General features: G+C 41.5%; 1 pseudogene; it reads right to left on the bottom strand.

Moving 5' to 3' along the window:
• Positions 1 to 56394: 56394 nt before the first annotated feature.
• LOC145398885 (5S ribosomal RNA) lies at positions 56395 to 56513 on the bottom strand (annotated as a pseudogene).
• Between the last annotated feature and the right edge of the window lie 87666 nt (positions 56514 to 144179).

Raw genomic sequence — 144179 nt, 5'->3', positions numbered from 1 at the left:
GCCTATTGCCGCTCCTCCCTCCGGCAGAAGGAGACGGCCAATGCCGCTTCCGCCTTCGCTAGACAGCCGATTGCCGCTCCGAAGGTGTTGCCTCAGAGGCAGCCATCAGGGAGGGGCTGCAATGCTTCTCCAGGACCAGGTGTATGGAGCGGAGGCCAGGGGAAACCGTCAGGCCTCGCTGGGTTTCTCTGGTACTGGGGGTCCGGGCATCTGCCTCACACAGGGGCGATGACACTAGTAACACCTCTCTTTGGCCATGGGGCCCGGCAATTGGCCGTGGCTGCCCAGGGGTGCAACTATGAGGTGCCAATGCCCGGCAATTGGCCGTAGCCTGAGTGGGGGAGTCAGCGTGCCTCTGGACGCCTTCGGAGAGGCAATCGGCCGTCTGACGAAGGCGGGAGTGGCAGTAGGCCACCTCCTCCAGAAGGAGATGGCCTACTGCCACTCCCGCCTTCATCAGACGGCCGATTGCCTCTCCGAAGGCGTCCAGAGGCACGCTGACTCCCCCACTCAGGCCACGGCTAATTGCCGGGCATTGGCACCTCATAGTTGCACCCCTGGGCAGCCACGGCCAATTGCCGGGCCCCATGGCCAAAGAGAGGTGTTACTAGTGTCATCGCCCCTGCGTGAGGCAGATGCCCGGACCCCCAGTACCGGAGAAACCCAGCGAGGCCTGACGGTTTCCCCTGGCCTCCGCTCCCTACACCTGGCCCTGGAGAAGCATTGCAGCCCCTCCCTGATGGCGCCCCTCGACTCTGGGGACCGCAGTCCTCAGTCACTCCAGGCCCTCCCCAGGACGCCCGGGCGAGAACTCTCCACGCCCACGAGGCGGCTTAAGACCTCCACCTCCGGCCGAGACCTGAGCCAGAGATATCTGGACCTGTTCGGCCCCAGTCCTGAGGGCCACACCCCTGAACCTAGCCCGGAGACTGTGGGCTCCTGCACCACCTGCAGCCCTGGACGCGAGAGGATGCCCCTGCGAGTCGTCCCGTGCCCTCTCGACAAGCCCTTCCCTGGCGGTGCCCCTAACCCGGCAGAGTTGTCGTCGACATCTCCCTGCCACCCCCACGACATGAGTGAATTATGTTAAGTGTGGTGTTGCCCCAGAACTAGTGAATTAACTTATGCTAAGTGTGACGTTGCCCCAGAATCAGCGTTACAGCGATACAGTTACTTAATCTATGTTAAATATTGGGGCGAGTGAAATCACGGGTGGATGAGTAAGGTCGTGCACAGAAATTAAGTTCTAATGAATCGGACACCCTTTTAGATAACCAATGAGACTATTTCCCTGAGTGATCCTCTGTAGTAAAAATACACCCATGTCCTTTGTTATAAGAAAACAGTAAAGAAAGTGTTAATAATATTCTCCCGTTTGTATTACCATAAACACGGTGAATTCCCAGTGCCCTCCACTCCCTCGCATTCTAAAGAATCCCCTCTCAGCAACTAGTGTGAACGTAAACGAGGAATAGAATCAAATGTCAAAACCTCTTTGCTATCAGATGATACTAAGTTTGAATGAATAATACTTACCCTCTCCCAATATTACTATAACTCTGTTCTGACCCCTCACGAGTCCTTTCCCCCTCCCCCCCTGTGTGAGCATCTCTCCCCGCGCTCCCACACGCACCTGTGTTCCCTGTACACCTGTGCACTAGAATTACTGTATTGGCATCAGTATTAGTTAAGCCAGTATCCTGCGAGATACTAATATCCTAGTTAAGGTTTTATTTCTTTGTCATATATTGTGTTGTAATATCTGCTGTTTTTGTCCTGTGTCTGACTGTGGTAATATACGTGTAAAGGTTATTGCCTGAAGTTTTTGTGTCCTGCCTCTCTTCATTGCACTAAGCCCCGGTCTCGAAAGAGGACCCCGCTACACGTTAGGTGCTTTAGGACCGAGGAGTCAGGCCTTTTTCACCATTACACTGGTGGCCAGCGGTGGTTCTTGACCCGGACGTAGAAGAGAGGTAGTGAGGAAATAGCTGGCAACATGGCAACTAAACCACACAAAGAGTTACCCAAGTTTGACCCCGACCAGTATAATATACACACGTATCTGACAATAATTAAACCTTTACTGGATATTGGTTCTGAAAATGACCAGCAGAAAATTGCAGTCACACTCCCACTATTGGGCAAAGCGGCGGTGAACATAGCACCGAAAATCGTCCCGGAGCTCACCTGGCAGAACTTTACAAAGTTTGCTGTTCAAGCCATCACCCCTTCATTAGGGAAAGTGGTGGCTGTATCCCAAATGGATAGTTGTTCATTTGACGGGAATCTAGATGATACCTTAACTCTGGCAAGACGCCGAGTCACCACTGCCTACCCGGAGGCAGATGAAGAAACCTGGGAACAACTCATGTTTCATACACTCCTCAGGATTCTCCCCGGTTTCATTAAAGAACATTTCATTATACATGAACCGACAGGAGACCTGGATAAAGATATCAATTTAATGAGGCGCCTTCTAGCCGTTCATGCCACCCCTCAATGCATCGGCGAAATAAATCAATTCCCAATTGATCTCATCACCGTCAACCCGTGGGAATTGTCTCCGTGCCGCCACGGATGCCTGATCCACGACATCCGTGAGCAGCTACAAGCTGCCCAGCACAGCCAAATGAGACGAGGGCACTTACAAACCTCCCCACCATATGCAAATTCCCCCAAGCCTCAGGTTAAGAAAAATAATACAAAAAAGAAAGCACAAAAAGTGCCCCCCCACTGCCCCCACATTCCACCTTAATGGCGGGGGCCACCTCACATCTCCCTCAGTCTACGACAGGGGGAAACGTCATCTTTCCTTTTCCTCCCCTCTCACTGTCTCTTCTGTTCTACCTTCCCCTATTCCTAACCTTCCCACCCCACACACCACTATACCCCCTCAACACAAAGCCTGCCTCCCCCTTCATAGGCCTCATAGAACCCTTACCCCATCTTCCCCTAACCTACTTCCTAAAACCACCTTCCCCTGTCTACTGCCTTCCACCTACCACCCCGCACCACCGACCACCATCACTTCACCACCACTCGCTTTCCCCGCCCACATGGTCAACTCATTCACCTTCCCTATCACACCCTCATCCTCATCCTCACCCACCTTTTTTTCCTCACTCACCTCCCCTACCACACCTTCAACCTCACTATCCCTATGGACCCCCAGCTCGTCCCCAATAACCTCACCAGATGCCTCACCACACACCACACCCCGCACCCCACCACCCATCACTCTCTCACGAGCTCAGCCCCCTCCTAGCACCTGCACCGCCCCATCCCTGAACATTCAGACAACACCGTGAGGCCGCATCTCCCCACAACCACCGGCTCCTTCTCCCCCCACACCTCACCCCACCTTTCCTCGCCTCCAACGACACAAACCACCTGCCACACCCCACTCCTCAGCCCCTGCTGAGCCACCATGGTTAGAGCACCACACACCATCTACCACCACCCCCACACCCGCACCATCCTTTGGTTTCGCACCCACCGCCCACCCCACACCACTAGCACAGAACCCTGCTACTGCCCAAACCACCCCGCCACCAAACACCGGGACGGCGCCACAAGACCGCACTCTCTCCTCGCCACCTACACTCCAAGCCACCTCACCTGCCACCTCATCACCGCCACTGACCCCCAGTGCCAGATCACCCTCACACCCCCACACACCACGCACCTCAAGCCACACAGCCTCGCCCACGCCCACCACTGGAGCACCAGCCGAAACTACCCAGCCCTGGCGCACCACTTCCACAGCCACGCTACATCACACCTCACCTGACAGCTCACCTGCACAACCAACACCCGACTGCTCCTCCACCTCCCCACCACCCACCACCTCCTCTCCCACACCCTGCGCCACGTGTCCCGCCCATACCCCTGCACCACGGCCACCCACCACACCCTCGCCCCAGCCGTCACCCACCCCTCGCACCCTCCAAAACCGCCAATTGCGTCCTTTCCGCATGCCCACCTCTTCCACCCCGACCACACAACCCCAACCTCCCCCTGCTCCCGCGCCGCCCTCCACTTCCACATATGAGTGCTACATCTCCTCCTTACTCTCTCCCTCCATCCCCCTATCGCCTCAGCCTCCCCAGCTGCCACCACCCCCCGCACCTAACCTGACATCTCCCCCGCCACACCAACCTCCCCTCGCTCTCCCTAATCCCTTCTCTCCGCTGCCCCACGCTCACCGTCCAATCCCACGTGTCACGCCCACGTCGCCACACCCTCACCACCCAATCCCACATGTCCCGCCCATGCTGCCACACCCTCACCACAACTCACTACCACTGCCCTCTGCCCACCGCCCTTGCGTACGCCCACGCTAACCGCCTCACCCCCCAACGCACCCCCAACGCACACAGCAGCCTGAACTACCCAACCCCGCCCACCCCGCACGACCACTCCCCCACCCGCCCCCACCCTCAGAACCACCAACACCCGCTCAGGCTGTCTCTCACGCCCACCCACCCAATACACCCATACTCCTACACCTCCCACCTCTCCACGACTTCACACTGTCATGATACAGCAAGCTCAAATCCCCTCCAGCTACACTCCCCAGAGACTCAACGCCGCATTACCATGGCACAAAACCCAACCCCGACCCTCAGTGTCCAGCATACAGCTCCCTACCACACCAGCAACAACACCAAGCAAGATGAAGGTGAGACGAGCCATTTGGGCGCCTACCCTCGGCAAGAATCGCCGGCTCCGAGGACCACACCACTTCCTTCCCTTCCTCCGCTCCACCCTCACCACCTCCATGCTCTTCCTCACCTGCGACACAGAGCAGGAAGAAAATCCCTATACCACAGCCTGGCAGGCCTTAATACAACAGCTCCAGCCTGTGTACACCACACACGACACTCATGTGTACCACCTCCAGCCACAGGGACGTGATTTTTCGCAGGGGGAGAGTGGTGAAATGCGTGGCATACAGAATGGTGCCCCCCAAAACGAGGTGAGCGAGGAACAGCATAGTGTCCCCGAAAACGAGATGAGTGACGACCAGCATAGTGTCCCTGGAAACGCACCGACACCCCCACCCGGACCCCACGGAGCAGCCGCAGCCGAACTATGGGATGCCGTGCTACAACAGCATAAGGCAGCCTGGGCCGTGCACCCTTATAACACCCAGCCATCGCACCGTCACCCTAGCAGGAGGAGGAGGACACTACCTTCGGGGAGTGGGATTGCCAGATCAGCTAGGGGTGGAGCTGCCAAATCAGCTCCAGACAGCGCCCCTTAGGAGACGGCCTACTGCCGCTCCTGCCTTCGCCAGACAGCCGATTGCCGCTCCCAATGTGTTCTCCCTGAGTCGGCCTATTGCCGCTCTTCCCTCCAGCAGAAGGAGACGGCCTACTGCCACTCCCGCCTTCGTCAGACGACCGATTGCCGCTCCAAAGGTGTTGCTCTTGAGTCGGCCTATTGCAACTCCTCCCTCTGGCAGAAGGAAATGGCCTACTGCCGCTCCCGCCTTCATCAGACGGCCGATTACTGCTCCGAAGGTGTTGCCCCTGAGTCGGCCTATTGCCGCTCCTCTCTCCAGCAGAAGGAGATGGCCTACTGCCACTCCCACCTTCGTCAGACGGCCGATTGCCGCTCCGAAGGTGTTGCCCCTGAGTCAGCCTATTGCTGCTCATCCCTCTGGCAGAAGGAGACGGCCTACTGCCGCTCCCGCCTTCGCCAGACGGCCGATTGCCTCTCCAAAGGTGTTGCCTCAGAGACAGCCTACTGCCGCTCCTCCCTCCATCAGAAGGAGATGGCCTACTGCCGTTCCCGCCTTTGTCCGATGGCCGATTGCCGCTCCAAAGGCGTCCAAAGGCGAGCTGACTCCCCCACTCAGGCCACAGCCAATTGCCGGGCCTTGGCGCTTCATAGTTGTGCCCCTGGGGAGCCACGGCCAATTGCCATACCCCATGGCCAAAGAGAGGTGTTACTAGTGTCATCGCCCCTGCGTGAGGCAGACGCCCAGACCCCAGTACTGGAGAAACCCAGCGAGGCCTGACGGCTTTCCCTGGCCTCCGCTTCCTATGCCTGGCCCTGGAGAAGACCCACCTGACGGACCCTAGTTCAGGTCGGTGCCGCAGCCCCTCCCTGACGTCGCCCCTCGACTCTGAGGACCGCAGTACTCAGTCACTCCAGGCCCTCCCCAGGACACCCAGGAGAACTCTCCACGCCCACGACTCAGCGTATGACCACCTCCGGCCGAGACCTGAGCCACAGATTTCTGGACCTGTTCGGCCCCAGTCCTGAGGGCCACACCCCTGAACCTAGCCTGGAGACTGCGGACTCCTGCGCCACCTGCAGCCCTGATGCGAGAGGATGCCCCTGCGAGTAGTCCCAAGCCCTCTCGGCATGCCCTCCCCTGGCGGTGCCCCTAACCCTGCAGAGTTGTTGCCGGCATCTCCCCGCCGCCCCCACAGCATGAGTGAATTATGTTAAGTGTGGTGTTGCCCCAGAACTAGTGAATTAACTTATGCTAAGTGTGACGTTGCCCCAGAATCAGCGATACAGTGACTTAAGCTATGTTAAATATCTGGGCGAGTGAAATCACAGGTGGATGAGTAAGGATGGGCACAGAAATTAAGTTGTGGTTAATCGGACTCACAAGTGACGCCCTTGTAGAAAACCAGTAAGACTATTTCCCCGAGTGATACTCTGTAGTAAAAATACACCCATGTTCTTTGTGGTAAGAAAACAGTAGAGAAAGTGTTAATAATATTCTCCCGTTTGTATTACCATAAACACAGTGAATTCCCAGTGCCCTCCACTCCCTCGCCTTCTAAAGAATCCCCTCCCAGCAACTAGTGTGAATGTAAACGAGGATTAGAATCAAATATCAAAACCCCTTTTTCTATCAGATGATACTAAGTTTGAATCAATAATACAATCTCCCAATATTAATATAACTCTGTTCTGACCCGTCGCGAGTCCTTTCCCCCTCCCCCCTTGTGTGAGCATCTCTCCCCGCGCTCCCATGCGCACCTGTGTTCCCTGTATACCTGTGCACTAGAATTACTGTATTCCATCAGTATTAGTTAAGCCAGTATCCTGCGAGATAGTTATATCCTAGTTAAGGCTTTATTTCTTTGTCATATATTGTGTTGTAATATCTGCTGTTTTTGTCCTGTGTCAGACTCTGGTAATATAAGTGTAAAGGTTATTGCCTGAAGTTTTTGTGTCCTGCCTCTCTTCATTGCACTAAGCCTCAGTCTCAAAAGAGGATCCCGCTACGCGTTAGGTGCTTAGGACCGAGGAGTCGGGCCTTTTTCACCTAGCATTACAAATATTAACCCGAGACGTCCCGTCGACGTATGGGTACGTTGGAACATTTTGCATTTGCCAGTCTCGATGACGTACTGGTACGTCGTGCAATTCCAAGGTCCCTATTTTGCACAATTTTCAATTTTCGCATGTGAATTTTTGTACATATACACGGGACACCTTCCTGTATTCCTCTACAAGATGCCAAGCAGGGACAATGCCTTACACTGCATAACCTCCCCCCCCCCGCACCCCATTGTCTCGGCAATTCACCTGCTACCAGTGACCTGGCCAATAAAGACATTCAGGGCCAGAGTGATTCCCCCAATCGATGACAATGTGGAGGACAAAGTTTACAAAACATTAGAGGAAGAAATAGTCAGAAATGATGATCAGGTAATGTGGCAAAAGAAGGTCAGGTATGGAGATGAGCTAGTTAGTGAAACAATGCTTATAATGCCTATATTACTGTTTGAAAACCAATATACTCTCGTACTACATATAAATTCGTAACAAATAAATAAATACTGTTTATGAGTGAAATAGTTACCCTCCCATAGAACTCGTTTTCTTTGGTGCCAGCCTGTTAGAAAACCCAGTCAGGTAAGGAAGTACTGCTACCTGGATCGAGTATTATAAACCTCGGGTGAGCGATTTCTCTATGAAATTTCAATGTTTCTCACCAAAAGCGGAGGTTTTAGCCAAAAAAAAAAAAAAAAATCGAAAATACCTCGGGATTGGGGGATGTCGGAGGTGCAAAATAGCTCGGGACATGACGGGTTAAAGACAAGGAATAGACAAGCTGATGAAAATTAGGAAGTAAAACTTTCCACGGTAAAGGACAGGAAGGTTTATGCATTTTGTGGGGAACAACATTCCAGTGCATCTTGTCAACATTATCCTGATTATGCTTCTAAAATAGGAAAGCTTCAGGAATTGGAGTGTTGTGTAATCTGCATGAATTCCGAACACATTTCCGCAGACTGAAAGATTAAATTAAATTTTTTTTCTAAATGTAGAAGGGATCATCATCATAATGCTTTGTGTCCAAGGATGGAAAACGAGATTCCTAAAGCTGCAAGTGTCAATATGACAATTGCTAAGGAGAAATACTCCAATAGTAATGCCAGCTGTAGTTCCAGTAGCAGATGTGAAGGTAATGATTGAAAATAGAAACGGAAGCTCAGAAACCCTTCACTTCTGCAGACATTGTGAAGAAATTAAAGTTATCTATTATTGGCAAATTAAATCTAGCCATTATAGGATTCTTAACTACTAAGGAAACTCAGTCCTTTGATTTAGTTAGATATGTAATACAATTAGGCAGATATAGATGCTGTATAACAGGAGTTGTACTGGATAATATGGAATATATATATATATATATATATATATATATATATATATATATATATATATATAGGAAACCTCTGATCATCTACAAAGCTCAGGGAAAAAATTGGCTAAACAGAATCAGATACTGTGGGTCCCATGAAAAATTATAATTGGTTCTGATTACTGTGGAAGAATCTTACATAGGGCTTTCAAGAAGAAAAAAATACAGTTGTTCATGAGTCCGGGAGGTAACCCTATTATTGGTCAGTTGTCTTTTCCAAAACAAGTTAAAGTAGAGGCCAAACTGGTAGACTCAGTCTTTGTTACCCCCACACAGAATAGGTGCAGAACTAGAACCTACTCAGATAAATGACTTGCTGGATGAAAAAAATTGAACTTGTACACAAATTGTGGGGCTTAGATAGTGTAGGAACACACTCTGAGGAACCAACCCCTGAATATAAAATAACTTTGGATCTGCATAACCATTCTGTGGAATTGAAGGATGATAGTATTGGGTAGTACCATGGAAACTAAGCCATTCAGATGTAGTGCCACAAATTTGATATTCATGTATGTGTTTAGAAGTACTGTAATTTTTAAGTTAGGGTGTAACCTGAATATTAGTCTATAAATTCCTATCCTAAGTAGTAATTCATATGTTAATGATTAATGTAGGGCTAACTTTATTTTTATATGTATGTATCTCTGTATCTATGCATTGGGTAATGTAATTGTGGATGTTGAGCTATGGGAATTCCTCCGTCTGGTCGAGTAATGAATAACAGATGCACGCAGCTTTTCCTTTTCTTTGTGCATCGATTGTGGGGCGCCGAGTTTAAACCTTAAACAGAATAATGATGAATATACAATTCTTTCCGTATCCTAGTTGTGAAATGTTTACTAATGAAGCTGCTAGAACCCAACTATGTAAGATTAACAGCCATTAAAGGCATAAATAATGTCATTTGTGAGGATTTAAAGGTCCCGTTTATCTTAGCCGTCACTAGATGGCATAAGCTGCCCTAAAGTTCAAGGCGGGATAGTGATAAAATCAGTATCTAAATTAAGTAAGGATTAAATCCCAAATTTTCCCCAATTCAATCAGAAGTCCTGGCGTCATGGGTACACTGCTAAATAAATTGTAAAGAGAATTGAAACCCACCATATTTCAAAAACACCACCTCATTTGACTTAGCAGTGGCATCACTAGCGTACCCAGGAAGCTCACTCGAGGCCCAGACGTTGTGTATAATGGACGTTCGTTCAGGTGAGCTGTCCACATTTCTCCTTGCCCCCCCTCTTTTTCTTTGTTTAATCCTTTACTTGGCATGGACTATATGAAGCAATATTGTTGAAAGTTTAACGTAGACTCGAGGCCCAGACATCGTGTATAATGGACATTCGTTCAGTCCCCAGACACCGGCGACGTCAGTGTGAGCATGAGGCCTCCCCGTAGTATTGCCCCAAGACTTGAAAATACACACTTACACTACCCATGAATTACTTTATAAACCAAAAGTAATTGTAATAGTATTATTGATCTATCAAGTGATTTTTTTTTTTGTAAATAATAGAAATTTAAAAGTGATGAAATCTGGTAACGGAGGGGCTAAATTCAAAACCATTAACTGTTTTCTTTCTTAAATTAAGGTTAGGAAATTAGGAGCGTGGAAGGGAACTTGGTGATTGTGAGCAATGACGTAATTTTGAGTTGAACCTCGAGGCTAAACAAGCCCGAGTGATTATGTGTTCTTGGTGATTATACAATTTTTTTTTTAAATTGTACCTCGAGGCTACACAAGCCCAAGTGATTATACATTTTTGGTGATTATGTAGTAATGATGATTATGAACTATAAATAATCCTGAACTGATAGTGGATTCTAGAGAATTACATGATGAGAGTATATTATATGGACGAAAATGAACACGAGTAATAATTCTTAATGGTTCGAGGCTATGCCAACCCGAAAAGATAACCCATGCTCGTAAAAAGGTCACTGTCTTGAGGCTATTGTCGAGCCCAAGAGTAACTGACAAAAGGAAAGTAAGGTACAATGACCTCATAAATCGTTTGTATGTAACAAATTGTTTTCGCCTGGTGACAATGTTGTAGGAATGATCATCCAAACCCTGGTTTTTATGTACAATCTTCTTTCATACTAAAAAGGGTCATGTAATTAAAAATGTTTTGTGGAAACCAGCATAAAGTTATTAAAGTAGAGTAAAGTATGTCATTTTCTTTCTTGGTGTACCTAGACAAGGGAATTAAGTTCTCATGCCTAATTCACTCCCCTTCCAATTGAAGATTCCTTCGCTGAGGGAACGACGACCACCTGTGGTACTGACTAAATCTAGGCTTGGCCAAAAACTACAAACGCTACCAAAAATTTTCTTAAATAATTATCATCTACTATACTAAGTCGAGTACCACCTGTATTATCCATGGGTAAGTTGATCAGTACCAACAACAGGTAAGATTATAAATATCCGTCATTATCCCGGATGAACAATAACGGTGGGGATTGAAAAACCTTACCGTTACACTGGATTGAGGAATACCGGTGGGATAAAAAATTACGGGTATTACACAGAGTCACCAACTAATTACCTTACAGCCAATGCTCAGTTAAATTCTCTTCTAAGAAAGTTGAGAGACAAACCAGAATATCTAACCATACATGATAATATTATAAAAGATCGATTGAAGAATGAATTTATAGAAGAGGTAGAATTCCATGTTAACCACAAAGAAGGACATTATTTACTACATCATGCTGTAAGCAAGGATTCAGTAACTACCCCCATAAGGATACTTCTCAACTGCAGTAGTAAAGCGTCCAAAGGATCAGCTAGCTTGAACGATCGCCCTTACTCTGGACCTACACTGGCAGAAAAGTTAGGAATGTGTTATTAAGATTTAAAGAAAAAACCTTATACTTATACAGCAGACATTAGTAAGGCTTTTCTCAGAATAGGATTGAGAGAGGAGGATAGGAAATTTACAAAATTCCTCTGACATCAAGATCCTCAAAATGAGGATAGTCCATTGAAAACTTACTGTTTCCAATCGGTGCTCTTTGCCTCTTGTACTAGTCCTTTCCTATTTTGCAACACTTTAAAGCATCATTTTGGAAATGCCAAATGCCCACAATTAGGGCAGGCTTTTTACAGGGATAATTTGCAAGGTGTTGCTGATACTGAGGCGAAGCATTGAAGGCTTATGAAGTAGCCAATTCCGAATGTGGGAAGGCAAATTTGCCGTTACAGAGCTAGAATACAAATTCACCGTTTTTGAGGAATAAAATAAAAGACTACTATCCAAATAATGACATTCCCAAAATTCAAAATGTGTTGGGTCTTGACTGGGGTACAAGAGCTGATGAAATAAGTTTGAACCCAATTAAGTTCTCACTCTCACCATAGGTCCTTGTTAAGTCAGGTCTCCATCCTTGTTAAGTCAGGTCTCCATGTTATTTGACCCATTAGGATTAGTCAGTCCTATAGTTATTAGGGGCAAATGTTTAGTGCAAGAGGCTTGGCGAGAAGGGTTAGACTGGGCCACTGAATTAGGTGAGACATAAGTGGAACAATAGGAACAGATTTGAAAGGAGTTTGAAACCACGTCAGGCATATGTACTCCCAGGAAAATAAACAGTAATGAGAAGTCACACTTACATATATTTTGTGATGCTTCTCAAAGGGCATATGGAGCAGTAGCTTACTGTGCATGAGGAAAGGATAGTGAGATTATTACCAAAGCCAGAGTTGCGCCAAATTAATGAAGAACCCTATCTCAAATGGAATTGGCTTCCACAGAAGTAGGAACTAAATTGACCAGGTATTTGACCACTACTCTTGATAATCAGTTTGAGGATATCTATATGTGGACTGACAGTGAGATTTGTCTTTACTGGATAGGGAAGGAAGACAGTAAAATTCCTTTTGCCCGCAATGGAGTGATGATTATTAACCAGCCCCATCCCGACGTTTTCTGGGCAGTGGTACGCCCCAGTCCCGACATTTTTGGACCTTTTTTTTTTTTTGGCTCAAACATCCGCTTTTGGTGAGAAACATCGAAAATTCATAGAGAAATCGCTCACCTGTGGTTTAAAATGCTCGATCTAGGTACGAGTACTTCCTTAGCCGACTGGGTTTTCTAACAGGCTGGCACCAAAGAAAACGAGTTCTATGGGAGGGTAACTATTTTATCCACTCATAAACAGTATTTATTTATTTACTTGGTACGAATTTATATGTAGTACATGAGTATATTGGTTTTCAAACAGAAATATAGGCATTATAAGCATTGTTTCACTCACTAACTCATCACCATTCATGACCTTTTTTTCCCACATTACCTGATCATCATTTCTGACTGTTTCTTCCTCTAATGCTATGTAAACTTTGTCCTCCACATTGTCATCGATTGGGGAATCACTCTGGCCCTGAATGTCTTTATTGGCCAGGTCACTGGTAACAGGTGAATTGCCGAGACAATGGCGTGCAGGGGGGGGAGAGGTTAGGTGGTGTAAGGCATTGTTCCTGCTTGGCATCTTGTAGAGAAATAGAGGAAGGTGTCCCGTGTATATGTGCCAAAAATCACTCGCGAAATCACTCGCAGAAATTGAAAATTGTGCAAATTAGGGACCTTGCAATGTTGCCGCATTAATTCACGTCTCCGGGATATGAGTGCACATCATGTGAGGACGTGAATTCACATCTCCGGGTCGCAGCAGGTTAAAGAGTTGTCTTCCAAATTTAAATTTATGCATGTATCCTCCAAACAAAACCCAGCTGACCTGCTCTCGAGAGGTTCTACTGTAAAGAGACTGATCAAAGATAACTTGTGGTTTCGAGGTCCTAAATGGTTACTCACTTAAGACAGGCCTGAGCAGAAACAGTACAGTATTGCTGAGGTTGGTGCAGTAAACCTGGATCCTGTAGTAACTGAGCCAGAAGTAATTGACATTAGCAGATTCTCATCAGTAAGACAACTTATTAACACTACTAAATTAGTTGTTAAATTTTTGAATATGAAAGTGGGGTTTCAGAAGTTTGATCCCATGGAATATTGGCTGAAAATGACACAAAGGAATTAATACGGAGAGATATATGACCTCTTAGGCCAAGGCACTGGGAACAAGAACAAGCTGATAAGAGATTTAGGCTTGTTCTTAGACAGAAAGGGTTTAATTCGATGCCGAAGCCAAATAATAAAGACTGATTTGCCTTTCCAAACTAGATATCCCATATTATTACTCAAGAGCAATCATTTTGTACAGTTAATTGTGGAGGAAGCCCATGATTAATTTTGACTCTTCACGGAGGTGTGCTGCAGGATTTGGCCCGAATCCGGGAAAGGTATTGGATCCCTAAGGGTAGAGAGGTCATAAAGAAATATCTCTAAGGCTGAATTACATATAGGAGGTATGAACAACGACCATATGGCTATCCAGGAACACCTGCCTTACCAAAGGTTAGGGTAGATGTAAGTGGGTCTTTCAAAGTAACTGGAGTTCATTACACAGGGGCTATAACTGTTATGGGTGAGGGAACTCCTCATAAGGTGTATATATGTTTGCTTACTTGCACCTACACCAGGGGAGTCCATCTAGAAATGGCATAAGATTTAAGTCCAGAGATATTCCTGAATGTATTTAGAAGATTTGCAGCTAGATGGTCTTGTCCTAATAAATTAATAAGTGACAATGGAACCAATTTCGTTGGGGCAACACCTCTACTTTTAAATATAATGAATGACCCAAAGGCCAAGTGATAACTGAAATTGAGGATAGGGTTAATGATAGACCTTTAACCTATCTAGATGACACTAGCATTCTGATTGAGGCACTGACACCAGCTCATATGTTATATGGCAGAAAGCTCCATCCGGTGCCTCCTGGATATCCGTGGATATCCAGGAGGAAACAGATGATCCTAACATAGAAAATAATGAATTAAGACAACATATGCAGGAGGGATATCAACGTCTGAAAAAAGCATTGGACACCTGGAATAGACATTGGAGCAAAGAATATCTTTTGAGCCTAAGAGAAAGTTTTTATGGGGCTCAGGCTACCAGCAACAAGTCTGTTATAAACCTAGGAAATGTTGTCTTAGTAAAAACAGAACATCCAAGATCCCCGTGGCCATTAGCTAAAATTATCTCCACACACCCAGATTCAGAGGGAGTGCTGAGACTTGTAAAAATAAAATGTAAGGGACACAAAAATATAAAAACTATTGATAAACTGGTGTCCCTTGAGTTAAAAGCTACCCTGGAGACAGTGGATAGTGGAAAGCAATTGAGTCAAGTTGCAAAACCCAGAAGGGCTGCAGCACAGGGTTCTTGAGATCTATGGAGAGAACTCCTGACTAAGGGTCACATTATATGATACTGCGTATCATTTTTTGGCCAGCCCCAAAACTGTGGGAAATACTTTCCCCCAAAGTGGTTGTGCTCTTTACTTTTTAAAACAGTTGTCCTTGAATAAAGATGAGGAAAAGACGGAAAGTGTTAACCCGTCACGTCCCGAGCTATTTCGCACCTCCGACACCCCCCAATCCCGAGCTATTTTGGATTTTTTTTTTTTTTTTGGCTAAAACCTCCGCTTTTGGTGAGAAACATCGAAAATTCATGGAGAAATCGCTCACCTGAGGTTTAAAATACTCTATACAAGTAGCAGTACCTCCTTAACTTACTGGGTTTTCTATCAGGCTGGCTCCAAAGAAAACGAGTTCTATGGAAGGGTAACTATTCCACACCACTCATAAACGGTATTTATTTATTTATTTGGTACGAATTTATATGTAGTACGAGAGTATATTGGTTTTCAAACAGTAATATAGGCATTATAAACATTGTTTCACTCAGTAACTCATCAACATACCTGACCTTTTTTAGTGACATTACCTGATCATCATTTCTGTTTCTTCCTCTAATGCTATGTAAACTTTGTCCTCCACATTGTCATCGATTGGGGAATCACTCTGGCCCTGAATGTCTTCATTGGCCAGGTCACTGGTAACAGGTGAATTGCCAAGACAATGGCGTGCAGGGTGGGTGGGGAGGTTATGCGGTGTAAGGCATTGTCCCTACCTGGCATCTTGTAGAGGAATAAAGGAAGGTGTCCCGTGTATACGTACCAAAAATCATAAGCGAAAATTGAAAATTGTGCAAATTATGAACCTTGCAATTGCGCAACGTACCAGTACGTCAATGGAACTAGCTGTGACAAAATGTTGCGACGTACCCATACGTCGACGGGATGCCTCGGGTTAATGACTGATTCAAGCAGTTTTATAACCCAGGGATTACATTCTCTTTAGTAATTCTTATTATTAATAAAGTAAATGCTACTGCATTTAACCCTCGTGGACAACTATATTGTAAATAGATGTAAATACTCAGGAAATTTCCATTGACCTAACTGCACTTGCGTGGTGAATATGAAGTGCCTCACGTGAAAAATGAATGAGGGTTCAATACATATTTACGTAGATAAAGGGAATATTTGGCTTTACTTTAATTAAAACTAACATTAAGTTGGATTCACCTTGTTTATATCATGAAGTACTTTAATTGTATTTAGTCTTGTAACTAATTATTAGTTGGCACCTCTACAATCCTATGAAGGAATAGAGACTCGCCATGTTCATGTACTTTGCTGCTAAAGCCAGTTCAAGTTGCACGCTGCGAAATACGCACCTAAGGAGGCTTTGATGCCCAGGCAACCGACTGAAACATCAGGCTTATCCTCATCTGTTGTCCGACTCTTTCTACCTAAGAAACCTTTATGATTTGGCCAAATCTTAGGGAATTAGCTAGGAGATAGGAGAACAATTACTGGTGAGTTGAAATATCAACTACACCTAAACCTCCTAAGAGACATATATGAATTTACACAAGGTCTTGTTAGACTAACACTCGTCAGAGAAAGGAGTGTATATTTTCTGACAAATGGCTAACACAAGAATTTCCTCTAAATTCATCAGCTGTGCCATAAATCTTGCGACTTTTCGTTGCCCCCACTGTAGTGAGCAACAAACACATATTGTTTTAGGGGAAAATAAGCCATTGAGAAGGGAGTTAGGCCATTTTATCTGTCGGGAATGTAAAAAAGATGAACAAGCCACTGGTGGTGAAAACCAAAAATTGATATTGTAGGCCCACTTCGGTCGTAGTAACACCTAAATGCTACATGTTCACACTCTCCCACTGCAATTTTCCCAATTCAGGTCTGCCAACTGGCTTAAAGGTGGTCATGGTTTTGGGAAGGTCCAAGTGAATCTACTTGCAAGTTTTTTTTTTTTTTTTTTTAAGTTCTTTATTCACCATTCAATAAAAGCCCTAACACTCTGGGGAATATTGTTCCTAAAGGCCAAGCACGGAAGGGTGCATGAGAAGAAAAAAATACACTGATACCTTAGGGCATAGAATGTATAGAAGTAATCATCATTACAAGCATAATAATGACCAAAGATATACAATGACACATATATGGTACAAACTTCTTTCAGTAATTATCATTACAAATTTTGAGAAGAACAAAGTCATACATAGATACGCACGTCTGTACATATGTACAATATCCAGACAGAGGCTGTGGCACACATACATATACAGTATGTATATATCTATGCATATATGTATATAATCAGGCACATGTAACCATAGACATACTGTATTGTTACGTCCCTATCCTACACTGCCACAGACTCCAACAGCAATAGTTAGGTACAGGAAGGACGTTGCCCAGTGATTTGTTCTTCCTAAGGTCAGCCCTCAGGTGTACAGTACACAAGATCAGCTGAGGCATTGGAAATTAACACTGGCATCTTAAGTTCAGTCATTATTTTCTATATAATTACACTGAATGCTTTCCAGCATCACTTTACTATTCTCACAAGCTCTAGAACTAAACAAACTTTACTAATTGCAACTATACTTAATGCTTGACAACAACACTTCACTATTTTCACAAGTACTGATGATATACAAACTTCAATAACACTTCACTGTTTGCCAATAACACTTCATTATTTTCACAAGTACCGATGATATACAGACTTCACTGACACTGCACTACACTCAAACTGATCTGAAAACCGAATGAACTTGCTTTAGTCTCTTCCCCAACCTTATTATAGCCTTACGTTACTCTAGAAACTTCTACATTCTGGGAAAAGCAAGAGTTGCCAACACGGAGATATCCAAAGCATACCATTTTTCTTATATTGCATAACCTCTAAATTATTTAGCATACCGGTACAAACTAAAATTGAATTACATAATTTAACAAGCAATCACATAACTAAAACATTATACAGAAAAAAAAAAAGAGGACAAAAATTAATGCAAAACTTATGACACAACTACACTCACAAGCAGCATGCAAACTGGCAACTCTGAGTCTCGTACCGGAACTAGAGTATGAAAAATGTCGAGAAACTTCTCGACTACCTAACTGGCAAATCTCGCTTCTTAACAATATGCACAGGATAAGTACGCATGTATAAGATATGGGTATGTGTACAGGCGTGCATACATACACATATGCTACGTGCACATATACAGTATATGACATTCATATATACATATACAAGGTGACATATATATACATATACTCCCTAAAGAGATACATATACATAGTCACATACATAGGGAGACAGATAGACAAAAACGATATGCATTATAAAATTACCTCTTGATTAAAAATCCCAGCACAAGATGCTCATTTAGTTGTTATGCTGTGGAAAACAGTCAACGGTGTCCATGACTCCATTACATTTGTTTTATTTTCTCTATCACTTAGTTCTCAGTGACTGTAACTATCTCTGTTTTGTTTATACAATTTGTCAAATCTTGTCGATTTGGAGTTATCACGAATTCTAGATCATGGCCTAGCCCACCAGCTGTCCATAGTGTAGCTTCCAGACAGAAAACTGAAAATGTGGACAAGTCGAAATATCCATATATATGTATATTTTACTTATTTCTGATGAACGTATTTTTCTCACTTATTTTCTGTATAGCATGTAATATATATGCAGTATTGTACGATAACTGTAAGTGCTCCTTTATCCCTGTGTTCATTGTTGAGCGTGTTCGTCTTGGGATATATTCAGTACATACTATTCGTCCAGTTATTTTGTTGCAGTACGTTCTATTACCTGGCAATCATCTCAGTCTTAGTATCACCGTATGTAGTATCTCGCACTTAAACCAAAATATGGTACTTGGCTTGAACACTAACAAAGCCAGCCCGGCTGACCGACATTGGGTGTCATCTGCACGGAGTGACATGCTGGAAGTTACCATTTCCACTCAGTGTGCATGCGCCGAGTGCCCTTTTATCTATCTATCTATCTATTGCCGGACGCTTTAATCCCATACGGGGCGGCCACAAACAAATCACCTCCACGTCGCCCTTCCCCCTTCCATTTCACTTGCCCTGCTCCCTCCTCACATCCCCCTCTCTCATATGCATCTCCACTCCATCCCTCCATCTCATCCATGGCCTCCCGCTCCCTCTCTCCCCCTCCACCTGACTCACATACACTCTCCTCGTCAGTCTTTCACTCTCCATCCTCTCCACATGGCCAAACCACCTCAGTGTGTTTCTCCTAATGCTTCCTGTCACATCCACATCCACACCACAACGCTCCTTCACATCCTCATTTGTCAGTCTCTTCATGTTACTCCACATGCTCCTTTCAGATAACTCATTTCCACTGCCCTAACTCTTAACTTGTGTCCCTCCATCAAGGTCCAAGATTCGCTTCCATAAGTTAGAGTTGGTATCACAATACTGTCATGTAGCTTTTTCACTTCTATGCTCACTTTCCTGTTTCTTATCACTGCTTTCAAGGAACCAGCAACCTTTCTTCCTTGTTATACCCATTCAAGCACTTCACCCTCCAAATTCCATCCTTACTCATCACACTACCCAAGTACTTAAATGTACTCACATTTTCCATTTCCTCATCATCCAACCTCACCGTACATTCACTGACTTCACTTTTCTGTGCTGAAAGTATCCCCATGTTATCTCAAGTTTTGTGCCATTTATCAACATTCTATGAAATTCATGTGTCAGGAAGATGGTTGGATGTCTTACTGATCTCATAGATAATTATATATATATATATATATATATATATATATATATATATATATATATATATATATATATATATATATATATATATATATGTATTTGGAGCCTCCGTGGTACAATGGTAGAGTGTGCGTTTCACACGCTGGTGAGTGCGGGTTCGCCTCCCGCCAGAGTTGTAAAAACTTGGGAAGCGTTCACCAAGCCACTTGGTACTTTGGTGGACACAAGGGGTGCTGTTGTTGAACCAGTGTCACATACTAGAATGCTTGCACCCAGTTGGCTTAAGGCGGGCCGATTACACTTGGTTCACAGACTACACACACATCCAAAGCCACTACAACACTACAATCACACTCACAAGCACTTCTCACCCTACATACAGTCTCTAACAGACAGCCTAAGCCACTAGGTAGAGATACATTGGCTGTATCGTCCCTGCTTCGGTAGGGATAGGCCGGTCCTGCAGTGGACCTCAGTGGCTGATGATAATGAGATACTGTATATATATAGATAGATAGATAGATAGGTAGATATAGATAGATACATACATACATATATACAAACATACATACGTAGACACATATGTATGTTACAGGCAGATTGTGAAATCGGTCATTTCGTGAATGAATGTTAGTTTAGTTTAATTTAAGATAGTAGGGTAAGTTTAGTTTAGGTTTGGTTAGTTTAAGCAAATTTAGGCCAAAGAGAAGGGAACGGTAACTTCCAGCATGTCACTCCGTGCATACGACACCGGCTGCATGATTCACCCCGTGCAGTTTGGAGCCAAATTCGTTTGAAAAATTGACTGTTGCACAGCTTAAGCAATACTTAAGACAAAGACCATTGCCTCATTCGGGATATAGTAAAGGAAAACTAATACAGCTAGTGGGAAACTCTTGAACTTCCCGATGTACTGGATCAAGTTGAGCCATCTGATGGCAAGAGTGTAAGTGAATCGAGACGGACTGTTTGTGTTAATGGAAAATTATTGGTATTACCAGATCCCCATTTAATAACAAATTAGAATGATAACTCATTTCCTATCCAGTCAGTAAAAGGTCTTGAGCATATTGCATGGAATCCCTTAGCCTTCCATCCTTCATTCCGTTTACATCACATCCGCGACTTAGCCCTAGAACATTGGTTCTTAACCTGGGGGGCGCGAGGCCGGTGGAAAAGTTGGAATCTTTCTAATTATATTTGTAATTCTCTTAACAAAAGCGTTGCCAGTGTCCAGATGATTATGAAAGAAATGCAAAACATGCTTGGACGGCTTTATGAACTACGAGCAGAAGTAGCAATATTTCTAGATTCACAGCAGAAAGCAGATCTTCATGACAAGTCCCACTCTGACGCTTTCTGCTATCTATAACTTACTTGGTGAACATCTTCGAAGCGCTGAATGCTATCAACCCTAAGCTACATGAGAAAAACATCTACATCATCATGCAGCACGACACCATTCGAGCCTTCATGGCCAAATTCGACCTCTGGAAATGTCGAATTCAGGATGGAAATACAGCAAGTTTTAGTAACTTGGATTCTGCTATCATTCACAGTTACCTTTATTCTGAGTAAAAAAAAAACAATATCACTCGTCTTACTGACTTGAAAGCAGAATTCATCAGCTACTTCCCAGATATAGATGAGAAGGGTGAGGCCTGGAAATTCATCAGGAACCCATTTCAATGTGAGTTAGCTGATGTTTCGGATGAAGTGCAAGAGGAGTTTCTTGAATTAAAGTTCAACTCCTCAGCTGAGGAAGACTTCAAAGACCTGGATCTTGAGACGTTCTGGGTCAAGTATCTTCCTGTTTACCGTCTGATCTCACATCAGGCTCTTCGGTTTCTGACAATGTTTGGATCCACGTATCTTTGTGAAGCTGCATTTTCCATGCTTGTTGTTATCAAGACCAAGTACAGAAACCAGCTGAACGTTAAAGGGGACTTAGGTTGTGCAACCTCTGGTATTCGACCACGCATTCAAGATCTGGTAGCTAAGAAACAGTGTCAAGTACCTCATTAAATTAGTAAGGAAGTAACCTCATCAAATATGCTAGGTATATTATTTGCACAGAATTCATGCTCAAAAGAAGGACTAAAAACACCCATTTTTTCCAGGTTTTCCTGAAAATTCGGGAGGGACTTTTATCAATTTGATTGCAGATGCGAGGGGGGCGAGGAGGGAAGGACCAACTACTAAGGGGGGCGTGGTAGTAAAGAAGTAAAGAACTACTGCCCTGGAATAATAATCGTGCGCCTGGCAGCGTGGCGGGCATCTGCAGAAAGATATCAGATATTCCTCAGTTCATATCTTGGCCAATATATATCAATATTCACAGACAGTAACATGCTTTTATATTACCATTTACAATCTTACCATAGTTTCTGGGTACATAATAAGTCACTTCAGTAACGACTGGCTAGAATGTGTGAAAGGGCCCTAAATTGGTATTTGTTAAAACTTAGTTTCCTTACAAATTTAGCAGTATTGGCACAAGGATGACATGCTTTTATTAATATCGGATACTGCATATTTATATTTACGTTGAATAATAACAATTACTTTCAAGTATAGTTTAAACCTGTGGTTCTTTTTAATACCACGCCCCTCGTAGTAGTTGGTCCTTCCCTCCTCGCCCCCCTCGCATCTTCAACCAAATTGATAAAAGTCCCTCCCGGGTTTTAAGGAAAAAATGGAAAAAATGGGTGTTCTTAGTCCTTCTATTAAGCATGAATTCTGTGCAATTAAAATACCCAGCATATTTAATGAGGTTACTTTCGTACTAATTTAATGATATTTGACACAGTTTCTTAGCTACCAGATCTTGAAAGCATGGTCGAATGCCAGTTGCTGTACTTGGTCTTGATAACAACAAGCATGGAAAATGCAGCTTCACAAAGATACGTGGATCCAAACATTGTCAGAATCCGAAGAGCTTGATGTGAGATCAGACGGTAAACAGGAAGGTACTTGACCCAGGACGTTTCAAGATCCAGTTCTTTGAAGTCTTCCTCAGCTAAGGAGTTGAACTTTAATTCAAGAAACTCCTCTTGCACTTCATCCGACACATAAGCTAACTCACATTGAAATGGGTTACTAATGAATTTCCAGGCTTCACATTTCTCATCTGTATCTGGGATATATCTGATGAATTCTGCTTTCAAGTCAGTCAGATGAATGATTATTTTTATTTAACTCAGAATTAATGTAACTTTGAATGAGAGCAGGATCCAGGTTACTAAAACTGGCTGTATTTCCATCCTGAATTCGACATTTCCAGAGGTCGAGTTTGGCCATGAAGGCTCGAATGGTGTCGTACTGCATGATGATGATGATGATGTTTTTCTCTTGTAGTTTAGGGTTGATTGCATTCAGTGCTTCGAAGATGTCCACCAGGTAAACTAGAAATGGCAGAAAGCGTCAGTGTGGGACTTGTCATGAGGATCTGCTTTCTGCTGTGAACCTAGAAATGGTTTGCTTCCTACTTAGCCAATCGCAAACAGTTTGTGCTATACATACAGTGCCAGACTACCTGTATGCCAGTAGAATCAGGAGTTCCCCTGGGGTAGGTCTTAGGACCACTCTTATTTATTTTGTACATAAATGACATCGTGTACGCTACCTCACATATGAAGTCAGTACTATTTGCTGATGATAATACCTTTTATGCCAGCCACCAAAATCTCAATGAACTATCAAATGTTGTAAATAGAAGCTTAACAGACATTGAAAAATGGATAACAAGCAACAAACTCATGCTAAACGTAAGCAAATCTCATTACATTATATTTAGAAGGAAACAAAGCATTGCAAATCAACCTAGCATCTACATAGGTGCCCAGTCAATTGAAAGAGTGGACAGTATAAAATTCCTTGGTGTTATAATTGATGAACGTTTGTCATGGCATTTACATATCCAATATCTCCATACAAAGATTAGCAAACAGTGTGGTATCATGTACCAAATACGTGATCAGCTAACAACACAGTCTTTTAAGCTCATTTATTACTCACTGATTTTTCCTTTATTGTTTTATTGTAACAATGTATGGAGTGGTGCTTATAAGACACAACTAAACCGCTTATTTATAGCCTAAAAGAAATCGGTCCGTATAATGGAAAACTTACGCAAATATGACCACACTAATCCATCTTTCAAGAAATTGGGTATCCTAAAATTGCCTGGTATAAAGCCCTACTGCACTGCTTTGTATGTTTACAAGTCTCTGTTCATGGCTTCAACCCAGTCCCAGTCACATATCACTTATCAGAGACCCAAAGTTTGGCATGGTATCCCAATGGCCATTGCGAGGCTGTATCTTTCAAATCTGCTTATAAATCTTACTTGCTATCAAAGTACTAATTCTTTAAATTAGTTGACTTTCATTATTATTATTATTATTATTATTGTTGTTGTTGTTGTTTTAGATATTATCATTATTATTATTATTATTATTATTATTATTATTGTTGTTGTTGTTGTTGTAGTTATTATTATTATTATTATTATTATTATTATTATTATTATTACTGGTATTAATATAAAAATTACCTCCGTTTTGTTGTAGTGCTATTTTGTATATATCCTTTATTAAAATCTTAACATATTGCTTTCGGGGATGATCATTATTACTTAAAAGTTATAAAGCGGATTTAGTTAAATGGTAGTTTTAGCCTTACTAGACAACTGATGTTTACCAAAAGTGCAATACAAGGTGCCTTTAAAGAGAGTTCCCGGACTCTCAAAAGGTTCAGCCGCTTGTAAACTAAGTGTTATGTCAACTACTGTAATCCCTATGGCTAAATACTCATCTGACTTTGACTTTGACTTGACATTGCTACTTCTGCTTGTAGTTCATAAAGCTGTCCAAGCATGTTTTGTATTTCTTTCATAATCATCTTGATACTGGCCACGCTTTTGTTAGGAATTACAAATATAATTAGAGAGCTTCCTACTTTTCCCCCGGACTCATCCCCCCCCCCCAGGAAATTACTCATGCCCCTCTAGGGGGATGTGCCGCCCAGATTAAGAACCCCTGGTTTAAGCTAAGGAACAAGAAAAATAAAAATCCGTAACGGATGACTCTTTACAGCACCTTGTCCCCATTTTCTGCGAACAACACTACAGACACCTGGCGGGTTAGACCATGAACTAGTATCCGTCATGACTCCAATTAGAATGACTACCATACCAACTGATATAACAGCTCAGTATGCACAATACAGTACTACTTTTAGGTGTTGACCTCAACTTTTGACATAATGTGTACCTACTAATAACAATGTTTTTACTGTTATGCTTTTTCACAACTGGGCATTTTACTAAACGACCTTCATATCTGATTGATTTTCAGCTACGTACACTTTCTTTATATCAGTTCACAAAATTTCAGGAGGCTGATCTCAGCTGTGGGCCACATGCCATCTCACCCTACAAAATGAAGGATTTGCACTGCAGTCCTACCATATTTATGACGCAGTATAAAATTCTGGGTACCCGTGGACGCCCTGAGGTGGACCCGTGGGGCTTCTTGCTGCCTCTGTCACCATTAGCGTGGCTGGCTGTGGGGGCGGCACTGCTGGCTGTGACCACTATCATGTTTGTCCTGCCCTCCTGCCTTCCCCCACACACACACCTTACAGACAGGCGAGACACCAACATCTTCAACTGTATTCGCGTCCTCCTTCAAGAAGGTTCCCTAAATGTCACAGTTGAAAATTCCTGATATCTATCTATCTGTCTGTCCATCTATCTATCTATCTGTCTGTCTGTCTATCTATCTATCTATCTGTCTACCTATCTATCTATATTATGGTTCAGAATTGTAAGGACAAATGTTCAGGGTACAAGCATCGTAATTTGGAAGTATATCATTAATTAGATCAAGTTATTAAACTAATGTACATAACATGGAGATTCAGTTTGGACAAAATTATCTGGCCGATCATTCACACACTTTCTCCTCCCTTCCCACTCTCATTAATTATCGTCTGTGAGTTACCGAGGTGTCAGAATTGTAAAAAGTCATCGCTCTGTTTAGACTCTTGTTAATGAATCCTTAAGAGGTGTTTATGCATGATTCTGAATAACAATGGATGATGAACAAATGAAACCTATATATATGTCATGAAGAGGATATTAAAAGCCTTCGTACTTCTGTCCTTATTGTAAAGCTTATGCGCCTTAACCCGTCACGTCCCAAGCTATTTCGCACCTCTGACACCCCCCAATCCCGAGCTATTTTGGATTTTTTTTTTTTTTTGGCTAAAACCTCTGCTTTTGGTGAGAAACATCGAAAATTCATAGAGAAATCGCTCACCTGAGGTTTAAAATACTTGATACAGGTAGCAGTACCTCCTTACCTTACTGGGTTTTCTAACAGGCTGGCACCAAAGAAAACGAGTTCTATGGGAGGGTAACTATTCCACACCACTCATAAACGGTATTTATTTATTCATTTGGTACGAATTTATATGTAGTACGAGAGTATATTGGTTTTCAAACAGTATTATAGGCATTATAACATTGTTTCAGTCACTAACTCATCAACATACCTGACCTTTTTTGGCGACATTACCTGATCATCATTTCTGACTGTTTCTTCCTCTAATGCTATGTAAACTTTGTCCTCCACATTGTCATCGATTGGGGAATCACTCTGGCCCCGAATGTCTTTATTGGCCAGGTCACTGGTAACAGGTGAATTGCTGAGACAGTGGCATGCGGATGGGGGGAGGTTATGCGGTGTAAGGCATTGTCCCTGCTTGGCATCTTGTAGAGGAATATAGGAAGGTGTCCCGTGTATACGTACCAAAAATCATGCGCGGAAATTGAAAATTGTGCAAATTATGAACCTTGCAATTGCGCAATGTATCAGTACGTCGACGGGACTAGCTGTGACAAAACGTTCTGACGTACCCATACATTGATGGGATGCCTCGGGTTAAAAAGCTAAGGGTAACTGGAGAATCATGTTGTTATTATTCATACTGTTATACTAATGAGTCCAAAATGCAATAACATGAAGTACTGTAGTGAAACATAGCTTACAGAAGATGTTCCATGTGCCTGGCCTTTACCTTCAAACATAGATTACACCAACGTGTCATGAAATGACTAATACGTTCAAATACCTCAAGTGTATTGCTAATTCTGTCACAGACCTCCTGAATCCATGCAAGTAAATCCTTCCTCTCAACTGGATCCTCGGAAACACAGGTTTTCTAGTGACCCCATATGAAGAAGTCAGCTAGATTTAGATCCAGAGATCGTGGTGGATACGGTATGGGAATCACGTGCTCAATACACTGTTCACGTTAGGTAGCATCTAAATAAATCTGCACTGTACAGTTGCACTATTATAGGCAGATACTCCTTCATGCATTAGCCATATTCTTCTGCATGTGGCTAGAGGTACCTTTTGTATATCTGGCAAACTGTGCTAAATAAATAAAATCTTGCTCTCTTAAAAGATACCCATGGAGTACACGAAAGCCTACCAGTAATCCATTGTCCCATTTATCATCCCACACAATGATAGCAGTTCTGTGTTGGTATCCTGTATACCTCGTCCTATGCAGATATTCCTCGTCCCAGAAGAGCTTATTGATTTAAAGCTGCCTGTTGTGCTGAAAGTGGATTCATCATGATACAGTCCAAAAAAAAGAGTATCGCATAGGGAGGGTCTGATGAAATCCTAAATGATTAATACTCGTACAGCTCGTGATATTCTAAGGTAAATAATCTGTTGTCATCTGAATGTACTTATGATAACAATACTAAGTGGTAAGTGTCAAGCAGGCGATATGAATGGAATCCTTATGAAACCAAGCTTATTTACTTGAAGTAGATGAATTTGTGTTCGTGCAATAACCATCGTCTGTGGCATCAGACTGTTTCGTGTGTAGGCTACTCGTAGTGTTCACAAATGCCTTGAAAAATATAAAATGGATTTTACATTACAGTACTAGGAACATCACTACTGTGAGATACCAGATTTATTAACAACTGACAGAATTCAAGGCCTCTTAAATGATCATCAGGATATAAATGCTGTATCCTTCAAAAATGATACAGATAGAGTAACTTCTTGTTATATAGACTGGCGAGTGACTAAGTCCTCATTCATTTGCAGTTAACGGGGTACTAGTTATCGGCTAACCTCGAGCAGTCTCCAAAACATCTATTTCTCTTTCTGTAGTGTATGAGTAACCCATTGGTCTGTTTTGCCCCCTCTGTCTATGACAGGAAACGTTGTGTGATGTGGGGTTCACATATGAAAACGTGCTGCATTGCTGTCGTTGTTCTTCACGATCATTACCACGTGCAGCACCAAACGATAGATGCAGATTCGCCGGGCCTGGGAACGAGAATCCCTCCATCCTGTGTACCTGCACTATATGAGTAAATAAAGGGAATGGTATTTTACAACCTCCAAGGCAACATGCCACATACATACTTAGAATTAACGAACAAATGAAATGGCAATTCACAACGTACAGGATTTTGGGTTCATATGCCAGTGATGTCTTATGCGGAAAAGTGAAAAAAAAAAAAAATCATCACACCATGCTCTTAGGAAATGTGTTTGATTGATAAATAAATAAGAAGGGTGACATCGAGGACAAGGACTTAATGAATGCAGCTGCCGTATATTATTAAGCTTACACTTCACATGATGAGTAACCAACACGATGCTGTGAAGTTGCATTGAAAATGCTTTCGATATGAAACATACTTATATCCATATTTAGCTAGCTCTGCTTAGTAGAGCCGACATACCCTATGAACAGACTGAGACTGTATGAACTTTTTTTTTTTTTTACATGGGGCTTCATGGCCATCACACACTATTTGGGATATTAGGCCAAACAAAATAATAGGTTACACAAAAATCTTAAACCAAATGAACCAAAAACAGCCAAAACAATCGTTCTGGGACACAAGGGTGGACGAGGCAGGAAGAAAGGCACAGGACGTAGGTTAAACTGAACTGGTGGCAGAGGCGGAGTCAGACATAGAAATAGACTGGACCCCCTGCAGGATATGGTTGAGGATTTTCATGTCGTCGGGCTCTTTGATGGCCTGGAGGGACCCCCGGCACAGCTCGGTGAAGTACAGCATGACCTGCTGGAAATTCCCCTTGGAAAAGTCCTTCTCATTTGGAGTCACAGCAGCAGCATCCTCATACTCATGCAGATGATAAAAAACGGAGTCCAGCTTTGACTCGTCCAGGGCAGCAAAGTCCTCCCAGGTGAGGTGACGAACTGGACCAGAGGGCTCCCAACCCGCTGGGGCCAGCCCCACAGGTGGAGCAGATGCCTCCTCGTCGGGCACCACAGAAGGAACAGGAGAGACAATGGCATCGGGAATAGCAACCTTAGGTGGTGAGGAGGGAGCAGCATCCCCAACCTCCATAGGTACCACACCTAGTGGAGGAGGGGCAGACTGACGAGAGACTGAACGTCCCGCCAACTGGAGCCTTGTAGGACTGAGGCTGACGACAGCGCCGATGATGGGGGAGGACATGGCAAGAGCCCCACGCCACCTGGCCAGCAGGGCCGGTGATGGAGGCAGCCTGTATGAACCTTCCTTGATGTTTTCTTCTCAACTCCTAATGGTGTAAAAGGGTGGCATTCGAAGCTTTGAAATTCGTACAGACATCAGAACTATACATCGGTTGTAGCTGCATCTCCAGTCATGACAGGAAAATTATCACCAATAATTCATACTGTTCTTTATTCTCATCGGCCGTTATTGTTTTTACCACGTTATGAAGCAAAACATTTATATGGTTATCCTAAATCGAAATAATAGGCTTCGGTTCGGGTGCACCCGACTCTCAAAACGCACGTACCGAAACACAGCAACATTACCAAGGACTTGAGAGAGGGAGGTGCACTGGGGGGATGGGGGAGGAGAGGAGGGGCAAGATGGAATATTGGTTTTCAAACGGCTGACCTCGGCATTGGTTACTATGATTTGATCTCCACTTGTCATTGCCAGTTCTCGAGATGCTGGCTGCTGAAGTTGTTAAGGTAGACTGCTAACACGCTCCAATATGCATTTATGAATTAAAATTCTACCATTTCTGTAGCCTAGCATTATACCGTAAGCGATTAAAGTACTGTATTTCCAAAGCACTTTTTTCTTTATAGAGGCTTGTAACGTACTGCTGAGTTTTCAATACTGCTAGTGCTAAATTAATTACAATGTCTCTGTCTCATTTACTTTGCACATATTGAATGTTATGGATATATTTTTTTACTAGCAGGGGTACCCGACTTTGTCCAGGTAAAACCCAATGGTTGTGCACTGCTTGAGACTCTGATGACCACTTCCCTTGTGGGGGAAGACACACGAGACCCTGTTTTACTCACTGAACATATGTCCCTCCTCGGGCCCATTTCCCTAGGGATATAATCCTCATGGACCTGTTTTCCCATTGTCCACCCTGCTCATCGACTCACCCACCTACTCACTTACCCTACCCATCCACTCACCAACCTTCCCACTCTCCCTGCCTACCCACCTACATTCACTCACCCTTGTTGTCTCACCACACCTACTCATCTGTGCCCACCCATCCCACCCACCCTGACCCGTCCACTCAACTGTTTTCACCCACCCCACAGACCCTGCCCACCGCACCAATCTGACCACCCATCTGACCCATTGTAGCAAATAATGACATGGTTGTAGGAGTAAAACCAATGTGGTAATTGGCAAATGTATTTCCACCATGTTGACTTGAAGATTTCTAATTAGTTCTAAATTTGACCATCAGATGCATCACTTTAGCAACTGCATTGTACGATTGCCCAAAGAAGTGATAACTTGCATTCTTTAAGTTTTGGACAAAACTCCCTGGGTCTGGCAACGTTTACGTAGGAGACTGAAACAATCTTTGCTTGCCCTGCAAACATTATTTATAGTGTAAGAAAAGCTAATCTTCCAAAAATATTAGCTAAGTTTAGCTTATTTTTTTAGATCAATCAATAATTAAATAAAATGTGAAATCTGGCATGTTCTCAAGATTCATTCCAGCAGTGGTACCAATGAAGTGATTATCCCGCTAAATTTAGAGGTTTTAAAAGCAATCTATCTGGTAAAAATTATAATTTTTACATTTATTTAGCATTTTTCTTGAAGGTCTTGTCTATAATTTTTCGTTAATTTCCCTCGGTCTGGCGGAGCGTTACTGCTTTTGAGACTAATTTAGCGGATTACTATAATTTTTCCTTTGGCAACACTGCATGCCAAGCCTTCCAGCTTCTGTCAGTCATTACCACTCCATGGGTGGGAGTCAATGTGTCTCTGCCTTTGCCATGTCCCCCCCTCCTTTCTTTAATACAGTCCTTTTTGTCTTTAGTTCTCTTCACTGTCGCACTCTTGCTTTTGGCTATCACTCTCTTCCCCATATGTTCTATTGTGAAACTGCCCTACGTACTTTTATAACATGTTGGAATTTCACCATGTGAAGAAAAATGACCAGTTTTCCACTTGTTTCACTAACTTCATCGAATACCAGCAGATTAATTTGCTTCTTGATAGCAACAGAAGTGGTTAGGGGTTGTCCTTGGGCACATGCATTAAACCCCCCTGTACTCAGTGATGTGTATGGCCTCATTATGGTCTTTCCTCGTAAATGCACAGTGATGCTTTTAGCATCATAAATCCATAAGAAATTCCCCCCCCCCCCAAAGTTTTTGGTTGATTTGCATAATTTCTTGAGGCATCATAGCTTGCTCGGCTCTTGTCAAAAGTAATGAGTTGGCAACAGCGGGTCCTGATACCCATAACAGCGCATATAGGTTTTTCAGTAACAAATGAGCTGTGAGTGGGGAAGTAGTGTGCGGTCCCTAGTCCCTTTACATCTCCTCTATTATCCCCATCCCGGCTGTGCGACATATTTCACTATACCAGTACTGCTTATGTATAGTTTTGGGGCACTGTTGTGATTAGATTTGGTGTTTGCAATAGGAATTTAGGTGTTTGTCAAGCATTCGTGGCCATTATCAGTCACTGGGCAAACGAAAATTGTGCTACCGTTTCTAACCAACTACACTTGCCTCTACGCTGCACAAAATGTGAGCATTCAACCATAAAAATTGTGACAGTGAATCGTGTGAATATAGTGTGCATACCTAGTATGCAAGGAATTGGTGAAATACGTGAAGCAGCTTGGGGGAGGCAGGGAAACTGCCCAATAGTCACAACACAACGAGGGTACACTGTAGTTTTTTACATTCTTCTCGAAAAGTATGAGGCATAGGAGAACACTGGTTACATCATGTGAAAGCCCATGAAATTCTGCATAAGATGATGAAACATAACACTGCTGTGAAAAGTTCTTTGCTAGAGCTCCCCAAATAAGAACTTTGTTGTCTGTCGGAAAAAGGTTTTTCTTTTTCGCTTATTACTCGAAAACCATACCTCGTATCAAAATGCCAATTACCCCATTGGAAAGCAAATAAAATTCTCTTTCAAATGATATTATAACATGTAGAGATGTTAGTAAATATTCAAGCTATGATGTTGGGAAGTGAGATGAATGTTCCCAAATGTTTATTCACACTGCCTTAACTCGACCCATCCTCCCGACGTATGGATACGTTGCAACATTTTGCATTTGCCAGTCCCGACGACGTACTGGTACGTTGCGTAATTGCAAAATTCATAATTTGCACAATTATCAATTTTCGCACGTGATTTTTCGTATGTATACACGGGACACCTTCCTCTATTCCTCTACAAGATGCCAAGCAGGGACAATGCCTTACACCGCATAACCTCCCCCCTCCCCTGCACGCCATTGTCTCGGCAATTCACTTGTTACCAGTTACCTGGCCAATAAAGACATTCAGGGCCAGAGTGATTCCCCAGTCGATGACAATGTCGGGGACAAAGTTTACGTAGCATTAGAAGAAGAAACAGTCAGAAATGATGATCAGATAATGTGGCAAAAAAAGTTCAGGTATGGTGAAGAGTTAGTGAGTGAAACAATGCTTATAATGCCTATATTACTGTTTGAAAACCAATATACTCTCGTACTACATGTAAATTCATTCCAAGTAAATAAATAAATACCGCTTATGAGTGGTGTGAAATAGTTACCCTCCCATAGAACTCGTTATCTTTGGTGCCAGCCTGTAAGAAAACCCAGTAAGGTAAGGACGTACTGCTACCTGGATCGAGTATTTTAAACCTCAGGTGAGCGATTTCTCTATGAATTTTCGATGTTTCTCACCAAAAGCGGAGGTTTTAGCCAAAAAAGTTTTTTTCGAAAATACCTCGGGATTGGGGGGTGTCGGAGGTGCGAAATAGCTTGGGACGTGATGGGTTAAAGTATGTATAGTGTTTTTTTTTTTTTGGCTTATCTTGTAGAACAAACATCGACAAATAGGAACATATAGGTTTTGTGGGAAAATAAACATGTGGGTGGTGATAATAAGTCAAGAATACACTTTTTTGGAGCACGCGGCAGGTGGCAGGGGGAGGGGAGAAAGCTGATGTGTCGTGGAACATAAAACTTGTTGAAACTTATCGTGAACGAAAGGGTTAACCCACTCGCACACCATAAGTTTCCAATAAGTTTCTGTGCCGTGCACAGAACCAAAACCCTGCTTAGGATGCCTCTGCTGACACAAAAAGGAAAAAAAATTCTAAGGCCAAATGTACCCTCAGAAAATGCTTATATTATCATAAATTTGTAGCCCATCATCTTCGCTGATGTTTATACTATAAGATAAACAAATAAAAAAAAAGATAACACATATCAATAAATGTACAAAAATGAAGCGAGAATAAACCTTATTTAGGTGACAACTAGCTTCCAGTAACTTCCCTACATCACTGTGCAAAACTTTTCCCGGGATGTGCAGTTGCAAAGTATATGTCTATATGCAGAATTTCATGAACTTTCGAATAAGCCTTGTTGCGATTTGATACGTGCAATAGTTTTCGAGTAATTCGAAAAAGCTAACAAAAAATCGCCTATAAACGTCTGATTTGTTTATTATTTCGTATGTTATTAGTGACAGTGTAACAAAGATAAATGTAAATTATTTCCAGTTTTGTAGCCCAAAAGTTAAGGAAGCCCATGATATAAGTGACAATGTTATAACCCTTACTGTTATAGAGACAGTGAATTGTGAAAAGTTACGATGGGTTGCATACGTTAACAGTATGTATGTTCCGGTGCGTAGGCTGAACATGTTCGTGTTTTGGAACTTTTCGCAAAATAGTTATTTGCACACATAGGTTATTTTGCTTTACAAAGTATGTATAAAAAAATCATCTGCTTGATCATGCTTTCTTCGGATTTTTATGCGACCTGTACTTTATGAGTAAAATGGCTCAGAGAATAGCAATGAAATGCACCACATTTTCCCTAGGAGAATATATATAGTAAACACACATTTTATACCTTACAATACAATAGTATAAAAACTAGACAAATAAGCTGGTTACTCACATCCTCTAGCAGTGTTGTAATGTTCCTGGGGAGAAGATGGAGCTGCAGAGAGGAGGAAAGGTATGATCACAGCCTGTGTGGATGTGATTATTTGTGATGTGTGTGTGTGTGTGTGTGTGTGTGTGTGTGTGTGTGTGTGTGTGTGTAATTGTTTTTTCACCGAGACAGTCAGGATCACTTGATGGTCATAATCGTCAGCTTTTTACCCTCTCAGAAGGGAGCTGAGAGCTCATATAGTCCGACCTAAAGGCAAGGCTGTGACCTTCACATGCGCACACACCCATCCCCTTGCTCAAGGGGGACAGTAACCGCCTACCTCGTCAGTGAAACTTTTCACACCTGAGTGAGGCGAGAACTCCCGTCTACCAGATGGCAAGTGAGAACATTACCACTGAGCCAGCAAACAGTGTGTGTGTGTGTGTGTGTGTGTGTGTGTGTGTGTGTGTGTGTGTGTGTGTGTGTGTGTGTGTGTGTGTGTGTGTGTGTGTGTGTGTGTGTGTGTGTGTGTGTGTGTGTGTGTGTGTTTGCAGTGCGATTTAGCATGCTTTCATCAGTATCGTACTGATGAAAGCATTGTCCTGTGTAGAGGGCACGTGACAAACAGGACATGTATAGCTGTTGTCCTTCCTCCTCTTGTGCAAAAAGCTCAGCAAATGCTGCAGCCTTTTCCTGTTGGGGATTCTTTCCAGGGTGTGGTGCAATGTTGAGTCCAAGCATGTCCTGTCGTCCACATATTCACGGCGCTTGGACGGTGGTGCTCCTTCATCTCCTCGCCTCCCTATTCCTGCTGGAGGTGCTGTGGCAGGAGCTGGCTGAGTAACTCCTGATGGGCCAGCTACTGCAGGAGGTGGAGCGATTGTTGCACGCAGAGCGGAGGCTGCAGATGATGAAGTGGTTGCTGCAGGTACTGGTTGTCATCGTTGTGAGGGAAGGTCAGAGGCATGGTAGTGGACAAGACCCATTGCAGGCCCTCCTTCCCCCAGAATGCCAGGAGCTTGTGGCATATGTGCTCCTGGAATTATAGGAGAGTCATAGGCCTGGTGGTGTTCTTTTTGTACTGGGTGTAGGCATTGAAGAGGGCCATGTGAATGAAATAAAAGGACATTTTCTTTGTCCACTTGACCACTATGCTTTGGGCGGGATAGTACTGGATCATCTGATTGAAATGATCCTCCCTGTCCATGTGCTGATAGTAGTCCTCCACCATGACGGGCTTGTTGACGGTTTTGATAATGTGATGGAATTTCTCATCTGGAGCCTTTACCTTCCCATGCAGTTGCTTAGGGACGGTGGTGTCACTGTAGAAGGTGGACACCATACTTATGATACGTTTGTCCTTCCACAGCGACACCATTACATTGTCCTTGTGCCTAGCTTCCACACCATCATCAGGAAGGTGTCTAAAACTGCTGATGTCCTGCAGCTCCCTCGGTGCTCCCCTTGCTAGTCGTACTGTGCTACACACATACACTCTCTCCATGAAGAGGCGTTCGCACAGTGATACAGAGTTGTAATAATTGTCCATATACAATTTGTATCCTTTTTCCTTCAAAGGTTCATTGAGGCCCCACACTGTGTTTTCTAGAGATTTCTTCTCCCCTGTGTATATCTCAAAATTCCAAATGTAGCCAATCTTTGCCTCAGACAAGATGTAAAGTTTGATGGCATACTTTTGGGGCTTCATAGGGTTATATACACAGAAGGAGAGCCGCCCCTTCCAAACCAGAGATCCCTCATCCAGGCTAAGATGTTCACATGGGATGTAAACCTCCTTATATCTCTGAAGGAGATAGTGCATCACTGTGCGATTCCTTATTAGCTGGTCTCGATTGTCTTCAGGTATGGCAAGACTATTGAAAGCATGAAAGTGCTTCAGGATAGCCCTGAACGGCTTTCCACTCATTGTTCGCTGAAATATGGGGTAATCATGAACCTCTATGGACCGTCAATAGTGTCTTATGGTTGGCAGGTCACAAATCCTCATAAGAAAATAAAAGTCGAGGAACCTGGCCATCTCCTTTTCATTGCAGAGGTACCAAGCATCTACTGCAGTCCCCAGGAATTTTGCATAGTTGTTAGTTTCGACCGACAGGTAGTTCAACAACTCCCTGGTAAAAAAAAAAAAAGTTGGATATATTGGAGTGGAGTTGTTGGTGCTGCCACTCTCAAACCTGGAGTTTCAGTGAAGGGGCCAGCATTGGGTGTGAGTGACCCAGAACTCCAGGTTCGATCCTGATGGTCTTCACCTGGGGAAATGCTTGGCTGTGTACGTGAGTGGCGCACACGACCCTGAGCCAGACGACTACCTCTTGGCCGCCCACCGCTACCTCGCCTAGGCCCACGCCACCCTCATCTTTGTGGTTGGGAGGGAGATGGTGATGATGATTGTGTTGATGATGGTTGGGTGGATGAAGGTTCATGTGATCGTGGTGATGGAGATGGTAGTGGTGGAGATGGTTGTAGTGGAGATGGTTGTGGTGGTGGTGCTGCTGGATGATGGCTGAAATTCAGGGGGAATGAAGTCTGAAGGGGAGAGGACAGTAACTTTGATGATTTCGTAGGGAAAGATGATACCAATATATCTTGGATGGGTGGTGAAATGCGGGCAAGTTGGAATGTGAGAGTGTGGGGTGACTGTGGGGGTAACGAGGTCAGTGTTTGCAGTAGGGGGGTGGAAGAGAGGTGGCAATAAGATGGCTCGGTGTCTGTTGTCATGGTAGAACCAGTGGTGGCAGTTGTGATACCAGTGGCGGCAGTGATGATACCAGTGATGGCCCTGGTGATACCAGTGGTGGTAGTGGTGATACCAGTGATGATAGTGGTGGTGCTACTGGATGTGGTTGTGCTAATCGCCATGGCCTTGATCTCAGCTTCGGGTTTTTCTGGTCCCCTGAGGGAGGATATAGCTCTCCCTTTCCTCTCCCTCTCTCTCTACTCCTCACTCCAGTCACTCTTATATTCACTTTCACCAGATTGTGTGTCACTGTCTTCCTCACTTTCTGTCTCACTGAACAGGTATTTCAAGTATTCCTCCCCTGATAAGACCTTGCCTGCCATTGTGGTTTGTTTCAGTGTATAGCAGGGGAATGGTTACAGTCAGTTATTGATTTCAAATTTGGATTTCTCTGAATATATATAAAAAACATTTATACACCTTCTTCACTGGCTCACTGCATTATATATAACACACTATATAATACAGTTAAGGTATGGACAGTGATGTAAGAGAAAACGAGCATTAAGATGGCCGGCTGCACGCTCACACACCCTCCTACTTTGACTGCTGAGAGGACACTGAGTAAAAAATAGGCCGCTTGTCCTTGTGATAAGCTGCTGGGTGTTGCCATAAATTTCTCTTAGACCTGCCACGCTCACCTTTGACTCACCAAAATTTGAAGAACTTTCAGCCACAGGAAAAGTTTCTACAATCATTTATAGGGAAGTTGTGTCATATTGTGTGATCGGTTACTCTTCAGATTGCAAGGACTATGACACGTATTGCATCATGGTGCATGAGGGGGTTAATCTGTCTGCCTCGGTCTTATGTTGTGCTATGAATGACTTCATTTGGCAGATTTTGTATGTTCTTCCTCATTAGTTAAGATTTGTCCATCTGTGTTCAACAGCATGGACACGGGCAGAATAAAGCCCATCAAGGTGGAGTGAAATCTGAGTCAGGAGTGGGGGGAGAGTTCTCCCTTTCTGTACATCGCTTATCTATCTGTTAACTGTCTTCTTGATGTCAAGGTGTCGGTATGTCTGTCTTACTGGAATATTTCTTAAAGAAAGAGCAATAATCTGCTTGCGCCGACAGGCTATAGTTTCTTGTTGATGATCCATTTTACTTACAGCACTCATGGGTTTTCCCGCATAAATATCCTGCATAGAGAATTAAATGTTGTTAATACTAAATTTTTAGATGCTTATTTCTCTGATTTGATGGCAATAATGATTTGGACATTACCCTTATCTGAGGGTTTTATTTCATGGAACATTTTCCTTTTAGTAATGTTGATTTAAGATTAAAAATAACTAATACACGTCCCGAGCTATTTTGCACCTCCGACACCCCCCAATCCCAAGGTATTTTCGAATTTTTTTTTTTGGGCTAAAACCTCCGCTTTTGGTGAGAAACATCGAAAATTCATAGAGAAATCGCTCACCTGAGGTTTAAAATACTTGATCCAGGTAGTAGTACCTCCTTACCTGACTGGGTTTTCTAACAGGCTGGCACCAAAGAAAATTAGTTCTGTGGGAGGGTAACTATTTCGCACCACTCATAAACGGTATTTATTTGTTTACTTGGTACAAATTTATATGTAGTACGAGAGTATATTGGTTTTCAAACAGTATTATAGGCATTATAAGCATTGTTTCACTCACTAACTCATCACCATACCTGACCTTCTTTTGCCACATTACCTGATCATCATTTCTGACTGTTTCTTCCTCTAATGCTATGTAAACTTTGTCCTCCACATTGTCATCGATTGGGGAATCACTCTGGCGCTGAATGTCTTTATTGGCCAGGTCACTGGTAACAGGCGAATTGCTGAGACAATGGCATGCGGAGGGGAAGGGGGAGGTTATGCGGAGTAAGGCATTGTCCCTGCTTGGTATCTTGTAGAGGAATAGAGGAAGGTGTCCCGTGTATACTTAAGAAAAATCATGCGCGAAAATTGAAAATTGTGCAAATTAGGGACCTTGGAATTGCATGACGTACCAGTACGTCGTCGGGACTGGCAAATGCAAAATGTTGCAACGTACCCATATGTCAACGGGACGCGGCGGGTTAACCCTGGAACTGTTGAGCAACAGGCTGTGCGTTTCACATTCTTTCGTACAGCTAAGCCTCAAATTCAGTATAATGTGGTTTCCTCTTCCGTAATGCGAGATACACATGGTAAAAACACTGATATATTGTTTTGCTGTGTTGTTTACCTAAATACTACTCTTTCTTTTGTGCAATATGGAAAATATAACTTGGTTCATGGCAGTTGCCAGATATCACTTTCTGAGCAAATAGTTTTGGGAATCGGATCATCACTACTTCGGGCGTTTGTACACAATTTAAATTTGTCATACAAAGTTCCACCTGTTAGAGCCGTTTAGAGAGCTCTGCATGCATCCCCCTCGATTTCCATAGTGGATACACAAACAGACAGACAGGCAAACAGACATGTTATATACATATCTATCTATCTATCTATTTATCTATCTATCTATCTATATCTATCTATCTATATCTATCTATCTATATATATATATATATATATATATATATATATATATATATATATATATATATATATCTATACTGTATATATAATCAGTTTATGTGAATTATGCACAATCTTCAGATTTACAGATGAGTCTCTGCTCGCTGTGCTTGTGCCGCTCACTTGGCCTGCTGTGCTCTTACATTCCGAAAAGCGTCGTTAGATGCACCAAAAAACGCGTAGCTCCGTTCTGAACCAGCAGAGGGTCACTACGAAAAGCCACCTTTTTGCAATTTTAGCAACGTTTTACAAATTATATTGACTGTTATGTATATATCTAAATTCACCTAAAAAAGTTACTTGTGCATCTGTTACAGCTGATTAGAGTTCTATCTGCATCCCCCTCGATTTCCTTAGGGTAGAGACACAGACTGACACACAGAAATTCTCTATAACTATTGATTTATTTATCTATAAAAGAGACGTGTTGTTTGTTTGTTTGTCCTTCAGTGACTCCGAAACCAAGGGCCAAAGACCCCCAGACCCATATATATCCTGAATCAGGGTGGCCAAAGAATGGTTCTAGGGGGTCAAATCTCAGATCTGGGTCATTTGAGGTAACTTGTAGTGTGTTCGCCTGTTTGGCCCGGGCAACGTCGGGTACCTCTGCAGCCCAATTTCCGGCATGGGGATTAACATGACTTCCAGTTCGGACACAGGCTAGGTGATATTGACCTCTGAGGTCATTTGCGGTCACCACTCGGAGGTTATTTGAAGTCATCGGCAATATTCACTCAAACGACTGTAGCTAGCAGCCCAATTTTCGGCATGGAGACTCACATAACCTCCGGTTCGGACATAGGCTATGTGAGGTTGGCAGCCAAGGTCATTTGAGGTCGCTGGTCAGAGTTCATTTGAGGTCACCGGTGATAGTAACCTAATTCACACAAATACTCTGGATTAGTCTGCTAAAGCTGAAAAACAAAGTTCCTGGACCTCTTATAATCCCTCTTCAAAACCATAAGATATACATGGTCTTTCTGAAGTAGAAAGAATGAGTGAACTAGAACAAAATAATAGGATTAGAGTGTTCACTTTTTTGGCCCAGGCAACACCAGGTACCCCTGCTAGTGTGTGTGTGTATTTATATATATATATATATATATATATATATATATATATATATATATATATATATATATAAATTTACTACATGATATGACAGTATTTTGATACCAACTCTAACGTATGGAAGTGAAGCTTGGACGTTGTTGGAAGGACACAAGTCAAGAGTGAGAGCAGTGGAAATGAGTTATTTAAAAGGAGTCTGTGGAGTCACATGGAGAGACAGGCTGACAAATGAGGATATAAAGGAGCATTGTTGTGTGGATGTGGATGTGATAGGAAGCATTAGGAGGAACATACTGAGGTGGTTTGGCCATGTGAGGGGGATGGAGGGTGAGAGACTGACGAGGAGAATGTATATAAGTGAGGTGGAGGGGGGAGAGGGAGGGGGAGGCCGAGGATTAGATGGAGAGATGGAGTGGAGAGGTATATGAGAGAGGGAGGTATCAGTTGGGAGCAGGGCAGTGAAATGGCGGGGGACAGGGCGACGTGGAGGCGATTTGTTTGTGGCCACCCCATACGGGATTAAGGTGTCTGACAACATATATATATATATATATATACCAGGGGCAGGATCCCATTTGGTGGTAGGTGGTGGCGACCATGATCCACTCACTTGATATAGTGTTGCCTACTTCTTGCTTAGCCTTTATCATTCTTTTTCTGTGTGTGCCCTCCTCTCTTCCTATTTCTCCCATCTTTCCTGTCACTTCTTATTGCTTTTCTTTCCTTTACAGGTGGCTTTACATTGAGTGACAAGCCAAATGGTTTCCTGTAAGCCAAGAAACCATTTACAATGCTGGGTGGTCACCATATAACCAAACCATATGTGCTCCCTACGTTTCAATAAGTGGGTTGGTGGTGTGTTTGTGCCCCTCCCTGTAAAACAAATATCTCAAAGTCAAATGGCCACTCCTTAGGGGATTATGGTGTCTTGCACTAGACAAATTGATAGATAGGATCCCGCTGCTACCTGGCACATCCCCAGGTGGCGGACAGGAGAAGGCCTTGTAGATATACGAGTTACCGTCTTAGGCGGCACGAACTATGGGACCCTCCGTAGATATAGAGGGCTCCACTGAATATAACGAATAACGTGGCACAAAAATTACATCTCGCCAGAAAAACTATGTGGCAGGGAGGTGAGATTATTTGCCACAATCCTCCCAACCAAACATGAGTTCTGTTGTAAATGATTTGAGAGGCATTCCTGTTGGATCACCATATACTAAAGGTCAAACCGCACTGCCTCCTGTGTTTATGAGCAGTATGTCACTGAAAGTGAGTAGGCACTGTGTTGGCAAGTTAGAGACTGGGATATTAACTCTTCGTGGGCAAGGGGTTACCAAGCTACACGGAAGGCCAATGGGGTCCCGGCAGACCCCAAACCTTAATGGTGTATTTCTGTCATATGCATAAAGTTATATCTACTAAACTTTGTACATATGTTGCCCAGGACACGGCACGTGAAACCAATCCACCAAGTGTCCCTTTTGTTTTTTTTTATTATTTATTTTAACAAAATTCTTTCATTTTATCACAGTTCTGTTAAAGTTTGAGTATGGAATACTAATTCTACACTTATTTAAAAGTGTGATTGACAGTATTCTTGGAACAGGTTCTCAACATAGTAAATTCATGTATAAAGTAAGTTAGCAAGAACATAAAATAAAACTATCCTTATAATGTTCAAATTTGATACAAAGATTTTTTGTTTCATCCTCTTGATCAGCATCTTCTGTATTACTACCACCACTTGCATTTTCAGAATTATCATCAGCACTCACAGGAGACTCAATACTACTCACACTAATTTCATTGTCCGATCGTTCAAGCACTTCATAATCATCAGCGTTGGATACAGAAAAATCTCGTCTTTTTGGTCACCTTCTGCCACCGCCATTGAGGCATGAAACTTTGCTACTTGTATTGACATTGTCCTAATGTTTATAATCTGAAATATCTGAAAAAAATATATATAAAAAAATTAGTCACACGAAAGGCCAGATGGGGTCCTGGTGGACCCCACTGACATTTATTGCAATGTCACTCCTTAATCATGTGAGATTTTTCGCTCAAATTTTATGAGGATATAAAATAACCATCTACAATAAAAGTCATGAGAGGCCAGGCTGTGAAAGTAAAAAATGGCTTAATGGCAACATTTTAAAAACATGCTGGGGTCCGCAGGGACCCCATTTGCCCATGAAGGGTTAAACAAACTTAAATTCATGAAGATCTATGCATGCAACGTAAGAAGCCTTGCAGAAGATTACAAACTTGATAACATAATGACTGAACTGGAAAACATTAGTTGAGATATTGTAAGTCTGAGTGAGACCCACAGAAAAGAAGAAAATGTTATTCAGCTCAAAGACAGCAACCACCTATTTTATTACAGAGGAAGGCATAATGAAAGAGTTAGTGGTGTACGATTTCTATTTAACAGAAACCTTGCAGTCAACAGTGTTAAATGCAGCAGTGTATCTGACAGAGCAACACTGGTTGTAATTAGACTGTGCAAAAAATATACCCTGAAAGTAATACAAGTATATGCACCATTTTCTCAGTGTTCAGATGAAGAAATGGAATTATTCTGTGATGACATCTTCCAGATTATGGAAGAAGAAAAGACCACATATACTATAGTCATGGGAGACTTCAGTGCAACACTTGGGAAGTCAAGGAACGGAGAAGCATATATGGGAATATTTGGAGTGAGAGAATGAAATGAAAGAGGAGAAATGCTCGTAAACTTTGCTGAAATGTTCAGCATGAGAATAATGAACACATAATTTCACAAAACAACAGGGAGAAAGTGGTCTGGAGAGGCCTTAACCCCTTAACCGCGGGGCGTCACTTTCGTGACGCTTGGGAGCAAGGGATCATACCGCGGGGCGTCGCTTTTGTGATTCTGTGTTATTTTGAATTCACCCGGGCTTCCAAGTGGGGGTTTGTATCATCTATCGGTACTGCCAATGTCCAACACTAGTCAGCACTCCTAATCTCATCTGTACTCCCATCCATTGTTGACAATTTAGCCATTTCTCCCTGTTCTTGACTCCCCTCCCTACCCCCCCTCCATTACCCTATCCTCTCGCCTGCCCGGCCGTGCTACGCTAAGTAAATCTTCCCTGGAATTTTTCACTGATTTCATCCATTGAAATAAGCCCTATGTCCTATTCTTATACCAAATAATATATACAAGAAAGAAATAAGGTAAGTGAGAGTGCCATGCACCTGGAATTGGCTAATTATCACCTGACAACACCTCACGTGCACTCGTTCGCTAATTTTCACTGTTTTTTTCCCCTTGAAATATGCCGTATAATCTATTTTCGTAATAAATATACATGTAAGGAGGGAAGGGAGAAGCCTAAGTGATATTTACATTCACCTGGAACTACCTAATTTATAATGTATTGTCTAGATTTCCTGCCAATCATATCAGTGCTAGACAAAGCTGTTTCAAGATATAACATTGGTAGCTCTGAATATATATATCTCCTAAGTAGGCCTCTAATCTATTTTCGTAATAAATATACATGTAAGGAGGGAAGGGAGAAACCTAAGTGATATTTACATTCACCTGGAACTACCAAATTTATAATGTATTGTCTAGATTTCCTGCCAATCATATCAGTGCTAGACTTAGCTGTTTCAAGAAGTCATATTGGTAACTCTGAATAACCCCTAGCAGGCCTCTACGCTGGTGGTCCTCCGTTATCACTCAGTTCTCTCTCAACTTCCGAAGCGAGAGTACGTATGTTTCTTCTTGCTGACTTCAAGGCCTTTTTTCACCCCCATGCAGATGGCCCTGTGACCTTTACCCCTTACTAAACCTCGTGTGGAAAGAGGTAAAGGGCTGACAATTGATAAAAGAGTGACTACGATCTTTCTATTGAGTAAAACAGTGCAAGTGGAATTGTAAATAATGTGTAAATAATGTGTAAACAGCAAGTGAAAGTAATGAATGTAAATATACGTGAACAATGGAAAATAGTTTTATAAGTTATTTCAAGTGACAGTGCACAACACAGTGTAAATAAAATAGAAATGTAAATAACGTAAATAAAATAGAGAACGTAAATAGAAATATAAATGAGTAGTATTATAAGAATACGAGTATATACCCTAGGAGTAATGAAAGTGAAAGTTTCACTCTAGCATGTCTGAATGCTATGAGTTATGAGAGTGAAGATGAAAGTGACATTCACTCTCAATGCCAGTATACAGGACGAGAAAGTGAATGCTACGTATTTTACTGAAAGAAATTGAATCCCTACAGTGACAATAAACTAATACTACTGAAGGAAACTTATGGATAAAGACTATAGATATATATAAGTGTTATATAGTAATAGAAATATAAAGTGTGAGTGGTTTTATGAATAATAAATGACAGACTACCAAGAGCGAACTAGTGCCAGTGCGACGATCAGACGCGCTCGTAATTTCCATTGCTTTCACAGCGTTTTTTTCTTTTAGTATGGATCCCAAACTACTTGAATATTGTAGAATAGTGTTTATAGTGTTTGTATCTGGCTGTGGTAATCATATTACGGGTTGTCGGGAAGTGTAAAGTGGAGACTTCGTTACCCTACTTCAGAGGTCTCCACAAGTCCTACGGTAACCGACGAAGGCTCAACAATCATTCCAGGAGAAAGCTGAAGGTATGTGCCATAAGCATATTTAATTTTATTATTTTAGGACTAATAACTGATTTTTGGCAAATATTTTTTGAGAGTCTGTCGGAGCCCAAATAACCCCGCGGCACACACAAGTCATTGGTAAACAAGCCCGCGGTGTAGGGGTTAATGGAGAAACAAAGAATGAAATCGACTTCATTATAGCAGATAAGAAGAACACGATCACAAATGTCACAGTTATCAACAAAGTTAACCCAGTAAGTGACCATAGAATGGTGGGTTGCACAGCCAGATTCAATTTTAGAAGTGAAAGGAAGAAAGCGATTAAAGATAAAAAGATATGCCCAATAAAAGTAAACGAAAACAAAGCAGCCTTTCAATTGGAAATAAGGAACGGATTTTAGGCTCTAAGTTATGCCGAAGGTGACACTGATGAGCTGAATGACAGACTAACAAAAGTGCGAAGAGAATCAGCAGAGGTAGTGGGAAAACCCAGTACAACCAAAGCAAAGAAATATTCAGGAAAAACACTTGAGCTTATGAAAAAAGAAAGGAAATGAAAGTAAAAAACAAAGAAAGATGAAATAGAAGGAGCGGAATTTAAAAAGCTTATCAACAAGAGACAAAGAGAAGAAAAAAAAGAAAGAGCAACATGGATCAGATCAAAGAAACTATCAAAAAAGGAAGAAGTCTGAAACAGGTCCGATGTGAAATGGCATTAGGTTAAGCTACAAATTACATCACTGAAAGACAAAAACGGTGAAGTCATTAAATGCAGAGTTAAGATGGTGAATAGAGTTGAAAATTTTTACAAACAACTGTATGCATCAAAGACCGTAGTACCAATAGCTGACTTTTCAGTTGACACAAGTGAAATACCTGAGGTAACACAGGACAAAGTAAATATTTGTCTTATAAATATGAAAGGAGGAAAGGCTCGGGGAAAAGATGAAATAGTAGCAGATTCACTGTTGGATGAAGGAGTGGAAGTACAAAACAGACTTGCTCACTTATTACTCAATGTATAAAACATAACACAGTTCCCAAAACATGGTGTAATGCAATAATTATTTTACTTTACAAAAAAGGTGACTCAACAGATCTTAGTAACTATCGACCCATTAGCTTATTATCATTTACAAACTCTTCACTAAAGTCCTTAAGAATAGAGTAACAACACATCTAGAGGAAAACCAACCTCGTGAACTGGCAGGATTCCGAAGAGGGTATTCAACCACTGATCATCTACACACAAAGAATCAGCTAACTGAGAAAGCTATTGAATATGATAAACCACTGTACTTAGGTTTTGTTGATTACGAAGCTGCTTTCGACTCAGTGGAGCACATAGCAATTATAAATTCATTGCGAGAACAAGGAGTGAGTGAGAACATTGTAAAACTTCTCGAAAATGTATACAAAGAGGGAACTCGTACAGTCATTACATAAGGACTCGGAAAAAATTACTGAGAAGGGCGTGTATCAGGGAGATACAATTTCACCAAAATTATTTACAGCATGCCTAGAAAGTATTTTCAGAAATCTAGACTGGGAAAACAAAGGAGTGAACATAGATGGAGAAAAGCTAAACCATTTAAGATTTGCAGATGACATTGTACTGATTTCAGAATCAACAGAGGCATTGCAAGAAATGTTAAATGACCTGAACAGAGAAAGTCTCAAAGTAGGGCTAATGATGAACCGGAGTAAAACTAATGTTTAATCCACAAACACCAAAGAGTGTCATTAGAATAAGTGAAGAAATTCTTGAAGAAGTCCAGGAGTATACTTACTTGGGGCAAATACTAAAATTAACGAAAGATCATGATAGCAAAATGAAAAGACGCATTACAGTTGGATGGAAAGCTTTCGGTAAACATAGAGATATTATGAGAAGTAGCTTGCCAGTTTGCATGAAACGAAATGTATATAACGAATGTATAATCCCAGCTATGACGTATGGTTGTGAGACCTGGAAACTTACAAAATCAGCGGAATATAAATTAATCCATTCTCATAGAGCAATGGAAAGGTCAATGTTGGGAATATCTTTAAGAGACAGGAAAAGATCAACATGGGTGAAAGAGCAGACTAAAGTCAGAGATATTATAGAAGTTATAAGAGAACAGAAATGGAGGTGGGTTGGCAATGTAACAAGAATAAGGGATAGCCAATGGAGCAAGAGGCTGACTGACTGGATACCAAGAGATTCTACAGGTAAGCGTAGCAGAAAAAGGCCAGACAGAAGGTGGAGAGATGAGACAGAAATTTGAAGAGAAAACGTGGCAAAAATTGGCTCAGTCTAGGAATTCGTGGGGAAGGTTGGAGGAGGCCAGTGTTCAGCAGAGGACTTGTATCGGCTAATGATAATGGTAATGATTATATATATATATATATATATATATATATATATATATATATATATATATATATATATATATATATATATATATATATATATATATATATATATATATATATATATTACATTTGCATCCTCTGCTATGGTAAATATTTGTCGGTACAGCTTATGTTAATGTCAACAGACATTTCGAGGCCGTCTGGGTGGTGGTGGTGGGAGAGAGTGATGCAGGGGGTGTGGATGATGATGATGGTGGTGTTAACACAAAGCTACGTGGGCAACCTCATGTCCCTCCTGGCCGTCAGACACATAGCCCATCCCTACCAGACCCTAAGAGACTTCCTGGATGATCAAAACATCAAATTGCTCATCGTTGCTTTTTCCACAAAATCAATATTTTTCAAAGTAAGCATAATCCAACTCCTGCTACAGTGAACAATATTAAACTGTACTTTTTGGCATTACTAACATGAAGTATATCGATATCTGTACATACCTATCTATTTATCAATCTATCTTTCTATCTGCCTATCTATCTATGTATTTATCTATCTAATCCTTACGGATAATTCACTGATATCATAAATGCAACAATTAGCAACCTTCCTTCCACTCCATAAATACATAAAACCTTATTCCCTCCCTACTAAGTTTTCTCATAATATTTTTAGACCCACAATTCCATAACTACGTAACAGTCTTTTACATGGTTTCTGCACTGAAAAAAAAAAAAAAAAAATTCAAGCATGCCTTACCACTCTTAACACCTTTCACTTCGTTACTTGTTGTTTCATTAGTCCCCAGCCATTCTGATATATTCTTAACCTCCTCTTTAATTATTTTATCTCATTCCTTTTATTTAAACATGCGGCGTGTTTTGTAAGATTTTTTTTGTACTCACTTCTATTACATGCTTTATTCTTAAAAAGAATTACATTATTTTGAATTCTATCTGCTTCCTGAGATTTCAAAGTATTGTAACATTTGTATTTCTATTGCTTCCCGAGATACGAAATATTGTAACATTTAGATTTCTATTTCCTTCCTGAGATTCAAAGTATTGCAGCCAGAGATTCAAAGTACTGCAACATTTACCTTTGTATGTGGTTCTTGAGACTGAAAGTATTGGAGCATTTTTATTTCTGTTTGGTTCCTGAGACATTGCAAGATATCTATTCCTATTTGGTTCATGAGATTCAAAGTATTGTAACATTTTGATTCATCACTGGTTCCTGAGAATCAAAGTATTGGAACATTTTCATTCTGCATTGGTTCCTGAGATTCAATGTTTTTCAATATTTTGATTTCGACTTGCATCTTAACATTCAAAGTGTTGCAGCTAAAGATTCAGAGCAGTGCAACTGGTTTCTGAGAGTCACTCCTTTTTCAGACTGTGCAAACTGGGATGTGGCGTGAGTTTGCGGACATGTTTGATACCGAGCGTGTGACAACTACCACATACAGCAACCTACTGCCAGACCTGATCAAATATGCGAAACCTGGCACTTACGCCGTCTTTGACGTCGATATAAACTTTTGGAATATCATGGCTGCAGACTTCTCTCAAACAGGTCTGGCCTCGTTTAATATTTTTCATAATAATAAATAAACTGTCAAACAGCTGAGAGTGGAGGCTACGGGCGTTTTTTTTTTTTTTTTTTTTTTTTGTCAGGCGGAGTCAGGATTCCAGGGGCTTAAATGTAGAGTGAATGGGATAATGGCTCATTTTGTTGGGTAATTTTTGTTTAGTATTTCATTAGTTTGTTTTTTCTGTCCCATTGGACCCTACCTCACCCCACCTTGGCGTGGAAAGGTCTAGATGATGATCATGATGATATAAACAGCGCTTTAGAAGAATTGCAATTTGATCATAGGAAGAGGTGGGTTGTCCTTCAGGCAATACAGATCATTTTAGAGAATTCATATGTCCTAACAACCATTCAGGCCCAGTCTTGTTGGTCTAGAGAGGTTAATTTCTCGCTAGATTCATTCATATTTGGGTATGATTAATTAGGATTATCATATATAGTCATATCTAATCTAAAGGTTAATGTAGGTGAATGTAGGGAAGCGTAAAGTTATGGTCTTCGAGAGAAATGAAGTCAGTGAATGTACAGTGAGGTTGGATGAGAAGGAAATGGATATTGTGATTGCGTTTAAGTACTTGGGTAGTGTGATGAGTAAGGTTAGAAGTTTAGAGGGTGAAGTGTTTGAAAAGGGTACGACAAGGAAGAAAAGTTGCTGGTTCTTTGAATGCAGTCATAAGGAACAGGAAAGTGAGCATGGAAATAAAAAAGTCGCTGCATGACAGTATTGTGATGCCAACTTTAAAGTATGGAAGTGAAGCTTGGACCTTGTTGGAGGGACACGAGTCAAGAGTGGGAGCAGTGGTAATGAATTATTTGAAAGGAGCAAGTGGAGTCACATGGAGTGACAGACTGACAAATGAGGAAGTGAAGGACCGTTGTGGTGTGGGTTTGGATGCGATAGAAAGCGTTAGGAGAAATTCACTGAGGTGGTTTGGTCGTATGGAGAGGATGGAGAGCGAGAGATTGATGAGGAGACAGTATGTGAGTCAGGTGGAGGGAGGGGGTAGCCAAGGATGAGATGGAGGGATGGAGTAAATAGGTATATGGGGGGGGGATGGGAGCAAGGCAGTGAAATGGGGGGGGGATGGAAGCAAGGCAGTGAAATAGGGGGGGCAGGGCGACATGGAGGCGATTTGTTTGTGGCCACCCCTTACTGGATAAGGCATCTGGGAATAGATAGATATGTAGTCAAATTATATCAGATAAATTTAGGTCTCTTCATATTAGCTCACGCAGTCAGTACAATTCCGGAAAGGATTCAATTTCTGCTTCTTCTTGTTTTTCATGTTCTTTTTGCCAACACTTAAAAATCATGCCCTCTCGCCTTCAAAACTGTTTGTAGAACGATGTTGCCATCCAACGAGGAGCAAGCTTTCTATGAGCACTGGAATAATCTTCAATATTAGTGATACCAGGATTAGCCAAGAGTCTGGAATGAGTGTGTTATGGCACATTACGTCTTTCTAAGTTACTAGATAAGAAACGTTTATATGTGGAATCACAGCTAATCATTTGAACTTACTGAGTGTAGAATACAAATTTTTATACGGTGAGTGGCAGTGTGAAGACTTATAATGGGAGAGTTGTTTGTGGATAATAGGGTAGCTTCAGACAGGTGAAAGATATTAATAAATAGAGCGTTCTTAGCTTATTTTTTAAATTGGTTACGAGACTTCATGTAACGTCTTTTGGTGTGGAAGAAAACATCAGATAGGACAGACGAGAATGTGTTATTTAGAAAACTAAGAGCATTGCAGAATATGCGACTGAAAACTGTTATTTAATGCTCAGCCAGTGCAGAGCTGCCATGGTTATAATTGCCTATATGGGTTGATTACTGGATGCTAAAATCGATTCTCATTAAAGAGGCTCGGATATACAAACGCACTTAGAATCAATCTCCAGTCCCACTCAGGTTCCGATTTGCATGAAGTACAGGGAGGCCGTCGAATATTCCTCTGTGTATTGTTCTGACTTCATAAATCATAGCTGCGACACGAAAATTACTGCAGGTTATAACAGTTTTCTGCAGGAAGAAAGCAGTGCAAAATCTCCCCTTGTCTAGTTCTTCCTGCAAAATCATATAAAAGTTACGACGGGGAATCGCTCGTAAATATGTCTGAGTATCCCATACCAAAATACTCATGGGCCTGTATTCTCGTCAGTTAAGGAAGCTCCCTAGCACCTTTTCTTAACCCTAGAGTTCATATGTCAGTGTATCACACCCGACGCCATCATGTGTTTACGTGACCTGCGCGTGGGTCATTGTCCCAGGCTGCTGCGTGCCCCATATACGCTCGTTCCATGAGTTACTCTGCTAGGGAGAGGTACTGTCGGTCCGATCTCTCCATAGGAAATTTCCAAAGTGACGGGTCCGGGCATCTCACACCTGACGTATGCACTGCCGTACATCTTTGACGAGGGGTTTATCACACCCTTTATAAGTATTAATAGTTTATCTAGTATGGTGTTTTTCCTTGTAGGAAGTGAATATTTGTTATAACGGGGAAATTTAGTTCACAAATCGTAAAAATGGCCCACCATTTTGTGAATGACGAAGAAGTAGACCGTACGATGAATACCGCAGGCCTTTCCGATGTAGCTGGTGGTGGTGAAAGTGATCACAAACAGGAGGCTAATGATGATGAAAAAAGTGACAGTGTTGAACATTTAGGGGTCGATGGTTGTGACGTTGATAAAAACTACGCACCCTCATCTAGTGAGGAAAATTCCACTGACAATGATGAGCGTCCCCACAATCCTAAACAAAGGTGCACGTCCACCCCAGCCAAGTCACGTGTCATAGAATTCTCAGTAATTAATTACCTCGCTCCCAAAAATATAACAGAAGTCACAAATAAAAAAAAATTTGGGTTAAAGTTCAATGTTTTTATCAATCAGGATGTATCAGTAGTATAATAACACTGCACACACCTTAAGTAATGTCCATTTACAGGTGAACATATGTTTTACTTTAGTTACGCCCCCCCAAAAAAAAAATAGGGGGTGGGTGCGAGTTCTAAATCAATGGGATTAGCCCCAGGGAGGTCCAAATACCGTGCAGTGTTAAATTTCAGGGGTAAATGATTGCAAGAGAAATCGCTATTTTTCGTAGGTAATTTTTTGGATAAAAAATATCCCTTTTTTGTCGACCTCCATCACAGCCCAGTGTGAGTCACTAAAAGTTTTGGCGCCATGAGCTGCAGCGCCCATGACCCTGGAGTGTGTGTGCAAGTGGAGAAGTCCGCAGCTGCAGTGATAAGCCTACCTCATTTTTTTTTTTTTTGCACATTTTCCCCCTTTTTTTGGTGTTTTTCTAAGTTACTCCTTCATCTTTAAGTTTTCTTTTAAAGTCAGTTATTTTAAGTGGAAATGCAAGAACAAGTCTTATGTTTTGTATGTATAATATTAGTTTTATTATATTTTGATTTTAAGTTTGGTGTTTTATTTTCCCAAAAATGGGTTTCTCACACCCACAATATGCATTAGTGTGACAGTTTTTTCACATATGTATTCAAGGGTTAAGCGACTTATTTTCCTTATTACACATTGTTGTCCTGGTGCGTGTTACATAAATCATTCTAATATCGCCATGGTCTGCATAGATAACATGCCGAAGGCTATTAGACAGCCATATCCAAAAATAAATCGCTAAGGAAGAGGTAATATGGAGCCTCCTTAATAGACGAGAATACCGGCCATAGTGCTATTTGTTGACAGGTCAGTGCGATTTCTACATGAGCAGGAGCAGCTACTTACCACTGCCATTGGTTATGTTGGCCCAGAAGAACAGCCCTCTCGCTCCTGCCATGGATAGAGGGTAAGTGTGCTGAAAACAATGGTCTCTCTACCTACCAATCACTCAGTCAGTCAGTCTGTCAATCTATCTGTCAGTCCGTCTGTCAGTCCATCCCTCCATTTCATTGCAAACACAGGTGACTCATCTTTTAAGAAAGAAATATTTGTCTGAGTGAATTCTGAAGGTTGGTGGAGGCGTGTGTAACGGTAGACAAAGCTGCCATAAATTGTAACGGCTTTATGTCATACATTTTCGTCATCCTTTCTTGTCCAGTATCTCGAGGAAAAGGTAATATATATTATTTATTTATTTATTTATTTATTTGTATTTCTTTTACTGTGTCCCACTCAGAACAGGAATCCAATTTGCAGTGGTACTTGGCCAGGCACTGACATGACGGTCACCTCCTCATCTCTTGCTGGAACATCAACTTTGAGTATAATGGATAGAAGGAAATACCATTTGGTTTTGATTATTTTTTGCTTTAATTTACTTGCATAGACTTCATTCTTGACGCTTGGCGCAGAACCCAAACTTGAGCTAAAGAATAAAACTGACATATACCCTAGAAAATAACACAGTCCATAATTAGAAATAAGATATATATGAATGTGCACAGAAACATGCATACATTTGACACGGTAGCCTAACATTTACTTATTATCACACAGTACAAGATACACGTGTTCGTTAGACTATACTATAATTAATACTTTAGGTAAATACAAAGCATGGAATTCACAGGTACTAATTTCAAGGTTTTTACTCACGAAATGACTTTGTAATCCGCTCCAAGAGACTGCCAACCATCAGGTACTGAATCTTACTATGGGTGACGAGATGTTAACACGTGGGAAGGTAGTTTTACCAAATTCTAAAGCCTGGGCATAGGAACATTAGAGTTCTAGGTATATTTTATTTAGTTGTAATATACTGTATAGTTAGGTGCACTAGCCTGTGACCAGTGACCTGCCAACCCATTACTCACGACTGTTGGCCATCCCATCACTACAGTGATGACTGTTTGTTATAATCTCGCTGCCCCAAGATGTATTATTTACCTGTCATCCTATCACTACTATAATGACTGTTTGTTTTATTCTCATTTCAGCAAGATGATTTACCTACCAGTCAATAGATTGTTCTGAATTGCAGGGATGAATAATCTTCATTAACTCATTCACTATTAAAGATCATACAACACCCAAATCGCTTTGTGGTATCGTGTGGAAATAAATAATATCATTGCAGTGAAGGAATTACTTTATTTGTGTACTCCCCCCCTCCTCCTCCTCCTCCTCTCTCTCTCTCTCTCTCTCTCTCTCTCTCTCTCTCTCTCTCCTCCTCCTCCTCCTCCTCCTCCTCCTCCTCCTCCTCCTCTTCTTTCCTTCATTTTCTCTTTTTTTCTTGTTTCTTCTCCCTTCTTTAACTTCTTCATCTTTATTCTACCTTTTTTGTTAATGTTGATATGGACGATGGTGATGATGATGACTGTGATCGTCTTCTTCTACTTCTTGTTGCTGGTGATGCTGATATCGATGATGATGATGATGATGACGATGATATTGATGTTGATGCTGTTGTTTGTGTTTCGCTTCTTCTTCTTCCTGTTCTTCTTCGCAGTGCCATGGCTTTGGTGGAATCGGGTTTATATGACAAGTGGCTGAAGTACTCCCTGCCTAACACCACGGCCTGCATCAACGCACCCATGGTCACCACCGTCACTACTGTCCTCTCCCTCACCAATTTCTGGGTGAGTGGGGAACGTCTTATAAATCCTCCATTTTTGTGGAAGAAAGAAGAAACCAAAGGCCAGGAACTCGCATAATCATTCCCTTCAAACAAAAACCAAAACATGGTAACTATGAGCCAAATTTAAGATCCGATCATCTCGAGATGCCTGGACACACTGCATTTGAAAGACTGGATATCATAGGTAGTAGGAAAAAAAGACAAATCGAGACAGTTCCAGAGATGACCTGTTGCGCACATGAATGACTGGGAGTAACGGTTAACTCTTGCATTTGAGAGTTGGACAGAAATGGGATGGGTTTGTTTTTACTCTGACTTGGCCTAAAATTGCCGTATCTCCATCTTGACTGCCGAGTTGTAGCGACAGAATAGCACCAGAATCTGATGTTTTAGGTACCTTTTTTTACTCTAACTTGGCCTAAAACTGCCATCTGTTCATCCTAAATGCTGAGTTGTAATAATAGATTAGCACCAGAATCAGATGCTAGTCACGAAGAAGCGCTAGGTATCGGGATATAGAGTCATAGCACAGTGTTTTCATCCATGAGGCTACGTGGAGTAAGCTGCAAAAGGACGAAAATCTGGGCCAAGTGAAAAGGATGTTCAGCTTGTGGGATAAACTTGTGTGATTAGGAGCTTTCTAATCTCTCCCTTTGAGAAAAATTTACAACTAACCCCATTTTTCTATTGTTTTTTAGTTGTATCGATTTTTTAAATATAGGAAAAATAAAGCAAATAACATGCGAGGTTATTAACACGTCGCATGCCGAAAAACAGGTAAGTCAGAAATGCTATAAAGCCTTCTTAAGAGATGAGAATGCACCCACAAGAGCCTTTCTTGTACATCTTCCTTCTTAATTTGTATGTGTATCAGGTAACGAAATACTTCCTGTGTGTTACTGATGCAATTTGAGTTGATTATATGTATGTATGCATGTAGCTTATGTATGTATGTATATATGTACAGTATTCATTTATCTATAACTATCTGTCTGTCCATCTGTCTCATTATGTCACTATCTACCTTTCTGTCTAGTTATCTATCTGTCATTATACTTCTCTGTCTATCTGCTTAGTTATCAGCCTATCGATCTATCTATCTATGTCTGTCCATCTCTGTCTGTCTGTCTGTCTGTCTCATTATCTATCTTCTACCAATCTATCGGTCGATCTGCCTGTCTATCTGTCTATCAGTCAATCAGTGATATTGTTTTTGTATCTATCTGGGTATCTGTCTATCTATCTATCTACCTGTATAGGGTTCTTGTTGGATTTCTTTAAGATATTGGCTACTGAAATAATATGACATTAGTCTAAATAAAATATAAAGTATACGAGAGAGAGAGAGAGAGAGAGGGAGATTTACATTTGTTATTGTTTACATTTTCAGGGGATGTTTGTGGTGTTTGGCCTGGGCTGTGGGGTATCCTGCCTTGCTCTGGTTTTGGAGAAGGTTGTGTCAAGACTAATGAAGCAGACTGAAGCACACTAAACGAAGTACAGAAACACTTAAGTTTGACTTGTGATTCTTCATTCATTTTGTGTTTGCAATGTTTCATTCATTCATTCATTGCCAGACGCCATGTATCCCAAACGGGGTGGCCAAGGGCTTAGAGTTAATTGTTTTACAGGGAGGGGCACTAATCCTCCACCAACCCCACTTGACACGTAGGGATGCCAACAGCATCTGGTGTTCCCAGGCGGTCACCCATCCAAGTACTAACCAGACCCAACGTTGCTTAACTTCGCTGATCAGACGGGAAGCGGTGTACTCAACGTGGTATGGCCTGCAATGTACTTGTAATTATATTTATGTTTAACCCTATCAAGACTTTTCGATATTCATCACATTTCTCCTAAACTCAGATAACTCAGATAACTTCATATACTAGTGCAATAGAAAACACTTATCAAAATGAAAGTGTTAAATATAACAAGTTAACTCCTTCATTCCTAAATTTCCCTCTGACAGGAAAATCTTATGAAGTTTCCAAAATAAAGCAAGAACTGAAGACATTAGAACTTTATTAACCCACTTAGTAACAGAGTTCTCCCCCAAGTACAAAAGTGAGAGAGAGAGAGAGAGAGAGAGAGAGAGAGAGAGAGAGAGAGAGAGAGAGACTCTACATCTCAGTACGTAACCTGTAATAAAAGACCAATAGTTTTATTCAATGTTATCTCTGTACCATTTTTAAAAACAAAAGCAATTTACCTACATTGTACCGTATTTCCTTTAATATCAGACGGTTTTTTAATACTCAAGAGAACCCTGGAGCACCAAAAATACTAATTCTGTTGCGATTTATGTTCTTATTAGCACTATAGAACTTCGTAATTTATTCCTGGTTACGATAAACAGTTTTCATCATCTCACATATTTGCACCCCAGCTAAAGAGTAAAGTTTAGCATGTGTTGGTAGTGTTCGATATTCATATGTAGTATACCCTTTTTACTCTAACATGGCCTAAAACTGCTATTCCTCCATCTAGTATGCTAAGTTGTAAAAATAAATTACTGTCGAACTACAGTATGGTGCTAGTCATGAAGAAGTGCTATGGGAAGTTGCAGAGTCGTATTGTCTTCTCGTTCTGCCGCTGAGGAGTACAGTAAGTGAAATAGGCTGCAAAAGGCCGAAAATCTGGGGCAAGTTAAGGTGCAGTACAAGGGATGTAGTTATTTTTCTCTGGTATAGTGGTAGGGGGGGGGGGCACTCACCATGCACTCACTCGATGTAGTGCTGCTCTCGGGTGTCTCCCCTTTCCTCTCCTCCATCCTCTCTCCTTCCATCCTCTTCTGTCTCTCCTTCACTCTTTCCTCGTTCTTCTGCCTAAGGGTGACTTTACACTCCCTCCTCTGTTTTTCTTTCCTTCATTGTTTCCTCTTACTTCTGCCTGTTTGTGACTCTTTACTGAGTGACAAGCCAAATGGTTTCCTGTAGACCAGGAAACCATTTACTACGCTGGGTGGTAACCACATAATCAATTTTGGCGCCTGGTGGTTTAGTGGGTAATTACGGCACTCCAGTCTGATTGAGCCGGTGAAGGTTTATATCCTAGGGGTGGTTGGGCTTTATTGTTCATATAATGCCACTCAGGGATGATTGAGGCTGGTCACTCTCATCTTAAATGTCAGGACCAACTTGCCCAGCCCCGGGCTCCTACGCTTCTCATGCGACAACGTATGATTGGATGATGGATGGATGGATGGTTGGATACTTCATTAATTTTCACTGCCTGTAAACTTGTGGTCAATAAACTCCTCTAACTGTATATCTGTTTATGACTGTGTGACCGTGGAGCATTAGCGTGTATGTAAACATCACAGCCAAACGACAAAGTCATCCCACCCTTGTCTACTGCGCAGATTAGTGGCGTCATGGCTTAGAAAATCCTCTGCCCTCTCCCTCAGAGCTCCCCGGGGCGGGGCTTAGATGTAGATGCTGCTGTCATTTGTCAAACTCACCCCTCAAACCATGCTTCCTTTTCACCAACTCCTTACTACCTCCACATTTTCTCATCCTTTTCACTTCATGAACACTTTTGCTGACTTTTAACATAATACACCAAAGATATATGCAGGAGGAAAGATAATAAAAACACGCAATGCTTATACACATTTATTGACATATATATATATATATATATATATATATATATATATATATATATATATATATATATATATATATATATATATATATATATATAGTGGTAGGTGGGGGTGCGCATCATCCACTCACTCATTGTTGATATGCCTTACGGTCTCTACATTGAGTGACAAGCCAAAGAGTTTTCTGCCCTCAGGAAACCATTTATTACGCTGGGTGGTAACCATATAACCGGGGTTTTCGGCAGTGTTAAGTGTCCCCCAGATTTCCCTATCGAAAATTTATTGATTTGCCAACGTTTAGGAGAGCCTCGGAGACCAAGTAGGCCTGCCTGCCCAGGGCCCCAACCAACTGGGCAGATTCACATGGCCATGTGGAATGTGAGGTGTGAATGAGGAAAGCAAGAGGGTTGAAGTGGTGAATGTGTTCAAGAGCGAGAGACATGCCGTGATGGCACTCTGTGAAACAAAGATGAAAGGGTGTGAAGTGGAGGAGTGGGAGGGTGTGAAATGTATAAGATCGGACATGAATAGGCGAGGAAGATGAAAGGTAGGAGTTGCTTTGTAGATGAATAGGGTTTGGCAGTGTGGAATGAGAGATTACAAATGTGTCAGCTCGAGATGTATGTATGTCAAGTTCAAGTCTGAGAAGGTGAAAGTGGCAGTAATCGCAGCGTATGCACCGGATGATGACAGGAAAGAGAGAAAGAAAGGCAGGTTTTAAGATGAGCTGGATGAAGCAGTGGGAGAAATAACCAGGAGCTATAAAATGATCGTAATGGGCGATATGTATGAAAGAGTAGGTACTGGTCCTGAGGGTGACATAATGGGTTGTAATGGAGTACCCGGAGAAAATGATAATGGGAAGCGACTGAACGATATGTGTCAGGAAAGAAAGTTGTGCATTTGTAACTCGTCTTTCAAACACAAAGATACACATAAATATACATGGCATAGTGTGAACGGAGATCGTGTTGGAAGGAGCCTAACTGATTACGTGTTCGTGGAAAGGCCGGTACTAGGAATGGTTACTGATATGAGGGCCGTGAGAGAACGATGTGGAGGTCTGTCATATCATATGATTGTGGTACGCAATATCAAGCTGAGAGGAGTGAGGTGGACCAGGAGAAAGAACAGCAGTCAGGGAGAAAGACTGAAAGTCGAGAAGCTGAGGATCAAAGAAATGGCAGATGAATCCAGGGCCACAGTAGGGAGGAGTTGGAATCAGTCAACTAAAATGAAATGAATCTGGACATCCTGTGTAATGCATATACAGTAGGGATTGCTTAGTTAGGAATGCTAAAACGGTGTGTGGTGTGGCATGAGTAACAAGAAGAAGACAGGTACGGCATGGTGGGATGAAGAGGTTATGAGAGCAGTGGAGGAAAACAAGAAGACGTGGCTAGAGTGGTTACAGGACAGGGATTCAAACGAAAAAAGAACTGAATATACTGAGAGCAAGAAGCACGTAAAGAGACTATTGAAGAGGAAAAACAAAGAGGTAAATGACGATCTAGGAAGAAAAACGAATGCAAATTACTCTGGAAATAGGAAGAAAGAGGCGCGGAATTGTAGGAGAGACAGCAGAAAGAAATGTGAAAGTGTGAAGGATGTAAGTGGTAGATTATTAAACCATGGGGATGAAGTTAGGTGGAAGGATTATTTAGAAAGCCTGATGAATGGGAATAGAGAAAGCCGAGCCGCTGTAAACATGATTGCTTTGAGGGGTGTACAGAGAAGGAATGCAGTGCGAGGAAACGTGACACTTGTACAGGTGAAGAAGGCTGTGAAGCGGCTGAAAAACGGGAAATCATCTGGGGCTGATGAGATGTATGCAGAAATAATTAAGTGTGGTGGAGAGAGCGGAAGTAAGTGCTTGTTGGAGATATGTAAGATGGCATGGATGAGTGAAACTGTGCCAGCAGAGTGGGAAAAGGCTTTGATTGTACCCCTGTACAAAAATAAAGGTGAGCGAAGTAAGTGCAAGAATTATCGTGGCATAAGTTTTTTCCGTGTTGTAGGGAAGATGTGTGGAAGAATTATTATAGAGAGGTATTAGTGATATATTTCCTCGTGAGTGATGAACAGGGTGGCTTTAGAAGTGACAGAGGATGTGTGGATCAAATATTTGCAGTGAGACATATAGTTGAGAAGGTTTGTGAGAAGGACCACAAGGTGTTTATGGCATTTATGAATCTGGAAAAAGCATATGACAAAGTAGACAGAAATGGATTGTGGAAGGTTTTGTGCATGTACGATGTAGATGGTAAGCTGCTAGGTGCAATCAAGAGTGTGATGGTAGTGAGGCATGTGTATGAGTAAATGGGCATCTAAGTGACTGATTCACGAACAGAGTGGGAGTATGAAAGGTTATGTGATGTGACCATGGTTGTTAAATATATATATGGGCGGGGTGATGAGAGACTGAAATACACCAGGAATGGAAAGAGGGATGGCGTTAGTAGTGAATGGTGATAGACGGAAAATCTCAAATTTGTTGTATACTGATGATTCAGTTCTACTTGCAAATACCCGACAAGAACTTGGTAGACTAGTACAGAGTTTTGCTGATGTCTGTGAGCGTCGTGTCCTGAGAGTAAATACAGAAAAGTGATGGTAATCGAGAGAGAAAGTGACTTCCAGTGAGATGTTACAGTCAATGGAGAGAGACTGGAATTGGTGAGAGTTCAAATACCTGGGTAGTGTAATAGAAAAGAAAGGATAATGTGCAAAAGAAGTGGAAAGCAGAGTGACACAGGGAAAAAAAGCAGCTGATGCTATGAAGGCCTTGATAAGAAACAGAGGCTTGCGTGTTGCAGCTGCGCGAGACTTACATGAAGGAGTGTTAGTGACAACTTTAACATATCGGTGTAAGACTATGGTGTGGTATGAAAATCAAAAGTAAAGAGTGAGAACAGTGGAGATGGGACTGCTGAGGGATATACTATATGTGAAGTACAGAGAGTGGACAGGACACAAAATAATGTGATGCATGAAAGATGCGAGTAAAGAAGCCTGTGGACACCAGAATCGAAGAGAGTGTACTGAGATGGTACGGTCAAGAGGAGAGAATGGATGAAAATAGAGTAGTGAAAAGGGTATATCTGAGCGAATTGCAAGGAGGGAGGAGGCGATGTAGGCCAAGGAGAAGGTAGAGTGATATGGTGGATGAGTGTGTGATGATGGGTAATGTTAGGAATACTACACATCTATGTTGTTGTTGTTATTATGATTATTATTATTAATGCATACCACGTATATTCACCGGTAAAGGGTGAACAACAGGCCTGGTGGCCGGAGGATGAGGTGAGGTATAATGTGGTGTCGGAGTAGGGGAGGAGTAGTATCCATGGTGGGTGGGACAGAGGGGGGGAGGTGCAACTGGGGTAGCGGTAAGGGGTAAGTGACGAGTTGTCCACGGTGGGACAGGGACAATGTGGTTAGTAGATACACAGACATGAGGACAATCATATGTATTATTATACAGATTTATAGTGGATTAGTAGTAGGAGTAGCAGTAGTAGTATGGTGAGGGAAATTAGACACAATGGGAAAAGGGGGATTAGTAGTGACAGTGCCAATAATGGTAGTAAAAGATTCATCAGCTTTGTGCTGATGTTGTTTGTGTGCAAAGATGATGTGAGGAATAATGTAATACAGTAGAGGTTATAGGAACGGACGACTAGAAACCCCCTATAGAATATGACGGCTAGCAATACGATCATACGGGGAAGTAAGAGTAATAAAACAAGCAGAGACTGTAGGAAAATAATGCACATATGAGGTGAAGCAACAGTTAAGGCCTGGATAACGTGCCGTAGCAGGATACTACAGCTGTATCTTCGTTGTCTCATAATAATCTGTGTTGTTTGCATCTAATTTCATCCGGTTATAGTAAATTATTGGTGAATGCTCTCCGCTGCCCATCACAATGTGGTTTATTCGTCCACATAAAATAATTGCAACATTTATAACCATCAGCACAGCTACTGTGGGAATCAGCATTAAATTCACAATCATTCTATATTATAACTATAGACAATCCAGGAATAAGATATTCACAAAAATTATCACTGCGGTGATAATGACCAGTTTCTGCTTATATACAACGGCTCTGTGCTTTATTTGTATAATGAGGATCCGAAACAGATGGGTCGTGTCTGGACCTGTTTCACAGGACACTATGATAACATAGTAGTCTGTGTTATAATATATGCTATGTATGTTAAGAACCGAATAATGTTTTGCAGGTGAATAGCATGGAAATGTTTCGAATCCTGTGTCATTAGGTTTCTCACTATTCGCCTCGTAGCTCAGTTCCAAACTACCACTCACGGTTGTCCGTTCGCCTACCCTCTCTCTAACCCTGACTTCCACTTCCTTCCACCGAGGGGGATAGAGAAACTTTGGTGCGTGGGTGTACAAGGACATACTCTATGGAAATGAGACTATTTCTGTTTTTCAAAGTGCCTTTGCGATAGTGGAATCGGGTTTATATGAAAGGTGGATGAAGCACTCCCTGGCCAACACCACTGCCTACTGTATGTCAGTCCACCCATGGTCATTACCGTCACTACTGTCCTCTCACTCACCAACCTCTGGGTAACTACTCGTGTACAGAGAGAGAGAGAGAGAGAGAGAGAGAGAGAGAGAGAAACTTTAAAATCTTCACTAATAAGCTTTTCTTCTTTTGTTTTTTTCCTTCCAGGGAATGTTTGTGGTGCTTGGTGTTGGTTGTGGAGTAGGCTTCCTTGTACTGCTTTTGGAGAAGATTGTGTCCAGTACAACGTCAGTGATACGCTGAATGAACATCACGGTGAATTATTCGTTAAGAGAGTCTACCTATTGCCAGAAGCGTTAATCCCGTGAGGAGTGTGTGTTTGCAATTACCTTATTCAATGCATCTATTGCAACGACATCAAGGTCAAAACAGTGGTCAACGAGGGACAAAATAAACTATGCCGAATATGCTTCGAGAGTTTTATTCCAAATAAAGAAAAAGAATATTAGCTGAAAATCACTCGCACGTTGACGCATGGAGACCCGCTCTTACATACAAAAAATATCAGCTGGGATGACACAAGCTCACAAACTATCTTGCATGATAATACGAACATATAATTAAGTGAATTTAAAGGATCTGTCTGATGAACAGCCAGACCTCCACTGGTGCCAGCTTGATGCGCATATAGGCTATGTACCTTTTAGGTGCTGACCTAAAAATTATTTAAAGGTTGCGTGGAGGTGGATAGTGAAGTGATGAATTGTGTGAATGGATGAGAGTTTGATACCAGGAAGGGACAGGGAATAATGCAATTATTTCTTCTTTAACCCATCACGTCCCGAGGTTTTCTGCACCTCCGACATCCCCCAGTCCCGAGCTATTTTGGAAAAAAAAAAATTTGGCTAAAACTTCCGCTTTGGTTGAGAAACGAAGGAAAATCGCCAAGAAAGGGCTTACTGTGGTCTATAAGTGGTCGGAACAGGTGAGGTCCCCCGCGCCAGGTATCTTATTCTATCATTGACGTGTGAGGTGCTCACGTTTTCTATGGTAGGGAATATTGGGAGAAACAACACACAACACCTCTGTATTTATTGAATTTGAACTAATAAACAATAACAGTAGCAATATAATGGATTTCAGACACATATACATGAAAAATAAGCATTGTACCATCGCGTGAGCATAGCGAGTTAGGTCTGAGTCGTAACATGCTATATGCTAAGTTTCTTGTATCAGTTAACATATCATTTTTTCTACTTGTATACTTCTGTTTCAATGACATTTTACCAATTTCTACTGTTTGTAAGTGTTTTCAGATGTTTTCATTCATTATGATGACATGCAGCATAAGTTTAGCACACATCAGCTTACTAAGCGCACTCGCTATGACTCGTATTTCAACATACCCAATTGTTTTATCACTTTCCTATTATTTTCCCCTTTACATAGAACCTTTCCTCCACCACTGTAAATGTTTTCAATTATTTACATTCATTACAAGGGCATTTAGCAAATGCTAGCGCATATTCACGTTGCAAGCACAATCTCAAACACTTGTGTTTCATCTTCTACTTTATTTATTCACTCCAATTATACTTTCCCACTTACATTACACACGTTTACACCCCTATACTGCACTATACATACTTACTGGCATTATTTATTCAAGTGAGCGTCAGAATATTGCATGAAAATACCCTCGCAATGAATGTTTCGACCAACATAATACTCAAACACTTATATACTAACTCTTCACATATATTACACACTTTCCCACTTGTTGACTTCTATTTTCATTATTACGGGCCTTATTTATTCAACTGAGCATCAGGATATCGCATCTCTATACACACGCTAGGAATATTTTGACTTAGAATATATTTCAGCACTTACAATAATTTGAACTTATATTATACCCGTTAGCATTTCCAATAATAATAATTACATATTTACGGGCCTTATTTATTCCACTGAGAGACATTATATCGCATCATAAAACCCTCGCTAGGTATGTTTCCACTTACAGCATATTTAAACACTTACATACAATTTTTGCACTTATGTTATACCCGTATGTACTTTATACTAATATTTTCAGATCAACATGACTGATAATTTCACTGAGCGTCTGTTTGTCGCATTTACTTCATAGTTTCAGTGTCCTATCTCATTCACACCATATTAGAAATGCATCAAGGTGTGATACTCACTGAAACATGGGTGAATACAGAGACCCACGTCACACTCGACGCACTCATAGCGGGTGTCCTTCCTCTGTGTGCTGAGTCTCACCCGGGAATTGCTACACACGTGACACCTGCGTTGGGGCCTAGGTCTGTTTGGCTGGGGAGGGATAGAAGTGGGGAAATGGCAGCCGGATATTCTCAGGGGAGTTTGGGCAATAGGGGCAGTGCGGGTGCGATGCTGGGGCCTTTCAACAGCATAACGTGCAAACATCTCTCTTGTGAGCTCCCTCACAAACCCTTCAAAGGTTTCCTGAACTCCTGTTGTCATGGCGTGAAGGTGGTGGCAATTCAGAGCAGCGATATCAAGCAAGTGAAAGAACAGTTTCTTATACTACTTCATCGTGGTCCTGGCACACTCTACCGTCGATATCATGGAGTCTGACTGGTCCACCAGGCGCATGTTCATGTTATAGTCCATGACACACTCAGGTTTCCAAAGGTGATGCCTGTTCTCGCTCCGGTAATCAACGGAATCAATACGGTGCATCAAGGGGCGGTGAACCGTTGACAAGAGGCTTACTTCTCTATTATGGTTCCACACAGTTGCAAGGATGTTGTTGGCTTTGAAGAAGACAACCTCATTCCTGGCAAGTTTCCGCCCTACCTTGGACATGTGACGCCGGTTCACCTTCACGGTTCCACAGACTCCCGTTTCCTGTATATGAAGATAACGAACGAGAAGAGGGCTAGTGTACCAGTTGTCCAGGTAGAGGACGTGACCACGATGAAGGTAGTCTTCTATCATCGTCTTTACCACTGCTCCAGACAGTCCAGTACTTCGATCTTCTATTATGTCTGTCTGTGCACCGGTGTACAAGACTATGTCTTGCATGTATCCAGTCCTACAGTCGCACATAAAAAAAGATCTTGAACCCAAAACGGTGCCTTTTGCTGGGTATATACTGCCTAAATGAAATATTACCTCTCCACAACACGAGACTCTCGTCTATGACGAGGTCTCTATAGGGGTAGAATGAGGAACGAAAGGTTTGCCTCAGGTGATCAAAGATCAACCTAATTCGCCTCATCTTATCTGTGTTGTTTGCATTTGCAGGATCATGAGCATCATAGAAATGGAGGCGACTTAGAATTTGTTGAAACCGATTACGGCTCATCACTTGCCCAGATTTGGGGGTAAACATAACAGGGTCCCTTGTCCAGTAAGCCGGAATTCTGTTCTTTCGTATAATACCCATCAAAAGGACCAGGGCAAAAAATAGGAACATTTCTGAAAGGGAGACAGGGTAGTCATATATGATAGAATGCCTACTCCTTGTTCCCAATCTTTCACTCTCAAGGCACTGGGTGCTTGCAAAAAGGTATACAATCTGCTCCACAAATGCCTCACTAAAAAACAGGTGGAAAAAATCCAACCTGGTGGAATTACGGTGAATTCCGGGAGCAATGCAGCCAGAGCGCCCCTGCTCAGTGAAGGGGTGAATGAGGGGAGAAAAATCACTCCCATCCTCCCAATTCCATCCCACAAATCCCTCGTCCCCATCATCCCCATCACCCCCTTCGTCTGGGTGGGGAGGAGATCCTGGTGGGGGAGGTTGGGGAGAAGGAGTGCGGAGGGCTTCCCCACTGTCACTCCTCTTCCCTCTGCCTTTACCCTTTCCCTTTCCCTTACCCTTACGGCCTTGAGGAACATTAGGGGGCTGTGGGAATGAAGTAGGGGAATATTGGGGAGCATAAGACGTGCTGGGGAGTGGTTCCTCCCCACCTTCCCCCTCCATGACAACACCACGTGGTTTTTCACGCACTCTAGCTCGCGCACGTGTTAGGGGATATTGGGGAGCATAAAACGTGCTTGGGAGTGGTTCCTCCCCACCTTCCCCCTCCATCACAACCCCACGTGATACAGAACGCACCCGCACTCTCCCACGTGATACACCCCGCCACCTCACACTACCTAGGGAAAGCAATGACTCACTCACGCCACTCTCACTTTCCATACTCCTCCCTGCACTTTCCCTTTCACTCCCCACCCCCTCCACGGCACTTCCTAACTCCCCAAACAAAATGCTAGGCCCATACCTGTTCATCCGACGTGGTGTGCGCTCGGGGCCAAGATGAGTTATTACCTGACGTCCATACCACGTGGCAGCACGTCCCACGACTCCGTCCTCATCCTTGTGCTCATCATCGTCATCGAATTCGGATTCCACATCACATTGGGGCTGGGCATAGGATGTTGTACGTGGTTTCTTGGCTGGCTGCCCCTCTCTAGCAGCATGGTAAGTCACGTACTGCCGCTTCCTGGGGGACGGGACTTCTTCATCACTGCTGATGGTTTCCTCCTCCTCTGGCTGCACATAATCTTTATCAACAACCTTGTCGTCCAGTGGGGAATCACTGTCGCCTGTAAAGACGTCCAGGGCGGCTTGAATTTCGACCTCTGAGAGACCTCTCATAGCCATGTCTGAGCAGGACCATTGCTACCAGGTGAGTGGATGAGCCGCGGGTTAGCGCGGGTCGCACGGGGTCGCCGAGTGTCGCCGCCTGATGTCAGGTAGGGGAAGGTCATGTGAGGATACGTACCGAAAATCAAGCGCGAAATTTTAAAATTGTCGAAATTATGCACTTTGCAAGTGCACGTACCGGAACATCACCAGGACTGGCAAATGCAAATCGTTGCAACGTACCCATACGTTGATGGGATGGGGCGGGTTAAAACAGACTTTATTGACCTTCCATAAACTCACAGACGCTCATATCACCACATCAGATTTGAATGAGACAGCCCTTACCTGAATTCAAAATGTCACGTGGGCATTAGTGGTGATGTGAAGTTACGTAACCCGAAAGAGGGTTTCTGGGACTCGGGGAACGGGTTAACAAATCTATGCTCAAAGTAGAATTCACACATTAAGGGAAAATAATTTATCCTACATCTCTAGCTACATAATTTTGAAATATGCATGCCCTTCACTTGATAACATGTCTAATTAATTATAATATACACAACACTAAAGGTGCTCAGTTACAGAATTAAACCACCATATAATTATTCATCTACAACCGCGTGTGAACAAAATCCAGTCTGGATAATGCCAGATATTCCTTTATGTTATTTTACCACTGTTGACAGCTAAGATCGTGAGAGCATACATAGGTAGCAAGTCCTAGCATCATATTCTTTTTAACCTGTCCATGGTCTGTATTTTCGCCGAGTGAGGAAGCTCTCTAACACCTTTTCCTAACTGATGTATTTTGTTTATTCCGTCTTACTGTCCTCTTCCGTGTTACATAAATCCTTCCAATATTGTCATACTGTGCATAAATAACGTACCAAACTATATTGACCAACCATATCCCCAAATAAATCGCTAAGAAAGAGCTACTGGGGAGCTTTCTTAATTGTTGAGAATACCAGCCTAGTTCTTACTAAGAGACTAATTCCATACCTTACTATGCCTACTCGTGTATTAATGTGGTTCTCTCTTATTTCATATTGGATTAAGGGCTGCCTGGCTGCACCGTTGGCTCAACAAGCTCGTAAATCTGGATTCTTTTCGTAGTGTACACGGTGGTCCATATAACGATAACTGTGAATAAGGAACTAAGAGAAGGAAAGGAGTGTGAGGAGTGTATGTGACTGAGTGTGAGAGTAAAATGAGTGTGGGATGTGTATGTTACTCTGTGTGAGAGTGAAATAAGTGTGAAGGAGTAAGTCAGAGTGTATGTGACTGAGCGTGAAAAAGAAATAAGCATGTCCGACAAAGTGAGTGTATGTGACAGAGTGAGAGTGAAATGAGTGTGGACTTACTGCAAGTGTATGTGATTTAGTGTGAATGAAACAAGTGTGAGGGACTAAGTGAAAGTGTATGTGACTTAATGTGAGAGTGAAATTTGTGTGAAGGACTAAGCGAGAGTGCATGTAACTGAGTGTCAGAATGAAACGAGTGTGAGTGAAATGAGAGTATATGTGACTGAGTGTGAGTGATGAGTTGGGAAGCACGGGAAAGTTTGTGTAACTGAGTGTGAGAAAGTACGAGGAACTAAGTGAGAGTGAACGAGTATATTATGATTGAGTGTACTAGTATGTGACGAGTATGTGACTGTTTAACCCGCCCCATCCCGACCACTTTTTGACCACTGGTACCCCCCAATCCCGACCATTTTTCGACCCTTTTTTTTTTTGGTAAAACTTTCGCTTTTGGTGAGAAACATCGAAAATTCATAGAGAAATCGCTCACCTGAGGTTTAAAATACTCATTACAGGTAGGAGAGCCTCCTTACCTTACTGGGTTTTCTATCAGGCTGGCACCAAAGAAAACGAGTTCTATGGGAGGATAACTATTACACACCACTCATAAACGGTATTTATTTATTTACTGTTACGAATTTATATGTAGTACAAGAGTATATTGGTTTTCAAGCAGTAATATAGGCATTATAAGCATTGTTTCACTCACTAATACCTGACCTTTTTTTGCCACATTACCTGATCATCATTTCTAACTGTTTCTTCCTCTAATGCTATGTAAAGTTTGTCCTCCACATTGTCATTGATTGGGGAATCACTCTGGCCCTGAATTTCGTACCGTGGCATGACATGGCTATACTGGCCAGGTCACTGATAACAGGTGAATTGCTGAGAAAAGGGCATGCAGGGGGGGGGAGGAGGTCATGCTGGGTAAGGCATTGTCTCTGCCTGGCATCTTGTTGAGGAAGGTGTCCCGTGTATACGTACCAAAAATGACTCGCGAAAATTGAAAATTGTGGAAATTATGAACCTTGCAATTGCAGGACGTTGAAGTACGTCCTCGGGATTAGCTGTGACAAAACGTGAGGACGTGGAAGTACGTCCTCGGGACGGCGCGGGTTAAGAACGGTAGTATAAAGGAATGATTTAGTAAACCTGAGAGTGTGAGATCATATCTATGAGTGTGAGGCTTTAGGAAAAAATAGCGAGACTATGAGAATATGGATTAATGAGACTGAGAAAAGGGAGAGTGAATGATCGTGTGAGCATGCGTAAGAAAGTGAGTTACGTATGGTTAATGGGAGAATATAGGGGAGGTTGAGAGAGAGAGTAAATATATAAAAGAAAGTATGAGAATTACCTAAGACATGCCTGTGTGTGTGTGTGTGTGTGTGTGTGTGTGTGTGTGTGATTAGAGGAAAGTGTAAATACGGGGACCGAAGGAAAGGAACCTATTTCTTGACGGTAAATTTTTCGAGTTATTCCCCCCTCTTAAATCAGGAAAATAACGCTTAGTGAAAGTGTAGGCGTTCGCTGGCTGGTGTGGTGAATGGGGAGGATTTCGCTGGCTGGTCTGATGAGAGAGGTGTTCACTGTCTGGTGTGGTGAGAGGAAGTGTTCACTGGTTGGTGTGGCGAGAGGGGAGGTGTTCGCTGGCTGGGTGTGCTTATATAAGGGCGGCGGGAGGCTGGTCAGCACTCAGTGCTCAGTTGCTGCTCCAGGCTGAGTCCCGCTCCAGCTTCACCTGCCCCCGCACCTTCACCGTGAGTCATGTGGCACCGTGTTACTACACACTTTGTTGTCAGCCATGTGGCACCACACTTTGTTGTCAGTCATGTGGCACCGTGTTACTACACCCTTTGTTGTCAGTCATGTGGCACCGTGTTACTACACACTTTGTTGTCAGCCATGTGGCACCGTGTTACTACACCCTTTGTTGTCAGTCATGTGGCACCGTGTTACTACACACTTTGTTGTCAGTCATGTGGCACCGTGTTACTACTCACTTTGTTGTCAGTCATGTGGCACCGTGTTACTACACACTCAGTCATGTGGTACCGTGTAACTATACCCTATGTTGTCAGTCATATGGTACCGTGTTACTACACACTTTGTTGTCAGTCATGTGGCACCGTGTTACTACACACTTTGTTTCAATCATGTGACACCGTGTCACTGCAAACTTTGTTGTGAGGTACTGTCGCCCCGTAATTACAAAGCTGTGTGAGTTGTTGCACTATTTTTGATGTGCTAATGTCGCTTGTTGTGTCCGCAGAGAGCAGAGATTGTCACAGAAATATCTAGTACTCGTTTGGGCCATTTACCAAGTTGTGTTTGACTTTCAGCCATTCGTAAGGACCAGCCAAGTGTAATGAAAAGTTAAATAATTATGTTGGGTATGTGTGGTTTATACATAAGCATTCGTGTATTGTTTTATGCCTTTTGTTTGAATGAAATCAGCCTGTGTCAGTCCAGTGCTAAAATTTAGCTTGTAGAATAATGACGCCAGGAATACTGTGGGAAAAAAATGTGGTTCTCTGGTCTTCAGTTACGTAGAAAATATGACTTTTTTTTTTTTTTTCTCAATGCGCGGAAGAAGGAATCAAAGGCCATGAGCCCGCAGTAACAGTTCCCTCCAAGAGAAAAACAAAATACAATAGAGAGCCAAATTCAAGATCCGATCATTTTGAGATGCCTGGACACACTGCGTTTGAAAGACTGGAGATCATAGGCAGCAGGAAATACAGACAGAGGGAGACAGTTCCAGAGCTGACCTGTTGCATAAATGAAAGACTGGGAGTAACGGTTAACTCTTGCATTAGAGAGTTGGACAGAAAAGGGATGAGAGTTTGCTGCCAGACGGGTGCTACGTGCCCGTCGTAGAGGTGGAGGAATGCAAGCAGACAGTTCAGAGGAGCAGTGACCATTAAAGTAGCGATAGAAAAGAGATAAAGATGCAACAGTGCGGCGAAGAGACAGAGGTTGAAGGGAGTCAGTAAGAGGAGGAGAGTTAATGAGACGAAAAGCCTTTGACTCCACCCTATTGAGAAGAGCTGTATGTGGGGAGCCTCCCCACACATGAGAGTTGTACTCCACACAGGGGCGGATAAAACCCCTGTATAGAGTCAACAATTGTGCAGGGGTAAAGAAAGAGCGAAGTCGGCTTAGCACACCCAGTCTCTTGGAAGCAGATTTTACAAGAGATGTAATATGATCTTTCCAAGATAAGTCCCGAGTAAATGAAACCCCAAGCATGTTCAAGGATGATGCAGGATTAAGCTGAATATTATTAAACATTAGTGGGTATACCTGTGGAAGATTTTGTCGGGTTGACAGGTATAAGAACTGAGTCTTAGATGCATTAAAGACAACCATATTATTTTTACCCCAGTCAGAGATAAGAGCCAAGTCAACCATTAGGTGTGCCATAGCCTCATCCCTTGTTTGTTGAAGTAACTGTTGAGATGGACGTTGCGGGAACCGAATGGAAAGGTGAAGGGTGGAGTCATCAGCGTATGAGTGGATAGGGTTAGATGTACAGCTTAGAAGATCATTGATGAATAAAAGGAAGAGAGTTGGTGATAGGACAGAGCCCTGAGGAACACCACTGTTGATAGATCTAGGAGAAGAATGATGGCCGTCTACAACAGTGGCTATAGAACGACCAGAAAGGAAGCTAGCAATGAAGGCACAGATAGAAGGATAGAAACCGTAGGAGGGCAGTTTGGAAATTAAAGATTTATGCCAGACTCGATCGAAAGCGTTTGAGATGTCAAGTGCAATGGCAAAGCTTTCGCCAAAGTCCCGAAAGGAGGATGACCAGGAGTATGAAAGGTAGGTGAGAAGATCGCCAGTGGAGCGTCCCTGACGGAACCCATACTACTCTTTCATTTATAGTTAATCTAATGCTGCTGGAATATGAAGAACTTATGATTACGAATCTGGTAAAAGGAACTTACCTGTATATACGAAAGACCAAAATTAAAGTGAAGGAAGGAGATTATATTTTTGTATTAAAAAAAAAAAATGGATATGAAGTATTTTGGAATTTCCATTGTCACCAGACTAACTAGTAAACATAAGCAATTTAAATTATATTTATGGATAAAAACTAATCATAATGAAAGAACGTGACAAAAGCTATACACTTTAAATGTTTAAGAATATCAGTGAGATCTATTATTTAAACCCGGGTAACGGAAATAATAAGAGTGCATCTAAATATAAACACAATAATTTGTATTTTGTAACGTGAGGTGTATCAGTGTATTCTGGTTTCAACAGATAATGCAAAGTGGTACATCATAGACTATTTACGCATCTGAAATGAGAGCTGTACTGTATGATTGTGTTCTTGAGAGAGGAGCCTTCATCTGGTGGCACCAAAGTAGCGGGTAGTGGAGCGACTTATTTATACAGATGTCCTTCATCTCCCTCCCTATCCCCAAAAGGAGGATGGTAGGCTGCCGGAAGAGGTAACTACAGCCTGCAGTCAACTGGTTCACATTCGGATAAGCCTGAGGTTGTAACTACCATACTGGCTCCGATAACAAACGTACAGTGGTATATTATAGACGATCTAGACACCGTGATGAGAGTTGTATGAATGTATTCGTGTTCTAATAACATAATCATAATGGTATATCATATACTGTTGAGTGGCAGAAGACCGAGGGTTAGGCGGGAGAAAAAGTAATTGAGTACACAAGGAAGGGTAATTGGCTTTGGCATGGAATGATTATAGGGATATAAATAATTTTGTCTTTAAGGTCCTTCTTAGGTCTTTCAGGTTAGCTTATCTTCGTGATTTCTAGTAATGGTTATTGAAGTTTGAACCACAAGAGAACCCATCACAACAAATAGGTAGGAGGAGCGGATTTGAGCAGGGCAGTTGTTGGGTGGCAAGAAAAGTGGGGTAAATGAAACTTGTGAATATGAGTAGCCTACTGTCTGTTTGAGAATTATCGTCTGGTAGTCAAGGCAGTCATTTTACAAATGTTTGCCGTATCACAATACTAATGGGCTGATTGAGCTGAGAAGAGCTGGTGCCATGAACTGAAATAATGATGATGAGAGCCGTTCATATCCCCGCAGATTGTGTACATCAAGGCATGTCTCCCACAAAACCTGCCATATTGGTGTAATGGGTGAGATTATGTTTAGTCAGGTAATTCATGATTGGATGAAATGGGCAAAGACAAATGGATAGGAAGAGTTGGGTCGTTGGTGGGTGCTGTGTCACAGTGGGGTAAGAATTCCCTGTCAATAAAAACATTTTGGATTTAACGTTTGTCTTTTTAGTTGTTTTCCGCGGAGAAGCACAATACTCCACCAACCCACTTGTTGACACGTAGGGAACACGTATTGATTAGTTATAAGGGTACCGCCCAGCGTATTAAATGACTCCCTGGCGTGCAGGAAACCCTTCGGCTTGTCACCCAATGTAGAGTCACCCAGGAATTGAGTAGCACTACACTAAATGGATGATGGGCGCCCCCACCGAAAGGGGTCAGCAGGGAAGAATGGTTGCTGGTTCTTTGAAAGCAGTAATAAAATATAGGGAAGTGGGCATGGAAGCAAAAAAGTCACTGCATGATAGAATTGTGATATCATCTCTGACGTATGGAAGTGAAGCTTGGACCTTGTTGGAAGGACACAAATCGAGTGAGAGCAATGGAAACGAGGTACGTGAGAGGAGCATGTGGAGATACAGTGAGAGATCGACTGTCAAATGAGGAAGTGAAGGAGCGTTGTAGTGTGAATGTGGATGTAACAGAATGAGTTTGGAAAAATACACTGGGGTGGTTTGGCCATGTGAAGAGGATGGAGTGTCAAAGACTAACGAGGAGAGTGTATGTGAGTGAAGTGTAGGAGGGGAAGAGGGAGGAGGAGACCGAGGATGAGGAGTAGGCATGGAGTGGAGAGGTATATGAGAGGGATGTGTGAGGTGAGGGGAGGGAAGCGAAATGGCAAGGGACAAGGCGACATGGAGGCAATTTGTTTGTGCCTACTCCTAACGAGATTAACTCGCCTGGCTATAGCTAAATAGATAGGTAGATTTACTGTTAGCTATAAATATCACACAAAACGAATTATAATATAATATAAAAATATGTATCTGCCTATCGGTCTGTCTGTATAGCCTATTATATATATAATACATACGGTGTATATATAATATACGTATATTTTACTAAACATTACATATAATTTATACAATATCTGTCTATCTATCTATCAATTGCCAGACTCCTTCATCCCATACGGGGTGGCCACAAACAAATCGCCTCCACGTCGCCCTGTCCCCAGCCATTTCACTGCCCTGCTCCCAGTTCACACCCCCCTTCCTCATATACCTCTTCACTCCATCCCTTCATCTCATCCTTGGCTCCCCCTCCCTCTCTCCCCCTCATCCTCACTCATATACACCCTCCTCATCAGTCTCTCACTCTCCATCTTCTCCACATGGCCAAACCACCTCAGTGTATTCCTCCAAAAGCTTCCCATCATATTCACATCCACATCACAAAGCTCCTTCACATCCTCATTTGTCAGTCTGTCTCACCATGTGACTCCACATGCTCCTCTCAGATAACTCATTTCCACTGCCCTCACTCTTGACTTGTGTCCCTCCAACAATGTCCAAGCTTCACTTCCATTCGTTAGAGTTGGTATCACAATACTGTTATGTAGTAACTTCTTCACTTCCATGCTCACTTCCCCTGTTTCTTATCACTGTTTTCAAGGAACCAGGAACCTTTCTGCCTTGTTGTACCTTTTCAAGCACTTCACCCTCCAAACTTCCATCCTCACTCATCACACTACCAAAGTACTTAAATGAACTCACATTTTCCATTTCCTCCTCATCCATCCTCACTGTACATTCACTGACTTCACTTCTCTCGAAGACCAAAACTTTACTCTTCCATACATTCGCATTTAGATTCCTTTTTTTACACACTCCCAAACTCATCCACCAAGCCTTGCGGCTACCCTTCGTCTTCACTTAACAACACAGTATCATCTGCAAACATTAGTACAGGGAGTTTCCAGACATTGCCATCTCTCATTAGGGCCACTCCAGCATCCACTTCCCTACCTTGTATTTCCCTTACGACCCCATCCATATACAGATTGAACAATCACGGAGACATGACACATCCCTGTTTCAATCCAACCCTCGAATAGAAAAATTCACTCAGTTCACTATCCACAAGCAATGCAGCCTTAGCCCCCTCAGACATACTCTTCAAAGCATTCAACAACTTCCCATCTACTTCATATATTCTTATTACCTTCCACAATCCTTGTCTAGCCACCTTGTCATTTGCTTTCTCCAGTTCCATGAAGGCCACATACAACTTCTTTCCTTTCTCTAGAAACTTTTCCACTAAAGATCTAAGAATGAACATTTGATCTACACAACCTCTTCCCTTCCTAAAACCTCCCTGTTCTTCTCGAACTAAGTCCTCTGTAATTTCCATAATTCTGGCAGTAAGTATTCTAACATATACTTTTCCTATTACACTAAGAAGACAAATGCCTCTGTGATTACCACACACTTCTTTTTCCGCTTTTCCTTTGTACAAGGGAATAATTATACCTGACTTCCAATCCTCCGGGACTCTGCCTTCCTTCCAGGCCAACCTGCACATCTTCCACATCCATTCTACTACTATCTCTCCCCCATGCTTCAGCATTTCACCACACACTCCATCAATTCCTGGGGCTTTCCCTATTTTGTCTTTATTCATTGCTTCTACAACTTCCATCCTACTGATTTCTTCCTCTTTTTCTCACATCCCTCCTTCTCCCAGCCATTGGCCAGCCACTTGTACTTGCATTACTTTCATCTTCTATGTTCAACAATTCATTAAAGTGTTCTTTCCATCTGCTCACCATTTCTCCCGTCTCCACTAGTAATATACCGTCTTTATCTTTCACTCCCCGACTAACTTAATTGCTACCCTGCCGAACTCTCTTTAAGCTACGTCTTTCTAGAACATTTTCTTACGGTCCCTCCACCTTACAATCAAATTCCTTCGAAATTCCTTATCCACTCTCTTCATACTCGCTTTTGCTAATCTTTTCACCTCTCTCTTCCTCTCTACATATAACTCTCTCTTCCGACTCTCAACTTCTTCCACGCCCCTATTTCTCATCCACTCATTTAATGCTTTTTTGTTTTGTGCCACAGCCTGTCTCGCCTCTTCATTCCACCATGCTGTTTCTTGCACCTCCTTTCGTCTTCTCTTCACCCCATACACCACATCACATGCTGCACATATTTCTTCTGTAAATATCTTGCAAACACCGTCCACGTCCTCCATATGCTCCAGTCCATATTTATCCAATCGCTCCTCCACTTCTCTCTTATATTCTGCCTTTTTCTCATCCTTTTGTAACCTTTCCACTCTCCTTGCTCCTACTGCTTCCTCCCCTCCTTCCCTTCATCTATTTATCCATTTTACTTGGACCTTGATTCTGGTCCATTCCTCCAACCTCTATGCTCTTGCATCCAATACACACCTTCACATCCTTTCATTCACATACACATAATCAACCATTGCCTTCATTTCATTCAGTTCACAACCCGCCTTTCTCATCACTCACAATGTTTACCTGTGGATTATTTTGTGCCTGAAGAGGGTATTGGCTGTCACCAACCCCCTCCCTGCACAAATGTCCACTAAAGCATTGCCATTCTCATCTATCTCAGCAGGCACACCCTGCTCACCAACTACTCCATCCAACTTCACATTCCCTACTTTACCATTCGTATCACGAATCAAAAACACTCTCTCATTCCTTTCAAACTTTTCCATGCACACTTCCACATTTGTCCAGAACTTTTCCCTCACTCTGCTTGCACAATCTTCCGTTGGCGCATACACGCCCACATTCGCCCACATTTGAAGTCCAACTTTCAATCTTACTCATACAATCCTTGAACCAACTGATCCATACTCTCTTATATTCTCCCTCCGTCTGTTACACACAACAATACACACTCCTTCTTTTGCCCACTCATTCTCACCTACTCCAGGACATATTCCCCATCCAAACTCCCATTCTCTCACACTCTCACCTCGCTCTTTAGCTTCAGTTAATCCACATACATCCACTTTCACACCCTCATCAACAATCTCTCTCTCTCTCTTTCACCTCATCATTTTCGCCCCTTACATTCCATATCGCCATCCGTATCACGTACTTTGCTCGGTCCTTAGTCGTCATCTTTTCGTCCGTCCTGGTCCGAGGCTTCTTGTTCGTATTTTTACTAGTTTCCGGGGAGGGGCACTAACCCTCCACCAACCCACTTGCTGTCACATAGGGAACACATGTTGGTTGGTTATAAGGTTACCACCCAATGTTGTAAATGGTTTCCTGGTTTACAGGAAATTATGTGGCTTGCCGCTCAAAGTAGAGCTACCCTAAAAAAACAGAGTACCACTACACTAAATGGGTGGATGATGGGCTCCCCCACCTAACACACACACACTCACACACACACACACACACACACACACACACACACACACACACACACACACATACACACATACACACACACACTCACACACACACACACGCACACACACACACATACACACACACACACACACACTCACTATACTAAATGGGTGGATGATGGGTGCCCTCACCTAACACACACACACACACACACACACACACACACACACACACACACACACATACACACACACACACATACACTCACTATACTAAATGGGTGGATGATGGGTGCCCTCACCTAACACACACACACACACACACACACACACACACACACACACACACACAGAAAGGGATTCAATCGAGGCGGACGTGCGAAATTGGCGCTCCGTACCGAATCAACACGGCCAGTGGCATTACCTAAATTAGTATCTTTGTATGAGTCAAGCTCTGTACCAGGTTAGACTAAATGATTTTTCATTATTAAAAGGAAAAAATAATAAGTTTAAACAAGACTTGATCAAACAAGGAAGTGAACCAAGATGAAAGAATGCACTGAGTCATCTGAGGTTTGTTTAGACTACAACAACACGGGGATTGTAAGTACATACTCTGCACTTTTAGTATTGCAAAATGGGTACATACTTTAGTAAAGCAAATTTGGAAAAGAAAAGCCATAAAGGTAAAAAGCAAAATGATGATTTCTACCAAGAACTGGTTGAAGTGGAGACTCACAATAGACTGGTTGAACGTGTAAACAAACTAGAAATGGCTTTCAAAAATGAAATTGATGAAATAAAGAAGCAGATGCACTTGCAAAAGGAAGAAATAGAAAAACTAGGAAGGGAGGCCAATAAGAAAGACACAACCATCAGTGAACTAACAGTGGAATTGAGCACACTTAGGAAGAAAATGAGTGAAATGGCAAGTACAGTAGTCAATCACGAGAGTGTTATGGAAGAGTTAAAAAATGACACAGAGACAATTAGGCAAGTAAGCAGTTTTATTGACCAGAGCAGTGATATTGAGGAGAAGATAACACAGGTGAATGAAGCTGTGCAAAGCTACAAAAATGATGTGGAAACCACATATGCTGAAATGGTGAAAGTAAAGAAAGACTTAGAAACAAGGGTGGAGGAAAAAAACATTAAAAAGGAAGTGAAAAGAATAATCCAAAACAATCCAAAGTTAGTCAGAGATCCCGTAGATATAAACAAATCTATAGTAATCACTGGTATAGAAGAGGAAGAAGTAAAAAACAAGATCACAAGAGACAAAAAGGAGATGGCAAATGTAATGAGCTTACTGAAAGAAGTATCAGAGGAAACCTGCAGTAAAGACATAGAGGAACACAAAAGGTTAGGGAAATATGAGAAAAGCAAGACAAGACCTCTAAAGGTGACTTTCCAGAGTGTAAACACTGTGGAAGAGATACTAAAAAATGCAAAGAATCTTATGGAAAAAGAGGGTTAAAAAATGTATGGATAAAAAGATGCCTAACACAAGAGGAACTGGAATTACTGAAAGAGAAAAGGGAGGAAGCAAAAACAAAAAATGAGGGAAGATCAGAAGAGGAGAAGAAGATTTTTTTTTTAGAAAGTAATAGGATTGCAGGTACGAAAGTGGTACACAAACATGATGGATATAATAAATAAAAGTAGTGATCAACCAAAGCTGTTTTATAGCTATTTCAGAAGCAAAACCAAAGTAAAAGATATAATACAATCCTTTACGGACGAGGGAATCACTTATACACAAGAGAAAGATATTTGTGAAGCACTAAATAAGAATTTCCAATTAGTTTTTACAGAAGAAAAAAATTTTGAGAGGGACTATGTGGAACATGCATGTCCACACATGCTACCAGATATAAAAATAGCAGAAAAAGTAATACAGGAGGAGTTAAGTAGAATAGACAGAGGAAAAGCAAGTGGTCAAGATGAAATTTCATGTTGGGTACTACGAGAATGTGCAAAGGAGTTAAGTAAACCATTATTTTTAATTTTCAAGAAATCCTTGAGTCAAGGTAAACTACCTGATATTTGGAAAAAAGCAAATATTGTCCCCTTATTCAAGAAAGGAAATAGACAAAATCCACTCAACTACCGACCAGTATCATTGACCATTGTTGTTAGCAAGGTATTAGAAAAGCTTATATGAAAAGCTTGGGTAAATCATCTAGAAGAACACAGTATGATAACAGAAAGACAGTTTGGTTTCAGAAAAGGAAAATCATGTGTTACTAATCTGTTGAGCTACTATGACAGAGTAACAAACACAATACAGCAAAGGGAAGGATGGGTGGACAGTATCTATTTAGATTTCAAGAAAGCTTTTGACACAGTACCACACCAAAGACTTTTATGGAAACTGTACCATCAAGGAGGAATTCGAGGCAAACTGTTTTGTTGGATGCAAGACTATCTCATAAAAAGAGAAATGAGAACAGTACTAAGAGGAAACTACTCATCATGGAAAGAAGTGACTAGTGGAGTACCACAGGGTTCAGTGCTGGCACCAATCATGTTTTTAGTGTATATAAATGATATAAACAGTAACACTGGAAATGAGAGCTATCTGAATATGTTTGCAGATGATGCAAAAATACAAAGGAGACTTACTAGCACAGACTCTTGTAAAGAGCAACAAGAAGAATTAAATAAACTTCATGAATGGAGTAGTACATGGCAAATGGAATTCAATGTGGACAAGTGTCATGTAATCAAGTTTGGTAAAAGTGGAAAAAGACCTGATTGGGATTATACGTTAGGAAATAAAACCCTATACACATCAGAAAGAGAGAAAGACTTTGGTGTGATTATCAATAACAGACTATCTCCGGCTGACCACATCAGCGAGAAGGTACGGAACATGTATACACTGCTTGCAAATATGAGAATAGCATTCACATACATAAATGAAGACATGCTAAGAAGGATAATAACATCATTCATTAGACCAACCCTGGAATATGCATCAGTAGTCTGGAGTCCTCATCTCAAAAAGCACATAGACAAGATTGAAAAAGTTCAAAGGGCCACTACAAGATGGATACCAAGCTTAAGGGACCTAAGCTACGAAGAAAGACTAAATAAACTGAATCTACCAACACTACAGGAGAGAAGGAAAAGAGGTGACATGATAATCCAATATAAGTGCATATCAAGGAAGGAGAAAATAGACATAAATGATTACTTAACATATGGAGAAGCATCAGCAAGAGGACACTGCAAAAAACTGCATAAGAAGAGAGGTGATAAAGACGTAAGGAAATTCAGTTTCCCAAACAGAGCAATTAATCAATGGAATGCACTACCGAATGAAATAGTGTGTGCCAAACTAATTCAAAAATTTAAGGATATGTACGATAAATATGGTTTAAGACACGGGACAGTACCAGCTTGACTCATTCCTGTAAAGATACAATTAGGTAAGAACAATTAGGTAAGAACACACACACAGACATATATATATATATATATATATATATATATATATATATATATATATATATATAGATAGATAGATATAGATATATATAGGAAGCCTCTGTGGTACAGTGGTAAAGTGTGGGTTTTCGTACACTGAAGAATGAGGGTTCTCGCCCTGCCAGGGTAATAAACTTTGGGAGCGTTCTTCTGGCACGTACTGCTTGGCAGACATAAGGGGTGCTGTGGTTGAACCAGTGTCGCATACTAGAAAGTATGCTTGCACCCAGCTGGCTAGCGCGGGCCGATTACACTTGGTTCACAGACTAAACACACATCCAAAGTCACTCCAATACTACAATTACACTTACAAGCATTTCTAACCCTACGTACAATGTCTACCAGGCAGCCTAAGCCACTTGGCAGAGATACATTGGCCGTATCGTCCCCACTGCGGTAGGGATAGGCCGGTCGTGCAGTGGACACTCAAACGGCTGATGAGATGAGATTATATACAGTATATATATATATATATATATATATATATATATATATATATATATATATATATATATATATATATTACATACCAAATAATATACCATATACTGTATATAACAATTAACACAGTATATGTAGTATATATGTAATATGAATAAAAATTAATATATAATAAAAGAGGTATCCAGCCTCCCTTTGGCTCCACCAAAACCACAAACTGGATAATAACAACCCCCAAAGACAAAAACGCTGCTTGTCTGAGTAGTTTCCTTCCTCTTTGCCGTGACATTGATCATACATAGCCTATGATTTCATCATCCTTTGTATAATTCTAACGTACAGTATGCTGCATGTTTGATCACGATTCGCCTCGTGGCTTCCATAGTGACCAGGCTTGCGTGTTCTACCTCACTCCCCCCTTCTCCCCCTGATAGTAGAGTAAGTCGTTCTTTCTGTTGTTCAGAGCAGGAGTGTCAACTCTTCGTCCTCTGTGCCCTCATTTGCGCGTTCTTCTTGCAAGTTGAATCAAGCTCTGCCGGCCCCCTATATAATGAGCTCAGTCTCTGCATTAATTGCCACTTAGATCTACTCCTCATTTTATTCACTTCTCTGTCCTCCCCTGTATAGTGTATTATTATTTTTGTGAGTGCTCAGGAAGTCTCCAGCCATCTAGCTGCTGCATAATTTGAGTATAAGTGTTGTTACCATTTTTCTTGTGCTGTGTGGCCTGAGGTGTTGGTTCGTGGGCCTGGTGAGGTTTTTGTGATTCGTGTGGAGTTTTGGTGTCAGCCAATATTAATAATATTTTGTATCTGTAATAATATATCTTGCTTTAACTGAGCATTATCCGGTTTTCTCATTTACCATGGCTGACTTAGATAAATTTGTTCTTGCTAAATTCGTGTTAATAAAGGCTATTGCAGTTAACCATATATTTAACCTGTTTTTGCCATTACATTATCCTTATGAGTCCTGAATGTTTAGTTGTTAGTTTGAGCATTAAACTTTAACTTGTAATTTTACCTAACTCTTTTGTTTTGAACATGGAACTTTGCTGGACAGTAGTGATTTTAGTATTCTCACTTGAAGTGTTCATTATCTCTCTCTGTTCCATAACATAAATTTGGCGACCTCGCCAGGATATTCAGGATATTATCATAAGGATATTGCTTGATATTTTGTGACTGTTGTTTATTCATGATGTCTACTATTACTACTCTTGATGAAGCCAAAGATTTTTTGTCAAATGTGCAAACAGTGTGTGATGTAGAAAACAGAACAAAGAATGAACTTAAGCTTGTTGCTCAACAATTGGGAATTGCTGTTCACTCTCATCATTCTAAAGATCAAATTGTTGGCATGATTAATAAAAGCTTGTTTAATGTAACTCCTCCAAATGAGCAAACGCAGATTGAAATAACTAAGTTACAGCTAGTCCTGCAGGAGGCTCGTGCTAAGGAGGCTGAGTCTCAGGCTCATATTCAGGAGGCACAGGCACAAATTGAAATTGCTAGGATTCAGGCAGACCATGAGTATCGCATGAAACAAGGTGGAACTGGATCATCTAGCTCTGATGATTTTGATGTGGCTAAAAATGTTAAACTTGTCCCTCCTTTTAATGAATCTGATTTAACAAAGTATTTTCAGTTGTTTGAGAGGGTAGCTTCAGGTTTTAATTGGCCCAAAAAGTATTGGCCAGTACTCCTACAGAGTGTTCTCACCGGTAAAGCTCAAGTAACTTATGCATCTTTGCCTCAGGATCAATCTGATAATTATGATGTAGTTAAGAGCTTGATTCTTAAGGCCTATGAGCTTGTTCCTGAAGCCTATAGAGTAAAATTTAGGACAACTTATAAGCAAGATAAGCAATCCCATGTTGAGTATGCAAAAATCAAAGAAGATCTGTTAGAACAGTGGTTAAATTCTAAGAATGTAAATTCTGATTTTGATAAATTTAAGCAGATGATTTTGCTGCAGGACTTCAAAAGGTGTATTAATAAAGATGTAAGCCTGTATCTTGATGAGAAAAGAATAGATAATTTGTCTGATGCTGCAGTTTTAGCTGATGAGTATGTTCTCACTCACAAGAGATATTCTAAAGAAAAAAGGAAAGCTGAGAGTAAGTACGTTGCCTCTACTCAGAGTACAGGTAACAGGAAAGAGAATAAAGATGATGTTTCTCAGGAAGTATATACCAGCTTCACCTCTAGATTTCAGAAAAGTAAATGTACTTATTGTAGTAAGCTTGGTCATACTACGGAGAAATGTTTCAGGAGACAGCGTGATGTGAACAAAAAGGAGTCTTTAAATATTCAGTCAATTGGTCTAGTGTCCACCCTTGAGAGTTCCCAGAATTCTTTAACCGAGTTAACTGAACCTGCTTTGAGGGGTAAATTAAATTCTCATGATGAAGCTCCTCTTTTGAGCAGTAACGTGGGTGACACTCTCAAGAGTTGTGCTAATTTCCTGTCTGATGGTTTTGTCAGTCCTCTGGACAGTAATGACAGGAAATCAGTTAAACTATATCGTGATACAGGTGCTCACCAATCCCTTATGCTGACCAGTGTTCTAGGCTCTAATGTTAATTTCTCTGATGAAACTGTAATCTTACAAGGTGTAGGGAATAATTACTTCTCTGTCCCTCTGTGCAGAGTGAATTTAGAGTCTGGTTTTCTTAATAGTTCCGTTATGGTTGGGTTGGTTGAGACACTCCCAATGTCAGGTGTAACTTTCTTACTTGGAAATGATATTGGTGGAAGTCAAGTGTGTCCAGCTCCTCAGTTGTCGAGTGAACCAGTGACTGCAACCCAGGATTGTGATGTCCCTGATGTGTTCTCTACATGTGCTGTCACTAGGGCTAAGTCTAAAGTTACCGGTGACTTAGAGGATAATGATGATGATGATGTTATCCTAGCTGACACTTTTCTCGCTAATTTGGACCACTCACCAGATGAGGCAGTACCCCGTAGTGTTGATAATTTGTCTCGTCAAGAGTTGGTTGAGTTGCAGGTTGCTGACCCTGAGTTGAAAGGTCTAGCTAACTCTGCTTGCAGTGAGGAAGAGTCAGCTGGTGCTTCTACTTGTTATTATATAAAGTCAGGAGTACTTATGAGAAAGTGGAGACCCCCAACAGCATCAGCCGACTGTGAATGGGAGGTTGTACATCAAGTTGTCATCCCTCGTGTTTGTAGGCAGGATATCATTAGAGTCACTCATGATTCCAGTTTGGCGGGACACCTTGGAGGGAGGAAGACTGTGGCACGCATTTTGAAACACTTCTACTGGCCAGGTATATTCAGGGATGTTTCCTGGTATTGTAAGTCTTGTCACACCTGTCAAGTTGTGGGGAAGTGTAATCAGACCGAAAAGGTTGCACCTCTAGTTCCCATTCCTCCTCTTGAGGCGCCATTCACCCGTGTGTTGGTGGATATTGTGGGCCCTCTTCCTAAGACTTCTTCAGGATTTTCTTATGTGTTGACCCTGATTCATATGGCTACTCGTTATCCTGAAGCCATTCTACTTAGAAATATCTCAGCAAGGAACGTGGTTAAGGAAATGCTAGGGTTCTTCACCAAGTTTAGTCTGCCCAAGGAGGTACAGTCAGACCGGGGAAGTAATCTCATGTCAAATGTTTTCAAGCAGTCTCTGAAAGAGTTGGGCATCACCCAGATCACATCTTCAGCTTACCATCCCCAGACCCAAGGAGCGTTGGAGAGATATCATCAAACACTCAAATCGATGCTCAGGAAATACTGTTTGGAACATCAGAAGAATTGGGATAAAGGTCTTCCATTCGTTGTATTTGCCGCAAGAGAATCTCCAAATGAATCACTGGGCTTCTCACCCTTTGAACTACTGTTTGGCCATGAAGTAAGAGGACCCCTTAAGCTACTCAAGGAATGCTGGCTGTCGGAGGAAGATGACGTCAACCTGCTGGAGTATGTGATGAAGTTCAAAGAACGGCTGTCCACTGCTTTACAGCTGGCGAGAGAGAATTTAGGAGCTGCTCAGGAGAAGATGAAGACTTGGTAGGATAAGAAGTCCAGGTTACGCCACTTTCAGCCAGGAGATCAGGTTTTGATTCTGCTACCAGTTCATGGGCAACCTCTTCAAGCCAAGTTTAGTGGTCCTTATTTCGTGGAGAAGAAACTCAGTGATGTCAACTATGTCATCGCCACACCAGATCGTAGAAAGAACAAGCAACTTTGTCACATCAACATGCTAAAGTTATATCACAGGCGGGACGAAAATAACCCAGTCTGCACTGTAGCTGTTTCACCCGAGTCTGCAAGTGAAGTTCTCCCATGCAGTATGAGCCTGAGTGATAGTTAGGGGAAGAATCCTGATATCATGAATGATCTCCAGACTAAGCTTTCTCATCTAGCTCCCGAGGAAAGGCAGGAGTTTTCGGCATTACTGCAGGAGTACCCGCAAGTGTTCTGTGCCACTCCAGGAAGAACCACTGTGTTGATGCATGCTGTCGAAACTGCCTCCTTACCGTGTGAACCCAGTGAAAGTTCCTCTCATCCAGAAGGAGCTTGGCTACCTGTTGGACCACAAGATGATTGAGCCCTGTCAGAGCGAGTAGAGTTCTCCTGTCACTCTAGTCCCTAAGCCAGGTAGGTTACAGCGGCTTTGCATCGACTACAGACGTGTTAATCAGATAACCAAAACAGACACTTACCCTTTCCCTCGCGTGGAAGATTGCATAGACAAGATCGGAAAGGCTAGGTACATAAGTAAGTTTGATTTGTTAAAGGGATACTGGCAAGTACCTATGACTGAACGTGCTAGGGAGATCTCATGTTTTGTAACACTAGGAAAGACTTTTGCATGTTCTGTAATGCCATATGGTATGATGAATGCACCAGGCACTTTTCAGAAGCTCATGTATGTTGTAACAGAGGGTTTGGCAGGGTGTGTTGTTTATATTGATGATGTATTAATCTTCAGTGACAACTGGAAAGATCACCTATGCCATGTCAGTAAATTTCTTGAGCGTTTGGTTCAGGTTAATCTTGTAGCTAATTTATCAAAGTGTGAGTTTGGTCAAGCTAAAGTTCAGTACCTTGGGTACGTAATTGGTGATGGACACGTGCACCATCAGGAGCTAAGGTTCAGGTTATAAGTGATCTTCCCAGACCTAAATGTAGGAAAGAGCTACAAAGATTTTTGGGAATGGTAGGTTATTACAGGAGATTTCTTCTTAACTTTTCAATTCTTGTATCACCACTTACAGACCTACTGAAAAAGGGAGTTAAATTTGTCTGGACTGATAACTGTGAATCCTCTTTCAGTAAACTTAAAGCTATCCTATTAAGTCAGCCAGTGCTCACTACTCCAAATTTTGCTAAGCCTTTTAAGATGGCTGTTGATGCAAGTGATACAGGAGCTGGGGCTGTTTTGCTGCAAGAGGATGATCAGGGTATTGAACACTCTGTATCTTATTACAGTAAGAAGTTCACTCCACCTCAAAAGAACTACTCAACTATTGAGAAAGAGCTTTTGGCCTTGATTTTGGGTTTACAGCATTTTTAATTTTATTTTGTTCTGGTTTTGACCCCATAGTCATTTATACCGATCATAACCCACTGAAATTCCTTAGTAAGTTTAAAGATAAAAATCAGAGATTGACAAGATGAAGTCTACTTTATCAGGAGTATTCATTAGACATACAACATGTCAAGGGGAAAGAAAATGTTATTTGCAGATTGCTTATCTAGACTTTAGACAGATTGTTTTAGAGTAATAAGAAATTTCCTTTGTAAATTTCTTTTTCTTTGTGGGGAGGTGTTACATAGCCTATGATTTCATCATCCTTTATATAATTCTAACGTACAGTATGCTGCATGTTTGATCACGATTCGCCTCGTGGCTTCCATAGTGACCAGGTTTGCGTGTTCTACCTCACTCCCCCCTTCTCCCCCTGATAGTAGAGTAAGTCGTTCTTTCTGTTGTTCAGAGCAGGAGTGTCAACTCTTCGTTCTCTGTGCCCTCATTTGCGCGTCCTTCTTGCAAGTTGAATCAAGCTCTGCCGGCCCCCTATATAATGAGCTCAGTCTCTGCATTAATTGCCACTTAGATCTAGTCCTCATTTTATTCACATCTCTGTCCTCCCCATTATAGTGTATTATTATTTTTGTGAGTGCTCAGGAAGTCTCCAGCCATCTAGCTGCTGCATAATTTGAGTATAAGTGTTGTTACCATTTTTCTTGCACTGTGTGGCCTGAGGTGTTGGTTCGTGGGCCTGGTGAGGTTTTTGTGATTCGTGTGGAGTTTTGGTGTCAGCCAATATTAATAATATTTTGTATCTGTAATAATATATCTTGCTTTAACTGAGCATTATGCGGTTTTCTCATTTATCAGGGTTGACTTAGATAAATTTGTTCTTGCTATATTCGTGTTAATAGAGGCTTTTGCAGTTAACCATATATTTAACCTGTTTTTGCCATTACATTATCCTTATGAGTCCTGAATGTTTAGTTGTTAGTTTGAGCATTAAACTTTAACTTGTAATTTTACCTAACTCTTTTGTTTTGAACCTGGAACTTTGCGGGACAGTAGTGATTTTAGTATTCTCACTTGAAGTGTTCATTATCTCTCTCTGTTCCGTAACAAATATATATATATATATATATATATATATATATATATATATATATATATATATATATATATATATATATATATATATATATACACATTTTTTGCCTAAAGAACTCCTCAAAAGATCCTTAACAACATTTAAATTTGGAGTTTGTTGCAATTACTCACTGTTTTTGCGTAATGCTGCATACAGCGTTCGTTAGATGCAATTTTTGAATTTATATGATGTGCTATTTTGATATTTTACAATGCATGTTTACCCCCTGGGGGTAGGAGGGTTTTTCAAGAATATTCCCCCAGTATCCCTGCTTGTCGTAAAAGGCGACTAAAAGGGTTGGCAGAGGGTTAGTGCCCCTCCCCGGAAAACAACTAACTAAAAAAACACACAATAAGCCTCGGACAAAGTCTGACCAAATGATGACGACTAAGGACCGGACAAAGGACATGGTAATTGGAACTTGGAATGTAAGGGGAGCGAATGATGAGGTGAAAGAGAGAGAGATTGTCCAGGTGCTTGAGGGTGCGCAAATGGATGTATGTGGAATAACTGAAACAAAATGGAGAGGAGAAAGTGTGAGAGAATGGGAGTATGGATGGGGTATATGTGCAGCAGTAGGTGAGAATGAGAGGGCAAAGGAAGGAGTATGTATAGTTGTGGGTAAAAGATGGAAGAGGAGTATAAGACAGTATGGATCAGTTGGGTCAAGGATTGTGTGGGTAAAGTTGAAAGTTGGAATACAAATGTGGGCGATTGTGTGTGTGTATGCACCAACGCAAGATCGTGCTAGAAGAATGAGAGAAGAGTTCTGGACAAATGTAGAAGTGTGCATGGAAAAGTTTGGAAGGAATGAGTGTTTTTGATTGGTGATATGAATGGTAAAGTTGGGAATGTGAAGGTGGATGGAATAGTTGGTGAGTGGGGTGTGCCTGCTGAGATAGATGAGAATGGGAGTGTGTTAGTGGACATTTGTGCTGGGAGGGGGTTGGTGATAGCCAATACCCTCTTCAGGCATAAAATGATCCACAGGTATAGATGGCGAGTGATGAGAAGGGTGGGTGGTGAACTGAATGAAAGGAAGGCAATGATTGATTATGTGTGTGTGGATGAAAGGATGCGAAGATGTGTAAAGGATGCAAGAGTGTATAGAGGTTGGGGGAGTGGACTTTCTGACCACTACTTGGTGGTGGCCAGAATTAGAATGCAAGTAAGATTGAGGAATAGAAGAAGGGAAGGACGAGAGGAAGGAGTAGTTGCAAGGAGAGTGGAAAGGTTACAAGAGGATGAGAAAAAGACAGAGTATAAGAGAGAAGTGGAGGAACGATTGGGCAAATATGAACTGGAGCAGATGGGAGATGTGGAAGGTGTGTGTAAGATATTTACAGAAGAAATATGTGCAGCATGTGATGTGGTGTGTGGAAGGAAGACAAAACGGAGGGGGGTGCAAGGAACAGCGTGGTGGACTGAAGAGGTGAAACAGGCTTTGGCACAAAAGAAGAAAGCATACAATGAATAGATGAGAAATAGGGGCGTGGAAGAAGTTAAGAGGCGGAAGAAAGAGTTATATGTAGAAAGAAAGAGAGAGGTGAAAAGATTAGTAAGAGAGAGTAAGAAGAGAGTGGATGAGGAATTTGGAAGGAATTTGAGTGTAAAGTGGAGGGACTGTAAGAATATGTTCTGGAGAGAAGTGAAAAGAGTAAGACAGGGTGGAAGTGAAGTTAGCATGGGAGTGAAAGATAAAAATGGTAGATTACTAGTGGAGAAGGGAGAAAAAGTGAGCAGATGGAGAGAACACTTTAAGGAATTGTTGAACGCAGAGGTTGGAAGTAATGCGAGTATAAGTGGCTGGGGAATGGCTGGGAGAAGGAGGGAGGTGAGAAGACAGGAAGAAATCAGTAGGATAGAAGTTGTGGAAGCAATGAAGAAAGTTACATCGGGGAAAGCCCCAGGAAGTGATGGAGTGTGTGGTGAAATGCTGAAGCATGGGGGAGAGATAGTAGTAGAATGAATGTGGAAGATGTGCAGATTGGCCTGGGAGGAAGGTAGAGTCCCGGAGGATTGGAAGTCAGGTATAATTATTCCCTTGTACAAAGGAAAAGGGGAAAAAGAAGTGTGTGGTAATCATAGGGGCATTTGTCTTCTTAGTATTATAGGAAAAGTGTATGGTAGGACACTTATAGACAGAGTTGGAGAAAGAACAGAGAAATTAGTTGGAGAAGAACAGGGAGGCTTTAGGAAGGGAAGAGGTTGTGTAGATCAGACATTCATTCTTAGATCTGTAGTGGAAAAGTTTCTAGAGAAGGGAAAGAAGTTGTATGCGGCTTTCATGGATTTGGAGAAAGCATATGACAGGGTGGATAGACAAGGACTGTGGAAAGTGTTAAGAATATATGGAGTAGATGGGAAATTGTTGAATGCTGTGAAGAGTATGTACGATGGTGCAAAGGCTGCAGTGCGTGTGGATGGTGAACTAAGTGAATTTTTCTCTTTGAAAGTTGGGTTGAAACAGGGATGTGTCATGTCTCCGTGGTTGTTCAATCTGTACATGGATGGGGTAATAAAAGAGGTACAAGGTAGGGTAGTGGATGTTGGAGTGGCCCTGGTGAGGGAGGATAGTGTTTGGAAACTCCCTGTACTGTTGTTTGCAGATGATACTGTGTTGTTGAGTGAAGACAAAGGGGAGCTGCAAGGCTTGGTGGATGAGTTTGAGAGAGTGTGTAATAAACGGAATCTAAAGGTGAATGTAGGGAAGAGTAAAGTGATGGTCATTGAGAGAGGTGAAGTTAGTGAATGTACAGCGAGGTTGGATGGTGAGGAATTGGAAAATGTGAGTACGTTTAAGTACTTGGGTAGTGTGATGAGTAAGGATGGAGGTTTGGAGGGTGAAGTGCTTGAAAGGGTACAGCAGGGAAGAAAGGTTGCTGGTTCTTTGAAAGCAGTGATAAGAAACAGGGAAGTGAGCATGGAAGTGAAAAAGTTACTACATGACAGCATTGTGATACCAACTCTAACGTACGGACATTGTTGGAAGGACACAAGTCAAGAGTGAGAGCAGTGGAAATGAGTTATTTAAGAGGAGCCTGTGGAGTCACGTGGAGAGACAGGCTGACGAATGAGGATATAAAGGAGCGTTGTGGTGTTGATGTGGATGTGATAGGAAGCGTTATGAGGAACACACTGAGGTGGTTTGGCCATGTGGAGAGGATGGAGGGTGAAAGACTGACGAAGAGAGTGTATGTGAGTGAGGTGGAGGGGGGAAGAGGGAGGGGGAGGCCGAGATGAGATGGAGGGATGGGGTGGAGAGGTATATGAGAGAGGGGGGTGTGAGTTGGGAGTAGGGCAGTGAAATGGCGGGGGACAGGACGACTTGGAGGTGATTTGTTTGCGTCCACCCCAAACGGGATTGAGGCGTCTGGCAATAGATAGATAGATAGATAGACAATGCATGTGGCGAGGAGCACAGAATTTCGACGGATAAGTGAATTGCAAGACAGTCGACTTTCACTTGTCTGTCTGACAGTTGCCATTCTACACTTTGTGTCGTTTGTTGTTTCCCTTTCTCACCTACTCATTATATGCAATAACTGAAGGAATAAAATTAGATCGATTCTGATAAAAAATTTTTATAAATGTGCCCTAGTGACCGTAGAACCATTCACAGAGCTAGGATGCAGATCCCCCGGTCCATCAGCTTCAGTGAGCGCGTGAACTTCGTTTAGCTGTGGGTGGGCGGCATGTCTGCCCGCGCGATAGCCCAGGAGACGGGCACCAGTGTCTCCACCATCTGCAGGTGGATTAAGCGCTGGAGGCAAGAAGGCCACGTCCTGAACAGACCACGAGAAGGAAGGCTATGCAAAAGTAAACATAACATTCAGCAATGCAGTCGATATAAAGCATTGAGCACGTTAGATTGTAATGTTGCCACATCCAAAGAAATTGGGAGGCACATACGACAAACCAATGATAAGCAGAATTATGGAACAGTGACTCCTTTTACGATATATCACGCGTCCAGGATTTTTCATTATTACCTTAACTATTACCGAGACTACAGAGTCCTCCCATGAAAATGTTAAAGTCCAGTGGTAATTACACCGTAGTATTATGGATTGCTTAACGATAAAGAACATAATAAGGTGTTGATAACAGGTACAACTGAACAGGATACCGAAACTATAATTTAATACATTACTTTTTATAATGCCATATGATAGCAGTTCACGTGAATATTATGGCATATCGCATTGAGATAGATGGAAAATATTAAATTATGCCAAATCCTTCAGGGGAATAGGATGATCATTTACCGCTAAGCTCTTCGCTCTAAACGCGTATCCTTTATTTCACACTTGCCCTTTGGGTAATTTGTTTACTAAAAAGAGCATTTTCTGAAATGGCTTGTTCACATACAGTCCCCAGTAACTCATTCAGACAAGTCATCTTCACACGTTTAATAGTCATCTAGAGATACGTACTGTACAGTATATAGCACATACTATATATATATATATGTAGGGGTAAAATGCTGTTGATTCAGTAACCAAATCTTCAGACACAAACCTAACAGTCCCATTACTAACAGTGCATGGTGGTGATAAAATCTATATAATAATATACTGTAGCCTGACCATAGCAATAAAAGCTTTAATGTCCCTGATGCGTGTGTGGTGACAAGTAAAAATATGCTTTAGCTGTTAACAGGACAGAAAATTTTAACCACAACTGTACACTTGAGGTTTTAGGACACTCCCTGCACCATTAGTATGCATTATTATTTACATATTGCACGTTAATATTCTTGATATGATATGAACTTAACTGCCAATACTGAAAAGACATGCCACTGTATAAATATAATCCTTCTTACTGAATTTGAAAAGGCTCTAGCACAAATAATCTCCACATTGTTTGGTTTACAATGATGTGGCTGGTACGTCCAAGTTTATATTAATTACTGTAAAGGAAAACAGTTTCAAGTATATCCTGGCGTATCCTGACGTCTGATACTACGACATTAATGACCTAAAAGAAAGTCGGTAAATCTGTACTATTTGGATAACAAAACCTGCTGGGTTAGTTATGAATCGGTACTTATATTATTTAATTTATTTGTTCAGATGTCTTTTTTATAAAAATTATCATCCACTATTGAATAACTGATGACATTTTGCATATGTCCTTGAATTTCCGAGATTCCTTTAATTAGGATATTTTTTTCAACTCTAAATGCTAAAATCCAGCTTAGATACTTTATGAATGGGAGGTGTTACATATGCTTTTATTCAGTTTATTCCAGTTTTGAGGTTAGTAAAAAAATCTTTGAAAAAATCCTTGTCTGGTGGTAAACTGATTGCAGTAATTAAGAATACTATATCAAGGGGATAAATCGTAATGGACCTAAGCACGAATTGACCTACAAGACTGTGAATATATTGTCATTAGGTTTACACTTATTTATAATGCAGAAAACTAACCATAGTCTAGCCTTTATTTCGGTCTGATTGTGAGTTCCAAATCTTTATGCAAAATTTTGAAAGCCCGTGACAGCCCATATTGCATATGTGACTGTTTCAGTTTGATGTCAGTTTGATTTCGAGCCTCAGATGAAATTTTTGGAAACGAGTGATGAATGATGTTTTCAATAAATTCAAATTTTGGGATGAAATTCGTCCGAGAATGATAATATAATCCAGATTCATCTATTCTTCATGGACGCTAAAATAATAGGATGGTTAGCATCCGTAGACAGGAACGAGAAAATAAAGAGTTCAAAGGAAAATCAAACACACCCCAGATTAGTCTTAATTTATGTATTGAAATTTCTGGTTGTTTATGTAATTTATGACATGTGTTTAAGAACAGCAGCTAATATTATATCAAAAGGTCCCTAAATAAATTCAGTAATCACCTGTTGTAATAATGAAATCTTTCCTTTTGTTTTATTTTGTCAAACATTAGGGATTAAAGACATGTTAACTTTAACTATTTTGCACTTTTATTTCGTGGAAAACTATTTTGCACTTTTATTTCATGGAAATCTCTCTCTCTCTCTCTCTCTCTCTCTCTCTCTCTCTCTCTCTCTCTCTCTCTCTCTTTGCCCTTTCGTCTCATATTTGTTTAGCCATCAATACCCATAAACAGTATGGAGCTGTTGCATCAAAATCGTTCAATTCTAAACCGATGCTAATACTCGTACTGATGTATGCAGTTGGCTCTACTCCCGCATTTACCACTCTATTTCGATAAAGCAGTATTACTGGAGAGGGAGAGAATCATTGCAGTGGGCAGTTGGCAGGTTATAGAGCTATAAAGCCAACTGTAACCTTAGTGAGTTTCTTCTGTAATCTAAATCCAACTATGCTGTCATGGGACAAACCAAGGGATTAGTTTTATTATGCAATATTAATACAGACGAATTAATTTCATAATTCACACGACGCCAATAATTGATGATTAATGCTATATTTGTGAGTCGTGTAACAAATGTTACCCAGCCTGTTGCTAGGAAACGGAGGGGCGGAAAAAAAAAAAAAAAAAAAAAAAAAAAACATTCCTATACATTCCATGATCGTTTAACGTCGTGGTCGTGCACCACCGACATTATAATTATATTTGGTGTCATTAAGCTTATTATGGAAAGCAGTTCTACAGCAAATGAGAATGATGTTCCTAACTGAGGACGAGAAACCTTCCTTTTATGGCTTTTGCAATGAATTAATATACTGTATATCTTGCTAGTATTGTGGCGTGAGGATTCACACACCGTTACCAGCAAAACACACATTCATCCAGCTGTAAATAGGTTGCCTGCTTTCTTCCCTTGCAGAGTCTGATATCAGGTGTTACCTAATTAGATAATACGAGGGAATGACGTTCACCTTTAAATATGATAAGTTATTGATGGATGAGTTTGAGTATCTTGAAGTGAAAATATAAATATATTAATAAATCAAACTTTCCACCACCTACCCAGTGTTGAAAAATGTTAGAAGTTAAGGCAAATTTGTAAGTCGGCACCATTCGAGACATTTTCTGATGAATCATTTTGTTTTATTGGTTACCAGAGGATAGTGTTTCGTAGTGGAAGAGACCCTCGACAACCAAGTAACCTCTCCGTCTCTTCTTCCCCTACCCTACTCTCACTCCATCGTCCTTCTCCTCTCCCTCCACCCCACACTCTCTCTCGCTACCCTTCCTCTCTTCCAACTCACTCTCCCTCCCACCGTCACTTTAACGTAAGCAGGAACTGAAAAGTAATACAAGTGGTATTCTGTATACCACTTGTATTACTGTCTAGGCCAGGCAATCGAACTCCTTCGCCCAGCAGTATGTGGCCAAAAAAATATATATATATATATATTTTTTTTTGAGGACAGTTTCCAGTGATAACTTTCTGTTCCACTAACCATGGTCGCATTCACATGTGGTGGAAGAATGACATCATGTATATCGTTTTCTAGGTTTTAAATATCCTAATTTAATACTAATGCATCTTTCTTCCCTAATTCGGTAAAAATCCTTCACTGAAGATCGCAAACTAACCTTCCCAGTCTTGCATCCAGGTCCCATTCATACGTGCACTTGATGCTCATTATAGTCCTTTGAAAATCCATCTTTCCCTCCCCTTGCTGTTGTCCCATCTCTCCTATCACTCTCTGTTTCTTTCTGTCAGTCTGACTGTCATCATCCATCTACCTGTTTCCCTATCTACTGTACACACGGACTCATATATAGAAGTATATAATTAGATCATATTTAATATATGTATAAAAACTTCTAACAAAACCTATCCAGTGCCTACCTTTAACGTGCGAGATTGTCAAAGATTCCTGCTTTTCATTCTTTTTTTTTTTTTTTTTTTTTTTTAAAGAATCAGTGGTTGTCCCTCCCATCCTACTTGCATCACCCCCTAACATCATCCCACACTACACTCTCCGAATGCATCTTGTACGTGAGCCACGGAAAAGTTTAATGAACGTGTCAATACTGACTGACTTGTAATATTAATTAGCATTTTCAAAGGCTAATAAAGAAAGGAACCCCAGGGTAGGCCATAAGGACAAGGCAACGGTCATGAAGAAAATTAATAGCTCCGGGAGGGAACGGGAAATCCCGATCTCGGAGGGATGGTAGGAAACAATCTTCAGGTATTTCAATATACTTTCTTGCCACGAAGCGGCCATCTATTTGAAAAATGTCACCCACCCCATGCACAGTCATATACCTTCACACACTGATCATGGCTCGTCCACTCTGAGCCTCCTCATATATGCTGTGCTGCTCGAATCTGAAACAGGCACAATTTAACATAATAACTATTATAAGCCAACTTCCTAGAACATTTTCTTTTTTTTTTATGCGAGGAAGAAGGAACTAAAGGCCGCGAGCCTGCAATTGTTGTTCCTTCCAAAAGAAAAACAAAATACAAGGGAGAGACCAAATTCAAGATCCAATCATTTCGAGATGCCTGGACGCACTGCGTTTGAAAGACTGGAGATCATTGAAGGCAGGAAATACAGACAGAGGGAGACAGTTCCAGAGGTGACCTGTTGCATAAATGAAGGACTAGGAGTAACGGTTACATCTTGCATTAGAGAGTTGGACAGAAAAGGGATGAGAGTTTGTTGCTAGACGGATGCTATGCGCCCGTCGTAGAGGTGGAGGAATGCATGCAGACAGTTCAGAGGAGCAGTGACCATTGAAATAGCAATAGAAAAGAGATAAAGATGCAACAGTGCGATAAAGAGATAGAGGTTGATGGGAGTCAGTAAGAGGAGGAGGGTTAATGAGACAAAAAGCCTATGACTCCACCCTATCGAGAAGAGCTCTATGTGGGGAGCCTCCCCACACATAAGAGTTGTACTCTACACAGGGGCGGATAAAACTCCTGTATGGAGTCAACAATTGTGCAGGGATAAAGAAGGAACGGAGTCGGCTTAGCACATCTGATATCTTGGAAGAAGATTTTACAAGAGATGTAATATGATCTTTCCAAGATAAGTCCCGAATAAATGAAACCCCAAGCATATTCAAGGATGATGCAGGATTAAGCTGGATGTTATTAAACATTACTGGGTATACCTGTGGAAAATTTTGTCAGGTTGATAGGTGCAAAAACTGAGTTTTTTATGCATTAAGAACAAGAAAGATCCACCACTGACATACTCAATCCCCTAACTCATACCATCCATCAATCAGTTGACCTACATGGTGAAACTCATGCAGTGGCCATGGATATTCCTAAAGCTTTCGACAGAGTGTGGCACCGTTCCCTGTTGTCCAAACTCCCTTGCTATGGACTAAACTCTTTTGTTCCTTTGATTTCCTCATATCTCAGCAATAGAAAAATGAGAGTAAAAGTAGATGATGTATAGTCCACTTTCCACTCAGTTAATGCTGGCGTGGCGCAGGCACAGTTCTGGCACCAACCCTGTTCCTCGTTCATATTAATGATCTCTTATCTGTCACCCACAATCTCATCAATTCATATGGAGATGACTCAACATTTCATAATTCATTCACACTCAGACATCCATTTGCAAAGTCCGATATCTCTAACTCTCACCTCAGTACAGCCATTTCTTTAATCAAGACTTATCCACGATCAGTGAATGGGGACAAAACAACCTTGTCTCATTTAATGCTAGTAAAACTAAATATATACAATTTACTAATAGGCAGGTATTGCCAGAATCGTATATTACCTTCAATGCTACAAATACTCCCATTTCCAAAAGTATTGAAATTCTCGGCGTCTCACTTAACAATGCCCTCAGCGGGACCTCTCATGTCAGATCACTTGCTAAAACCGCCTCAGAGAAACTTGGATTTTTGTACAGAGTCCGTAACTTCTTCACTGACGAGCAGTTATTTATAATATATAAGAGTCATGTGCGCTATCAGCTTGAATACTGTTCACCCTTGTGGAGCGGATGTGGAGAGGTTGCATTAAAACAAGTAGACAAAATTCAGAACAAAGCTGTTAGAATTATTAATAACTCTGCTATTACTAATAAACTATCTCCCCCACAAGTAAGAAGGAATGTTGCCTCCCTTGCGTTATTTTACAGATATTTCTACAGCAAATGCTCAGACGAAGTTGCATCCATAGTGCCACCTCTCCATGCCTTCCCTCGTGCTACACGGGCAGCTGGCAGCACTCATAACTGGAATGTCACTCAGCCATACTGCAGAACTTCTGCCTATCAGTATTCCCCGAACTGCATCTCTCTGGAACTCGCTTCCCCATAGTTGTTTCCCTCCAGACTTCAACCTACTGTTGTTCAAGTCTAACTGTTACAGATATGTTATGAACAGTGGACACAAGTAACCTGGTGCATGGATTTTTTTTTTCATTTGTTTTTCCTTCCTCTGTTCTGTTATTAAAAAAAAATATATATATTTTTACACCAGTCAGAGCTAAGAGCCAAGTCAGACATTAGTGTGCCATAGCATCATCCCTTGGTTGTTAAAGTAACTGCTGAGATGGACGTTGCGGGAACCGAATGGAAGGTGAAGGGTGGAGTCATCAGCATAAGAGTGGATAGGGTTAGATGTACAGCTTAGAAGGTCATTGATGAAAAAAAGGAAGAGAGTTGGTGATAGGACAGAGCCCTGAGGAACACCATTGTTGATATATCTAGGAGAAGAACGATGGCCGCCTACAACAGCGGCTATAGAACAACCAGAAAGGAAGCTAGAGATGAAGGCACAGATAGAAGGATAGAAACCATAAGAGAGCAGTTCGGATATTAAAGATTTATGCCAGACTTAGAGATGTCAAGTGCAATGGCAATGCTTTCGCCAAAGTTCCGAAAGAAGTATGACCAGGAGTCTGAAAGGTAAGTGAGAAGATCGCCAGTGAAGCGTCCCTGACAGAACCCATACTAACGATCAGAAAGATGCTTTAAAATTTTTCTACTAAGAATTGACTCAAAAAGTTTTGAGATACAGGATGTTAAAGCAATTGGACGACAGTTAGAGGGTTGGGAATGGTCACCCTTCTTTGGGACTGGCTGAATGAGCGTAAACTTCCAGCAAGAAGGAAAGGTATAAGTTGATAGACAGAGACAACAGAGCTTGCCTAGGCAGGGTGTAAGCACAGAAGCACAGTTCTTGAGAACAATAGGAGGGACTCCATCAGGCCCATATGCCTTATTAGTATTGAGGCTAGCAATGGCACAAAATACATCAGCTGAAGAAATTTTAATATCAGCCATGAGGAAGTCAGAGGGGGGAAGTGATGGAGGAACAACACCGGAATCGTCTAAGGTGGAGTTGGAGGAGAAAGTCTGAATGAAGAGATCTGCTTTATCAGTAGAAGAAATTGCTACAGAGCCATCAGAGTAGAAAAGAGGAGGGAAGGATGATGAGGTAAAGTTGTTAGAAAGTTTTTTGGCAAGGTGCCAGAAGGAGCAGGAAGATTTCGAGTTGGAGAGTTGATAGCATTTAGTACGGATGAAATTATTTTTAGCAGAGTGAAGGACAGACAGCACGATTCTGGGCAGAAACGTACCGGTATAAAAGAAGTGATTCAGGGGTGGGTTGGCTCCGGTACCTTTTATAGGTCCTCTCCTTGTTGCGGACAGCACTAGAACAATCGTGATTAAACCATGACTTTCTTGCATTAGTCAGAGGATATCAGAAAGGAATGTATGCTTCCATGCCCTAGAGAATAACCTCCATAATGCCCAAGGCACACTCAGATGGCTCCTGGCCATGGAAGCAATAATCATTCCAGGGAAAATCAAAGAAGTACTGCCTGAGGGCCTCCCCATCCACAGCTCCAAAGTCCCACAGATGACGTTTCTTTGGAAGGTCCACAGGCCTTACCAGAGCGATAGGACAGGTCAAGGTGATAAGGTAGTGATCAGAGGAGCCCAAAGGAGAGAAAAGATTAACAGTGTAAGTAGAAGGATTAGAAATAAGGAGGAGATCAATTACGTTGGAGCTCTCTCCAAGGCGGTCAGGGATATGGGTATGGTGCTGTACAAGCAGCTATAGGTCATTAAGGATTTCAGAGAAAGGAGAAATGGATAGAATGTTTTCAATCATAGAAGTAAGATAGTCAAAGAATTTTTTATAGTCAGTAGAATTACGAGATTTGTAAACATCACAGATATATTTAGTCAGAGAATGACAGGAAACCCGAAGCCAAAGTTTGGAGAATTCAGAAGGATCGATTTCAGGAACACAGGAACAAGATAGGTCGTTGCATACATATATACAACATCCAACTTTGGCTTTGAAATGAGTATAGAGAAAGTAGGAGTATACAGAAAAGGGTTTGCCGTCCGTTGCCTCAGACAGCTGAGTCTCAGTTAGGAAAAGAAGGAGAGGTTTAGAGAAGGAGAGGTGGTGCTCAACAGAGCAAAAGTTAGAGGAAAGGCCGCGAATGTTGCAGAAATGAAGAAGAGAATCAGACAGTGGTTCCAGGCAGCTCGAGTCGTCACTGGGATCGGGGAAGAAGGTGGGGGCATTTATGGTCCCCCCCCCCTGAGGACTCCAATGTTGAGTGTTGCATTGCCACGATTTTTTAATTTTGGGAAAGGAAGTGAAATAAGTGAAATGTATACTGTGCATGTAGTTTCGTGTTTATAGTTACTCTCTGTGTTACTGAGACACTGAAAAAGTTCAGCAAAGGGGGATGGTCGGGGCCTAGTCCCAAGGGCTGATGAAACGGGAGCTCCAGCTCTCCCTGTCATCAGCTTTCCATCCACCTTGGGAGTACTGCCCTGCTCGACTGGTTCTACAGTCTACTACTCAACATGTTAGGGGTTTCATTCACTTAGGATTTATCTTGGAAAGATTATATTACATCTCTTGTAAAATCAGCTCTCAAGAGATTGGGTGTGCTAAGCCGACTCCGTACCTTCTGTACCCCGTGACACTTGTTGACTTTGTACATGGGTTTTAATTGCTCCTGTGTAGAGTACAACTCTCATGTGTCGGGAGGCTCCCCACATACACCTCTTCGCAATAGGGTGGAGTCAAAGGCTTTTCGTCTCTTTAACTCTCCTACTCTTACTGGTTCCCTTCAACCTTTGTCTCTTCGCCGCACTCTTGCATATTTATCTCGTTTCTAACGCTACTTCCTTGGTCACTGCTCCTCTCAACTGTCAGCTTGAATCCCTCCACTTCTACGATGGGTGCGTAATACCCGTCTGGCAACAAATTCTCATCTCTTTTCTGTACAACTCTATAATGGAAGAGTTAACCGTTACTCACACTCCTTCATTTATGCAACAGGTCAACTCTCGAAATGTCTCCCTCTGCCTGTATTTCCTACTTCCTATGATCTCCAGTCTTTAAACCCAATTTGTCCAGGCATCTCGAAATGAACAGAAATTGAATTTGGCTCACTTTTGTATCTTTTCTTGGAAGGAACTGTTGCGAGCTCCTAGCCTTTGGTTCCTTCTTACACGCATAAAAAAAAAAAAAGTCTGTGAGGGAAGAAAGCAGGCAACCTATTTACAGCTGAATGAATGTTTGTTCTGCTGGTAGCAGTGTGTGAACGCTCACGCTACAATACTGGCGAGATATATATTAATTCATTGAAAAAGCCATGAGAGAGATGTTTCTCGTCCTCAGTTAGGAACATGAGCCTCATCTGCAGTAAAACTGTTTACCATAATAAGATTAAAGACACCAAATAAAATCATGAAGTCGGTGGTGCACGACCACGACGTTAAAATGATCACCGATTTTATAGGATTTTTTTTTTTTTTTTGGTTCCTCCCTTTCCTAGCAACCGGCTGGGTAACATTTACAACACGACTTATAAATATACCATTAATCATCAATTATTGGCGTCATGTGAATATTACTTCACGTCTGTATTTATTTTGCATAATAAAACTAATCCCTTGCTTTGTAGCATTACTGTCCTATATAGCTGTTCTTTTTTTTTTTTTTTTTTAATGCAAGAAAGGAACCAGAGGCCAGGAGTCAGCAGACCGTCCCCTCCAAGAAGAAACAAAAACAATACAAAAAAGAGCCAAATTCAAGATCCGTTCATTTCGAGATGCCTGGACACACTTCATTTGAAAGACTGGAGATCATAGGAAGTAGGATATATAGACAGAGGGAGACAGTTCCAGAGTTTACCTATTTCGTAAATGAAGGACTGCAAGTAACGGTTAACTCTTGCATTAGAGTTGGACAGAAAAAGGGATGAGAGTTTGTTGTTAGACGAGTGCTAAGCACATGTCGTACAGGTGGAGGGATGACAGCAGGCAGTTCAGAGGAGCAGTGACCATGGCTGTAACGATAGAAATAAGATAAAGATGCAACAGTGAGGAGAAGAGACAGAGGTTGAAGGAAGCCAGTAAGAGAAGAGCTGATGAGACGAAAAGTCTTTGACTCCACCCTATTGAGAAGAGCTGCATGTGGGAAGCCTCCCGACACATGAGAGTTGTATTCTAAACAGGGGCGAATAAAACCCCTGTATAGAGTCAACAACTGTGCAGGGGTAAAGAAGGTAAGGAGTTGGCTTAGCACACCTAATGTCTTGCAAGCAGATTTTACAAGAGATGCAATATGATCTTTCCAAGATATGTCCAGAGTGAATGAAACCCCAAGCATGTTCAAGGATGATGCAGGAATAAGCTGAATATTATTAAACATTATTGAGTACTCCTTTGGAAGATTGTGCCAGGTTGATAGTTGTAAAAACTGAGTTTTTGATGCATTAAAAACAACCAGATTATTATTACCCCAGTCAGAGATACAAGCCAAGTCAGACATTAGGTGTGCCATAGCCTCATCCCTAGTTTGTTGAAGTAACTGCTGAGATGGACGTTCCGGGAACCAAATTGAAAGGTGAAGGGTGGAATCATCAGCAGACGAGTGGAATAAGTTAGATGTACAGCTTAGAAGGTCATTGATGAATAAATGGATGAGAGTTGGTGATAGGACAGAGCCCTGACGAACACTACTGTTGATAGATCTAGGAGAAGAACGATGGCCATCTACAACAACAGTCATAGAACGACCAGAAAGGAAGCTAGAGTTGAATACACAGATAGAAGGATAGAAACCGTAAGAGAGCAGTTTGGATATTAAAGATTTATGCCAGACTCGATCGAAAGCCTTTGAGATGTCAAGTGCAATGGCAAAGCTTTCGCCACAGTCCCGAAAGAAGGATGACCAGGAGAATGAAAGGTAAGCGAGAAGATCGCCAGTGGAGCGTCCCTGCCGGAACCCATACTGACAATCAGAAAGAAGGCTGTGACAGGAAAGATGCTTTAAAATTTTACTATTAAGAACTGACTCAAAAACTTTTGAGATACAGGATGTTAAAGCAATTGGACGATAGTTAGAAGGTTGGGAATGGTCACCCTTCTTCGGGAGTGGCTGAATGAGAGCAAACTTCCAGCAAGAAGGAAAGGTACAAGTTGACAGACGGAGGCGACAGAGCTTGCCTAGGCAGGGTGTTAGCACAGAAGCACAGTTCTTGAGAACAACAGGAGGGACTCCATCAGGCCCATATGCCTTATTAGTATTAAGGCCAGGAATGGCAGAAAATACATCAGCTGAAGAAATTTTAATATCAGTCATGAGGAAGTCAGAGAGGGGAAGTGATGGAGGAACAGCACCAGAATCGTCTAAGGTGGAGTTGGAGGAGATAGTCTGAGTGAATAGATCTGCTTTACTAGTAGAAGAAATTGCTACAGAGCCATTAGAGTAGAAAAGAGGAGGGAAGGATGATGAGGTAAAGTTGTTAGAAAGGTTTTTGGCAAGGTCCCAGAGGAAGCGGGAAAAATTCGAGTTGGAGAGTTAAGAGCGTTTAGTACGGATGAAATTATTTTTAGCAGAGTGAAGGACAGACTTAGCACGATTCTGGGCAGAAATGTGTAAAAGATGTGATTCAGGGGTGGGTTGGCTCCAGTACCAATTATAGGCCTTCTCCTTGTTGCGGACAGCACTAGAATAAGCGTGATTAAACCAAGGGTTTCTTACATTAGTCAAAGGATATGAGAAAGAAATGTATGCATCCATGCCCGAGAGAATAACCTCTGTAATGCGCATGGCACACTCAGATGGCTCCCGGCCATGGAAGCAAAAATCATTCCAGGGAAAATCAAAGAAGTACTGAATGAGGGCCTCCCCATCCACAGCTCCAAAGTGCCACAGATGACGTTTCTTTGGAGGGTCCACAGGCCTTTCCAGACCTATAGGACAGGTTAAGGTGATAAGGTTGTGATCGGAGGAGCCCAATGGAGAGAAAAGATTAACAGTGTAAGCAGAAGGATTAGTAGCAAGGAAGAGGTCAGTTATGTTGGAGCTCTCTCCAAGACGGTTAGGGATATGGGTAGGGTGCTGTACAAGCTGCTCTAGGTCATTAAGGATAAAAAAGGTGTAGGCTAGTTCACAAGGTGGATCGGTGAAAGGATAGAGAGCCAAAGGTGATGGTGAACATTAAAATCTCATAGAATGGAGATTTCAGAGAAAGGAGAAATGGATAGAATGTGTTCCATCGTAGAAGTATGATAGTCAAAGAATTTTTGTAGTCAGTAGAATTAGGAGATATGTAAACATCGCAGATATATTTAGTCAGAGAATGACAGGAAAGCCGAAGCCAAAGTGTAGAGAATTCAGAAGAACCGATTTCTGGAACACAGGAACAAGATAGGTCGTTGCGTACATATATGCACCATCCACCTTTGGCTTTGAAATGAGTATAGAGAAAGTAGGAGGATACAGAAAAGGGTTTGCTGTCAGTTGCCTCAGACAGCTGAGTCTCAGTTAGGAAAAGAAGGAGAGGGTTAGGGAAGGAGAGGTGGTGCTCAACAGAGCGAAAGTTAGAGGAAAGGCCACGAATGTTGCAAAAATGAAGAAGAAGAGAATCAGACAGTGGTTCGAGGTGGAGCGGGGCGGAAGGTGGGGGCATTTATGGTCCCCTCCCTGGGGACTCCAAGGTTGAGTGTTGCATAGCCACGATTTTTTAATTTTGTGAAAGGAAGTGAAGTGTGTACTGTGCATGTAGTTTGGTGTTTATAGTTACTCTCTGTGTTACTGAGACACTGAAAAAGTTCAGCAAAGGGGAATGGTCGGGACCTAGTCCCAAGGGCTGATGAAACGGGAGGTCTAGCTCTCCCTGTCATCAGTGTTCCATCCATCTTGGGAGTACTCCCCTGCTCGACTGGTGCTACAGTCTACTACTCAACATGCTAGGGGTTTCATTCACTTGGAATTTATCTTGGAAAGATTATATTACATCTCTTGTAAAATCAGCTCCCCAGAGGTTGGGTGTGCTAAGCCGACTCCGTACCTTCTTTACCCCCAGACACTTGTTGACTTTGTACGTGGGTTTTAATTGCTCCTGTGTAGAGTACAGTTCTCATGAGTCGGGAAGCTCCCCACATACACCTCTTCGCAATAGGGTGGAGTTAAAGGCTTTTCGTCTCTTTAACTCTCATCCTCTTACTGGCTCCCTTCAACCTTTGTCTCTTCGCCGCACTGTTGCCTATTTATCTCTTTTCTAACGTTACTTCCATGGTCACTGCTCCTGTGAACTGTCTGCTTGAATCCCTCTACCTCTACGATGGGTGCGTAATATCCGACTGGCAACAAACTCTCATCCCTTTTCTGTACAACTCTGTAATGGAAGAGTTAACCGTTACTCACACTCCTTCATTTATGCAACAGGTCAACTCTCGAACTGTCTCCCTCTGTTTCTTTTTCCTACTTCCTATGATCTCCAGTCTTTCAAACCCAGTTTGTCCAGGCATCTCGAAATGAACAGAAATTGAATTTGGCTCACTTTTGTATCTTTTCTTGGAAGGAACTGTTGCGGGCTCCTAGCCTTTGGTTCATTCTTACTCGCATAAAAGAAAAACTCTAAGAGGGAAGAAAGCAGGCAACCTATTTACAACTGGATGAATGTTTGTTCTGCTGGTAGCAGTGTGTGAACGGTCGCGCTACAATACTGGCGAGATATATATTAATTAATTGAAAAAGCCATAAAAGGGATGTTTCTCGTCCTCAGTTAGGAACATCAGCCTCATCTGCAGTAAAACTGTTTACCATAATAAGATTAAAGACACCAAATAAAATCATGAAGTCGGTGCTGCACGACCACGACGTTAAAATGATCACCGATTTTATAGGATTTTTTTTTTTTTTGTCCCTCCCTTTCCTAGCAACCGGCTGGGTAACATTTACAACACGACACACAAATAATTATAACATTAATCATCAATTATTGGCGTCGTGTGAATTCTAATATTACTTCACGTCTGTATTTATTTTGCATAATAAAACTAGTCCCTTACTTTGTAGCATTACTGTCCTATATAGCTGTTCTTCTTCTTTTTATGCAAGAAAGAAGGAACCAGAGGCCAGGAGTCAGCAGACCGTTCCCTCCAAGAAGAAACAAAAACAATACAAAAAGAGAGCCAAATTCAAGATCCGTTCATTTCGAGATGCCTGGACACACTTCATTTGATAGACTGGAGATCATAGGAAGTAGGATATACAGACAGAGGAAGACAGTTCCAGAGTTTACCTATTGTGTAAATGAAAGACTGCAAGTAACGGTTAACTCTTATATTAGAGAATTGAACAGAGCTGTGGGGAAACCTCCCCACACATGCGAGTGGTACTTTAAACAGGGGTGAATAAAACCCATGTATAGAGTCAACAACTGTGCAGGGGTAAAGAAGGTGAGGAGTTTCCTTAGCACACCTAAACTCTTGGAAGCAGATTTTACAAGAGATGCAATATGATCTTTCCAAGATAAGTCCAGAGTGAATGAAACCCCAAGCATGTTCAAGGATTATGCAGGATTAAGGTGAATATTATTAAACATTAGTGGGTACTCCTATGGAAGATTGTGTCAGGTTGATAGTTGTAAAAAATGAGTTTTTGATGCATTAAAAATAACCAGATTATTTTTACCCCAGTCAGAGATACGAGCCAAGTCAGGCATTAGGTGTGCCATAGCCTCATCCCTAGTCTGTTGAAGTAACTGCTGAGATAGACGTTCCGGGAACCGAATTGAAAGGTAAAGGGTTTAATTATCAGCATACGAGTGGATAAGGTTAGATATACAACTTAGAAACTCATTGATGAATAAAAGGATGAGAGTTGGTGATAGGACAGAGCCGTGAGGAACACCATTGTTGATAGATCTAGAAGAACAATGGCCGTCTACAACAGCGGCTATAGAACGACCAGAAAAGAAGCTAGAGATGAAGAGACAGATTGAAGGATAGTAACCATAAGAGAGCAGTTTGGATATTTAAGATTTATGCCAGACTCTATCGAAAGCCTTAGAGATATCAAGTGCAATGGCAAATATTTCGCCAAAATCCCGAAAGGAGGATGACCAGGAGTCTAAAAGGTGAGATGATCGCCAGTGGAACGTCCCTGACAGAACCCATCCTGACGATCAGAAAGAAGACTGCGACAGGAAAGATGCTTTAAAATATTTCTATTAAGAATTGACTCAAAAACATTTGAGATACAGGATCTTAAAGCATTTGGACGATAGTCTGAGGGTTGGGAATGGTCACCCTTCTGTGGGACTGGCTGAACGAGAGCAAACTTCTAGCAAGAAGGAAAGGTACAAGTTGATAGACAGAGGCGACAGAGCTTGCCTAGGCAGGGTGCAAGCACAGAAGCACAGTTCTTGAGAACAACAGGAGGGACTCCATCAGGCCCATATGCCTTTTCAGTATTGAGGAGAGGAATGGCAGAAAATACATCAGCTGAAAAAATTTTAATATCAGCCAGGAGGAAGTCAGGGGGGAAGTGATGGAGGAACAGCACCGGAATCGTCTAAGGTGGAGTTGGAGGAGAAAGTCTGAGTGAAGAGATCTGCTTTATTAGTAGAAGAAATTGCTACAGAGCCATCAAAGTAGAAAAAAGGAGGGAAGGATGATGAGGTAAAGTTCTTAGAAAGTTTTTTGGCAAGGTGCCAGAAGGAGCGGGAAGAATTCCAGTTGGAGAGTTGAGAGCATTTAGTACGGATGAAATTATTTTTAGCAGAGTCAAGGACAGACTTGGCATGATTCTGGGCAGAAATGTATAAAAGATGTGATTCAGGGGTGGGTTCGCTCCGATACCTTTTATAGGCCCTCTCCTTGTTGCGGACAGCACTAGAACAAGCGTGATTAAACCAAGGCTTTCTTACATTAGTCAAAGGATATGAGAAAGGAAAGTATGCTTCCCTGCCCGAGAGAATAACCTCTGTAATGTGCATGGCACACTCAGATGGCTCCCGGCCAAGGAAGCAATATTCATTCCAGGGAAAATCAAAGAAGTACTGCCTAAGGGCCTCCCCGTACACAGCTCCAAAGTGCCACACATGACTTTTCTTTGGAGGGTCCACAGGCCTTACCAGAGTGATAAGACAGGTTATGGTGATAAGGTTGTGATCGGAGGAGCCCAATGGAGAGAAAAGATTAACAGTGTAAGCAGATGGATTTGTAGTAAGGAAGAGGTCAGTTGGAGCTCTTTCCAAGATGGTCAGGGATACTGATAGGGTGCTGTACAAGCTGCTCTAGGTCATTAAAGATAAAAAAGGTGTAGGCTAGTTGACTAGGTGGATCAGTGAAAGGATAGGAGAGCCATATTTGATGGTGAATATTGAAATCTCTTAGAATGGAGATTTCAGAGAAAGGAGAAATGGATAGAATGTGTTCCATCGTAGAAGTAAGATACTCAAAGAATTTTTGATAGTAAAATTAGGAGATATGTAAATATTGCAGATATATTTTGTCTGAGAATGGCCGGAAAGCCGAAGCCAAAGTGTAGAGAATTCAGAAGAATCGAGTTCAGGAACACAGAAACAAGATAGGTCGTTGCGTACATATATGCAACATCCACCTTTGGCTTTGAAATGAGTATAGAGAAAGTAGCAGGATACAGAAAAGGGTTTGCTGTCAGTTGCCTCAGACAGTTAGGAAAAGAAGGAGACGTTTAGAGAAGGAGAGGTGGTGCTCAACAGAGCGAAAGTTAGAGGAAAGGCCACGAGTGTTGCAGATATGAAGAAGAAGAGAATCAGACAGTGGTTCCAGGCAGCTCGAGTCATCACTGGCAGCGGGGTGGAAGGTGGGGGCATTTATGTTCCCCCCCCCTGGGGATTCCGAGGTTGAGTGTTGCATAGCCATGATTTTTTAATTTGGGGAAAGGAAGTTAATGTGTGTACTGTCCATGTAGTTTGGTGTTTATAGTTACTCTCTGTGTTATTGAGACACTGAAAAAGTTCAACAAAGGAGGATGGTCGGGACCTAGTCCCAAGGGCTGATGAAACGGGAGCTTCAGCTCTCCCTGTCATCAGCTTTCCATCCACCTTGGGAGTACTGCCCTGCTCGACTGGTGCTACAGTCTACTACTCAACATGCTAGGGGTTTCATTCACTTGGGATTTATCTTGGAAAGATCATATTACATCTCTTGTAAAATCAGCTCCCAAGAGATTGGGTGTGCTAAAGCCGACTCCATACCTTCTTTACCCCCAGACACTTGTTGACTTTGTACGTGGGTTTTATTCGCTCCTGTGTAGAGTACAACTCTCATGTGTCGGGAGGCTTCCCACATACACCTCTTCGCAATAGGGTGGAGTCAAAGGCTTTTCGTCTCTTTAACTCTCATCCTCTTACTGGCTCCCTTCAACCTTTGTCTCTTCGCCGCACTGTTGGATATTTATCTCATTTCTATCGCTACTTCCATGGTCACTGCTCCTCTGAACTCTCTGCTTGAATCCCTCCACCTCTAAAATGGGTGTGTAATACCTGTCTAGCAACAAACTCTCATCCCTTTTCTGTACAACTCTCTAATGCAAGAGTTAACCGTTACTCCCAGTCCTTCATTTATGCAACAAGTCAGCTCTGGAACTGTCTCCTTCTGTCTGCATTTCCTGCTTCCTATGATCTCCAGTCTTTCAAACCCAGTTTGTCCAGGTATCTCGAAATGAACAGATCTTGAATCTGGCTCACTTTTGTGTCTTTTCTTGGAAGGAACTGTTGCGGGCTCGTAGCCTTTGGTTCCTTCTTACTCGCATAAAAAAAAGAAACTCTGAGAGGGAAGAAAGCAGGCAACCTATTTACAGCTGAATCAATGTTTGTTCTGCTGGTAGCAGTGTGTGAACGCTCACGCTACAATACTGGCGAGATGTATATTAATTCATTGAAAAAGCCATAAAAGGGATGTCTCTCGTCCTCAGTTAGGAACATCAGCCTCATCTGCAGTAAAACTGTTTATCATAGTAAGATTTATGACACCAAATAAAATCATGAAGTCGGTGGTGCACGACCACGACGTTAAAATGATCACGGATATTATAGGATTTTTTTTTTTTTTCGTTCCTCCCTTTCCTAGCAACCGGCTGGGTAACATTTACAACACGACTCACAAATATAGCATTAATCATCAATTATTGGCATCATGTGAATTCTAATGTTACTTCACGTCTGTATTTATTTTGCATAATAAAACTAATCCCTTTCTTTGTAGCATTACTGTCCTATATAAGCTGTTCTTTTTTTTTTTTAATGGAAGAATGAAGGAAGCAGAGGCCAGGAGTCCGCAGACAGTTCCCTCCAAGAAGAAAAAAACAATACAAAAGAGAGCCAAAATCAAGATCCGTTCATTTCGAGATGCCTGGACACACTTCATTTGAAAGACTGGAGATCATAGGAAGTCGGATATAAGACAGAGGGAGACAGTTCCAGAGTTTACCTATTGCGTAAATGAAGGACTGCGAGTAACGGTTAACTCTTGCATTAGAGAGTTGGACAGAAAAAAGGGATGAGAGTCTGTTGCTAGACGGGTGCTACGCACACGTCGTAGAGGTGGAGGGATGCAAGCAGATAGTTCAGAGGAGCAGTGACCATTGATGTAACGAGAGAAGAGATAAAGATTCAACAGTGGGGCGAAGAGACAGAGGTTGAAGGGAGTAAGTAAGAGAAGAGCTGATAAGAAGAAAAGCCTTTGACTCCACCCTATTGAGAACAGCTGCATGTGGGAAGCCTCCCCACACATGAGAGTTGTACTCTAAACAGGGGCGAATAAAACCCCTGTATAGAGTCAACAACTGTGTAGGGGTAAAGAAGGTAAGGAGTTGGCTTAGCACACCTTAACTCTTGGAAGCAGATTTTACAAGAGATGCCATATGATCTTTCCAAAATAAGTTGAAGTGAATGAAACCCCAAGCATGTTCAAGGATGATGCTGGATTAAGCTGAATATTATTAAACATTAGTGGGCACTCCTATGGAAGATGGTGTCGGGTTGATGGTTGTAAAAACTGAGTTTTTGATGCATTAAATACAACCAGATTATTTTTACCCCAGTCAGAGATACAAGCCAAGTCAGACATTAGGTGTGCCATAGCCTCATCCCTAGTTTGTTGAAGTAACTGCTGAGATGGACGTTGCGGGATCCGAATTGAAAGGTGAAGGGTGGAATCATCAGCATATGAGTGGATAAGGTTAGATGTGTCACAAAAAGACTTTGTAGTTACTTGTAGAGAAGTTATATATATTAGTCTTGTGGACGAGCGGTTGTTATACTTGAGTTGTTTGTACGTTGACAATCTTGGTTCCCATTTATCATGCAATGACAGGAGAGATAAAGAAGAATATGGGACTATTTTTATTTGTCTTGGAAATATTAACAAGTCTCTCGCACACGAGTGAGTATAAGTAGAGTCCCTGTCTCCCTCTCTCTCTCTCTCTCTCTCTTCCAAGTTGCTAAGCCTTTCTCCCCACTACCTGCCGATTCTATGGCCTCTCTTCTTCTGAGCTCTCTTTTCTAAATTCTGGTGAAACAGGAGTCGTGTCACGTGTGTTCACTGTGGTTGGAAAGTTCTAGAAGCCTGTGTGTGAGTATGTGTGTATGTGTGTGTATTGTCACTAGGCTTTGTTCTCCTGCTGTTTCGCTGACAAACTAACTGCATCATCTCCTGACTGGCTACTTCCTAATCTGTCGTCAGCTTTTCCTCAGTGTAACTTGCAAGATCATTTCCCATTCCCAGGCTCGCATAGAGCTGTCTATCTGTCTATTTATGTATCTATCTATTATGATTTGTAAATATAATATGGACTCATAACATTGCTCGGTCCACGCAGCTGAAGGTCCTCCGACAGCAATTATCATTGACACATGCTAATCTATTAGTATGTAATATTGATTATAATATTGTATACATATAATATTCATAGTAAATAGTAATTATTCAGTAATATTACATTTTAAACAAGTTGTATACATATTTGAATCAATGCATTAAAAGTAAACTATTTAACTGTAATACAGTATGTACTTGGGTTATTGTAGTGAAATGCATACATGCAAGAAAAAAACATAGTTTAAAATTAAGATTATGGTAAGAGTTATTGATATTTCATTTAAAGAGAATGGTACTGGTATGCCATACATGGGTCATTCTTCTTTGTATTTATCTATCTATCTATCTATATCTATATATCTATCTATCAATCTATCTATCTATCTATATATATATATATATATATATATATATAATTAATACTAAATACAAAATATGTACACTTCATTCAGGGGGGTTAACTTGGATGTTAACTCTCCCCCCACTAAATACTGACTCCAAATTAGCAATTCTTGCATGCATTCTGTGCATTGCGAACAACAGTACTGCAAATACAATGCAGAAGATTATAAAGACAGTAGGTGCTGGGCTATACACATAATATAGGTTGAACATACTCAAACTCAAATCTTCCCAGGGCTTCATTGTTTCATTGATCAGCTGCATAGTTTCAAACTTAGGTGAAGTCAACTTAATACTTGTGCTCATGTTTAAGTCCATATCAGGCAGTGGGTGGAAATGTTTGTGTGTATGATTGAGAATGGCGTAGTGATTGATGGTGGATAAAGTAAACATGGCTGGTGTAAATACCGCACAGTAGTCTGGTGCTATGTATAATCCTGAGGCTGAAGTATGAGATGGTGGTATATCTGGACAAACTATGTAAACTGATGTGTTATGAGTGAAATAAAAAAACTGTGAGTGTCCAATGCGTTGATGGTGTACAAGTTTATCTGGAGCAAAAGTGAAGTTGCAGTGATGATGAATATAGTCATTTCTGATGATAGCCATTTCACAAGGGACTGTATCAGTAGGCTGAAACGTGAAAATGTACGCAGGACAAAGATGAACAGCATGTAAGGATGTGCGGCACTTTCGTTCAATCGTTGATTCACTTGCGAAAGTGACAGTGTCCCGTCTCTTGGAGACCACGATGAGTTCGGTGTCTGTGTTGATGTTGTTGATGACCAAAGTGTTGTTATTTTTATAGGAGAAGGGATGTATTTGGTATACTGTGAACAGGTCTTCAGTTATGAATGGTACATGAACTACTACTGATGTTGGTGTTAGTGTTGCTTCTAAATATGGATAATATTGCATGAATTCTCTACTGCGGAACAACGTCTTCAATTTATGTTTATGTATGCCTTGACTAATAATCTGACGTAGCTCATGAACTGGGAGTAAGTCAATTGTGATCTTGCCATCACCAGCATTCGAAATTCCTTGCATAAGTGCCCTGAAACGATCTCTAGTGTTCTCTAATTGTAATAGAATCGTGTCAATATGTTCTGTGATGATGGAGAAGTGTTGGAAAAGTGTAATGTTTCCTTCCATTTCATTTATTTTATCTACACTCTCGAGAGCTATTTTTCTGCCTTTTTCAGATTTTTCACAATTGTCTTCATTGCTGAGTTGTCCTGTGATGAATTTATCTTGGTATGTTAGTACCTGAGCTATCTTATTAAATTTGTTGTTTATTTCTTTAAGGCCATCCTCTGTAGCCAATCCAAAGATGTTCCCAAGAACTGCGCCACCCAGGTCGAACAAACCGTGCTTTTGGCGAGTACGTGTGATGTTGATCCTGTCGCTCAGTACCTCCGTTCCATAAGATGGGAGATCTTAGATCATGATGAGCATAGTTGACTTTGCCTGTTCTAGTTTCCATTTCGCTAACTATACCATTTCATTCACTTCCTTTGTGTTATGTGCTTGTGAAACATAATTTCCTATCATGAAGTCCAGAGTTCGCATCGGCGTCGCAAGTCTGTCTAGATAAGTAGGTAATTCATACAAGTAATCTAGACTTATTTCAGTACTCATGACGTCCTTAACGATTGTAGTCCTGGCTGTTGGAGCTATGAGGCATCCTTGACGTACTATGTGTTGGGGGTCTAAGTGCGCATATCCTCTTGCTATGTAGAGGAGAATCCATAGCTTAAGTTCCTTCATCGTAACATACCGAAAAAAAAAAAAAAAAAATTCATTTCCTAATATGGTCATGCTGTGGTCGATGATAGTGATGATGTGCGTTACAGTTGATTGTTATTTCATTTATAGAAGGAGTTTAAATCGATATTTAATTCTCGTAAATAATGTACTGTAGATTTGATTGGAACAGTTGCACCTATGTTCGATTGTTTGGTATATGACCTTAATTTCTTTTTGTAATCATTGTTGTTTTCTTGCTTGGTTTCTTGAGGTACGTTCGCCTGTTGGGTTGTATCCGAGGCTGAATAATTATTGGATAATTCCCTTGAAACTCGTTTTAAATGGTCAATATGAACTTGTTTCTCCTCGCCACTTGAAAGTGACTTAAAACTTTGTTTGCTTTTATGTTAATTACTCTGTATGGGCCCTCAAATTCTGGGGATTTTATTGTCTCTCGTATGAATAATACCGTAAACAATGTCTCCTAAGCTGATAGGTGATTCTCTTGCCTTCTTGTTAAATGCCTCCGTCACTTCTTCCTTGGACATCGTTAACTGTTTTATGACTCTTTTGTAAATGTCCTGGAATTCACGTAAACGGAGTTTAGAGTAATCATCGTAATTGTATATGGGCATACTGTCACCTTCTAGGAGCTCATATGGTAGTTTTTTATCTGTTCCATATATAATGAAATGTGGTGTATCACCTATGGATTTATTTATAGATCCATTAATTGAGGCTTCTACTCTGGGAAGCCAATCATCCCAGCTTGCATAATTTTCACTGAGAATGTATCGTAGCACATCTAATACTTTTTTATTTTGTCTTTCTACCAACCCATTCGATGCTGAGTGATAGGTTAAAACGTTAATCTTTTTGATGTTGTATTGTTTACATATTTTTTGTAAGATCTCCTAATTAAATTCTCCTCCATTATCTCTTATTAGTACCTTTGGGGTAGTAAAGCGACATATTACATTGTCTGTTATTGCCTTTGCTACTGTCTCTGCTGTCTTATCTTTAATTGGAGCTAAAATGACATAACGGGAAAAATGATCCGTTGCTACGAATAAGTATAGGTTATTATTGTATGATAATGGCATCTTGAGTAAATCAACAGCGACAACGTCCCATGGTTGATGTGGTACAGGGTAATTACCCATCGGTGCAGGTGTGATTGGGTATCCTTTGTGTTTCGCACATGATTCGCATTTGTCTATATGATTGTTTATATCTTTTCGTAATGAAGGCCAGTAATATAACAGCTGGGCTTGACTGAATGTCTTATCCTTTCCAGGATGTCCTGCATGTGGGCTGTCGTGTATCGTTCGTAATACTTGGGGTATCATGTCATTAGGTACTACCAACTGGTTAGTATTTCTTTGGCGTTTTGGTTGTTTAGAGTTAATCTTGTATAATGTATTATTGACCATTGTGAATTGTTCAAGTGGGACATGCAGTTTGGGTAATTGTATGTAATCTCCACTTTCTAACTTGTATATAACTTTTGACCATACTGGGTCAAGTCATTGTGCCTTTGCGATATCCTCGTGGTTTGGGATATTTCCTTTGAGATCTAATGCCACGACCTGAATTGTGTTCGGGTTCCTAGATAATGCGTCAGCTACTATGTTCATTTTATCTTGTATATAATGAATTTGTACATTGTAGTTTTCAACTGTACATTTCCATCTTGCTCTCCTCCCAGAAAGGAGTTTTTCTTTAAACATACCCACCAGTGGTTTATGGTCGGTGAATAAGTAAATTTCGTAACCATTTACCAAATCTCGAAACTTTTGTATTGCAAAAACCACTGCAAGTGCCTCTAAGTCTGTAGTGCAATAATTTTTCTCGGCACCTCTTGTTTGTCTCCTGGCAAATGCAATTGGTTGATTTTTTCCTCTTTTATCTTCCTGCATCAGTACAGCCCCTAATCCTTTAACTGATGCGTCTGTACAAATAAGAAATGATTTTGTGTAATCTGGATATGCTAAACAAGGTGCATTTGTTAGTTTAATTTGTAGATTGTTAAATGCCCTTTTTTGTTCTTCTTCCCATTGGAATACAGCAACTTTTTTGAGTAGCTGGAATAAAGGAAAGGCTATATGAGAGAACTGTGGTACGAATGACCTATAGTACCCAGCCAGACTTAAAAACTGTCTAACTTCGTCAGTCGTAGTGGGTTCAGGAAAATCTCTCACTGCCTGTATTTTGTCATCAGTGGTGTGAATACCATCAGAACTTAATTTGTGGCCTAAGAAATTTATTTCCTTAAAGCAAAATTTGCATTTGGAAAGATTAATTTTTAAACCAGCATCACCAAGCTTTTGTAAGAGTAAGTCTAATTTCCTGAGATGATCCTTAATATTCTTCTTTGCGATTATAATATCGTCAAGATAAACAAATATTCCTTGTCCTAAAATTCCAGACAATACGTAATTCATTAGACCCTGGAATGTGCCTGGGGCTGTCCTCAGTCCCATTGGCATTCTTGTATATTGATAATGGCCTCTGTTTGTTGAAAAGGCAGTGTATTTACGTGGCTCCTTCGATACGGGAATCTGATAATAGCCGTTTAGGAGATCGATGGTCGAGAATATATCATTCTCAGGACCAATATTCTGTAGAACGTCGCTTAGCAATGGCATGGGAAATCTGTCTGGGATTGTGTGATTATTTAGTTTTCGGTAATCTACTACCGCACGCATTTCTCCATTTCGTTTGGGCATGAAGAATAATGGGGCATTCCACGGGGAAACTGAAGGCTCAATAATTCCAAGTTTTAACATTTCATCGACATACTGATTTGCAAGTGTACGTTGGGAGTGTGGTATGCGGTAAGCTGGTACGAAAATTGGTGGTGTTTCTGGGTGCACATTAATCATGTGATTAATCAAGTTAGTACACCCTAATTGTTCTCCGGGCAATGCTACGGTGTCCCTGTGTGTTTCCAGCAGGGTTAACAAATCATTTTCTTCATCAAATTCACCTGAGTGAATTAAATTCTCTTTTATTCTTTCTCTATCCATAGATTTTATCTCACTTTTCACTCCAGCTATAACTATTTCCTTCACAGGGGCAGGACATTTTTCAATATTAACTCTGCAAGTCCCCTTTTTCAACTGAACTTCCCCATTCATGTGATTAATTATGAATATCTGAGTTTTCCCTTCGTCGTTCGTATGACATAATGCGTTTTCTACTGACAATCCCTTTACTTTACATAATTCTTCTAAGACAAGAACAGTACTATTCCGTAATTTGCTCTTTATGGTAACTTTCATGTAGGACTTAGGTGGTATAACTAAATCATTAGTGAGATGGGCTGGGAAAATTGATAAATCAGTACTGTTATCTGGGTCACAAATTCTGGAGGATGGGGTTGGTGGTGGGAGTGGATCTATACACTCATCTGTTTGTGTATGTTTGTTTACACCTTTAATATTACCAATTCTTTTTGGCTCTCTGCTACCAATCGGTGAGGGCTCTGAAGGTATTTCTTCTACGAATTCATTGTCAAAGTCTATTCCATTCATTTGTGGGAGTATGGTTATGTTCTCAGCTCTCATGGATCTTAAGCCCAGTAACATAGGAGCTTTAATTGCTGAGTTTTCAACGATATAGAAAAATGCAGAGAATGGTCTTGTAGTCTCTGTGAAACTGATATTTAATCTTACCATACCTTTCACTGTAATTTGTTGTCCATCTACCGTGTATAAATCTAAATCAGCTTCATCCAGAAAAGTTACTTTCTTTTTATTTTTAAGAATTCTATTTATTTCTTCATGGGTTATTAAGTTCACTGGAGAGCCTGTATCTAAAAATAAGGAAACGTTTTGATCCTCACATACAGGTGGTATCAAGATACTCATTTCCCAACATGCCTCCTTTGTGAATTTCAGACTTTTTTTTTTTTACGTTTGTTCATTTTTTGTCATGACTTGGTCTTCCCCCGATTTGAACATAGAAACATTTTTTTCTACTGTTTTGCAATCACTGGTCCAGTGCCCTTGGTATCTATGATGCCTACAGTAAGGACCAAATCCTTGTGTCTTTTGGTGCTTTGATAAAGCATTCTTACCTTGTGTGTCCTGGTTTTGCACAGTAATGACATAGAATGGACCTATCCCTTGACTGTGACCTACGATGTGATTTCCCATAAGGAGTGTTGTTTATGGCGCGAGACCTGCTCAGGCTGAGCGAAAACTTATGAAACTGCCTGTAGCATGGCGTCAGCGATCGAGGCCTTGTCATGTTTGGTTGTTTGGTCTGCCTGCTTTCGGGTTGCGATCGATTTTGTTCTCTGTTTGGGGTCGGTGTAGATGTTTTCACAGCTGATACTGTCTCAGGTACCCTCATTCTACTAGAATGTGCATGTGTGTCGACCATACCTGCTTTACTGCACTGCATCTCTATCTCGTTCATTAAGTCTAGCAAGCACATTCCTGGGGTGTACGCGATCGTCTTGGCTATCTTAAGGTTCCTATCAAGTATTATACACAAGGCAGCTACATAACCAATGATGTCCACGACGAGGTCTGGGGACATCTTTCCATCATCTGTTATCCAATTTGAGTTTTCCAAAGTAACTAACAATGTTCTTTTGATTGTGGAGACATCAGCAGTTATTTCACTGAGCACATGGTTTGTAGTGTGCTCCCTTACAAGATCTACAATTTTATGTAATTCTGGAATTATACCTGGCAAGAAGCTCATATCTCCAGAAAATTTCTTCACAAATTCGGTTTTAAATTCATCATATGTCCTAGCCTTATGGAGCTTATCTGAGAGCAGTAAATTGCTTGCTGGACATCATTCCTGGCTTATGCAAGATGAAAAAATAGCAATTTTCTCTTGTTCATCTAGTATGTGGCGCTTGATGAACATTTGTTCGCACTGACTGACTAATGAAATGACATCAATGCGATCTTTGTCTGTGCCAGAGAATTTTGGGGCAGTTTTATCCTCGTGATACACAAACACTTGAGGTGTGGTTGTTAGATCAGCGGTATTTGTTTCTTGATTCATTTTCACTGTTTGCTCTGTTAATTCAACTTGGATATGTTTATCGTTGTGTGAGGGAATGGTGGAATATGTATGACCGGACCGGTGAACCCCGTTAAGTATATTGGCATACGTGTGCAAGTCAGCGACAAAGTCCGCACTTGCTACGTCAGAGGGGGTTTCCCACTCATCATCTGAAACTGCCGTATTTGTTTCTTGGTCTTTAGTTTGTGGTGAGGTTTGTACAAGGGGTGGGTTGCCTTGGTGCTCTCTTAATTGTGAGTCTGTTGTTGTGGCAAATTGTGTGTCATCTGGTGTGTTGCCTTGGGGCTCTCTTAATTGTGAGTCAGTTGTTGTGGCAAATTGTGTGTCATCTGGTATTAACGTGGGTGGTGGCGAAAATATTCCTGTCATTAAGATATGGTGTTATGAAATACGCCTCTTGTTTATTTATGTCCTAACAAAATAGATGAGTAAATAAGTTGAAATAAATGATAGATAGTGAGTGTATAAGTGTATATATGGAAATAAGTAAAAAAAGGTTGAATATAGCTAATTTTAGCACTGAGAAGAAATGAGTAAGTATAATTTTACCCACTTGATACAGATCGTAGAGGTGTGTCGATACAAAAGTCGATCTCGGAAGAAAAATGCAGGTTTGATTGAAGATCTCTTGATTATTCTAGTGCTGTGTTGATGGACGATATTACTCAGGAAATTCCAAGGCCTGGTGCTTGTGGTGGTTAAGAGCTGTCCCAGGCAAACCTCAGCATAGAACCTCGAATTTCCAACTCAATACTGTGGAAATAAATGAGTATGAATAGGAGTTATGTGAATAATGAGTAATGAGTAGTGGGTGAGAAGTGTCTGGTGTCAGTCACACGTTGCTTGGCATGGCAGACTCGCGTTGTGATGTCATCTCAGCACATGGTGAGGTCTGTTTCCCACACTGGTAGCTGTGGTGAGTAAATGAGTAGCGATGAGTAACTTGAGTGAAGATGAGTAAGTAAGATGAGTTGTGAATATGGACTTGGTATTTGCTTCGTCGTCTTGACCTCTTCACTCCTGCATCAGCAGTGGAGGTTGGGGGAAGGTAGCAGAGAGAGGAGGGTGAGGTCTCGTAGTAGTGAATTGTGAGTCGTGTCTCACTTTCCGTTTGTTTGTTTTGTTTTTCTTCCTCGGGGTATTCGTGGTCCTTTTTTCTTGTGATTTACTTGTTGCAGGATGAAGACTGCCGCTACTTGTAGGTGCGTGTAGAAGATTATACAGACGACTCGTAGAGTTGTTACTTGTAGTTAATTATAGATGGTTGTAGTTCGTTGGTTCGTCGTAGAAATGTCAAGATTGTTTGCATCAGTACTTTGTTAAACTACTTGCAAGGCGTCCTGTGACCTCTTCACCTCTACATCAGCGTGATGATCGGGGAGACGGAGGGGGGGTTGGAGAGATCTGTCAGTAGCTGGTTGTAAGTTGTTGGTTGTGAGAGGTATTTTTTTGTTTTCAATTTTGATATTTTGTAGGAATTCACTGTTGATTCATAGACGAGGTTTGTATACGTTCTCTGCCACCAAATGTCATAAAAAGACTTTGTAGTTACTTGTAGAGAAGTTATATATATTAGACTTGTGGACGAGCGGTTGTTATACTTGAGTTGTTTGTACGTTGATAATCTTGGTTCCCATTTGTCATGCAATGACAGGAGAGATAAAGAAGAATATGGGACTATTTGTCTTGGAAATATTAACAAGTCTCTCGCACACGAGTGAGTATAAGTAGAGTCCCTGTCTCCCTGTCTCGCTCTCTCTCTCTCTCTCTCTCTCTTCCAAGTTGCTAAGCCTTTCTCCCCACTACCTGCTGATTCTATGGCCTCTCTTCTTCTGAGCTCTCTTTTCTAAATTCTGGTGAAACAGGAGTCGTGTCACATGTGTTCACTGTGGTTGGAAAGTTCTAGAAGCCTGTGTGTATGTGTGTGTATGGTCACTAGGCTTTGTTCTCCTGCTGTATCGCTGACAAACTAACTGCATCATCTCCTGACTGGCTACTTCCTAATCTGTCGTCAGCTTTTCCTCAGTGTAACTTGCAAGATCATTTCCCATTCCCAGGCTAGCATAGAGCTGTCTATATGTCTATTTATCTATCTATCTATTATGATTTGTAAATATAATATGGACTCATAACAGATGTACAGCTTAGAAGGTCATTGATGAATAAAAGGATGAGAGTTGGTGACAGGAAAGAACCCTTAGGAACATCACTGTTGATAGATCTAGGAGAAGAACGATGGCTGTCTACAACAGCTGGTATAGAAGGACCAGAAAGGAAGTTATAGATAAAGGCACGGATAGAAGGATAGAAACTGTAATAGGGTAGTTTGGATATTAAAGATTTATGCCAGACTCGATCAAAAGCCTTAGAGATGTCAAGTGCAATGGCAAAGCTTTCGCCAAAGTCCCGAAAGGAGGATGATCAGGAGTCTGAAAGGTGAGAAGATCGCAAGTGGAGCGTCCCTGACGGAACCCATACTGACGATCAGAAAGAAGGTTGTGAAAGGAAAGATGCTTTAAAATTTTTCTGTTAAGAATTGACTCGAAAACTTTTGAGCCATAGGATGTTAAAGCAATTGGACGATAGTGAAAGGGTTGGGAATGATCACCCTTCTTTGGGACTGGCTGAATGAGAGCAAACTTCCAGCAAGAAAGAAAGTTGAAAGACAAAGGCGAAAGAGTGTACCTAGGCAGGGTGTAAGCACAGAAGCACAGTCTTGAGGACAACAGGAGGGACTCCATCAGGCCCATATGCCTTGTTAGTATTGAGGTCAGTGATGGCAAAAAATACATCAGCTGAAGACATTTTTATGTCAGCCATGAGGAAGTCAGAGGGGGGAAGTGATGGAGGAACAGCACTGGAATCGTCTAAGGTGGAATTGGAGGAGAAAGTCTGAGTGAACAGATCTGCTTTATCTCAAGAAGAAATAGCTACAGAGCCATCAGAGTAGAAAAGAGGAGGGAAGGATGATGAGGTAAAGTTGCTAGAAAGGTTTTTGGGAAGGTGCCAGAAGAAGCGGAAAGAATTAGAGTTGGAGAGATGAGAGCATTTAGTACAGATGAAATTATTTTGAGAAGCGCGAAGAATACCCTTAGGAAGATCCTGGGCAGAAACATAAACAAGATGTGATTCAGGGGTGGGTTGGCTCTGGTGGGTTGGCTCCGTACCTTTTATAGGCCCTTTTCTTGTTGCGGACAGCAGTAGAACAAGCGTGATTAAACCAAGGCATTCTTGCATTAGTCAAAGGATATGAGAAGGTAATGTAAACTTCCATTCCCGAGAGAATAACCTCTGTAATGAGGAAGGCACACTCAGATGGCTCCCGGCCATGTAAGGAATAATCATTCCATGGAAAATAAAGAAAGTACTGCCTGAAGGTCTCCCAATCTGCAGCTCCAAAGTGCCACAGACGATGTTTCTTTGGAGGGTCCACAGGTCGCACCGGAGCAATAGGACAGGTTAAGGTAATAAAGTTGTGATTGGAGGAGCTCAACGGACAGGAAAGATTAACAGTGTAAGCAGAAGGATTAGTTGTAAGGAAGAGGTCAATTATGTTGGAGCTCTCTCGAAGGTGGTCAGGCATACAGGTATTTACATTATAGAAGAAAACTCACTAAGGTTACAGTCCGCTCAATTGCTTTATAACCTACCAACTGCCTACTGTAACGATTCCCTCCCTCTCCAATAATACTACTCTATCATTGTTAAGGCTCTCCTACCTCTCCCCCAAGCCAACCCCTTCTTCCATCACACTCAGTAGTGAGTGGTCTGAGTCACGATCAAACATGGTTCGTAATTCAATCCTTGGTCTGAGCCGGCAGTGGCAACGCTGGGTGGTAAATGCGGGAGTGGAGCCAACTGTATGACTGCACGTGAGCATCAGCAACTACTGATATCATGATGCCTGAACATCTGACAGGTTCTTAGTACAGTATTCACTTGTGCCATACACAAGACAGGGATGTCTAACTCTGGGTGCAGGGAACCTCAATAGGGGACTCTTAAATGGTATCTAAGATGAGATATAATTTTATAATATGTCACCATCTAATCATCTATTTGTTACCTTAGCCCGGACTTACAACACAAACCTTCGACTCAGAGGTCATCTGAAGTGTCAATGGAGATTACTGATGACGACCAATCACTCTTGCAATAAGTCATGGAACTAAGAGGCAACCCAGTCCTAAAACTTGTTTTCTGTGACGAAGCTTTAGTGGAACTCTGGCAGACCAAGCTGAAACACTGGCCAGACCTTTCACGGAAAGCACTTGATATTCTTGTCCCTTTCGATAGTGAGACAGGCTCGTCCACCCTTGTGAATGTAAAACAACTGTGGAAACCACCACAACTTACAACTTGACATGCTCCTTATATGTTCAACCAATCTTTCTCGCTTCAGATTGGTCATGAGTAAAATGCGAAACCAGAGGTATTGCTACAGTATTTAGTTTCTCTCCAAAAAAACAAATATTTATTATGTTTTGTTAACTTTAGCCTCATGGAGAATTAATCTTTATGGGATTTTGGCTACATATTCATTTTCTAAAATCTAGACTACTGTGGAGTACACAATAATGTATAAAAATCAGAGGGAGGGGGGGGCAAGGATGAAATGGAGGGATGGGGTGGAGAGGTATATGAGAGAGGGGGATGTGAGCTGGGAGCAGGGCAGTTAAATGGCGTTGGACAGGGCGACATGGAGGCGATTTGTTTGTGGCCACCCCTTACGGGATTAAGGTGTCTGGCAATAGATACATAGATACATAATGGCAAAGATTTCGCCAAAATCCCGAAAGGAGGATGAGCAGGAGTCTGAAAGGTAAGTGAGATGATCGCCAGTGGAGCGTCCCTGACGGAACCCATACTGACGATCAGAAAAAAGAATGTGACAGGAAAGATGCTTTAAAATATTTCTATTAAGAATTGACCCAAAAACATTTGAGATACAGGATGTTAAAGCATTTGGACGATAGTCTGAGGGTTGGGAACGGTCACCCTTCTTTGGGACTGGCTGAATGAGAGCAAACTTCCATCAAGAAGGAAACGTACAAGTTGATAGACAGAGGCGACAGAGCTTGCCTAGGCAGGGTGTAAGCACAGAAGCACAGTTCTTGAGAACAACAGGAGGGACTCCATCAGGCCCATATGCCTTTTTAGTATTGAGGCCAGGAATAGCAGAAAATACATCAGCTGAAGAAATTTTAATATCAGCCATGAGGAAGTCAGGGGGAAAGTGATGGAGGAACAGCACCGGAATCGTCTAAGGTGGAGTTGGAGGAGAAAGTCTGAATGAAGAGATCTGCTTTATTAGTAGAAGAAATTGCTACAGAACCATCAAAGTAGAAAAAAGGAGGGAAGGATGATGAGGTAAAGTTGTTAGAAAGTTTTTTGGCAAGGTGCCAGAAGGAGCGGGAAGAATTCCAGTTGGAGAGTTGAGAGCATTTAGTACGGATGAAATTATTTTTAGCAGAGTGAAGGACAGACTTGGCATGATTCTGGGCAGAAATGTATAAAAGATGTGATTCAGGGGTGGGTTCGCTCCGATACCTTTTATAGGCCCTCACCTTGTTGCGGACAGCACTAGAACAAGCGTGATTAAACCAAGGCTTTCTTACATTAGTCAAAGGATATGAGAAAGGAAAGTATGCTTCCATGCCCGAGAGAATAACCTCTGTAATGTGCATGGCACACTCAGATGGCTCCCGGCTATGGAAGCAATAATCATTCCAGGGAAAATCAAAGAAGTACTGCCTAAGGGCCTCCCTGTACACAGCTCCAAAGTGCCACACATGACTTTTCTTGGAGGGTCCACAGGCCATACCAGAGTGATAGGACAGGTTAAGGTGATAAGGTTGTGATCGGAGGAGCCCAATGGAGAGAAAAGATTAACAGTGTAAGCAGAAGGATTAGTAGTAAGGAAGAGGTCAGTTGGAGCTCTTTCCAAGGTGGTCAGAGATATGGATAGGGTGCTGTACAAGCTGCTCTAGGTCATTAAAGATAAAAAAGGTGTAGGCTAGTTCACCAGGTGGATCAGTGAAAGGATAGGAGAGCCAAAGATGATGGTGAATATTGACATCTCTTAGAATGGAGATTTTGGAGAAAGGAGAAATGGATAGAATGTGTTCCATCGTAGAAGTAAGATACTCAAAGAATTTTTGATAGTAAAATCAGGAGATATGTAAATATTGCAGATATATTTTGTCTGAGAATGGCCGGAAAGCCGAAGCCAAAGTGTAGAGAATTCAGAAGAATCGAGTTCAGGAACACAGGAACAAGATAGGTCGTTGCGTACATATATGCAACATCCACCTTTGGCTTTGAAATGAGTATAGAGAAAGTACGAGGATACAGGAAAGGGTTTGCTGTCAGTTGCCTCAGACAGTTAGGAAAAGAAGGAGAGGTTTAGAGAAGGAGAGGTGGTGCTCAACAGAGCGAAAGTTAGAGGAAAGGCCACGAGTGTTGCAGATATGAAGAAGAAGAGAATCAGACAGTGGTTCCGGGCAGCTCGAGTCATCACTGGCAGCGGGGTGGAAGGTGGGGGCATTTATGTTCCCCCCCCCCCCCGGGGATTCCGAGGTTGAGTGTTGCATAGCCATGATTTTTTAATTTGGGGAAAGGAAGTTAATGTGTGTACTGTCCATGTAGTTTGGTGTTTATAGTTACTCTCTGTGTTACTGAGACACTGAAAAAGTTCAACAAAGGGGGATGGTCGGGACCTAGTCCCAAGGGCTGATGAAACGGGAGCTTCAGCTCTCCCTGTCATCAGCTTTCCATCCACCTTGGGAGTACTGCCCTGCTCGACTCTAAAATGGGTGTGTAATACCTGTGGCAACAAACTCTCATCCCTTTTCTGTACAACTCTCTAATGCAAGAGTTAACCGTTACTCCCAGTCCTTCATTTATGCAACAGGTCAGCTCTGGAACTGTCTCCTTCTGTCTGCATTTCCTACTTCCTATGATCTCCAGTCTTTCAAACCCAGTTTGTCCAGGTATCTCGAAATGAACAGATCTTGAATCTGGCTCACTTTTGTTTCTTTTCTTGGAAGGAACTGTTGCGGGCTCGTAGCCTTTGGTTCCTTCTTACTCGCATAAAAAAAAGAAACTCTGAGAGGGAAGAAAGCAGGCAACCTATTTACAGCTGAATGAATGTTTGTTCTGCTGGTAGCAGTGTGTGAACGCTCACGCTACAATACTGGCGAGATGTATATTAATTCATTGAAAAAGCCATAAAAGGGATGTTTCTCGTCCTCAGTTAGGAACATCAGCCTCATCTGCAGTAAAACTGTTTATCATAATAAGATTTATGACACCAAATAAAATCATGAAGTCGGTGGTGCACGACCACGACGTTAAAATGATCACGGATTTTATAGGATTCTTTCTTTTTGGTTCTTCCCTTTTTTAGCAACCGGCTGGGTAACATTTACAACACGACTCACAAATATAGCATTAATCATCAATTATTGGCATCGTGTGAATTCTAATGTTACTTCACGTCTGTATTTATTTTGCATAATAAAGCTAATCCCTTGCTTTGTAGCATTACTGTCCTATATAAGCTGTTCTTTCTTTTTTTTTTAATGGAAGAATGAAGGAAGCAGAGGCCAGGAGTCCGCAGACCGTTCCCTCCAAAAAGAAAAAAACAATACAAAAGAGAGCCAAATTCAAGATCTGTTCATTTCGAGATGCCTGGACACACTTCATTTGATAGACTGGAGATCATAGGAAGTAGGATATACAGACAGAGGGAGACAGTTCCAGAGTTTACCTATTGCGTAAATGAAGGACTGCGAGTAACGGTTAACTCTTGCATTAGAGAGTTGGACAGAAAAAAGGGATGAGAGTCTGTTCTTAGACGGGTGCTACGCACACGTCGTAGAGGTGGAGGGATGCAAGCAGACAGTTCAGAGGAGCATTGACCATGGACGTAACGAAAGAAGAGATAAAGATGCAATAGTTAGGCGAAGAGACAGAGGTTGAAGGGAGGAAGTAAGAGAAGAGCTAATAAGAAGAAAAGCCTTTGACTCCACCCTATTGAGAACAGCTGCATGTGGGAAGCCTCCCCACACATGAGGGTTGTACTCTAAACAGGGGCGAATAAAACCCCTGTATAGAGTCAACAACTGTGCAGGGGTAAAGAAGGTAAGGAGTTGGCTTAGCACACCTTAACTCTTGGAAGCAGATTTTACAAGAGATGCAATATGATCTTTCCAAAATAAGTCCAAGTGAATGAAAACCCAAGCATGTTCAAGGATGATGCTGGATTAAGCTGAATATTATTAAACATTAGTGGGCACTCCTATGGAAGATGGTGTCGGGTTGATGGTTGTAAAAACTGAGCTTTTGATGCATTAAAAACAACCAGATTATTTTTACCCCAGTCAGAGATACAAGGCAAGTCAGACATTAGGTGTGCCATATCCTCATCCCCAGTTTGTTGAAGTAACTGCTGAGATGGACGTTGCGGGATCCGAATTGAAAGGTGAAGGGTGGAATCATCAGCATACGAGTGGATAAGGTTAGATGTACAGCTTAGAAGGTCATTGATGAATAAAAGGATGAGAGTTGGTGACAGGAAAGAGCCATTAGGAACATCACTGTTGATAGATCTACGAGAAGAACGATGGCTGTCTACAACAGCTGGTATAGAACGACCAGAAAGGAAGTTATAGATAAAGGTACAGATAGAAGGATAGAAACTGTAAGAGGGTAGTTTGGATATTAAAGATTTATGCCATTCTCGATCAAAAGCCTTAGAGATGTCAAGTGCAATGGCAAAGCTTTCGCCAAAGTCCCGAAAGGAGGAGGATGAGGAGTCTGCAAGGTAAGTGAGAAGATCGCAAGTAGAGCGTCCCTGACGGAACCCATACTGACGATCAGAAAGAAGGTTGTGAAAGGAAAGATGCTTTAAAATTTTTCTGTTAAGAATTGACTCGAAAACTTTTGAGCCATAGGATGTTAAAGCAATTGGACGATAGTGAAAGAGTTGGGAATGGTCACCCTTCTTTGGGACTGGCTGAATGAGAGCAAACTTCCAGCAAGAAAGAAAGTTGAAAGACAAAGGCGAAAGAGTTTACCTAGGCAGGGTGTAAGCACAGAAGCGCAGTCTTGAGGACAACAGGAGGGACTCCATCAGGCCCATATGCCTTGTTAGTATTGAGGTCAGTGATGGCAAAAAATACATCAGCTGAAGACATTTTTATGTCAGCCATGAGGAAGTCAGAGGGGGGAAGTGATGGAGGAACAACACTGGAATCGTCTAAGGTGGAATTGGAGGAGAAAGTCTGAGTGAACAGATCTGCTTTATCTCAAGAAGAAATAGCTACAGAGCCATCAGAGTAGAAAAGAGGAGGGAAGGATGACGAGGTAAAGTTGCTAGAAAGGTTTTTGGGAAGGTGCCAGAAAAAGTGGAAAGAATTAGAGTTGGAGATATGAGAGCATTTAGTACAGATGAAATTATTTTGAGAAGCGCGAAGAATGCCCTTAGGAAGATCCTGGGCAGAAACATAAAGAAGATGTGATTCAGGGGTGGGTTGGCTCTGGTGGGTTGGCTCCGGTACCTTTTATAGACCCTTTTCTTGTTGCGGACAGCATTAGAACAAGCGTGATTAAACCAAGGCATTCTTGCATTAGTCAAAGGATATGAGAAGGTAATGTAGGCTTCCATTCCCGAGAGAATAACCTCTGTAATGAGCAAGGCACACTCAGATGGCTCCCGGCCATGGAAGGAATAATCATTCCATGGAAAATAAAGAAAGTACTGCCTGAGGGTCTCCTAATCTGCAGCTTCAAAGTGCCACAGACGTTGTTTCTTTGGAGGGTCCACAGGCCACACCAGAGCAATAGGACAGGTTAAGGTAATAAAGTTGTGATTGGAGGAGCTCAACGGAGAGGAAAGGTTAACAGTGTAAGCAGAAGGATTAGTTGTAAGGAAGACGTCAATTATGTTGGAGCTCTCTCGAAGGTGGTCAGGCATACAGGTATTTACATTACAGAAGAAAACTCACTAAGGTTACAGTCCGCTCCATTGCTTTATAACCTACCAACTGCCTACTGTAATGATTCCCTCCCTCTCCAATAATACTACTCTATCATTGTTAAGGCTCTCCTACCTCTCCCCCAAGCCAACCCCTTCTTCCATCACACTCAGTAGTGAGTGGTCTGAGTCACGATCAACCATGGTTCGGAATTCAATCCTTGGTCTAAGCCGGCAGTGGCAACACTGGGTGGTAAACGCGGGAGTGGAGCCAACTGTATGACTGCACGTGAGCATCAGCAACTACTGATATCATGATGCCTGAACATCTGAAAGGTTCTTAGTACAGTATTCACTTGGGCCATACACAAGACAGGGATGCCTAACTCTGGGTGCAAGGAGCCTCAATTGGGGACTCGTAAATGGTACCTAAGATGAGATATAATTTTATAATTTGTCACCATCTAATCATCTATTTGTTACCTTAGCCTGGACTTACAACACAAACCTTCGACTCAGAGGTCATCTGAAGTGTCAATGGAGATTACTGATGACGACCAATCACTCTTGCGATAAGTCATGGAACTAAGAGGCAACCCAGTCCTAAAACTTGTTTTCTGTGACCAAGCTTTTGTTGAACTCTGGCAGACCAAGCTGAAACACTGGCCAGACCTGTCACGGAAAGCACTTGATATTCTTGTCCCTTTCGATAGTGAGACAGGCTCGTCCACCCTTGTGAATGTAAAATAACTATGGAAACCACCACAACTAACAACTTGACATGCTCCTTGTATGTTCAACCAATCTTTCTAGCTTCAGATTGGTCATGAGTAAAATGCGAAACCAGAGGTATTGCTACACTATTTATTTTCTCTCCAAAAAAACAAATAATTTTTATGTTTTGTTAACATTAGCCTCATGGAGAATTAATCTTTATGGGATTTTGGCTACATATCTCATTTCCTAAAATCTAGACTACTGTGGAGTACACAATAATTATAAAAATCAGAGGAAGGGGGGGGCAAGGATGAGATGGAGGGATGGGATGGAGAGGTATATGAGAGAGGGGGATGTGAGCTGGGAGCAGGGCAGCTAAATGGCGTTGGACAGGGCGACATGGAGGCGATTTGTTTGTGGCCACCCCTTACGGGATTAAGGTGTCTGGCAATAGATACATAGATAGATAATTTTTATCTTATTTTTTTCTCCCCACAATTTTATGAGGCGGATTTGCATATTTTGTGATACAATTAGTTTGGTTGTGCACAAACAAATAAAGGATAGATAAGTTTACACTAGGCCGTTTTTACTGTAGATAGCCAACAATACAAATAATACTTTACCGGAAGCAGAAGATATTATTTCATCACAAGGAAACAGTTCCTTCCCCACGCTGCTTAATTAAACATTGATAGTAATTACTTTTGTGTGTTTGTAGATATTGGCCCACACTTAGTAGGACACGGGCAAACAAGAGAGCCTGTCAGGGAAAATGCAGAAAAAGCTCTCCCACGAGAGCATAGCACAGCAGACAATGGCAGACGATGAGGAGCGGCAAAGGCAGGAGACGTCTCGGCGTAAGAGGGCTGGCTGAGATGGTCAAATGATCGAAACGAGGGCAGGGCGGGATGGGTAAAGCAGGGTGGAAATTGCCGGGCCGATAGAGTAGGCGTGACGACGAGCTGCAGATGGAACACCGCCCCAACACTGCCCTCAACGCCCTTGCCCCTGGTGGAAAAGGCCGTAGATCCTCACCGAGCTCAGCAGCAGATGGATGCCGAAGGAAAAAGGCCCAGTCGCTGTCATAGGAGAGAAGGCCCTGGTCCAGATGGTGGCGGAGGGAGGGTCGTCGACTGTGGTTGTCTGGTGGAATGGCTGAGGAGCCTTGACCTCCTGGTCGGCCGAACCTACGCCCTCAAACTCCGAGTGGAAGGGACAGGGCAACCCTCCTCAGTGCTGCAAAGGGCTGGTCCTGCCGCGGACTGAGGTGAATGTGTCGACGTGACGAGAGATGGGCTGCGAGTGAGTCATTACTTAACCTTCTTACAATGAATGGGCTCTGTAGCGAAAAAGTTGAATCAAAAGTACTGTATTTTGTTTTATTACAAAGAAATGATTGAGTACAAAGGAAACAGACATAATGCAGATGATACTGATGGAAGCAGTAAAAATTTATTATGCACTGGTACAGGTGAAAAATGCTGGAATGTGCAATTTAGCATGGGAATCGAAAGGAATGTGTGGTTTTGTGATAATGTCAGCTAGTAAGGAAGGAACAGAGTGCTTGAATTTAGTAAACAAAATTTCATTGCTTTATAAGAGGTGTACGATTAAGAATAAAAGTAAGAAGCATAAATGGGAGATGTTTAAACTTATCTGTAAGTAAATGGGCCACATATCCATTCAGTCAATATGTCAGGACTCCATATTATAATAATACAAATCATAATAGATAGCATGATAGATAGATATAGGAATTTACATTATCATAATACAACTCATAATACATAGCATAATACTCGTAGATAGGAACACCAGTCAAGCTAGGTGTGGGAAAAGGAAATGAGCTTGCAAGATTTAGTGAAGGAATACTAGAAGTTCACGGGAAATGCTACATACACACAGACACACACAAGCTTCTAGAACCCAGATCTTTGGGTTGTACACGTGACACTAGCTCTCCTGTAAAAGAAGGAACGGATTAGAGAGTCAGAAAGGGGCTAGCCATAGAAGCAACAGATTGTAGAGAGAGGAAATAAGAAGAGGGGTCCAACGAAACTTACCTAGTAAATTACGTTCCTGTGTAATACATACATGCTCAACTTAACTTTTCTTGGAAGGTAATAAATCAAGATCAACTCCCTGTATCCATCTTTAACTTCTCCTACCTTCGACTACACGATCTTCTACACGCACCTACAAGTAGCAGCAACGAGTAAATCACAAGGAGAAAGGACCAAGAATACATCGAGAAAGAAAAACAAGCAAACGAAACGTAAGTACACAGCAACATCCCCTGACCCCCACCGCTTTCTCCAACCACCCCCTAACCTCCACCGCTGACGCAGGAGTGCAAGAAGGTCAAGACGATGAAGCAAATACCAGGCCCATATTCACAACTCATCTTACTCACCTTTCATCACTCAGGTTACTCATCGCTACGCATTTCACCACAGCTACCAAAGTGGGGGAAGTCGACGTCACCATGTGTGTTTTTTGAACCAACGCCAAGTCAATCATCGAGTGTTTGACACACGCACCTCTTACCCATTGTTCGTTGCTCATTCTTATTCACACATCCCTACTCATACTCATTTACTTCCGACAGCTATTGAGTGGGAGTTGGACGTTGTATGGTGAGGTTTTCTATTACTGAGATTAATTCGCACTGCAATCAACACTGAGATCACCAAGCCATGGAATTTCCGAAGTAATATTGTCCATCAACACGGCCCTAGAATAATCAAGAGGGGGATCTATTAACTCTGCATATACCTTCAGAGAGTGACATCTCTATCAACACGCCGCTCTGAGTGACATAATCTGTATCAAGTGGGTGTAATTATACTTTACTTATTTCTTCTCAGTGCTTTAAAATAGGTACAATCACCTCCTTTACTATTTTTATATATACATTTATACACTTGTTATCTTTCATTTAATACAACTCATTCACTCATCTATACCGTTAGGACATAAATAAAAGACATATTTCATAACACTATACCCTAGCAACATGAGTTCATTTTAGCTGAGTGATATGACTGGGATATTTTTGCCTCCACCAGTGTTAGTAACAGATGATACACAGTTAGCTGCCACTGCAGATCCACAATTAGGAGAACAACAGGACAACACACCCACACAAATTAAAGACAAAGAGACAAATACATCATTTCTAGATGATAATGATGATTCTTGGGAAACTCCCTCTGATGTTGCAAGTGAGAATTTTGTCTCTGACTTACATGTCTATGAAATTTACTTAACAGAGTTCATCGCTCAGGTAAAATCTATTCCACTTTTCTCTCACACAACGATAAAGAAGTCCAAGCTAACCTACTAAAGCAACCATCCAAAATGAACACCGCAGGCAATGCCACAAATCAAAGATCCCCACCTCATGTTTACGTTTATCATGAGGATAAAACCACCCAAAAATTCTCAGGCACAGAAAAAGATCGCATTGATGTGATTTCATTGATCAATCAGTGTGAACAGATCTTCGTAAACAGACACATAACGGATGAACAAAATAAAATTTGCAATATTTTCCTCATGGATTAATCAGGAAAGATGCCCGGCAGGTGATTTGCTTAAGTCAGATAAGCTTCTTAAGGCTAAGACATATGATGAGTTTAAAACAGACTAATTTTCTGGAGGTATAAACTTTTTGCCAGGCATAATCTCAGAATTACATAAGATTGTGGATCTTGTAAGGGAACACACTACAAATCATGTGCTTAGTGAAATAACAGCAGATGTCTCTACCATGAAAAGAACATTAATAGCTACTTTAGAAAACTCAAACTGGATAATAGGAGATGGAAAGATGTCACCAGACCTTGTTGTAGACATCATTGGTTATGTAGCTGCATTGTTTAAATTACCTGATAGGATACTCAAAATAGCCAAGACGATCCCGAACACCCTAGGTATGTGCTTGCTTGACTTAACCCACCTCATCCCGACGTTTTCTGGGCAGTGGTACACCCCAGACCCGACATTTTTGGACCTTTTTTGGGGGGGCTCAAACATCCGCTTTTGGTGAGAAACATCGAAAATTCATAGAGAAATCGCTCACCTGAGGTTTAAAATACTCGATCTAGGTACGAGTACCTCCTTACCTGACTGGGTTTTCTAACAGGCTGGCACCAAAGAAAACGAGTTCTATGGGAGGCTAACTATTTTATCCACTCATAAACAGTATTTATTTATTTACTTGGTACGAATTTATATGTAGTACAAGAGTATATTGGTTTTCAAACAGTAATATAGGCATTATAAGCATTGTTTCACTCACTAACTCATCACCATTCATGACCTTTTTTTCCCACATTACCTGATCATCATTTCTGACTGTTTCTTCCTCTAATGCTATGTAAACTTTGTCCTCCACATTGTCATCGATTGGGGAATCACTCTGGCCGTGAATGTCTTTATTGGCCAGGTCATTGGTAACAGGTGAATTGCCGAGACAATGGCGTGCAGGGGGGGTGGGAGAGGTTTTGCGGTGTAAGGCACTGTCCCTGCTTGGCATCTTGTAGAGGAATAGAGGAAGGTGTCCCATGTATACGTGCCAAAAATCACTCGCGAAATCACTCACGAAAATTGAAAATTGTGCAAATTAGGGACCTTGCAATGTTGCCGCGTTAATTTACGTCTCCGGGATATGAGTGCACATCATGTGAGGACGTGAATTCACGTCTCCAGGACGCGGCGGGTTAATGAACGAGGTAGAGATGAACTGTAGCAAAGCAGGGGTGACCAAAACACAATCACATTCTAGTAGAATGAGAGTACCTGAGACAGTATCAGCTGTGAAAACAGCTACAACTGCCCAAAACAGAGAACAAAATTGATCACGATCCGAAAACAGACAGAACAAACAACCAAATGCTTCAAGGCAGCATTCTCAAACACCAGGCCACAGGCAATCACATACGTTTCCGCACAGTCCGTGCAGTCTGAGCAGGTCTAGCGCCACAGACACCGCTTAATATGGGATGTCATCTTGCAGATCACAGTCGGGAGATAGGTTCATTCTATGTTATTACTGTGCTAACCCAGGGCACACAAAGAATGACTGCTTTATCAGAGCAAAAGAAGTTAAACAAAAGACGCAAGGATATGATCCATACTGTAGACATTATCGGTGCCAAGGGCATTGGACCAGCAATTATAAAACAGCAGAGGTAATAGTTTCCTTTTTCAAATCGGGGAAAGACCAAGTCACAACAAAAAACGATCAATCATAAAGAAAAGCAAGTCTAAAATTAACATAGGATGCATGTTGGGAAGTGAGTGTATCTTGATACCAGCTGTATGTGAGAATCAAAAAGTTTCCTTATTTTTAGACACAGGCTCTCCAGTGAACTTAATAACACATAAAGAAACAGATAGAATTTTTAGAAATAAGAAGAAAGTAACTTTTCTGGAAGAATCTGATTTAGACTTATATACAGTAGATGGCAAACAAATTGAAGTAAAAGGTATGATACGGTTAATTATCAGTTCCACAGAGACTACAAGACCAATATCTGCATTTTTTTATATTGTTGAAAACTTTGCAATATAAGCTGATATGTTGCTGCGCTTAAGATGCATGAGAACAAAGCAAATAACTTTACTCCCACAAATGAATGGAATAGACTTTGATAATGAATTCATAGAAGAAATACCATCAGAGTTCTCACCAATTAGTAAAACAGAACCAAAAAGAATTGGTACTTTTAAAAGCTTAAACAAACATACACAAACATATGAATGTATACATCCATTCAACCCCCCCCCCCCAGCCTCCAGGATTAGAGACCGTGGTAACGGTACTGACTTACCAGTTTTTCCCGCCCATCTCACCAATGATTTAGTTATTCCTCCTAACTCCTACATAAGGGTAACCATAAAGAGCAAATTAATGAACAGTACTATTCTTATCTTGGATGAATTATTTAACATAAAAGGATTGTCAGTAGAAAACATGTCAGATGAAAAATGACGGGCAAACTCAGATATTCCTAATAAATCACATGAATAGGGAACTACAATTGAAAAAGGGGACTTTTATAGTTAATTTTGAAAAATGTCCCGCCCTCGTGATGGAAATAGTTTTAGCTGGAGTGACAAGTAAGATAATATCCACAGACAGAGAAAGCATAAAAGAGAATTTAATTCACTCAGGTGAATTTGATGAAGAAACTGATTTGTTAACATTGTTGGAAAAACATAGGGACATCATAGCAATACCCGGAGAACAGTTAGGGTGTACTAACTTGATTAATCACAAGATTAACGTGCACCCAGACATACAACCGATTTTCGTACCTGCCTATAAAGTCCCACAATCTCAACTTACACTCGCAAACCAGTATATCGATGAAATGTTAAAACTTGGAATTATTGAGCCATCAGTCTCCCAGTGGAATGCCCCATTATTCTTCGTGCCCAAACGAAATGGAGAAATGTGTGTGGTATTATATTACCATAAATGAAACGGTCATGCAATCCAAGACCGGCTTCCCATGCCACTGCTAAGTGACATCCTACAGAATATTGGACCAGAAAATAATGTATTTTCCACAATAGATTTGCTAAATGGATACTATGAAATTCCATTAGATCAGGAGTCACGTAAATTCACTGCTTTTTCCACAAATACAGGACATTATCAATAGATGAGAATGCCAATGGGATTGAAGACAGCACCAGGCACTTTCCAACGCCTGATGAATTACATATTGTCCGGAAATCTAGGACAAGGAATATTCGTTTATCTTGATGATATAATAATAACTAATGATATAAAAGAACATCTTCAGAAAATAGACCTACTCCTACAAAAGCTTGGTGATGCTGGTTTAAAAATTAAGCTTTCTAAATGCAAATTTTGCTCTAAGGAAATAAAATTCTTAGGCCACAAACTAACTGCTGAAGGTATTCACACCTCCGATGACAAAATACAGGCAATGAGAGACTTCCCAGAACCCACTACGACAGACAAAGTTAGACAATTTTTAGGTCAAGCAGGGTATTATAGGTCATTTATACAACAGTTCTCTCATATAGCATTTCCTCTATTCCAACTACTCAAAAAAGATGTATTCCAATGGGAAGAAGAACAAAAACAAGCATTAAACGAATTAAAAGATAAACTTACAAATGCATCATATTAGGCCTCTCCGGATTTCACATAACCATTTATTATTTGCACAGATGCGTCTATTAAAGGATTGGGGGCTGTACTGATGCAAGAAGATAAGAGAGGAAAGAATCAACCAACTGAATTTGCCAGCAGACAAATAAAAGGTGCAGAGAAAAATTATTGCACTACAGACTTAGAGGCATTTACAGTGGTTTTTGCATTACAAAAGTTTCGAGATTTGGTATATGGTTACGAAATACACTTATTCACCGACCATAAGCCCCAAGTGAGTGTGTTTAAAGAAAAATTCCTCTCTGGGAGGAGAGCAAGATGGAAATGTACAGTTGAACATACAATGTACACATTCATTACATTCAAGGCAAAATGAATCTAGTAGCTGATGCATTATCCAGGACCCCGAAGACAATTCAGGTGGCGGCATTAGATTTCAAAGGAAACATCCCAAACCACGATGAAATCGCGAAAGCACAAAGACTTGATCCAACATGGTCTAAAATTATATACAAGTTAGAAAGTGGAGATGGCATACAATTACCCAAACTACATGTACCACTAGAACAATTCACAATATTCAATGATGCCTTATACAGGATCAACTCAGGACAACCAAAACGCCGAAGAAATAATAAACAATTAGTGGTACCTAATGACATGATACCCCAAGTATTACGAGCGATACGCGATATCTCACATGCAGGACATCCTGGGAAGGATAGGACATTCAAACAAGCCCATTTTTGTTATATTACTGGTCATCATTACGAAAAGATATAAACAATCACATAGACAGATGCGAATCATGTTCAAAACACAAAGGATACCCAATCACACCTGCACCTATAGGTAATTACCCTGTACCTCATCAACCATGGGACGTTGTCGCAGTTGATTTACTCAAGATGCCGTTTTCATACAATAATAACTAGTACCTATTCGTAGCAACGGATCATTTTTCCCGTTATGTAATTTTAGCCCCAATTAAAGATAAAACAGCAGAAAGAGAAGCAAAGGGAATAATAGATAATGTAATATGTTGCTTCACTACCCCAAAGGCATTAAATACGCGATAATGGAGGTGAATTTAATTTTGATATCTTACAAGAAATATGTAAACAATACAGGATCAAAAAGGTAACCGTTTTAGCCTATCACCCAGCATCCAATGGGTTAGGAAAGAGACCAAAAAAATATATATATATATTAGATGTACTACGACACATTTTCAATGAAATTTATGCAAGCTAGGATGATTGGATTCCCAGAGTAGCATCAATTAAAGGATCTATAAATAAATCTGCAGGAGACATCCCACACTTCGTTATATATGGGACAGATAAAAAAAAAAAAAACTACCGTATGAAATTCTAGGTGAAAATCTGCCCATATACAACTACGATGATTACTCTAAACTCCATTTACGTGAATTCCAAGACATACATTAAAGAGTGAAAAAACAATTATCAATGTCCAAGGAAGAAATGACAGAGGCATTTAGTAAAAAGGCAAAAGAATCGCCTATCAGCTTAGGAGACATTGTCTATGGTATCATTCATACGAAAGACAATAAATTATCCCCGAAATTTGAGGGCCCATATAGAGTAATTAACATAAAAACAAAGTTGTAATTAGGTCACCGTCAAGTGGCCAAGAGAAACAAGTTCATATTGACCATTTAAAACGAGTTTCAAGGGAATTATCCAATAATTATACACCCTCGGATACCACCGAACAACCGAACATAACTTATGAAACTAATCAAGAAAACAACAATATTTGCAAAAATAAATTAGGGTCGCATACCAAACAAACAAACATAGGTACAACTCTTCCAAAAAAAAATCTACAGTACATCATTTACATGATTAAAATATCGATTTAAACTCCTGCTATAAATGAAATAACAAGCAAGTTATTGTTCTCCGTTAGTCAATCGTCATGCACATCATCACTATCATCGACCATAGCATGACTACATAGCAAGAGGATATGCTCACTTGGACCCCCAACACATAGTACGGCAAGGATGCCTCATAGCTCCAACGGCCACGACGTCAATCGTAAAATATGTCATGAGTACTGAAATAAGTTTGGAGTATTTATACGAATTACTCACTTATCTAGAGAACATCGCAAAACCCATGAGGACCCTGGACTTCATGATAGGAGGCTACGTTACACATGCACGTAACACAAAGGAAGTGAAGAGAGAACCTGTATTTATACACAGGAAAAATCATCAGAGAAATTACCAATATGCCGGGAACCGAACCCGGGACTCTCAGGTGAGAGCCAGGCAGCATACCACTACACCACGACCAGGTAAAAGTTAACTCACGTTGTCACAATCTTGTAACCAACGTCCCTCCGCCTCCCACTGTGGGCCTGAAGAGGGTGAGTTAACCCCCTGGCACTCGGGCAAGTAGATGCTTTTTTAATCTATCCCAAGCACTTACGGCAAGTCAGAATGAAGAGAGTGCCTGTATTTTTACACAGGAAAAATCATCAGAGAAATTATCAATATGCCGGGAATCGAACCCGGGACTCAGGTGAGAGCCAGGCAGCATACCACTACACCACGACCAGGTAAAAGGTAACTCACGTTGTCACAATCTTGTAACCAACGTCCCTCCGTCCCCCACTGTGGGCCTGAAGAGGGTGAGTTAACCCCCTGGCACTCGGGCAAGTAGATGCATTTTTAATCTATCCCAAGCAGCATACCACTACACCATAACTTTTCCCTGGTCGTGGTGTAGTGGTATGCTGCCTGGCTCTCACCTGAGTCCCGGGTTCGATTCCCGGCATATCGGTAATTTCTCTGATGATTTTTCCTGTGTAAAAATACAGGTTCTTTCTTCATTCTGACTTGCCGTAAGTGCTTGGGATAGATTAAAAAGGCATCTACTTGTCCGAGTGCCAGGGGGTTAACTCACCCTCTTCAGGACCACAGTGGGGAGCAGAGGGACATTGGTTACAAGATTGTGACAATGTGAGTTAACTTTTACCTGGTCGTGGTGTAGTGGTATGCTGCCTGGCTCTCACCTGAGAGTCCCGGGTTCGATTCCCGGCATATTGGTAATTTCTCTGACAAAGGAAGTGGATGAAATAGTGAAGTTAGCAAAATGGAAGATAGAACAGGCGAAGTTAACTATGCTCATCATGATCCAAGATCTCCCATTTCGTGGAACAGAGGTATTGAGCGATACAAACATCACACGTACTCGCCAAAAGCGCTGTTTGTTTGACCTGGGTGGTGCAATTCTTGGAAACATCTTTGGATTGGCTACAGAGGAAGACCTTCAAGAAATAAACAACAAATTTAATAAAACAGCTCAGGTACTAACATATCAAAATAAATTTATCGCCGGACAAAACTCAGCAATGAAGACAATCGTGAAAAATCTTAAAAAAAAAAAAAAAAAGGCAGAAAACATAGCTTAAAAAAGTGTAGACAAAATAAATGCCATGGAAGGGAACATAACACTTTTCCAACACTTCTTCATCACGGAACATAGTGACAATTATACTCCAACTAGATAACACTAGAGATCGTTACAGGGCACTTATGCAAGGAATTGCAAATGCTGGTAATGGTTGGATCACAATTGACCTACTTCCAGTTCAAGAGCTACGTCAGAAAATTAGCCCGGGCATACATAAGAATAGTTTGAAGCCTTTGTTTCGTGGTAGAGATTTCATGTTATATTATCCATATGTACCATTCATAACTGACGACCTGTTCACTGTATACCAAATACACCCCTTCCCTTCTAAGAATAATAACACTTTGGTCATCATCAACATCAACACAGACACCGAACTCATCATCATAGTCTCCGAGAGAAGGAACACTGTCACTTTTGCCAGTGAATCAACGATTGAACGAAAGTGCCGTACATCACTTCATGCTGTTCACCTTTGTCCTGCGTACATTTTCACGTTTCAGCCTACTGGAACAGTCCCTTGTGAAATGGCTATCATAATAAATCACGACATTCATAATCACACCAACTTCACTTTTGCTCTAGATAAGCTTATACACCATCAACGCATCGGACACTCACAGTTTTTTTAATTTCACTCATAACACATCAGTTTACATAATCTGTCCAGATATACCACCATCTCATATTTCAGCATCAGGATTATACATAGTACCAGGCTACTGTGCAGTACTTACACCATCCATGTTCACTTTATCCACCCTCAATCACTACGCCATCCTCAATCACACGCACAAATATTTCCACCCACTACCTAATATGGACTAAAACATGAGCACAAGTATTGACTTCACTTAAGTCTGAAACTATGCAACTAATCAGTAAAACAATGAAGCCCTGGGAAGATCTGAGTTCGAATATGTTCAACCCATATAGCCCAGCACCTACTGCCATTATAATATTCTCTATTGTATTTGCAGTAGTGCCGTTGGCGATGCACAGAATGCAAGTAAGAATTGCAAACTTGGAGTCAGTATTTGGTGGAGGTAAAGTAAAGTTTCAGGTAAAACCCCTTGAATGAAGTGTACATATTTTGTATATAGTATCACTTCAAAAAAAAAAAAAAAATGGAAAGACACATGATATAGAAGTATACCAGTATCATTATCTCTATATAAAATATTAATAGCTCTTACTATAATCCTAACTTTGAACTATTTTTTGCATATATGCATATGCCTGTTATGCATACACATTTTACAATATGTCATGCATTTGTTCATTTATGTATACAGTTTGTTTAAAATGTATTATGTTTCTAGAATATTATTAGACCAATACAATATTATCATGAATGTTATGTCTATACAATATTATAATCAATATTACGTATTAACAGATTAGAAAGAGTCACTGATGCATGCTGTCGTAGGATCGCCAGCTGGCGTGACCGAGTGATGTCAGGACTCCATAATATAATAATACAAATCATAACAGCATGATAGATAGATATAGGAATTAACATTATCATAATACAACTCATAATAGATAGCATAATAGACAAGAACACCACTCAAGCTAGGTGCAGGAAAAGGAAATGAGCTTGCAAGATTTTAGTGAAGGAAAGAGAAATGCACCGGAAGTGCTACATACACACAGACACACACAAGCTTCTAGAACCCAGACCTATGGTTTGTACACGTGACACTAGCTCTCCTGTAAAAGAAGGAAGGGATTAGAGAGTCAGGCGCTAGCCATAGAAGCAAAAGGTTGTAGGGAGAGGAAATAAGAAGAGGGGTCCAATGAGACTTAGCTAGTAAATTACGTTCCTGTGTAATACATACACTGCTCAACTTAACTTTTCTTTTAAGATAATAGATCAAGATCAACTCCCTGTATCCATCTGTAACTTCTACCTTCGACTACACGATAACTAGAACCAAATCTGACTGTTAACATATTACAATCTCAAGATTCACAAATATTTAATCAGGAGAAACCCATTCATATCAAAAGTTCTCTCTCGGAATGCCCAAGAGGTGTTAGTTGAAAACTGAATGGAACCCTTGCCATGAGCACTTCCATCTTCTTAGAACATCAGCTATGATCCGTGATCATTGTCCACACAGCAGTTTTACACAAACTCATTTACCAAGCTACAGTACGCTCTCTTCCCCTGTCACATTTTAAACTCATTTGGATTTACCATCTACTTTTCGTATTCATACCTTGGTCTCTCTGTGACCCTGCTGTATAAGTAGGCACTTCTACACACTAATGAAAGCTTCCCACATCCCTGAGGGAAGTTGTCTTGTTTTAGTCATTATCATTACTGTATTATTATTATTATTATTATTATTATTATCATCATCATCATCATCATCATGATTATTATTATTTTATTATTATTATTATTATTATATTATTATCATCATCATGATTATTACTCATCTCCACCCTGGAGGGCTTCGGGAACGGGTATTGTTTTCAGTTGGTTTGTTTGTCTATCTGTCTGTTAACAACTTTACGCAAACACTGCTAGTGCGAATTTAACAAAATTACAGGGATGATGGGCTATGACCTTCTGACGACCTGATTAAATTTTGGACCAAACTGGGCCAAAACCCTGGATGTAAGCCCAAAAATGTAAAAAAAAAAAAAAAATCCATAACTCTATTCAAATTAGTCATATCGACATAAAACCAAAACCTAAAGGTGCATCTTTCAAAACTGCCTCCTATTACATGCCTTATTACATCCGAGAGGTAATCCCCCAGTTAGCGGTAGGGGCATCAGTGACAGGTGGGTC

This window comes from Coenobita brevimanus, chromosome 46, assembly GCF_032717465.1.
Source record: "Coenobita brevimanus isolate Jiangsu-jjx chromosome 46, ASM3271746v2, whole genome shotgun sequence".
Lineage (NCBI taxonomy): Eukaryota > Metazoa > Arthropoda > Malacostraca > Decapoda > Coenobitidae > Coenobita > Coenobita brevimanus.
This window is presented reverse-complemented; position numbering and strand designations above follow the sequence as displayed.